The following is a 144,179-nucleotide window of genomic DNA, read 5'->3' as shown; positions in this document are numbered from 1 at the left end:
AGGTGAAATGTGAAATGTCTTTCGACCGCATGTGATCTAAAGTGCCACCGTCCATATCACAAAGTTTTCGCCCTGTAGATACATGCGCAAACCAAACATGGCCATATTAGAAAAAGATAAAAAAGAAGGTAAAAAAGAAGAAAATGGAGAATCCCTTGGGTCCGCCCGTAAGTAACCGCATTTGGAATATCCCCCTACGGCGAGCCAAGGCCAGATTTCGAGATGAAGCATCCCCCTACCCCAGGGCGATAGAAAAAGTTTGAATTTAAAATTAGAGATTAGCCAGGAGTATCGCCGCATACCTGTGATGTGATCAGGGTCCTTGCTCTCCCCTCCGATAATCCCGTATTACAACCTGAGACAAGCGCCGAATTTTAAAAGCAGGCGTGCGTATGCAAAAGTCAACGCACGTCCAAAATCATGGGCGGGCGTTGGGCGGGCGTTAGGCAGGTGACCAATGTGGATCCTGCATAGTCGGTTGCCTAGGGAATCTGGGTGTCCCCCAAAATAAGTAAAAGGATCCAACACTGGCGTTCGTGTCAGTGGGAAAAACGAAAGGCGTCTGGAACGTCAAGAAGCGTCACAAGTTGTAGGCGGACAGGTCGCAGGTAGCCAATGCGGGCCCTGCATGAATGGTTTCCTGGGAAACCTAGATGTATAACGGAGAGTTTGAAAAGGTCGGGCTAGTGATAGGGGAGATGCGTCTTAATACGTAAATGCGCGTCATGAATTATAAGGGGGGTGTGTCGAGGGTAAAGCCCATGCGGGCCAATCAGGAACATCGTCGAGGGCTCAGAGCGCGCCAAGTTTTTAAAAAAAGAAGAAGTTGGGCATGTATAATCAAAGCCGTGTAAAGCGTCATGAGTTGACAGTGGGTGTGTCTGGGGTTTGGCCAATGGGAACAAGCCAAAACAGTAATGGGGTTCCAGGTCCACCAGATTAAAAAGACAATGCGTGCATATTAAATCAAAGCAGTTCGTAAAAGGTTATAGATACACGTTAAGAGGGTGACCTGCATTACCAAAGTTCCCGAAGAAAAAGGGGGCATTGGACACGTCAAGTATGAGAAAACCGAACGAGCATGTATAGAAAGAGCGATGCAGCGCGTCACGGGTTTTGTCAGTGGGTGTGTCACGGGTTTGGCCAATAGGTGCCAGCCAACACAATAGGGTGGTAAAAGTCAACCAGGTTGCAAAGTGAAGGTGTACATATAGAATCAAAGTGGTTCGTAAAGGGTTAAAGACACATGTTTGAAGGGGTAACCTGTATTACCCAACTAACCGAAAAAATTGCGCATTGGACACGTCATGTTTGAGAAAGGGAATAGAGCATGTGTAGTAAAGGCGGTGCCGATCGTCATAAGTTGTCAATGGGTGTGTCACAGGTTTGGCCAATATGGATAAACCAAAATGATATCAGAGGTTCAAAGTTTGTCGAGTCAGAAGGGCAATGCGTACATGTATAAAGCAGTTCGTGCATAGTTATAAACGCATATTAAAAGGGAGACCTGTATTGCCAAAACTCCCTAGTAAAATGGGGTGTCAGACACGCAGCAAGTCCACATAAGAAAAAGGCGAATATGTCCAGGCTTGACCAAAGAAAGTTGTGGACCCATGGTTAGTGGGAAAGTGATTGTGATCATTCCTTAAGATGTATTGACGATTTTGTAATATTGGCAGATGAAAAGAAAAAGTTTTGCTGGTGCAATGCACACATTAGGAATTATAAAATCCTTACATAATTCCATAGGGTCATAAGCCTGCAATTCTAGTGTGACTCATTTATAAAAAAGTAAGCTCATGTGAGGAAGTAATGGAATTCATGGTCTGAGTTGTGCCCCATAGTGACCGACCGTAATCTACATATCCATTTGGCTTCAGTTTGTCTCAGTGTGAGGTCTCTATTTCCTCCTCGTTTGTTCACAGGGATATGGTCAATGCCACAGAAGAGGAAAGACCTGTCACCCAAATGTGCTCTGTTATAATGTTCCGTCATAGGGTATCGTGTGTCATTGTTGATAAGGGCTCGTCGATGTTCTTGAATACGGGTTTTCAAACAGCGTGCTGTGCTCCCCACATATACCTTGCCACACGGGCACTCCAGTGTGTATATTACGTATTTGGTATTGCAATTGATGAAGTGCCTGATGTGATGTATCTTATCAGTGTTGAAACTGAACTCTTTGCATTTGTTACGTCCCAAGGTGCATACATTGCAAGAGGTACATGTGTAGAAACCAACCGGCGGTTTGGGTAACCAATTGCCGTTTGTCTTCTGTGTAGTCACATAGCTCGGGCATAGGGAACTTCTGAGTGTACGTCCTCTTCTATACACCAGGGAGGGTTTTTCACTAATAATGGGTCGTAATCTGGGGATATCCACAAGTAAATGCCAATGCTTCCTAAAGGCTTTAAATATTTTGTCGCTATGTGCAGTGTAATTCATAAAAAAGCGTATTTTTTCTCCTGTTTTGGAACTTGTGAGCGAGTTCCTGGAAGCCCCTCTGTCATTTTGCAAAAGCGTCTGGGATCTAGGGAGTTTTAAGACTCTACGCTCAGCTCTGTCCAGTGTACTGGGATTGTATCCCCTGTGTGTGAAACGCTGTTTGATATCGTTAATGTTCTCCCTGAATCCTTGTTCCTCACTACATAACCGTCTGGTTCTAACCATCTCCCCATACGGAATGTTTGAGATAACGGAGCTAGCATGCGCACTCGAAGCATGCAAGATACTATTGCATGCTGTCTTTTTTCTGAACATTGTACTGTGTATTTGGCCTTCTTTTATATAAAAATGGATATCTAAAAAATCGATATTTTCTTTGCTGTATGACATTGTTAGTTGTACATTGAAGGAGTTGTTGTTGAGGTATGCTAGATATTCCTTAAGCTGGGTTTCTGAGCCTGACCATAGACACACAATATCATCTATGTACCTCCCCCAGAACACGATGTGATTTGTCCAGGGGGAGGCATTCCTGCTCCATGCATGCTCCCTCTCATACCATCCCATAAAGAGGCCGGCATAAGAGGGAGCAAACTTGGTGCCCATGGCCGTACCTTGGAGTTGGTGGTACCATCTTTCATCATGTTTGAAAAAGTTGTTCGTAAGAATGAGATCAATCATGTCCATGATCATGAGGTTATATGAATAGTGGTCAGCCCCTTCCTTATCCAGGTAATGGCGGATCGCCAATAGACCCAATTCTCTGCGTATGCAGGTGTATAGTCCTACCACATCCAATGTGACAAACATAAGGTCCTCGGACCATACAAAACCATTTAGTTTGACTAGGATGTCCTTACTGTCTTTTAGGTAGGAGGGGAGATTGACAACATGCTTTTGCAATGTGATGTCAACAAATTCAGATAATCGTTCCGTGGGAGATCCCACCCCAGAGATGATCGGTCGGCCCGGGGGGAACTCCCCTCCCTTGTGGACCTTGGGAAGGATGTATATACATGGGAAGCGTGCCTGATAGATATAAAGGTATCTGAATTCATTGTCAGTTAACAGGCATTCATTCTTCCATTCTGTCAATCGGCCATTGATAGTAGCCTGTAAATCTTTAATGGGGTTATGTTCAATGGGCTCGTAACATTTTTGATCTCCTAGTTGTCGTGCAATTTCCTCCATATAATCCCCAATGTCCATTACCACCACATTACCCCCCTTGTCAGCCTCCCTGATCACAATTTTGTCATCCTTTTGCAATCTGTTCAAAGCCTCCCTCTCTAATCTGGTCAAGTTATAGCGATGTTGTCTGTGTGGGCTAGTGGTCTCCAATTTATACAGTTCCTCAGTGATCATTTCTCCAAATCTGTCTATGTTGGGATGATACCCCCCTTGTGGTACAAACTTGGATCTACATTTTAAACCTGTATCGCGATTACAATCCTCTGAAATATCTAAATCATTCAAAATGGTTTGCATGTCAGGCATTTCATCGTTCTCTATGGATAATAAAGTTTGTACATGTCTAATATCCTCAATAGTTTTATCAGTATCAGAAACATTTGAGACATAAGGAACATTATAAGCTGTTTGCTGTGAAAAAAACTCTTTTAATTTTAACACACGGAGAAATTTGTATAAATCAACATGTACATCCACTAAATCACCGTATTGAGTTGGACAAAAGCCTAGTCCTTTTTTGAGAACAGTACATTCATTCGCATCTAGTTCTCTATGTGAGAGGTTGATAATTTGAAGATCCATTAGTGAATTCTGGGCAACTATTAAACTAGTATTATCCCCCGTGGTGGAAAGTCTAGTTTGATTCAGCGGGACCAGAGCCCCATCTGTACTCATTGCTTTTTGGAGCGTAGTCGCATATTGTGACTGTCCGTTCTTCCTGTTCCGCCTCCCACCTCTCCTTGTTTTCTGGGACCCTTTCTCTGTTGTCTGTCGCCCTCCCTCAATCTTTCCAGTTCCTTCTGGAAGTTGGTTGCTCCTTCCCCTAAAGGGATCTCACTATTAGACGGAGCTGAACTGTTACTTTCATTAGAGGTGAGTGAGGTTGTGCTGTTAGATCTATTATCCAAACTCTCCTCTCTAACTCTTTTTCTATCAGCTGCAGTGTTGGAATTGTCATACTTTCTCACAAAAGTATATATCCTGCCATCCCTATAGTCCTTGTCATCTCTTTTGATTTTATGCATCTTTTTATCTCTCAGGTATTGCTGATGTTCTTCTATTACTTTATTAAGGATAGCATAATTCTTTTCTACTAACTCCTTACATTCCATAGCTTCAATTACTTTTTCTAACTCATCAATTTCTTCCTGCAATTTCTGCCCCTTCTCACTTGCATGTTTGATAAGTATCCTCATCATGGTCTGTGAGGATTTTTCCAGATTTTGTTCCCACTCTCCCAGTAGTGTACCACTTAAATCCTCGAACGTGGGAAAAATGAGGATTCGTAGCCCCCTGGGGATTTTGTTGTTATCGATGTATGACACACCCACTGACAAAACCCGTGACGCGCTGCATCGCTCTTTCTATACATGCTCGTTCGGTTTTCTCATACTTGACGTGTCCAATGCCCCCTTTTTCTTCGGGAACTTTGGTAATGCAGGTCACCCTCTTAACGTGTATCTATAACCTTTTACGAACTGCTTTGATTTAATATGCACGCATTGTCTTTTTAATCTGGTGGACCTGGAACCCCATTACTGTTTTGGCTTGTTCCCATTGGCCAAACCCCAGACACACCCACTGTCAACTCATGACGCTTTACACGGCTTTGATTATACATGCCCAACTTCTTCTTTTTTTAAAAACTTGGCGCGCTCTGAGCCCTCGACGATGTTCCTGATTGGCCCGCATGGGCTTTACCCTCGACACACCCCCCTTATAATTCATGACGCGCATTTACGTATTAAGACGCATCTCCCCTATCACTAGCCCGACCTTTTCAAACTCTCCGTTATACATCTAGGTTTCCCAGGAAACCATTCATGCAGGGCCCGCATTGGCTACCTGCGACCTGTCCGCCTACAACTTGTGACGCGTCTTGACGTTCCAGACGCCTTTCGTTTTTCCCACTGACACGAACGCCAGTGTTGGATCCTTTTACTTATTTTGGGAGACACCCAGATTCCCTAGGCAACCGACTATGCAGGATCCACATTGGTCACCTGCCTAACGCCCGCCCAACGCCCGCCCATGATTTTGGACGTGCGTTGACTTTTGCATACGCACGCCTGCTTTTAAAATTCGGCGCTTGTCTCAGGTTGTAATACGGGATTATCGGAGGGGAGAGCAAGGACCCTGATCACATCACAGGTATGCGGCGATACTCCTGGCTAATCTCTAATTTTAAATTCAAACTTTTTCTATCGCCCTGGGGTAGGGGGATGCTTCATCTCGAAATCTGGCCTTGGCTCGCCGTAGGGGGATATTCCAAATGCGGTTACTTACGGGCGGACCCAAGGGATTCTCCATTTTCTTCTTTTTTACCTTCTTTTTTATCTTTTTCTAATATGGCCATGTTTGGTTTGCGCATGTATCTACAGGGCGAAAACTTTGTGATATGGACGGTGGCACTTTAGATCACATGCGGTCGAAAGACATTTCACATTTCACCTCTTTTACGTGTGTCTGCTCATCTTTGGGAATAGGTTGAGATTTGGAACCTTGGTTTTACTGATGCAGTGCCCCAAATAGGGTACTCAGGGACTGCTCTTTCTTTTTCTATGTCCTAGTGGTATTTAATTTCGTTTCCATTTTTCGACCAAAAGCCACATTGGACTTGTATGCCATTGTACATGCATAGGTTGACCTCTTTGAATTTGACTCAAATACCGTCACGCTATTGTTGGGTATTTTCCATTCCTTCTTTACTTTTTCTTCATTGAATTTTCTGTTATTTTTCTTTTGACAGAAACGTGCACAGTGTCCTTATCAAGGTGGCACTGTCAGCGCAATCAGGACTGTTCACCTGAATACATACTTCATTGCTCACGGCTCCTCGCGAGACGGATATTTGTCTACATACACTTCGGTTTTCCATTGGATTGCACTTGCCTTTCAACTTATGGTACGTGTCTCCCTATGGGGGACGTTCTTCTTCACAGTTTCTTTCCTGCCTTTCTACCCTAATTAAGCTTGCTTTTCCTATGTACAAGATAGCCCATTGACAGTATGGGTAAACCTAATCTTGAATTATACAGGCCCATACATGCCCCCGCCAATTCCTCCCCTAATTTCTGATTAAATACCGCGAAATACACATGGCCACATGGGGCATTCAGATTCAAAACTATAGTAATTATGCTCAAGTTAGGGGTACTCCTGATTAAATTGTACTCACATACAATAAGGGTCTCTCAGAACGTTAATATTTCAGACTCAAAACTATAGTAATTATGCTCAAGTTAGGGGTACTCCTGTTTAAATTGTACTCACATACAATAAGGGTCTCTCAGAACATTAATATTTTGGAACCACAGAGGCACACTGTTGCCTCCCTTGACATTAATGCAATTGTTTTAGTTCGTATTGTTACGTGTTGTTTTTTTTTTTTTTTTAAAACTTGTTGTGTTTAGTAATATTTGTATGCTAATTGTCTAGGGTACACTGAATATTTGTCCTGTGCGTATTCTCTCAGTTTGTGTCAACTTTTAAATGGTGTCTTTCAATGCATTTTTAAATGTTATGTGTATTTATGTCATGTTTTTCTGTATTCTTCCAGCCCTGACGAAGTTCAATGTGAACGAAACGCGTTGGCTGAGGCTTTGTTTGAATAATCAATTTAATTTAAAATAAAGACTTTTTGAACCACCAACTACTGACCACTTGGTGTAATATATTGATAAGCCAATTGGTGGTGCACCGCCCCAAACCCCTTCCGAATTTTCAGTTATCTGCTTGGCAGTTGGCATCTTCTAACGGCGGATGCAGGGGCGTTTGTTTGCACACCATCACTAACTTTTAAAACCATTTTATACGAATCGGGAACACAGTAAGGAGGTGCAGTCATTGGAGTCCGCCGTTAATTCTGCTTTTCTTCTAAAAATTGCTTTGGACTGATTTGCACTCCGTTACGCATCCCTTCATATCTTAAAATATGCCTAAACTCATCGACAGAAGAGAAGAGATCGCACAGGACTTATTTGGGAAAGGATTCAGTGCAGCCACCTCTGCACCTACTGCGGAACATCAAAATACAGGATTGCGTTCATGCTTTATCAAACTTGAAAGGATAAAGAAACAAGAACTTGCCCGCTGGTGGGACGGTGTGCTCTTCAACAATACATCGATAACAACAAAATCCCCAGGGGGCTACGAATCCTCATTTTTCCCACGTTCGAGGATTTAAGTGGTACACTACTGGGAGAGTGGGAACAAAATCTGGAAAAATCCTCACAGACCATGATGAGGATACTTATCAAACATGCAAGTGAGAATTGGCAGAAATTGCAGGAAGAAATTGATGAGTTAGAAAAAGTAATTGAAGCTATGGAATGTAAGGAGTTAGTAGAAAAGAATTATGCTATCCTTAATAAAGTAATAGAAGAACATCAGCAATACCTGAGAGATAAAAAGATGCATAAAATCAAAAGAGATGACAAGGACTATAGGGATGGCAGGATATATACTTTTGCGAGAAAGTATGACAATTCCAACACTGCAGCTGATAGAAAAAGAGTTAGAGAGGAGAGTTTGGATAATAGATCTAACAGCACAACCTCACTCACCTCTAATGAAAGTAACAGTTCAGCTCCGTCTAATAGTGAGATCCCTTTAGGGGAAGGAGCAACCAACTTCCAGAAGGAACTGGAAAGATTGAGGGAGGGCGACAGACAACAGAGAAAGGGTCCCAGAAAACAAGGAGAGGTGGGAGGCGGAACAGGAAGAACGGACAGTCACAATATGCGACTACGCTCCAAAAAGCAATGAGTACAGATGGGGCTCTGGTCCCGCTGAATCAAACTAGACTTTCCACCACGGGGGATAATACTAGTTTAATAGTTGCCCAGAATTCACTAATGGATCTTCAAATTATCAACCTCTCACATAGAGAACTAGATGCGAATGAATGTACTGTTCTCAAAAAAGGTCTAGGCTTTTGTCCAACTCAATACGGTGATTTAGTGGATGTACATGTTGATTTATACAAATTTCTCCGTGTGTTAAAATTAAAAGAGTTTTTTTCACAGCAAACAGCTTATAATGTTCCTTATGTCTCAAATGTTTCTGATACTGATAAAACTATTGAGGATATTAGACATGTACAAACTTTATTATCCATAGAGAACGATGAAATGCCTGACATGCAAACCATTTTGAATGATTTAGATATTTCAGAGGATTGTAATCGCAATACAGGTTTAAAATGTAGATCCAAGTTTGTACCACAAGGGGGGTATCATCCCAACATAGACAGATTTGGAGAAATGATCACTGAGGAACTGTATAAATTGGAGACCACTAGCCCACACAGACAACATCGCTATAACTTGACCAGATTAGAGAGGGAGGCTTTGAACAGATTGCAAAAGGATGACAAAATTGTGATCAGGGAGGCTGACAAGGGGGGTAATGTGGTGGTAATGGACATTGGGGATTATATGGAGGAAATTGCACGACAACTAGGAGATCAAAAATGTTACGAGCCCATTGAACATAACCCCATTAAAGATTTACAGGCTACTATCAATGGCCGATTGACAGAATGGAAGAATGAATGCCTGTTAACTGACAATGAATTCAGATACCTTTATATCTATCAGGCACGCTTCCCATGTATATACATCCTTCCCAAGGTCCACTAGGGAGGGGAGTTCCCCCCGGGCCGACCGATCATCTCTGGGGTGGGATCTCCCACGGAACGATTATCTGAATTTGTTGACATCACATTGCAAAAGCATGTTGTCAATCTCCCCTCCTACCTAAAAGACAGTAAGGACATCCTGGTCAAACTAAATGGTTTTGTATGGTCCGAGGACCTTATGTTTGTCACATTGGATGTGGTAGGACTATACACCTGCATACGCAGAGAATTGGGTCTATTGGCGATCCGCCATTACCTGGATAAGGAAGGGGCTGACCACTATTCATATAACCTCATGATCATGGACATGATTGATCTCATTCTTACGAACAACTTTTTCAAACATGATGAAAGATGGTACCACCAACTCCAAGGTACGGCCATGGGCACCAAGTTTGCTCCCTCTTATGCCGGCCTCTTTATGGGATGGTATGAGAGGGAGCATGCATGGAGCAGGAATGCCTCCCCCTGGACAAATCACATCGTGTTCTGGGGGAGGTACATAGATGATATTGTGTGTCTATGGTCAGGCTCAGAAACCCAGCTTAAGGAATATCTAGCATACCTCAACAACAACTCCTTCAATGTACAACTAACAATGTCATACAGCAAAGAAAATATCGATTTTTTAGATATCCATTTTTATATAAAAGAAGGCCAAATACACAGTACAATGTTCAGAAAAAAGACAGCATGCAATAGTATCTTGCATGCTTCGAGTGCGCATGCTAGCTCCGTTATCTCAAACATTCCGTATGGGGAGATGGTTAGAACCAGACGGTTATGTAGTGAGGAACAAGGATTCAGGGAGAACATTAACGATATCAAACAGCGTTTCACACACAGGGGATACAATCCCAGTACACTGGACAGAGCTGAGCGTAGAGTCTTAAAACTCCCTAGATCCCAGACGCTTTTGCAAAATGACAGAGGGGCTTCCAGGAACTCGCTCACAAGTTCCAAAACAGGAGAAAAAATACGCTTTTTTACGAATTACACTGCACATAGCGACAAAATATTTAAAGCCTTTAGGAAGCATTGGCATTTACTTGTGGATATCCCCAGATTACGACCCATTATTAGTGAAAAACCCTCCCTGGTGTATAGAAGAGGACGTACACTCAGAAGTTCCCTATGCCCGAGCTATGTGACTACACAGAAGACAAACGGCAATTGGTTACCCAAACCGCCGGTTGGTTTCTACACATGTACCTCTTGCAATGTATGCACCTTGGGACGTAACAAATGCAAAGAGTTCAGTTTCAACACTGATAAGATACATCACATCAGGCACTTCATCAATTGCAATACCAAATACGTAATATACACACTGGAGTGCCCGTGTGGCAAGGTATATGTGGGGAGCACAGCACGCTGTTTGAAAACCCGTATTCAAGAACATCGACGAGCCCTTATCAACAATGACACACGATACCCTATGACGGAACATTATAACAGAGCACATTTGGGTGACAGGTCTTTCCTCTTCTGTGGCATTGACCATATCCCTGTGAACAAACGAGGAGGAAATAGAGACCTCACACTGAAACAAACTGAAGCCAAATGGATATGTAGATTACGGTCGGTCACTATGGGGCACAACTCAGACCATGAATTCCATTACTTCCTCACATGAGCTTACTTTTTTATAAATGAGTCACACTAGAATTGCAGGCTTATGACCCTATGGAATTATGTAAGGATTTTATAATTCCTAATGTGTGCATTGCACCAGCAAAACTTTTTCTTTTCATCTGCCAATATTACAAAATCGTCAATACATCTTAAGGAATGATCACAATCACTTTCCCACTAACCATGGGTCCACAACTTTCTTTGGTCAAGCCTGGACATATTCGCCTTTTTCTTATGTGGACTTGCTGCGTGTCTGACACCCCATTTTACTAGGGAGTTTTGGCAATACAGGTCTCCCTTTTAATATGCGTTTATAACTATGCACGAACTGCTTTATACATGTACGCATTGCCCTTCTGACTCGACAAACTTTGAACCTCTGATATCATTTTGGTTTATCCATATTGGCCAAACCTGTGACACACCCATTGACAACTTATGACGATCGGCACCGCCTTTACTACACATGCTCTATTCCCTTTCTCAAACTTGACGTGTCCAATGCGCAATTTTTTCGGTTAGTTGGGTAATACAGGTTACCCCTTCAAACATGTGTCTGTAACCCTTTACGAACCACTTTGATTCTATATGTACACCTTGACTTTGCAACCTGGTTGACTTTTACCACCCTATTGTGTTGGCTGGCACCTATTGGCCAAACCCGTGACACACCCACTGACAAAACCCGTGACGCGCTGCATCGCTCTTTCTATACATGCTCGTTCGCTTTTCTCATACTTGACGTGTCCAATGCCCCCTTTTTCTTCGGGAACTTTGGTAATGCAGGTCACCCTCTTAACGTGTATCTATAACCTTTTACGAACTGCTTTGATTTAATATGCACGCATTGTCTTTTTAATCTGGTGGACCTGGAACCCCATTACTGTTTTGGCTTGTTCCCATTGGCCAAACCCCAGACACACCCACTGTCAACTCATGACGCTTTACACGGCTTTGATTATACATCCCAACTTCTTCTTTTTTTAAAAACTTGGCGCGCTCTGAGCCCTCGACGATGTTCCTGATTGGCCCGCATGGGCTTTACCCTCGACACACCCCCCTTATAATTCATGACGCGCATTTACATATTAAGACGCATCTCCCCTATCACTAGCCCGACCTTTTCAAACTCTCCGTTATACATCTAGGTTTCCTAGGAAACCATTCATGCAGGGCCCGCATTGGCTACCTGCGACCTGTCCGCCTACAACTTGTGACGCGTCTTGACGTTCCAGACGCCTTTCGTTTTTCCCACTGACACGAACGCCAGTGTTGGATCCTTTTACTTATTTTGGGAGACACCCAGATTCCCTAGGCAACCGACTATGCAGGATCCACATTGGTCACCTGCCTAACGCCCGCCCAACGCCCGCCCATGATTTTGGACGTGCGTTGACTTTTGCATACGCACGCCTGCTTTTAAAATTCGGCGCTTGTCTCAGGTTGTAATACGGGATTATCGGAGGGGAGAGCAAGGACCCTGATCACATCACAGGTATGCGGCGATACTCCTGGCTAATCTCTAATTTTAAATTCAAACTTTTTCTATCGCCCTGGGGTAGGGGGATGCTTCATCTCGAAATCTGGCCTTGGCTCGCCGTAGGGGGATATTCCAAATGCGGTTACTTACGGGCGGACCCAAGGGATTCTCCATTTTCTTCTTTTTTACCTTCTTTTTTATCTTTTTCTAATACGGCCATGTTTGGTTTGCGCATGTATCTACAGGGCGAAAACTTTGTGATATGGACGGTGGCACTTTAGATCACATGCGGTCGAAAGACATTTCACATTTCACCTCTTTTACGTGTGTCTGCTCATCTTTGGGAATAGGTTGAGATTTGGAACCTTGGTTTTACTGATGCAGTGCCCCAAATAGGGTACTCACGGACTGCTCTTTCTTTTTCTATGTCCTAGTGGTATTTAATTTCGTTTCCATTTTTCGACCAAAAGCCACATTGGACTTGTATGCCATTGTACATGCATAGGTTGACCTCTTTGAATTTGACTCAAATACCGTCACGCTATTGTTGGGTATTTTCCATTCCTTCTTTACTTTTTCTTCATTGAATTTTCTGTTATTTTTCTTTTGACAGAAACGTGCACAGTGTCCTTATCAAGGTGGCACTTTCAGCGCAATCAGGACTGTTCACCTGAATACATACTTCATTGCTCACGGCTCTTCGCGAGACGGATATTTGTCTACATACACTTCGGTTTTCCATTGGATTTCACTTGCCTTTCAACTTATGGTACGTGTCTCCCTATGGGGGACGTTCTTCTTCACAGTTTCTTTCCTGCCTTTCTACCCTAATTAAGCTTGCTTTTCCTATGTACAAGATAGCCCATTGACAGTATGGGTAAACCTAATCTTGAATTATACAGGCCCATACATGCCCCCGCCAATTCCTCCCCTAATTTCTGATTAAATACCGCGAAATACACATGGCCACATGGGGCATTCAGATTCAAAACTATAGTAATTATGCTCAAGTTAGGGGTACTCCTGATTAAATTGTACTCACATACAATAAGGGTCTCTCAGAACGTTAATATTTCAGACTCAAAACTATAGAAATTATGCTCAAGTTAGGGGTACTCCTGTTTAAATTGTACTCACATACAATAAGGGTCTCTCAGAACATTAACATTTTGGAACCACAGAGGCACACTGTTGCCTCCCTTGACATTAATGCAATTGTTTTAGTTCGTATTGTTACGTGTTGTTTTTTTTTTTTTTTTTAAACTTGTTGTGTTTAGTAATATTTGTATGCTAATTGTCTAGGGTACACTGAATATTTGTCCTGTGCGTATTCTCTCAGTTTGTGTCAACTTTTAAATGGTGTCTTTCAATGCATTTTTAAATGTTATGTGTATTTATGTCATGTTTTTCTGTATTCTTCCAGCCCTGACGAAGTTCAATGTGAACGAAACGCGTTGGCTGAGGCTTTGTTTGGATAATCAATTTAATTTAAAATAAAGACTTTTTGAACCACCAACTACTGACCACTTGGTGTAATATATTGATAAGCCAATTGGTGGTGCACCGCCCCAAACCCCTTCCGAATTTTCAGTTATCTGCTTGGCAGTTGGCATCTTCTAACGGCGGATGCAGGGGCGTTTGTTTGCACACCATCACTAACTTTTAAAACCATTTTATACGAATCGGGAACACAGTAAGGAGGTGCAGTCATTGGAGTCAGCCGTTAATTCGGCTTTTCTTCTAAAAACCTTTTTTGTTGTATTCAGGGACTCAGGGATTATTCCCAATTGCTGGACAGGCAGCTTTATTCTGCCAACCTATAACAAGCATTTGCAATGCAATAGGTCTTGCCTTTGGCAGAGTTCGAGCTATTGGCATTGTAAATGACAATGCCTTTTATTTATATGTTTTGAGAACCTGCAAGTGATGCGTAAAACCGTACTTTTCATTTATAATCGCTGCTTACGAGAAGTAAGGATGGCAGTAACTGAACGTTTTTGACTGTCAGCCTTGCTTTTCATAAGCAAGGACTATAAGTACAAAGCGCGTGTTTACACACCGCTTGCAGGTTTTCAAATCTCATAGTAAAAGGCATTATCATTTACAATGCCAATAGCTCACACTCTCACAAATGTGAGACCAAATGCATCGGTGACTCACTAGTGCGAGCTTCATACGTAGTCTACCAGTCCAAGCTCCGTAGGCAGCCCACTAGTGATCACTTTTCAGGATGTCCAAGTGCCAGTTTGAAGCATTTGTCAGCAAGTAGAGACTTTTAAACCTGGGCACGTTCCTAGCCCACAACTGTCAGTTTCTCACAGTGCAACCAATGGGAGCTTTTCACGTGGCCCAAGCAGCTATGCACATTATTCACATGTGCAAGCTTCTCACACTGTCTAGCAATCCGATCTTTCCATAACAAGCTCTAGTGCCAGCTTCACAAGAAGCACACCATTGCAAACTTCTACCACAGCACACCAGTGAGTTCCGTCATTGTTCACAAGTGCCACCTTCACTTTTCCTACAATCGCAAACATCATATGCCTCCCTGCACCGCAAGCCTCCCAAATAAACTTATATTACGAGCATCACGGTCTGTCCGAGAGTGCCAACTTTCCACAATGCCCAGCAATGTCGAGCGGTGCCAACTTCTAACTAATTCCTCACTAAGTCCTCTAGGGAAGAAAATGAGCATTTGATCAAAGCAGGCCCTACCTGTTCGGATCCGCATGATCGCCCTTCCACTCTTGTCGTTGTGCCTCCTCATGTAGCGCTTGGCAGTTCGGGCTGGACTGTTCCCATGAGGCACAGGGTCAGACTGATTTGCATATGGCCATGTCTAAGCTGGGGTGGCGGAGTGATCTAAAGAATGATGATGGATTGAACCCAGATCATTTGACTGGGGGTGAGTGCTTTCAATGTGCAACACTCCGTCCATCATCCCCTTTGGCTTTGCTTTGTTCGCCCTAAGTTGGCAGGGTATGCCCAGACGTGGGTCCCTTGCTCACTTTGCCACTGGATTCAAGCTAGCCTGGCTGATGATGGCTGATTAGTCAGAAACCGGTCCCAGGATGCTTGTTTCTGGTCCAGGGAAGACATGGCTTGGCAGTTCAGGCTAGACTGTTCCCATGAGGCACAGGGTCAGACTGATTTGCATATGACCATGTCTGAACTGGGGTGGCGGAGTGAGCTAAAGAATAATGATGGATTAAACCCAGATCAGTTGACTGGGGGTGAGTGCTTGTAATGTTCATCACTCCATCCATCATCCCCTTTGGTTTTGCCTTCCTCGTGTAGCAAATCGCTGGGTGCCAGAGGTGTCCAGAGCTGCCGAATGAAACTCAGTTTCCGCAAGCAGGCAAGTTAACAAGTCTTTCAGCCAATTTATTTCTAAGCAAAGGCTTTCAATAGCAAAGGGTTAACGTTCAATCAACTGCCCCCGAAAGGCACTTTGGGAGGAGGGCAGTCCTAAAACAGTTCCTCTCAAATTCAGCCCTCCCCTCCTATTGTGTGAACATTGTGACAATTGCCTTGCCAGAGTGGAGGGCTCTGATTTGTGGCAGCTTCCTTAGAGTTGGCCGCGCCAGCCCATCACCCCATCTGCTTCCAGGCTTCCCCCAGTTTTCAGTTCTTTAAACACTTCTGCTTTGTAAACACAGCTGTACTGTGAATAACAGCCCAACCTCGGGCCCCCACTTAAAAGAAGCAAACACCACAGTCAGTGCCCCGGTCACGAGTAATATGGTTTTATAGCAGATTGTAGTGGAAGGCCTGTGTCCATGTTTTTAATTGCCTATCATCAAGATTGTTTTTTGTAAAGCATTGCAAAAACACAATTTAAATTAATACCAAGACACAGATGTAAGTCCATCCAGAGAGAAGCGTCCTTTAACCAGATGAGACGCGCACAGTCGTGTAATGAGGGTTCCCAGCTGGGGCGGATACATCATAAAAGTGTTATTATATAGGGAGGGGAAATAAAATCCTTCCAGCTGTGTGTAATTAGACAGTAAGAAGTTACCAAGGGCGCTGTCAGTGCCATTATAAATATAAAGTTCAGAGGGTGGAGTACCTGCTTGCACAAGCCTCTGCATAACCTGTAGGAGCGGGTTCAAGCTCTGGTAGGGCCTATCCAGACTTTCATCATTAAGAGGACTGTTAGACCTGGCACATTGGCCTGAGTCTCCCTTCCATTTTTCGCTGTGCCTCATGTATTTTTTGCTGGTGTTAGTTGCTCAGGGCACTGTGCCACTGCTATCCAGTGCCACAGTGAAAGTGCTCCCAATTGTAAATTAATGTATGATTTGTGATTCCATAATTGGTTGGTTTGGTTTACTTTTCAGACCCTAGTACAGTGCACCAGGAGTGCCCATGGCTTGTAATCCAAATACTGCTGGTGGACTTGCAGCACTGGTTGTGCCACCCAAAGAAGCAGCCTCTAAACATGTGTCTAAGGTCTGCCATTGCAGAGCCTGCGTGCAGTCTGGTATTGTCATGCTGACTGGGCAAGTGCACCCACTTGCCAGCCCCTAAACCTTCCCTTTTCTTCATATCAGACACCCCTATGGTAGGCCCAAGGTAGGGTGCATTGTAAGTATAAGGTAGGACATGCCCTGGTGTGTGTGGCATGTTCTAATAGTGATTTACAGCCATTTTCTTTTTCACTATTGCAAGGCTACCTGTTCTCCATAGGCCAGAATGGGCAGTTTGATTATTACATCTTGTAATCCTAACTGACTCAGGGAACATGGTAGAAATTCGAATTTAGTTTGCCTGCACTCAGAATGATAAAATACATCTTTTGGTGAAGTTGGTTTTAACATTCTGTGTTTGAAAATACCACTTTTAGAAAGTAGGCATTTTCTTGTCTAACCATTCAAACCTGCCTCTGCTAGGCTGTGTGTATTCCTTTGTCTGGAGTTTGAGTGACAGGGCTGGGGAATTCCACGAGACAGGGTGAGGTGTCCCAGTGGTCAATAGAGAGATCTGCATCCAGGTGGGTGGAAGGAGTTGCACCTGGGAACAGAATAGGGCTGTGCCTGCCTTCCACAATGCTGGCTCCAGCTACTGGGGAGCGGCTGATGTCTCTGCCCTGCACAGTGAATGAAGAGAAGGAATACTGTGAACAAAGTGCTCCAGTGCTGTACGTGCCTTCCACAATGCTGGCTCCACCTCCTGTGGGGCGTCTAATGTTTTTGCCCTGCACTGTGAAAGGAAAGGAGAAGTCTGGTAAACAAAGTGCTCAGGAACCGATTTGGACTGGGCAAAGGCCCCTCTGCCTTCAGAGGACAAAAGATTTCTGGGTATAAATATTGGGACCCTGATCCCAAGAATTTAGATCACTTTGGGAAAACAAGAAGAACCTCTGCTGAGGGAGGAACCAGAAGAAGCTGAGGAAGAAACTATTCCTGAAACTGGGGGATTGACCTGCAGTGGTTGCCTTACTGCCAAAGAGAGGAGAAAGTAACTTTGTGTGTGCTTTTGCTCAACTTGTAAAGGATCTCCAAGGGCTTGGAAAAGAGCTTGCCTCCTGCTGAAGTCTCAGGAACAACAGACTTCACCCCCCAGCTCCCCAGAGTTCTTTGGAAGTGCCTGCTGCTGTTGTTGGGCCTTCTGAGGGACTGCGTGTCGCAAGGAGCTGGAAGCGTGACTCAAGAAGGAGAAGCGTGCCGCCGTCGGAGCTGCTGTCGTCGCATCTCGTAAAGCGTGTCGCCGCTGCAGCATCACATCGAGCGGAAGCGTCTCGCATCATGCAGGAAGTGTCACGCAACGCCGAAGAAACGTGTCGCCATCGCAGCCATCGTAGCTGACGCATTGCACCGCATCAAGAGAAGAGTCTCGCATCGAGGAAGAAGCGTGTCGCCATCGCAGCCATCGTAGTTGTTGCATTGCACCGCATCAAGAAAAGTGCCTCGCATCCATGGAGAAGTGTGCCGCCGTCGCATCGCGTAAAGGGGTGTCGCCGCTGCAACATCGCATCGAGCCTAAGTGTCTCGCAAACGTCGGAGAAGAGTGCCGCTGCCAAAGCCGCTGTCGTCGCATCACGTAAAGGGTGTCGCCGCTGCAGCTGACGCATCGAGTCGAGTCTTCTCGCAACATCGGAGAAGCGTAGCGCATCTGGAAGATCTTCACGTCTTTATTTCTTTGCACCAAAAACTTCATTGCATCAACATCGTTGCAACACTTTCGTTGCCCTGCGTGTCGCATCAAAAAGGTACATTGACTTAAAGTGTCGCATTTAAGAACTTAAGAGAACTAAGCAAAATCCTACCATCTAAAGTAACAGTATTGTGTGTTTTTGTCGTTTAATGGTCTTGTGGTAAACCTATATAAAGAATACTTATTTTTAATATAAAACCTGTGTGGTGTCCATTTTTAGTGTTGTCACTTGGTTACTGTATGTGTTCACAAATGCTTTACACACTGCCTCTGAGATAAGCCTGTCTGCTCGTGCCAAGCTACCAAGGGGGTGAGCAGGGGTTATTTTAGGAGTTTACCCCCTTACCCTGACTAGAGGAGAGGATCCCTATTTGTCACAAGTGCATACCTGTGCCAACTAGGGACCCCCAAGTCTAACATTGGTGGTCAGCGGTGAGGATTCTGGACTTGCATTTGTGACTCATGTACAGTTGATTGGTGAACACTAATTAGTGAGTGCAGACCTTAACGCAACCAATACTTGTTGGTAGATTTCTTTTTGGGACTTTCGATTTTTGAGTACTGCTAAGCTTAACCATGGTGGAGAAAGCAGCATCCATAGTCTCTATTGATAATGAATGGGAATGGGAAGAAGAGAAACTGGAAAGCTACAAAGATCAACAGCTGAAATTCTTTTGCAAAAAATGTAATGTTTGCACTACTGGATGCAAAAACAAGGCAGAGTTCTAGAAGGCGCTGAGGGCCTGGGTAGAAGCAAGGAATGCCACTGATGATGATAATGCAGAGGAGCATCTGGATGGGCCAGTGGGTCCAAGAGGAAGGAGAACCCCTTCCCCTGCCAGTAGCAGTGTTTCTGGTAAAAGTCTATCTCCAGAGGAGTTGGCAGATAGAAAAGAGTGTAGGATGCATGAATTGGAGCTGACCAAGCTCAAGTTAAGTGGGCAGTTAGAATTTCAAAATGCAAAGTAGAAAGTTAGCCCTGGAAGAGAAAAAGCTACAGTATGAACATGAAAAGGTTTTGAGGGAGTTGGAGCTGAAAGCCCAGCGTTTAGAAATTGCTTCCTCTGGTGGCAGCACACCGTCAATGCCTGTAGAATCTAGAGTATATATCCCTAAAGATGTAGTGAAGGAATTTTTTAAGAATGATGATATTGGGCAGTGGTTCAAGGCCTAAGAGGTAGCCATGTCTTCCCACCGGGTCCCTGAGAAGGATTGGGGAGCGGGGTTGTGGGGACGGTTCCTTACTGAGGGGCGGGACACACTGCTAGACTTGCCTTCTGATGTCTATAATTCCTATCCCCACATGAAAGATGCATTGATGTCTAGATATGGTTTGATCCCTGAGATGTATAGACAGAGGTTCAGGGGTTGTACAAAAATAGCAAACAGTACCTATGTTGAAAATGTTACTTTTTTTTCCAGAGCATTGGATGGTTGGGTGAAGGGTAGCAAAGTCAATGATTTTCAGGGATTGCTTGATTTGATTGCATGGGAGCACTTGTCAAGTAACTGTTTTCCTGAGCTACAGCAGCACCTGATTGATAGTAGGCTGACTAATCCTAGGAAGCTTGCTGAGGAGGCGGACCGCTGGGTCAGTACCAGGGTCCACAAGGGTCAAGTGGGAGACTCAGCCAAGAGTGGGCAGAGTCCCCAGCAGAAGAGTGGGGGGGACAAGGGTAAACAGAGGGAGTTCCATAAGAGGCCCCAAAGTAATCCCCAAGGGAACCAAGGGAAAGGTTCTCAGCCTCCCCCCCAGAAACCGTCAGGGGCCCGACAGGTCCACCTGTTCAAAGAGGGCCCCCAAGATGCTTCAAATGTGGAGAACTGGGTCATTTTGCCAATGATACCAAGTGTCACCTTTTTGGAAAACCAGCACCCACTGGTGCAGCCCCCGGCAGATGGTTAATGTAGCCCTGGGTGAGGAGAGGGGTGCCCAAGGTGGGTGGGGTCCCACAGAGATGTCCCTTGTCTCATTAGGAGACTGTGAGGTGTCCCTAGGACCCAGCTGCCTGATAACACTAAAAAATATAGGCAGTGGGTGACCATCAATGGCCATAGAGTGGAGGCTCTTAGAGACACAGGGGCCAGTGTGACAGCTGTCAAGTGTCACCAGGTGTCTCAAGAGCAGGTTGTTCCTGGAGCATTCTACCCCGTTGTTGCCGACGACAACACAGAGAGTCACTGCAAGGTGGCTCAGGTTCCCTTTGAGTGGGGGGGGGGGTCTCTGGTACTCTTCAGGAAGCTGTGAGGCCCGCCATGCCTGTTGACTGTTTGTTAGGGAATGACTTGGATAGCTCACCTTGGGCGAAGGTGGAGCGGAATGCGCATTTAAAAATGTTGGGTATGCCTGACTGGGCGTGTGTGACCACCCGGTCAATGGCAGCGAGTAAAGGTGCTCAAGAGGACCTGGTGCCTGAGAGGGAGGCCCAGGTACCTGCCAGCAAGAGGAGAGGCAAGGGGCGCGGGAAACCGGCCCCTGAAGTTCCCTCGGTCCAGGAGGGAGCTGACCCTGAGGGGGATGCCCTGGAGCCTACAGGGGAACAGGTAGCCAAACTGGGGGACCTACCTGAGCTGACCCATTGGCAGCAAGAAGGAGGACCCTCCAGGGAGGAATTCTGCAAGGAGCAGAAAGAATGCCCTTCTCTTGTGGGTCTGCAGCAACAGGCTGCAGACCAGGCAGCAGGTGATCAGTCTGGATTACATTGGATGTACTGGGAGAATGACCTCCTGTGTACAGAGCCTAAGGTTGCTGAGCCTGGGTCAGCCCGTGTGCTGGTGGTACCCCAGCGCTTCAGAGCCTTCCTACTGGGACTGGCTCATGATGTTCCATTGGCAGGACATTTGGGGCAGGACAAGACCTTTGAAAGGCTTGTCACCCATTTGTATTGGCCCCAAATGCGCAGGAGTTCAGACACTCACTGCAGGACATGTCAGACTTGCCAGGCAAGTGGTAAGAGTGGGAGGAAGTGCAAGGCTCCTCTCCAGCCCTTCCCTGTAGTCAGCACCCCCTTTGAACGGGTGGGCATTGACATTGTGGGGCCACTGGACCCCAAGACAGGTTCATCCTGGTCTTGGTGGACCATGCCACCCGGTACCCGTAAGCCATACCTCTGAGGACAGTGACGGCCCCCGTGGTGGGACGAGCACTGATGGGAATTTTCTGCCGAGTGGGATTCCCTCGCGAGGTAGTATCTGACCGGGAAACCAACTTCATTTCCAAGTATATGAAGTCCCTGTGGCAAGAGTGTGGTGTAACCTACAAGTTTACCACACCTTACCACCCCCAAGGAAACAGGTTGGTTGAGAGATTCAACCGAACCCTTAAAGGCATGATAATGGGTCTTGAGGAACCTATGAGGCATAAGTGGGACGTCCTCTTACCATGCCTGCTCTTTGCTTACCGTGAGGTGCCACAGAAATCTCTAGGGTTCAGTCCCTTTGAGCTTCTCTATGGACACCCCGTAAGAGGACCTCTAAGTCTGGTCAAGGAAGGCTGGGAGAAATCTCTCAGGAAACCTCCCCAGGATGTATATAGTACATGCTGGCCTTTAGGAACCAGACTAGGCGTTTCAGACAACTCGCTGAGGCAAATCTGCAAGCCAGCAGGAGGAGATGAAGCGGTGGTACGGCCAGAATGCCACTCTGGTTGAGCTTCAGTCTGGACAGAAGATGTGGGTCATGGCCCCCGTGGAGCCCTGTGCACTCCAGGATAGGTGGACCGGACCCTTTGAGGTTGTGGAGCGCAAGAGTCGGGTTACCTACTTGGTGGACTTGCGGTCTCCCAGGAATCCCTTGAGGGTCCTGCATGTCAACTGCCTGAAGCCCCACTTGGAGAGGTCTCAAGTGGGCATTCTCTTGGCAACAGATGCTGGGATGGAAGAGGAGACCGAGCCTCTTCCTGACCTCCTGTCAGCCAGAGAGCAAGATGGGTCAGTGGATGGTGTCAACCTCTCTTCCACCCTGACCCCTGAGCAACAGAATGACTGCCACCAGTTGCTGGGACAGTTTTCTGATCTGTTCTCCCTGGTTATTGGTGTCACTGATTGGTGCATCCATGAGGTGGACACTGGGGACAGTACACCTGTGAGGCACAAGGCCTACAGAGTGAGTGACAGGGTAAGAGCTTGCATCAAAGAGGAGGTCTCAAAGATGCTTGCACTAGGGGTAATTGAGTCCTCTAGCAGTCCTTGGGCCAGCCCAGTGGTCTTGGTCCCAAAGGCTACCGCGCCGGGTGCCACACCCGAACTCCGGTTCTGTGTGGACTACAGAGGACTCAATGCAGTCACCAGGACTGATGCACACCCCATCCCCAGAGCTGATGAGCTCATAGATCGGCTAGGGGCTGCACGGTACCTCAGCACGTTTGACTTAACGACTGGGTACTGGCAGATCGCCTTGACCGATGGGGCAAAGGAGAGGTCAACATTCTCCACACCAGATGGGCACTACCAGTTCCGGGTTATGCTCTTTGGGATGAAGAATGCCCCTGCCACCTGTCAGAGGTTGGTCAACCAGGTGTTGGCTGGACTGGACTCGTTCAGTGCCGCCTACCTGGATGACATCGCAGTGTTCAGCGCCAGTTGGGAAGAACACCAGCGCCACCTCTGGGAAGTGTTGATGGCGCTGCGGAGGGCAGGCCTCATGATCAAGGCGAGTAAGTGCCAGATCGGGCAGGGTTCTGTGGTGTACTTGGGACACCAGGTAGGGAGCGGCCAGGTGGTGCCCCTACAGCCCAAGATTGAAACCATCCTGGCTTGGGAGCCACCCAAAACCCAGACAGAGGTGAGAGCCTTCTTAGGACTCACGGGTTACTACAGGGGGTTTGTCAAGGGGTATGGGAACATTGTTGCACCCTTGACAGCGCTGACTTCCAGGAAGCAGCCAAGGAAAGTGATTTGGACTCACACCTGTCAGGAAGCTTTTGAGGCCTTAAAAACTGCTATGTGCACAGCGCCCGTGCTCTTGGCACCCAACTTCTCCAAGGAGTTCATAGTGCAAACAGACGCGTCAGAGCATGGTGTGGGGGCTGTTCTATCACAGATGAATGAGGAGGTCCTAGATCAACCTGTAGCCTTCATCAGTAGGAGGTTACTTCCACAGGAACAGAGGTGGAGTGCTATTGAGCGTGAGGCTTTTGCTGTGGTCTGGGCACTGAAGAAGCTGAGACCCTACCTGTTTGCCAATCACTTCCGGGTTCAGACAGACCACAGGCCCCTCAGATGGTTGATGCAGATGAGGGGTGAGAATCCAAAGCTGTTAAGGTGGTCCATTTCCCTACAGGGGATGGATTTCACGGTGGAACATCGTCCCAGTACAGACCACGTCAATGCTGATGGTCTGTCCAGATTTTTCCGCCTTAGTGATGAGAACTCCCAGGAGGTAGGGTAGTTCTCCCCACATTTCAGCTGGAGGGGACACGTGTTAGACCTGGCACATTGGGGTGAGTCTCCCTTCCGTTTTTCGCTATGCCTCATGTATTTTTTACTGGTGTTAGTTGCTCAGGGAACTGTGCCACTGCTGTCCAGTGCCAAAGTGCAAGTGCTCCCCATTGTAAATTAATGTATGATTTGTGATTCCATGATTGGTTGGTTTGGTTTACTTGTCAGACCCTAGTACAGTGCACCAGGAGTGCCCAGGGCTTGTATTCCAAATACTGCTGGTGGGCTTGCAGCACTGGTTGTGCCACCCACAGAAGCAGCCTGTAAACATGTGTCTAAGGTCTGCCATTGCATAACCTGCGTGCAGTCTGGTACTGTCATGCTGACTGGGCAAGTGCACCCACTTGCCAGTCACTAAACCTTCCCTTTTCTTCATATCAGACACCCCTATGGTAGGCCCAAGGGCAGGGTGCATTGTAAGTATAAGGTAGGACATGCCCTGGTGTGTGTGGCATGTTCTAATAGTGAATTTCAGCCATTTTCGTTTTTCACTATTGCAAGGCTACCTGTTCTCCATAGGCCAGAATGGGCAGTTTGATTATTACATCTTATAATCCTAACTGACTCAGGGAACATGGTAGAATTTCGAATTTAGTATGCCTGAACTCAGAATGATAAAATACATCTTTTAGTGAAGTTGGTTTTAACATTCTGTATTTGAAAATACCACTTTTAAAAAGTAGGCATTTTCTTGTCTAACCATTCAAACCTGCCTCTGCTAGGCTGTGTGCATTCCTTTGTCTGGAGTTTGAGTGACAGGGCTGGGGAATTCCACGAGGCAGGGTGAGGTGTCCCAGTGGTGAATAGAGAGATCTGCATCCAGATGGGTGGGAGGAGTTGCACCTGGGAACTGAATAGGGCTGTGCCTGCCTTCCACAATGCTGGCTCCACCTCCTGGGGAGCGGCTGATGTCTCTGCCCTGCACAGTGAATGAAGAGAAGGAATCCTGTCAACAAAGTGCTCCAGTGCTGTACTTGCCTTCCACAATGCTGGCTCCACCTCCTGTGGGGCGTCTAATGTTTCTGCCCTGCACTGTGAAAGGAAAGGAGAAGTCTGGTAAACAAAGTGCTCAGGAACTGGTTTGGACTGGGCAAAGGCCCCTCTGCCTTCAGAGGACAAAGGATTTCTGGGTATAAATATTGGGACCCTGATCCCAAGAATTTAGATCACTTTGGGAAAACAAGAAGAACCTCTGCTGAGGGAGGAACCAGAAGAAGCTGAGAAGGAAACTATCCCTGAAACTGGGGAATTGGCCTGCAGTGGTTGCCTTACTGCCAAAGAGAGGAGAAAGGAACTTTGTGTGTACTTTTGCTCAACTTGTAAAGGATCTCCAAGGGCTTGGAAAAGAGCTTGCCTCCTGCTGAGTCTCAGGAACAACAGACTTCACCCCCCAGCTCCCCAGAGTTCTTTGGAAGTGCCTGCGGCTGTTGTTGGGCCTTCTGAGGGACTGCGTGTCGCAAGGAGCTGGAAGCGCGACTCAAGAAGGAGAAGCGTGCCACCGTCGGAGCTGCTGTCGTCGCATCTCGTAAAGTGTGTCGCCGCTGAAGCATCGCATCGAGCGGAAGCGTCTCGCATCATCTAGGAAGTGTCTCGCAACGCTGAAGAAGCGTGTCGCCATCGCAGCCATCGTAGCTGACGCATTGCACCGCATCAAGAGAAGAGTCTCGCATCGAGGAAGAAGCCTGTCGCCATCGCAGCCATCGTAGTTGTCGCATTGCACCGCATCAAGAAAAGCGCCTCGCATCCACGGAGAAGCGTGCCGCCGTCGGACCTGCTGTCATCGCATCGTGTAAAGGGGTGTCGCTGCTGCAACATCGCATCGAGCGGAAGCGTCTCGCAAACGTCGGAGAAGAGTGCCGCTGCCAAAGCCGCTGTCGTCGCATCGCGTAAAGGGTGTCGCCGCTGCAGCTGACGCATCGAGTCGAGTCTTCTCGCAATATCGGAGAAGCGTAAAGCATCTGGAAGATCTTCACGTCTTTATTTCTTTGCACCAAAAACTTCATCGCATCAACATCGTTGCAACACTTTCGTTGCCCTGCGTGTCCCATCTAAAAGGTATATTGACTTAAAGTGTTGCATTTAAGAACTTAAGAGAACTAAGCAAAATCCTACCATCTAAAGTAACAGTATTGTGTGTTTTTGTCATTTAATGGTCTTGTGGTAAACCTAAATAAAGAATACCTATTTTTAATATAAAACCTGTGTGGTGTCCATTTGTAGTGTTGTTACTTGGTTACTGTATGTGTTCACAAATGCTTTACACACTGCCTCTGAGATAAGCCTGTCTGCTCGTGCCAAGCTACCAAGGGGGTGAGCAGGGGTTATTTTAGGAGTGTACCCCCTTACCCTAACTAGAGGAGAGGGTCCCTATTTGTCACAAGTGCATACCTGTGCCAACTAGAGACCCCCAAGTCTAACAAGGACGATACAATAAGTAAGTGGGATGTGAATTAATACGTGGAGACAATTCAGTTTCTACCATACACTGTAATAGTCACCACTATTATCAGTTCGGTGCCCTGGTCCAGTCCGCCTGAACCATTACTGTGCCAGGGCAAAGCCTACTTACTTAACATACTGCCTGGAGCAGCCTAAAGGTGCAATTCTATAGCAGTGCGCGTGCACCGGAAGTTGTGATTTCAGGGGTGGGCTTAACACCCTAGAGCTGAATGAGCCTGTCAGCATTGCTCCGAATTCCATTTAAACAAGTACAAGATTTTAGTACTGTGGTATTAATAATCTCCTGTGAGCCATAACCTTCCAAACATGCCTATGGCTACATCACAGCGACGAGCCCCCAAAACAAGACAAAACAAGTCTGTGATTGTTTAATGCATTTGAGAAAAGGGAAGCCTGTTGTTTGCTGACGAAAGTCACATTTGTATTATTATTCTGTTAAGTTGCTGGGAATGGAATTTGCCTCACAGAATCTTTTAATGGGATGGTTTTTCCTGGGTAGAACGGAGCAGAAGTGTACAGATTGTACTGCATGTTGCAGTTTGACGACATAAATGGCATTTCTGGTGTAAATGAACCATGGGTGTTCTTTGAAGCCATAACTGCTATGTTGTTGCATAACTTGGAGATGTACATGTCCGAGAGTGTGTGTGTCTGTGTGTGGGGGGGTGGAATAGACATCTGGTGAATTGGTTGTGATTGCTGCCTGTGGCCAGTGCTAACTTAAGGCCATTGTAGGCACCTGCCTTATGGCGCTATCATAAACTCACCATATGGCAACTAATGGCTTTGTTGCCAGATTAAAAGGAGTACTGAAACAGCAAAATATAATTTAGCGTGGGACTCCGATGACCATAGCGCAGGAGCGGTTTCTGTCCATGAGGTATGTGTATGGTCTGTGGTGCACATCTGATTGATTGGAAAGTGTAGCACAAACATTGCAGTAGACAGTTCAGAGCACTGTGTTTTTTGGCATTGTAGAAAAAGCTGACAGAAGATTACAGGCAGGAGCTCTGCCCCGGCTACACAACTATTGGGATTGGCAGGACTAGCCTCCATCCTCAACTCACAAAATAGGCAAAATTGTTCGAAAAGCAGGGGAAAGGGCCTGTTGGCGTCCGGCCTAAATTCAGAATGCAGCAGTGATGCATTAACTGAAATTGTTTGTGTGTTTGGAAGGCTGGCAACATATTTGAATAAACCCGTTTTATAAATAAACTGTGCAATACAGAATGAAATGGCCCTGCTGGATATTTGAAGAATAATGCGCATGACTGTGTTTCGTTTGTGGTTTTGTTGCTACAGCATGCAAGCTGGGACTTGCCCTGACATGTACCGCGCTGTCTCATGTTTGGGCATGCAAGTAGTCGGGTGACGCACTCGGATCGCGTGCCAATAAACGGTTATAAAGGGCATGTGGAGACAGGGCTGGACCTATTTATGAACTTTGCTATAATTTCCCTGCAGATGACAAAAGCTCTCTTTGGAAAAGAAAGCGCTATTCACGAGAAATATAGGGACATGTTCACCGAGTGCGAAAGTGAAAAAACGGAACCAGACCATACGTCCTAATGTTATCGCCAAAGCGGGCGCATGCTTTTTATTCTGTTAATGACTTCTCTGTAGTAATGGTGGCACCATGCTTTAGCTTAAACATCTTAAGCTAAAGTCGGGTGCCAAGATTGCTTAAAAAGAAAATAAGTGTCTATTTCTTTACTTTTGAAGCAATCTCAGAACCCGACTTTAGCTCAAGATGTTTAAGCTAAAGCACGTGTGCCGCCACTACTACAGAGAAGTCATAAACAGAAAAAAAAGTATGCGCCCGCTTCAAGAAATGACTGCTGTGTGCCACCAATGTGAAAACAACAGACTGCAGGAGTCAGGAAGGCGTTCGGGTGAAGTTACATGGAGGTAAACAGGAAAGAGGTCACTGACTGGGGGTGACCAGCACAACTTTGAAGATGCGTGCGGTGCAGTGTAAAACAAAAGGAAGTAGCGGCCGCAACATTGAAAGACTGATGCGCGGCGTGCGGTGGTATAGCTGTTATAAGATTATTATGGTACCACTGCCACTAGCATTAAGAAAAATGTTTGTGGAAATATTATGCAAAAAAGGTGGGAGTGAGTGAAATTGAAATCGCGCCATGCGCACACTGTGATGACATGAGACGCCCGGGGGACTGCAGAAAATGCAATGGAAAAGAAAGTGAAAGCGCCAGCACATCTCAACTCGTAGCATGCGGTATACAATACCTATGTTTTATCGACCCAATCCTTCACTTCCTATAGGCAGGCATGCGCAGTACAACGCTTTCTGTCTAAAACATGCACGCATAAATGGACACAACATGTAGAGACACAGCGCAAATGCGCTGCAACGCTAGGCGAGTGGGCGGGGCCTAAGGGAGACAGGGCAGACACCAACCCAACTTCCAAAGAAGCCCGACACAAAACCAACGACAGTAGATCTCGCCAAGGCGAAGCAGCGCATGCGCTGCAACGCAGGTGAGACCTAAAAAGGGGTGTTACAAACTACAAAGCAGCTATAGACAAAAAGCCTTATAAGAATCTGATGGGACCATTTTTGAAAAAAAGTGTCTTAAAATACCTTCAGTCCTGATCTCTAGACTGAAATACCTTCAGTCCTGATCTCTAGACTATGGTTTAGTTCTGACTATGCTTAATTTGTAAAAAAAAAAAAAAAAGAATGCGCCAGAGCTCTTCTCGGGAAGCAACTGTAGTCTACATTACCCCTTTCCCCTGCCAGCGCTGCCAATGACAGAACCAGCACAATTACTAACCATCACACTCCTGTCAGTGTGACAATTTAAACTATTCCAAGCTAACCACACACTATTCCAGGCTACCCAAAACTATAATAATGCTGTGAGCAACAGGTATGATTCATTTTGATGTATATTGAGTTATTAAACACTGTTGTTGTGCAGACAGTGCCACCATGTGGTGGATCGTCACTAGAGCCGGTCCTGACAAATAGGTGCCTGTCTGGAGCACTGGCACAGACTGGCTCAAATTAAGCACTGACTGATTCACCCCCCAAGGCCTGCTGTAATTGGTAATTGCACTGCATACTTCTTTTTGATGCCATGTACTTCTGGTTAGAACAGTGAAACTTCCACAAGGATGCACACAAATCAAGGCCGGACGCAGAACTGCATGTTTGCCCGCTGTTATTTTCCCAGTATATATTTGATTTACCACTCAGGTCTAATCAGACAATAGGAGACCCACCCCTGAAATCTAGGAACTGTTCACGTTGTACCTTACTATACGTTGATGCAGATGATGTGGTACTCTTCTGCTTAACTCCCAATGGAACAATAATATAATGTCCCAGTGGAGATCAAATAAAACAGATAAATCAATAGAGCACGTTAATCAATATTATCTAATCAAAGTCAGACACCGCCATATATTCTTTCCAACAATGGATATGCTTTAATTGCATAATAGTATTTAAATTAATCAATTCATGAAATACAAAACAAATCCTAAATGGATATATTCTTTAAGAAACAGGTGCAAGAGGAGTGAAGTGATAGGTGTGTGGGAAGGATTGTGAAAAAGGACAGTGGTGCGAGCATATATACATCAAAAAGATAATTGCATACTATCCCAACAATATTACTGTCCAATCATTGAATGTCAAGTCATAACACAATTACAGATAAAAATTCTCTGTTGTATATGTCTGACAAAAGTATACAGAAGTGTCCAAACTCCCAATGGTCTTCAAAATGTGTAGACATGCTGAAGAGTTGTGTATCTGATCATTTCTTCGGTATAAACATCTCAAAGAGCAAAGTTAGGTGTTTAGAGAGAAGAGGCAGAAAAAATGTTCCAATTACGCCATGATATTGGGTTGTGAAAATCTATTCCTAAGTTGGCAGAATCTCTGAAATAAGGGTTAAGCACCACTCATCTCAACTAAGACCTATGGGTAAGGCCCACAAAACGGTCTTGGGAATTTAAATAATTCTGTAGACCTTAGACTTTTTAAAACTTGGTCTCGATTTGCTAAATATTTTGATGTCCTTCTCTGCCCAATGCAATTAGAACTATCCTGCTTACTACTTGGTCATTCCTTAAACGGAGAGAAAGACTTTATATGTGAACTCTGCTCTTTGAATTTCCTAGTCTCAATCCAAGCACAAGGTTAGAATTTGGCATCTCTTGTGCATACATGGGACTTCCAGTATTAATCTACTGGGGCTTCTTTCTGTCTGAGCCACTCATGGAAGGGTTCCCTGAGAGAATTGCTACACATTGAGATTTTTGAGAGGAAGGAGACATTGAGTTCCTTCCAAAGGAATTTATTATATTCTATGGTTTGCAGCTGTTGGGCCCTCTCACACAGTACTATGTCATATCCGTTCTTTTTTTAAAAAAAAAAAAAAACCTCCATATTCTGGAGAATAATATCTGGAGCCAAAATAGACCAGCATTCAGCTCTTGCTAAGGCCTGTTTATTTTTGTATGGCGATAACACCTTTTTTATTTTAGCCAAAGAAATGTCTTTTCTCTATTTAAGGTTGGTTCTTTGCCCCACAAATATGGAGTCAAAATCTACTGTATTGTTGTTTAAATTAGGGTTTGAAAATGTGATCTCTTTTTTTTAATAGGATTTCCAATATCCTGGGGTTTCTTAGTTCACTGTTTTTGAAAAAATGTAATTGTGAATGTTCCAATGAATGAAAGTTTGAGGCCAGTGGATTAAGAGAAAAGCTCTCATTGGACTCTAATCTCTATGGATTTAAGTTTCACCCTTTTGGATCTTGCAAAGAGGTACATGATTGTTTTATCCAACCAACATTTAATGTCCCCGTCGCACTAGTTAGTCTCTTATTTAAGTTTTCCAACTGTTATTTTCACAACCATTCACACAGGGTCACACAAAACTACAAGTCCTGTTTTTTCCCAAAACTATCTCCTCCTTTATTACAAAGTTTTCCTGTTTATATAACAATAAAATACATTTAAAAATATCAGCAATATTATAAAAGAGATAACAGAGGGTTATTCCTATATGTTGGATAAACAGTAATCCAGTTTCATCAAACATTTTTTAGTTGTCAACAAATCTTATATTGAAAACAGTAGGGCTCATATCCCTTTCTTCCTATTGAAAACTGCATTCATAAACAACACGAATCATAAAATGACTTTCACTGTGACTCTCTACAAAGACATTAAAGCAAATGAAAATGACAATAAAAAAACAATACAGTAAAAACAAGTTGCTGATGCGGCGTTTCGGTGAACTCGTGTTGATGGACACCACCTTCTTCAGGTCAAACTTATTTAAAAAAAACAGCGTTGCTCACTAATTGATTATATAAGGCATATAGGCTTATTTCATAAACTGAGTGTTAAATCACTTCCAATGTATAAATTCTCCAGGATATTGATGAACTGGTAATTTCTTCCTTTTATTCTTTCATTCCTTTACATCAATCTTTTTATCTGTCCAATCGTTCCATTAGTCAATGAGGGGTCGTATTCTTAATTTGACTTTTGACAGGGTTAGTGCAGCATCATGAGTAACTCGTGATCAGGCACAAAGAGAACGTAGACGCGATGCAGTGGCTGAGGCTCATTATATGGGACCTAAAAGCTGAAAAATCTTGAATAGCGGAGCAATTTATGGTGCCGCACTAACCCTGTCCAAATTCAAATTAAGACTACGACCCCTTGTTGAGTAATGGAACGTTTGGGATATGGCCATATGGTTAACTTTTGCACTACAACCAAAGGTTCAGGACTGGTGGGACACCACATGGGGGTTCAGGACTCACCCAGAATGGGTCCAAGTGTAGGTTCAAGATGGTGAGAGCTTTTTGTGTCCCTGTGGCTCTGAACAGGAGGCCAGAAACTATCCATTGGAGTTACTCTGGTAGCCTTGGGTTTGGGTAAAAATGTAGGATTCAACAGCAGGGCTGGTCTCAGGGCGTTCAAGGCAGGTTCCAGTCCTTCCACGTACAGCAAATCAGTGTTGCAGATTGCACAGCAGGTCACAGCAGCATGCAGTTCTGTGAGAGTCTTTCCACAGGTCCATTAGTGAACTGAAGAGTAGGTCTGAATGTCTATTTTTATACCCTGGGGCCTGTCCTCTGAAAGGGGGGAGCAGCTTCTATAAAGGTTCTTTGAATTGCATGGAATTTCCTGCCTCCCTTGCCCTGGCTTCAGGCTGGTTGCAGTGACAATGTGGAGGTGATTGGTCCTTTTGTGTGAAAGCAGAGCACACCCTATTCAGTTGCAACTGGGACTGTGCTCAGCTTCGCTCCCGCCATCCTGGCAGCAGATGCCCATTCAGGCACAGCCAATTCCTCTATTGTGTGACTGTCTGGGAGGAATTCACAAAGTCTAACTGTCAGCTACACCTAGGCATGTGACCCAACACAAGCTGCAAGCACAAAGGGCTATGGGCAGGAAAATGCCAACTTTCTAAAAGATACAAAAAAGTGAGGTATCTAGCTGACTATTTAATTTTGCTCTCAACTATTCAACAGACTCAGACCCAAATCCTCGGATAAGATGGTCTACATCATTTAATGATTCCTTATTGAAAAATTGTTATACATTTTTGTTAGAAGTACTCCTGGCGGAGAAGGGCAGCACTTCACAATTTACACAGTGTAACACTTTAGGTTAAAAAAAGTGAACAAAAAACATAAATGAAAAACGATACATTGGTGATTTCACAAAGAAAGACTTCACAATACAAAATCAAGTGAAGACACAAATACATATATCAATTGGAACTATTACCAGTCAAAAGAAAAAAGGCAATACGGTACCCCATATAACAAATGAAACTTATTTAAATGGTACAAAATTGGGATACCATCCAATGGGGGTAGGTAGTTTTTATGCAAAAGGGAATATACATTTTGAAGCCATTTTCCTCCTTAATTGCTATACACTTTTTATATACGGCAAACTGTTCCCCTGTTGGTAAAAATAGTGCTAACAGGGGAACAGTTCGCTGTATATAAAAATTGTATAGCAATTAATTTTTAAACTAAAGTAGTGGCGGAGTGTTGCCCATCTCCGCCAGCAGTACTTCTAACAAACATGTATAACAATTTTTCAATAAGGAATCATTAAATGATGTACACCATCTTATCCAGGATTTTGGTCTGATTTTTGACAGCAAAATTAAATAGTCAGCTGGATACCTCACTTTTTGTATTTATTAGCCCAATCTAGCTGTGTGGTACAGGGCCCCCCTTTTTGGTACTGCTTAACTTTCTAAAAGAGGTATTTTCTAAATTTTAATAATACATTTCAGCCTTTACCGTTAAAGAGGATTTTTCATTACAGTTTTATAGATACCAAACGTGAACTGAATACTTGGTCCCAATCAAAAGTTTGCACTTATTAAATGTAATAAGGCAACCCAGAGATTTGCACTACCAGGACATGTTTAAAAATTAAAAGTACATGTCAAACCTTTTATTTACAATGCACCGTGCCCTATGGGCCACCTAGGGCCTACCTTGGGGTGATGTATATGCAATAAAAGGGGAGTTTAAAGCTTGGCAAAGGGGTTATATTACCAAGTCAAATTGGCAGTTTAAAATTGCATTCAGGTGCAATGGAAGACCTGAAACAGGCTTTTAAGTGGGTGGCACAATATGTGTTGCAGGCCCACTGGTAGCAAAGAATGTACAGACACAGGGTATTGGTATATCACTTTATGGGGGACTTAAGTAAAATATGAGTGCCAATCAGGTGTAAGCCAATCAACCCATGTTTACGAGAGTGAGCCAAAGTACTTTAGCAGTGGTAAAGTGCACAGAGTCCTAAGGCCAACAAAAACAAAGTTCAGCACCAAAAGTAAATGTAAGTAAGTGTACAAAAATGTTTGGGGGAAGACCACCATAAAGCTGACAGGTCTAACAAAGGTGTAAATAAAAGGAATCGATTCTGATTCAGATGGTATGTGGGCAAGAGGTGAAACTGTAGTCTCTGCACATTGGCAAAGTAGCTTCCTACAAAGCATTGTTCCATATTAGATCAAGCAATGCATCTTTGTACAGTTTGTGTCTTATGTCAGGTTTACATGATCTTCCTGTGACAGGGTTAATTATTATCTTCCAGTATCCGCCTAGGATAATTCAAGTTGAGACAAAACATGCAAGCAGTCTGCCAATATGAGAAACGAAGGTGGATTTAGTACCAATGTTTGCGGTAGTTGCCACATCCAATGGTCCGTATATAGAGACCACAACGATGTGTGTACCTTAGACAAGACGTTTTGCGAAGACATATCGCTTTTGAATATCTGCCCTTGTCTGCAGTTGTTTAAAAGGGAGATTTTATGCAAGAGAATCACATCATCACATTTTGTGGTGAGAATGTGTTGCCTCGCTCACGCTTTGTGGTTTAAGTGTGACACTGGCATGTATGAATAGTCCCACCCAGTCCCTTTTGAGTTTGGTGCTTTCTTCAAGGGAATGATCAGTCTCATGTTGGAGACTATATCAGGTTTGTTATGAGTAAGAATTTTCTTTAATCTGATGAAAGGTGCCAGTGTAATAACATTTAGGGACATTATTTTCAGTAGCCCTTGGGTCAGTGCTTGTATGAGGGTGCAGGAAATGTGTGAGCGTTCTGTTTATCAAGTCAGTGAGGTAAGGGGATGAATACAAGGATGCGTGCAGGTGAAGTGTGTCTAGAACAGGCTAAAAGGTCATTTCTAGTTTTGTTATTTTACTACTGGGTAGAGAAGCAGAGCAGCAGTTGTTCAAGAGAAGGTGTCAAGTAAGAGTTATGGTAAAAGGGGTTACCCTGTTGGGGATGGGGCAATTAGTACAGGTCAGAAGCCTGTTGCCAGTGCAATAGGTGCTATAAACCTGGGCTCAGGTACCTGTGGCCTAGTTTAGAAAGAAGACCCCTCTACCTGAGTCAGCGTACTGCCATCCAATGCAAAAACAACAATTTGTAACTGGAGAGATGTGTGTGTCACTAATGGAAGGGGCATACTGGGTTCCTTTTAAAAGCTCAAACGATGGGGGCACGGCTTGGATGGCAGAGCCGATGGCTGCCTGATCACGTCTCTCTGTCACAAACGGAGACTGTATGGAGAGATTCCAGGGATTGAGCGATCGTTAACCCATCGGAGCACCAGTAATCGACTGGGGATGGTGCGCTGCTTGTGTGGATGTTACCTGGTGTGACCAGGGAGTGCTGGTTCGAGCAGAGGATGATTTCGCTGAGAAGAGGAGCGACTTTCTCCCAAAATGGCAGATCGTGAGCATCATTGCTACGGACCTCGCTGGTAATGCTGTTTTTGTCTCTCCCAGCGATCGATCCATGCAGTGGAGATTGTTGTGCCTCTTATTGAGGTAACTTTGACTTTTTCCAATATTGCTGATGTTTCCGTGGACCTCCCATACATAACACATGCTCTGGTGGTATTATCCGAATGATGCCTGACTCCAAAATGGCGGTGATAACAGCGATGCGTCGATCAGAGGTCTGCCGGCGATGGTGAGGTGCTGAGAAGGCCGAGCATGTGAGCAATCTTTGTGGAGGTAGCGTGTGAAGCTCCGAATAAAGCGCTTGTTGGGGAGACCGTTCTTGTGCCTTCGGTTTCTTCACAATTGATGCCTGACTTTAAAATGGGGGCCTCGTGCTGACGAGGAGGAGCTCATCTCTTCTTGTTTTGATGTGTGCTGAGGTTTTGGCGTGAACATAACAAGTCACAGTTTTAACGCTTGGGTCAAAGTGGGAGTGTTTTGCTGTATTATCAATAATCGGTAATAACTTCAGTTCGCTCCCACCGACCACATTTTGGCCCTGTCTAGGGTACTGTGCACTGTCTAAGGAGGTATTTCACTACTACTTAGCGCTTATACCTGTGCTAGGGATTATACCTTCATACAGAATAGGTTTATATCTCCTTCTTTACAAGTGGTTTAAAATGGCAGAAAATGAGTCCAGGTTGCAGTACAAAAAAAATAAGGGGGAGCCTTCATTGTCTGACTCTCCCATTAAGGCTAAAGCAGACATTAACAGCACCATGGACATGATCCTTAAAAAATTAGCGAAGGTTCATGATCTAGCTAAGTCCACCACACAGAATATGGACACTATGCAGCTAGAACTAACTGCCATTCGTGCGGACAAGAGTACGATTAACTCTAAAATAGCATCTGCAGCGCAAAGAATTAGCGATGTTGAGGATGTCTCTTTTAAGTCCTGCAAAGAGCTGAAGTCACTCAGGGATATGACGACCAACCTTAAGAAACAAACAGACGACATGGAATATAGGAATAGGAGGGGCAATATAAGAATTCTTGGTGTTCCGGAAGGTTCAGAAAAGGCTGCGGGGTCTTGTAAAGCTTTTTTGGAAGACTGGATACCTCAATTCACTGGTTTAAAATTCTCAAGACCTTTAGAGCTAGACCGGGCACATAGAATTCCAACTTTTAATTCTGCTTCATGGCAAACAACCCGTCCTATCATCTGCAGACCATTGAGATTTCAACACACTGAAGAGATCCTCAGCTATGCATGCAAAACTAGACAGCTTATCTGGAATGGTCTTAAAATAATTCTCACTCAGGACTACTCTAAGTCTACTGCGGATACAAGGAAGGGTTTCCTCATCTTACGAGATAAGCTACGAGACAAAAATATCCATTTCTCCTTTGTTGGACCAACTAAATTTAGAATCATAGTCAATGGTCACCACCATTATTATACAGACTCTTTGAACTTATCAAATTTTCTGGAAGGCCCACCGACTCAAGAGATGGAGTTTTCTCAGTCCTCCTCCAACAAGAGGAAAACGTGATATATAAATGTTTCTGATCATCCCGGTTTGCAGGTTTGATGTTCTCTAGTGTTTTTTCATGGGTAGTTGTGCCTAATGCTTAGCCTCATTGAAGATTTCTTCATATACAATGTGAGTATTTCGAGTGATGTAGTCATTTAATGATACTCTGATGGGTTTCTGTGATATAGAGTATGTCAATATTGTTACGTTCACTGCTCTCTAAATAGGTTAAATAATGTAGGGATTATTCTTTTCCCTTGATAACAATCTGGTCCACGACTTAGACTGCTTGTCTTAAGTGGTTCATCTTGATGTCTATGATAATCTCTGGAAGGATTGAGTTATTTTGTTATCAAACTCCGTTGTCAGTTAGACGTTCCTTTCGTCGCACCTCCTATATTTGAGGTATGCAGGGAAGGGTGTCGAGGGAGGGGGGAGTGTGGGGGCTGGGGGGGAATTAACCCAGAAAATGAGGGAGATTGTTGGGTGTGTAGTGCTATGTTCCTTGGGTATTCCCATTTTTTCAAATTTCTTTTTTGTCTTTCTTCTCTTCATTCTTTCGTCCTATTTCTTTTATTTGTTTGGCTACTGTTGGCATTTTCAGATTATTCCTTCATTACAAGGTATCTGTATTCAGCTAATGAGTTCTTTGGGAATGATTTAGTATTTGTTTTAGAAGTCAATATGTCCTGTATAACGCACGGGTCTAATACATCTTGCTTTCAAACATATACGTGATGGCTCAAGCTAGGTCATACAAATTAGCAGAAGATCTCCCCATAATTCTATTGGTTTTCTTTGCCAAGACAGTTTATACATATGCAGTGTTTGTGGTTTATGGGAAAGATTCGGTGATTATTTTGGATGTGAGTATTTCTTATATAATACACGTGTTTAGTACATCTTGTTTTCAGACATAGATGTGATGGACATACAATATAGCAGAAGATCTTAATAAAGTATCATTAAATGTTTAAAGGGCTTAATCATTCAATCAATTTAGGAAGATATTTGATTATTTAGTTAAAACCAAAAACTATATCATCTTACTGCAGGAAACAAAACTATCTAAGGAAGATGCTACTTTTATAAAGCACAATAGGATCTCACAGGTTCCTTGTTCACCAGCAGATCATAAAAGAAAGGGAGAGATAGCTTTGATAGCTAAAAAAGCTAATATCTCGTTGGAATCACAAACTCAGGATAGCGATGGTAGACTATTAGGAGCGACCCTTGACCTTGCTCGGCAGGTCGCTCCCCCCCCCCGCTGCAGCTCCACCAGCGCTCTTGGTGTTTTGTGCTCTGTGCCCCACATATCCCTTTGCCTTGTTTAACCTTCTTTTGCCTTCTTGCATATCCTTTTTGCTCCGTGCCCATTCCCCGCAGTTCCCGCCGCTGCTGCCCCTGCGGCCCCGCCCCCCGCACCCATTCGCTGCCCCCTGCCACCCGCCTCCCAGCTGCTCCTCCCTCCCACCTCCCCTTATAATGGTGGCCGCTGCGTGGTGAGGTGAGCGACCCTTGACCTTGCTCGGTAGGTCGCTCCCCCCGCTGCAGCTCTACCAGCGCTCTTGGTGTTTTGTGCTCTGTGCCCCACATATCCTTTTGCCTTGTGTACCCTTTTGCCTTGTTTAACCTTCTTTTACCTTCTTGCGTATCCTTTGTGCTCCGTGCCCATTCCCCGCAGTTCCCGTCGCTTCTGCCCCTGCGGCCCGACTCCCTGCACCCTTTCACTGCCCCCTGCCTCCCGCTCTTGGTGTTTTGTGCTCTGTGCCCCACGTATCCTTTTTGCCTTGTGTACCCTTTTACCTTGTTTAACCTTCTTTTGCCTTCTTGCGTATCCTTTTTGCTCCGTGCTCATTCCCCGCAGTTCCTGCCGCTGCTGCCCCTGCGGCCCCGCCCCGCCCCCCCGTGCCCATTAGCTGCCCCCTGCCACTCGCCTCCCAGCTGCTCCTCCCTCCCACCTCCCCTTATAATGGCGGCCGCTGTGCGGCCGCGCACAGCAGGTGCGCCGCTGGCGCGCCTAAGGCACGCCTAAGGCAAGCCTGTCTGCGCCCGTCTGTGCCTGGACTGCGCCCAGCGCCAGATCCCCTGGCCCCCGCACCAGCCATGAAGAACGCCTCCGATACAATGCCAGCACCCTCATCGCTCTCAACCCAGGATGGACCCCCACCTGCTGCAGGGCCACCCCGAAGTGCACCCACGGTCCCTTCACCTGCCATAACTGCAGCTTCTCCTGCATCGAAGACACAGAGACTCCCGCCATGACAGAACACAACAAGCTCCGATGCATCCTGATCAACACCCGCTCCGCACGCAAACACGCCGTCGAGCTCTGGGACCTACTCAACACCGCATCACCAGACGTCGCCTTCCTGACCGAGACCTGGATAAATGAAGCCTCCTCCCCAGACATCGCCATAGCCATCTCCGAGGGATACAAGATCACCTGAGGAGACCGCACCAATGGAGTCGGAGGAGGAATCGCCATCATCCACAAAAAGACCATCAGGGTCTCAACAAACACCGACGACACTCTCAGCACCGCCGAACACATGCACTTCCAGATCCACACAGACCCCAAGACCACCTTAAGAGGCACCTTCATCTACAGACCACCCGGGCCCGACTGCAATTCTGCGATGCCATCGCCGACTTCATCAGCACGCACGCACTGACGTCCAGCGACTACATCCTCCTCGGAGACCTGAACTTTCATCTAGAGAACAACAACGACAGCAACTCCTCCACCCTGATAGACAACCTCGAACTGGAACAGCTCATCACAACGCCGACCCACATCGCCGGACACACGCTCGACGCCATCTTCTCATCAAGCCCCCACGTCTCCTTCAGCCACGTCTCCGAACCCACCTGGACCGACCACCACTGCATCCACTTCACCTTTCGGAAACCCGTCAGATATCACCTCACCCCACAGATCCCCCACCGCTGCTGGGGCAAAATCACCGAAGTGCAACTACAGACAAAACCTCGCACTCAACCCACCGACCAACCCCGCCAACCCCAACGATGGTGCGCGCACCCTTAGACAATGGATGGACGACTGCGCCAACACCCTAGCCTCGCTGAAAAAACAAACCCCCAAGGACACCAGCAAGAGAGCCACTTCGTTCACCCCGGAACTCCTAGCGTCTGAGCGCACCTGCCGGAAGCTGGAGAACATATTGCTCAGCGAGAAGTCACCAGACAGCCACACATCCCACAAAAACGCCATTCGCAACCAACACCACCTCATCAGGACCGCCAAAAGAACCTCCTTCAAAAACCGCCTTGACAACAACGCACACAACAGCAAGGAGCTCTTCAACATCATTAAAGAACTCTCCAACCCCAGCTCAAAAGCCAACGACATCCCACCGTCGCAAGCCCTGTGCGACTCCCTCGCCACCTTCTTCCACCGCAAGAGCACCTACATCCACGACAGCTTCAACTCCCGAATGGCCCCATCAGGCACCAACAGGCTGGACCCACCGCACCCCACCGACCACGACCCCCTGACAACCTGGGCCAACGTGAGCATCGAAAACACAATCAAGACCATGAGCACCATCCACTCCGGCTCGCCGTCTGACCCCTTTCCACACCACATCTTCAACAAAGCCAGCAGCTCCATTGCACCCCACCTGCGCAACATCATCAACCTCTCCTTCGAGACCGCGACATTCCCAGAGAGCTGGGAGCACGCTGAAATTAACACCCTACTGAAGAAACCCAAGGCGGACCCGAGCAAACTCAAAAACTTCCGGCCCATCTCCCTGCTTCCGTTCCCAGCTAAAGTCATCGAGAAAATAGTCAACATCCAGCTCACCCGCTACCTCGAAGACCACAGCATCCTGGACCCCTCCCAATCAGGATTCCACAGCAACCACAGCACCGAGACCGCCCTCATCGCTGCCACAGACGACATCAGGCTCCTACTCGCGTAGTGCGAACTTCACTTTGCGTAGCTTCGCGAAGTGCTACTTCGCGAACTACGCCCACCCTTAGTAAATACTACCCCACCAGGTCGCGTGCTATAGTTCACACCATATGTTCTAAATTTAACCTCAAAGATGCCTGGCGCCTTCAACATCCAGATTCAAGAGATTATACTTTTTATTGCGCCCCACATAATTCATATACTAGAATTGATTACATTCTGATTTCAGGTTCATTCACACACTTAATTGAACACTCAGATATTTGCCCTAAGTTGGTGTCGGATCATTTGTGCATTAATGTTAAATTGGGGGAGCAGTCATAATGAACCATCGCCAAAAAGATGGCTATTTAACAATGATGATTTATCAGATCCTGAGGACAAAAAGAAAATTGAAGAGGCTATCGTAGATTATCTTAAACACAATGATACTGCAGAAACTGATGTTATTACCCTCTGGGATGCTCTGAATGCCACCATCAGGGGAATAATTATTGAAGTCAAAACTAAAATCAATCAGCACATTAATGCTGAATTAGTTAAATTAGAACACAAAATTAAAACCCTGGAGTCCTCCCATGCCACTTCCTTAAACGATTATTCTATTCTTACATTACTAACGCAAAAGAAATATTAATATAATAAAATTCTAAGTGACAGGGCGGGAGTATGGGTAAATAAATATAAAGCCCTTTGCGAAGCTAATAAAGCGGGTAAATTACTTGCTTCATATCTTAAGCATAAACAGAACCAGAATGTTATCTCATCCATCAAGGATATTAATAATCAAACACACACAAAACAGAAAGATATTCTGCACACTTTTAAATCTTTCTATGAGGATTTATATAAAAACGATCAGGAACTTTACTTAGAAAATTGTTCCCAGTACTTGAACAGACTTAGGTTGCCCCAATTGATGGAAACAGACAAGTTGGCTCTAGGAAAACCAATCAGTGCAATGGAAGTCACGAATTCAATAAAAACCTTGAAAGATAATAAAAGACCCGAGTCCAGATGGTTTTACAGCCACTTTCTATAAAACTTTTTCAGCTCATTTACTACCGACCATATTGAGAGTTTCTAATAATATAGCTAGGGAAGGGCGTACGATGGACTCAATTACAGAAGCTAACATAATAGTCATACCTAAAGAAGGAAAAGATCCTTTATTCCAAAGAATTATCGACCAATATCTCTCATTAACGTTGACAGTAAACTTTATGGAAACATTTTAGCTACAAGACTTAACACTGTTTTACTAATTTGATAAGTAATTCTCAAGTAGGATTCCTTAAAAGTCGTATGTCTAATGATAACACTCGATTGCTATGTCCCGTCTTAGAAAAATGCTGTGACTAAACTTAATCCAATAATTGCTATTACATTAGATGCAGAGAAGGCCTTTGATAGGGTGTCTTGGGCCTTTCTAAAACAAAGTATGCTCACGTTTAATTTGGGGGAATCATATATAAATATGGTAATGTCCCTCTATCTATCGCCTTCGGCTCGCATTGCGATTAATGGATCTCTTACGTAGCCTTTTAATCTCCAACAAGGCACTAGACAGGGTTGCCCTTTATCTCCATCTTTGTTTTTGCTGGTGTTGGAACATTTAAATCAGGATATTAAGCTGAATTTGGATATAAAAGGGGTAGGGTTTAAAGATATTCAGGTTAAATTAGCTGCCTATGCGGATGATATTCTTATTATGACTGAAAATCCGGGTCCTTCAATTAAGGCTTTGATGTCTACGATTGCAGAATACTCTGTTCACTCGGGTTACAAACTTAATAAGGATAAATCGGAAGTGAAACCATTGAATGTGCACTGTACCAAAGATGTTTTAGGTAATTCAGTCCTGGCATGGCAATTGGGGTTTATAAAATATTTAGGGGTTGCATTTGGTTCGAATATTATTGACATCCTTCATCACAATGAGAAGTTAACCTTAATAAAGATCACCAAACTTTTGGATTCCTGGTCACCAAAATATATCACATGGTGGGGCAGAATAGAAACTATAAAAAAGATGATTACCCCTTTGGTTAACTATCTTATAAGTATGCTCCGACTTCTCTTGACGGAGGACTTTCACCATAAACTAGATATCCTCCTTACAAAGTTTCTATGGCGTGGCAAGAAAGCTCGAATTAGTATTAAAAAATTTAGACTTGATAAATCCGTGGGTGGTGTAAATCTAGCGGATTTTAAATTATATCAATCAGCTTTGCTGGCAAAGCAGTGTTCCTATTGGATTTCTCTCCCTCCCCATTATTGTCCGGTGTGGTTGGAAGAAGAAAAATCTATTCTGGATAATCTCAACCCTTTGGCATTACTCACTTCTAACCAGGTTTATCCGAACAGGTCTAAATCTATTTTTAAAAACACAAAACTGGCACTTCTGCTGATCGACAAGAAACTTGATTTAAGTATTAAGGGGTCCAAGATGGACGCTTTATGGCTTAACCGCAGAATTTTATATAAAGGGAAAAGTTTAAACTTTGATACTTGTATCAATAAGGGTATTTTCTTTCCCCTATCAGCTAGACCACTCTTCGTATCCAGTTACGTTTGTGGCTCTTCAAACCACTTAAACATTAGACAATATTGAATTTTATAATTTTTTAAAAGTAAGAGCGACACTAACTAAAGCCAAACTACATAATGTGCCTCCATCCTCATCAATGTTTGTGTCGCAGATTAATAAATTAGGCCCCGGGTCTCACACATCTATAAACTCCTCCGCCCTAAAACTTCCAAACTCAACAACAATCTTGTAGCCTTTTGGGATTTGCACTCTTCCTACCCGCTACCTGAATCTTAATGGCCACAAGAGTGGAACTTTATAACAAGCAAAATATCTCCAGTACTTTCTCAAACTTTGGGGGTCATTAGCATGGCGGGTGGATCGGTTCCGCCCAACCGGCGGTGGCGATCCGCCCACCAAAACACCCCGCCGGACAGCCTGTTACCCCCGCCACATTAGCATGGCAGGGGGTACCGCAGCGGATGGAAAGACTGTCTGCCGCTTTTCCGCCGGTAGGCAATTGTCACGATTGCCTACTGTGCGGAAAAGGCCCATAATATGGTGGGGGTGCCTTGCAGGCACCACCATCCATATTAGTATGAGGCATTTTCAATGACTTTCCATGGTGGAGACTCCGCTATGGAAAGGCATGCGGAGTTCTCTTTGGGGGCCCGTTGCTGACCCCCAGGGGGGTGGGGGGCTGAGGGGCTGCACTTGGGGGGTACCCATGGTACCCCAAAACATTGGCATGCAAAAAGCGACAGGCACTGCGTGGTGCCTGTCACGTTGTGCATGCCAATGCACAATATGCATATATTGAATTGTGGCGGGTGCTGCTTACAGCACCACCCACCACAATGTAATATGTGTGGGATGCCACTGCCACCGTGGCATCCTAGTTGTCACGGCGGGACCGCCGCACCACTGGCGGCCGGTCCCAGCACCGCTAGGGTGGCAGGCGGACTGAAGTCCACCCGCCATCCTAATGGACCTCTAAATGTTGGCTTTTGCATAAAACATTTTGGACACCAGCTCGATTACACTCTCTTAATTTTCGTGATGATCCTTTCTGCTGGAATTGTAAAGTGGAAACTGGTGACGTAGCCCATCTTATTTTACACTGTAAGGCCGTGCTGCTCTTTTGGGAAAAGGTTATTGATTTTCTTTCCAAATTACTTAAATGCGAGTTGAAAAGAGAGTTTTCTACACTAACTACTGGTTTTTTAATGGTTCATACATGTACTGATGTGGACAAAGCCCTTTTGGATCTCTTACTTACGTCAGCAGTCACGACACAAGACCTCATATACAGGATAGATGAACTGGGTTATTCACCTTAGGGGTGCAGACAATACTGCGCTACAGAACTCTCCATGGAAACCCTTGTCTAGATCACTGTGGAATACTTTGGACATTTACATCAATACACATAAACCTCTGTGAACCTTCATGTAGTGTTTTTATTCTTTGTAAAATCATATTTTTCAGAACTAGTGGTCTGTTCATATCATTTTTACTATTTTTGTTCAACAGTATTGTATCAATATAGATTTTACTGGTACTTTAATATAGGTTCTCCTTGATGTTCACTTTCTAGTACTCTTCTCTTCTCTCTCTTTCTTTTTTCTTCCTTTTCTCTTCTTCTCTGCATTTGTTTCTCAGGGGCTTTATTCTTTTTTCTTTGGCTAACATATTTTTTTATCTTACATATGGTTTGGAATATCAAATATTGGAATTTTGCTAAATATATGTGATGATCTCGTGTAACATTGGCTCAAATGTCTAGTATGTATATTGTTCCAAACATGTCACTTCTTGGTATTGGTTACAATTTAAAACTCAATAAAGTTATTGAAATAAAAAAAAGCTCAAACCATGCAAATATATCTGTAATTGAGAACAAGCCACAGGGAAGATGATAGGAACCCCATCCACATGCCATCCCCCTCCCTGTAGTTCAATAAGCACTGGTCTAAATGTCACCGGACCTGCAAAGGAGAAAAAGGAGGGATGGCTTAGTAGGTATGCATCACAGAAGGCCAAACCTGCCATTCAGAGATGATCCAGTGCTCATTAAGAATTGATGGTTCACCTTAATTTGTATCTGGCCAAGGCAGGTTTCCAAGATCTCAGCTTGCCATTGTGTGACCACTTCTGCATATTTGATTTACTTCTCTGAAGTTCTTCCAGATCTGGCGGGTTGTTGTGTTCTGATTCATTACGTTGTGAAGTCAGCTGTCTGGCCTTGTCTTGCATAGTGTTCTTTGAAGCATCCTCCATTTCATACAGAAAAAACTCCAGTTCATCAGGATCATAATATTCGGTCATGCGACCATGAAACATGATAATCATGGGGGCAGGTTCAAGCAGGTCATATTTAATGTCTTTTTTCCCCGAGTCTGGGATGCAGGACCAAAATTGTTTCCATTTGATGGTAAATAAGTATTGAGAAGCCCGCCATCAAGATAGCTTGGTTGTTTTCATAGCGATAATGGCCATGTTTTCTTGCTTCCAAAGGGATTTGCCGGGTGCTTCATGTCTCAGATAACAAGCTAGAACGTGCCGTGGGTGATTGTAGGACTCTGGCTCTCTATATAGTGTACTAAAACAAAGTATACCATGCAGAGAGTCCAGTGGATCACTTATTAATACATAGAGGTAAAAGTAGAAAAAACCAATGCTCTTTTTATAGTCGTGTGGATGAGTAGTTAGGCTTATCAAAGGGTAGTGCTAAGCATTTGTTGTACTCACAGTGGCAATAAATGAGACACCCTAAAGAATAAATCAGAGACAAACTTGTAGAAATAAGAAACATTTTTATATAATTTTTTAAACCAAGAACTTCATTTTAAGGTAAGTACTTTTTAAGTTATAAATTCTTAATGTTCGCAAAAGAAATCACTGTTCAGAACAATAGAAGTCAACAGGAGAAACTAGGAAAAAACATAGAAAATCACACAGTGGGTTCTCAAGGTTCACCTTCTGATTTGGGTAAATAGGAAGACCAAGTCCTATGTTCCAGCAGCAGAGAAGTTCGGGATTTGGCTGGGAGCAGGGTGCTGAGTATGGGTGGGTGGAGTTTGCGAAGTTGCACTACGTGGCATTCCACGGAGTTACATGAAAACTGTGTGGAATTCTGATACGCCCTAATGTTAGTCTGCATGCTGCAAATGAAAGACTGGGACGTGGGAGGAGGGAGGAGAAGCAGGGCTGGTGCACCCAAGGTAGGTCCTGGCCGGCTCGCCTAGAATTAGCTGATGAAATGGGGGAGGGCCCTTATGTTAATACCTTCCCTAGAGCGCCTAGGGTGTGTTAAGTTATGCAGGCCTCATGGTATCCACTGGCTGACATCATTGTCATGGGCGAGTGAGAGGTGATTTTATGAGGCCGCCCATGCATTCTCTCACAGTGCGCTGCGGAGGATGGGAGGGGCGCTTCACACATTACTGCTTGTGATGTGGACGGGGACACAGGCTGCTTCTTCCCCTGATGAATCCCAGGAAGCTGATGTGTGCTGAGCAGTGAACACAGAAGGTAAGCAGCTATTCTCCCTGCTGTGACTGGCACCTTCTGGGTAGGGCAGGATGCTGGAGCACTTCTTGGAGGAATTATTAGAACTTTACCCGGGATCAGAGCGGTGACTTCCACCTCGTCGGGTGACTCCCAACACGCTACGGGGAGCAAAGGTACAGCAAAGTGGTAAGCACAAGGATTAACTTGTTTCATTTCTAAGTAGTTTCATCTCATCTTTTCCGATGCTACTAATTGGTTTCATCATATTTTTGTAACTTTTCAATGTCTTTGGAAACTCCACCTTCAAGGCTTTATGGATAACCCACATGTTAATATTTTGAGCCGTCTTCTCAGTATTTGAGATTATTTGCCCCTCTGAATCTGGGCAAGCTGCAGTACTTGATGGTGCCCCAGTGATAGGGAGAAGTGCCAGTTTAACTGTTTGAAAAACGTATCTTCCGTTTTTCTGGGCTCTGTTTTATTGCAGTGTTGCTTGCTTACAATGGGACACTTCTTCCCCTGTCTGCAAACCAGGTCTTTTGAGGAATGCGGAGTACATTTACAGCACAAATATTTCTAGTCGCTAGGGTGGTAATTTTAATTGATGAGCTTTCTGAATGCAAGGCCTGAGTGAACTTCTGTTTTAGATGAGTGTTCTGCTCGATTTTCCCGGCCTTCTTGTGAGGAAAAGATGATTGAATGTGACTTCAGTCTCTTACCATTCAAGTCTAAGGGTTAGAGTAGTGAATGGAGCCTATTTACTAGGCACTTCGACATGATTCTGTGTTCTTCCCCATAGATCAGGGCTTGCACACATAGCCTAGGGGATAGATTCGTTAGTATTAGGGATAACCTGTCCTGTAGTGAGGGTATTTCATGGAGCCGTGCTGAATTCAGGCCTGGGAGGCCTCAAACGGGAGAGACTCCATCTTTCTTTCTGCTCCGGCAGCTTGGGATGCTTCTAGGTCAAATGTAATGTTTTAGTTATGAGGTGTTATTCGCTTGGAGAGAACCGGTTCAGGCCGGCCCTTATCGAAGGATTGTATTTTTCTTCATGCCGAAGACACTACATCAGGCCGGCCGGCTGGGAACGTGTCCTTGGTACGGGGAGGTACAAGAATTTGGTGGGCGGCAGGTTACGGGCCGGAATTTTCCATGAGGAAACGCACCTCTATATTAGTGAAAGTCTGAGGCAGTTACGTGTTGAGTCCGTAGGCGGCATCTAGCCGTTAGCAGTAAAGCTACTACTTATTCCAGGGAAGACAGACGCCATCTTGAAGGCGGAGAAGAACCGAGAGACAGATACTCTCCTAGCAGAATAGCCAGAGAGGAGAGAGAAGCCGATAAGGAAGAGGTCCCAGTGACTCGGAGAAGGGTGAAGAGAACAGCGCATAGTGGTGCAGACATGTATCCGTGACTGCGGAGGTGTGACTTCCAGGCGAGCCGAGGCACAGACGAGAAGGGAACCTAGATGACCACTGAGTGCAGGCTACACACTACTAAGGTGATGTCGACCCTTTCTTATTAGAGTGTACCACTTAATCTTTCACTTTTCTTTGCAGGTTATGTGTTATATTGTAATGTTATGTGATTGCGTATGTAATGAGTAATAAAGTACCCAGTTTGTAGTGAACCAACATGTGCTGCGTGTTCTTGTATGAGAGGGTAGCCTATTCTTCTAGTCAGCTGCGGCTACATGAACAGATGTTAACCCTGATCAGGTAAGTGGTAACTGAATAAGGGAAAGAGGAGCCCCTCGAACCGGAGAACAGGCTATGCTCGAACTGGCAGTCCTTGTGTGATCTGATGAATAGTGAGACTGATTCCCTTTTTGTATGTTATGGTGATCATAGGATGAACTGTCGTATGAGACTGCCGTCTGGGTAGAGAGGTCTGGATTCGTATGGGATCGCGAGGCCGCCACTTGTGATACTGTCGTATGGGCAGAGAGGTCTGGATTCGTATGGGATCGCGAGGCCGCCACTTGTGCTGAGACTGCCGTCTGGGTAGAGAGGTCTGGATTCGTATGGGATCGCGAGGCCGCCACTTGTGATACTGTTGTATGGGCAGAGAGGTCTGGATTCGTATGGGATCGCGAGGCCGCCACTTGTGCTGAGACTGCCGTCTGGGTAGAGAGGTCTGGATTCGTATGGGATCGCGAGGCCGCCACTTGTGATACTGTCGTATGGGCAGAGAGGTCTGGATTCGTATGGGATCGCGAGGCCGCCACTTGTGCTGAGACTGCCGTCTGGGTAGAGAGGTCTGGATTCGTATGGGCTCGCGAGGCCGCCGCTTGTGAGACTGCCGTCTGGGTAGAGAGGTCTGGATTCGTATGGGATCGCGAGGCCGCCACTTGTGATACTGTCGTATGGACAGAGAGGTCTGGATTCGTATGGAATCGCGAGGCCGCCGATTGTGCTGAGACTGCCGTCTGGGTAGAGAGGTCTGGATTCGTATGGGATCGCGAGGCCGCCACTTGTGATACTGTCGTATGGGCAGAGAGGTCTGGATTCGTATGGGATCGCGAGGCCGCCACTTGTGATACTGTCGTATGGGCAGAGAGGTCTGGATTCGTATGGGATCGCGAGGCCGCCACTTGTGATACTGTCGTATGGGCAGAGAGGTCTGGATCCGTATGGGATCGCGAGGCCGCCGATTATAAGAGGTCTTGGTATGTATAGTAGGAATTCCCTGTCCTTAGGTGGTAGATATATGTGGTTGCACTATTGTGAATAGACCCTAGGGAGGGGGGTAACGTTCTGGCTGGGTTAGTGAGGCTCTGATGAGCGGGTTCTATCTGATCCGAAAACCCAAGCAGAACATTTGGCGTCACGAACCGTTTACGAAACCTGTGTGCGTTGTGGTTGTATCGTGTTTGCTTTCGGCGCGTGCGTGGTTTCGTTTGTATATTATTTCTATATAATTGTGAGTGTAGTTTTTTTCTCTTCTCTTTCTTCTTTCTTCTTTCTCTTTTTCTCTTTTTCTTTCTTTTCCGAGATGTTTTCTAGAAAGTCGAAATCTACTTTTAAGTTGCCCGTTGATATTCCCGGCTGGGATTCAACGCCTTATGAAGCCTTAGCCCGTGAGTGGGCTGATTCTACTGGTTTGAGTGAGAATTGGAATTCTTTTTTGGAGTTGGCGGAGCCGGCTAATGTGATTACTTGTTTACAGAAGGCGCCGGTATCTAAGGGTGATGAGCTTCCCGTTTTGGGGCGCAGAGGTTGGATTGTTCTGTCTGCGTACAGGATCCTGCATGAGAGGTTGTTGAAGTTACAGAATTTGCATAAGGATGTGGAAGCGAACTTTGTTGAGATTCAGAATGCTCATACTTTGTTGCGGTGTCAAAATAAGTTGCTTGCTGACAAACTTGATACGTACCAAACTATTGCCGAGAGGGCGGCTGTGCGAATTGCTCGTTATAAATACAAGAATCGGCGTGGTCGGGTTTCGACGCGAAAGGTGCGTCTGGTCGTGGCGAAAGCCGGACTGGATTGGAATCCTGATGAATGGGATGGTGATATCTGGAACTCGAGTGATTCTCGTTCCTCGGGTGAGGAGTCTGCCAAGCGCGAGTCCTCTCGCTCCGGCCGTGATTGTAAGTCTGCTTCTTGCGCCTCTGATGGTGCACCCCGTGATTGCGCTCGTCCTTCGAGTGGGGTCGATGCTTCTTACACTGATTGTTCCTCTATGTGTACTGGTCGAGCTCCTTGTGATGCTCGTCCCGCGGTCTCGGTGCATCCAGTTTTTCGGCGGAAGTTGCAGCAGGCTCACGGTGCTCCGAATGGTATTGCTTTAGACTCTTTGGAGGATTTTACTCAACAAGAAATTAGTGATATTTTGCAGCGATTTCGGCAGCGAGCTGGTGAGACCTTACTCACATGGATGGTGCGCCTTTATGAACTGGGCGCTGCTGGCATTATGTTGGATGCTGGCGATTGTTTGAAGTTTTGTTCCTTGAGTTCGGATTCTACTGTACAGGATCATTTTCGTAACTTTAATGGTGGTGGTCAAATTACTTTGCTTCAATTGGCGACTGAGGGTTGTAATCAAAAATATCCTACTGAGTCTGACTGGCCTGTGAATGACAAACCGTGGTATACTTTGCGCGATGCTGCACAACGTCTCAAAGAGGAGGTGATGAAAACGGCAATTTTTCTGAATACTGCTGACAGGTTGCTTGATGGTTTGTTGACATCTTCTGTGCGGAATCGTATTATTCGTTCTTCCCCTGTTGCTTATAAGCAGGTCATGATGACTTTATTGATTAATCAGACTGGTAACATATTATCTATGGTGCTGGAATCGGTACGCCAACTCGGTGAGTTGGGGGAGTGGTTTAAACCTGAACGGCAGTCCCGGCCTGACACTCGTACTCCTGGTGACAATAAACTTACTAGACGTGATATGTTTTTTGGTCTTATGGCCGATGGTGTGCGGAAGGAGGACATTGACGGTGAGACTACTTCTCGTTTGTGGGAAATGTTTCGCAAACGTGGCTTGGATCGAAAGGAGGGTGCCCGGCGTGTTCGGACGACTGAGTGTGATCGTGGTTTTTCTGACGGTAGCGGTGATGACGACCGCCGTGGGCGCTCTGATCGTCGTGATGATCGACGTTATGTACGTGATTTGTCCCCCCGTCGTGAGAGAGACAGAGAGAGAGAGGGGGAAAGAGAAAGGGGGAGCGATGATTATGTTAACAGCAGACGTAGAGATGATAGGGATCAATCCCATGAGTTGAGAATGAGAGAGGATCGACACAGATTGGCCGATCGAAACCCGCAGTACAATGCAGAGGACAGGAATCCATTTCGTAATAGAGATGGATATGAACAGGAGGTATCGATACCTGAGAAACGTGAGAGTCTTTATCCTGATTTATCCTGGTACACAGAACGCAGTAAAAATGACTAGGAAATAGGTCAAGCTCCAGTACACAGATGGGCTCACAGAGATAATAGACCCTATGTAGATATTGATATTTATTGGAGACATCGTAATGTCCAAAGGGCCCGAGCATTGGTAGATACAGGAGCGGAGGCCACTCTTATTCATGGAAAATCAAAGAAGTTTAAAGGTCAGCCTTTTACAATTACCGGATTAGGTGGAAAGGAAACTCCCGCAGTTCAAACTTTACTTGAAATGAGAATAGGTAGAATTCCTAGAAAAGAATACTCTGTATTAGTGGTACCACTCTTAGAATTCATAATTGGAATTGATATTTTGAAAGGAATGACTTTGCACTTAGATGATGGATGTTACCAATTTGGAACTAAACATTATATATCGTCCAGGCCTGTACGGGTTGGTCGTTTAAGAATGCCCCCCATAAAAGTTCCCCAGGCGACAAAAGTGGTTCGTCAGAAGCAGTATTGTATTCCAGGTGGTCATGAAGAGATTAGTACCACTATTCAGGAGTTGGTGGATGCAGGAGTTATAACCCCAGTTACTTCTGCTTGGAATAATCCTGTTTGGCCTGTACGTAAGAGTGATAAGTCTTGGCGCATGACTGTTGATTATCGAGAATTGAATAGACACACACCCTCTTTGACTGTTGCAGTACCGGATGTTATTACCCTAATTGAAAGAATCCAAAAACATCCAGGTACATGGTATGCGTCCATTGATATTGCTAATGCTTTCTTTTCGATTCCGATTGCCCCTGAGTGTCAGGAACAATTCAGTTTTACGTGGAACGGGCGTCAGATGACGTTTAGAAGTCTTCCCCAGGGCTATGTGCATAGTCCTACGATATGTCACCGGCTGGTGGCAGAGCATCTGGCTGAGGTACCGGTTCATCCGCAAATTCAGATATGTCACTATATTGATGATATTTTGATCCAAGGCGAAACACAAGAGGAAGTTCAGACCCAATTGGACAAAGTCATTGAGTGCCTGCGTGAGAAAGGTTGGGAAATCAACCCGGATAAATTACAAGGTCCGTCCCAGGCTGTGAAATTTTTGGGTAAAGAAGCCCAAAGCTTCATTGGTTTGTTTGGTTTTTGGCGCCAGCATATTCCTCATTTGAGTCAAATATTGGCCCCTTTGTACCATGTCACTCGTAAAAAGAATGCATTTGAATGGGATAAACCACAGCAAGATGCGTTCAGTCTGGCAAAAGAAGCAATTCAGCATGCTCTGGATTTATGGCCTGTATGTGATGGTGATGTGGATTTGAATGTGTCTGTACAAGGCCTTTATGCGAATTGGAGTTTGTGGCAGAAACAAGGCAAGAGTAGAGTACCGTTAGGTTTCTGGACCAAAAAGTTACCTGATGCTGGTGAGCGTTATACACCTTTTGAGAAACAGTTACTTGCATGTTATTGGGCTCTGGTGGATACCGAGCAATTGACTTTGGGACATGATATAGTTTTGCGACCTGAAATTCCTATCATGCAGTGGGTTATGAGTTCGCCGAAAACTCACCGAATTGGACACGCTCAAGAGGCGAGTGTGATTAAATGGAAATGGTGTATACAAGACAGGGCACGTGTGGGACAAAAAGGAGTTGCATCTTTGCATGAGCAGGTGGCGCGGGCGCCATCGACTGAGACTGAGAGTGAATGTTCCGTACCTTTAGTACAGGAGTCTCCTGTTAAGTGGGGTAGACCTTTTGATGATTTGTCCGCAGAGGACAGAAACCATGTCTGGTTTACGGATGGTTCAGCAAGGTTCATAGGGACGAAACGGCATTGGAAGGCGGTGTCCTATAATCCGATCACACAAAAATTGCTGAGTACAACTGGTGAGGGTAAGAGCAGTCAATTTGCTGAACTATATGCTGTTTATCAAGTTCTGAAACAAGAGTTACCTGGCACATGTCATATTTTCACCGATTCTTGGTCTACTGCCAATGGACTGGCAGTTTGGTTACCGACTTGGCATTCCCATAGTTGGAAAATCCATTCAAAAGAACTGTGGGGAAAAGAATTATGGCAGGAGATTTGGGAAATGCTCCCACAGAGTACTGTTACAATCTTCCATGTGGATGCTCATACCCCGATAGACTCTCTTGACAAATTCTTTCATAACATTGCAGATGAGAAATCTAAAATTGCTGAGGCAGTGGTGGACAGGCAAGATTCTGATATTGCGGGATTGGCGAAATGGGCCCACCAGAAAGCAGGACACTTTGGAGAGAAAGCCACTAGCAGGTGGGCTGCTGATCGAGGAATTTATATTCCCCTAGATTTAATCAAAAATGTTATTCTACATTGTCCCATTTGTCAGCATATCAGGCAGCGCAAAGTGCCCCAAACTGTTAAAGGTCATTTACATCGCGGGAAATTGCCCGCTCAAATTTGGCAGATTGATTACATTGGTCCACTTCCTATGAGTAGGAATTGTCAATATGTTTGCACTATTGTTGATACATACAGTGGCCTGTTGGTGGCCCTTCCCTGTAAGCAAGCTACCCAATTGAATACTATTAAAACATTGGAATTGATTATGATGTATTATGGTGTGCCATTCCAAATTCAATCTGATAATGCATCCCATTTTCGTGGAAGATTGGTACAGGAATTCTGTGTGGAAAACAATATTGAATGGGTGTTTCATATACCATATTATCCACAGGCCTCGGGTCTTGTGGAGAGGTTGAATGGACTGCTGAAAGATCAGTTACGTAAATTAACAGATGACAAGTATAAGAATTGGCGAGACTTTTTGCCTCAAGCGCTATTGATTTTGAATAACCGTCCTTTTCTAAATGCTGAATCCCCACTTATGCGTTTGTTTCCTCCGAATGTTGATGCTAAGCCCAATGAAATCAGAGAGACTGTGATGTACTGGGAAACTACTCCCGGAGCTTTGGCTCCATGTAGAGCGACCCCAGGGTCGGCAGGTTTAGACTTGCATGCCATGGATGACACCGTTATAGAAAGTAAGAATCGAGTCATCATTGAAACTGGTGTTGGTGTTCATATACCAACTGGGAATTTCGGATTAATCGCCCCTAGATCGGGGCTGGCTGTAAAAGGCGTTCAGGTGCTTGGAGGAATCATTGACAGTGATTATCAGGGAGAGATTAAGGTGCTCCTGCTGAATAGCAGTGAGGTTGACTTACTGATACATCGAACTGACCGAGTGGCTCAATTGCTAATAATGCCTGTTTTCAGTGGTGAGATCACAAAAGGCACTGCCCCAACGTTGCTAACTGTACGAGGCCAGAAAGGTTTTGGCTCCACAGATAATCCTGGGGCCAGAGTTTGGGTGCAGTCGCCTAAGAATCCCCCTGAACAAGCAGAGGTCATTGCAACCGGTCAAGACAACACCATTTTAGTTATGAGACCAGGGAAAGATAGCTGGGAAGCAGTCCCGGCTGACAAATGTTACTTACGAGAATGAATAATGCCTGTATTTGATTCTCTTTCAGATCATTCTTTGGACTGTTGCTGCAGGATGTGTCGGCGTTGGACTCCTTTTGGGCTGGTACGACGAGAGAGGAGGGATCCCATCAACCCGGGCTGAGTTGAGAACCCGAGTGTCGCGTTCCTTTGCTGCGTGGGATTCGTCGTCGAACTTTTGGCCTACGTTAGCCAAACGAGTGACTAAAGCCCCTCATTTCTGCTTGACACCGATGAGATCGGTGACTGACATTCTAGCGACTTGTTTAGTTGCTGTTCCTGCTTCATTGGAGACTTTGACTCATATTTTCAATATATCGAATGCTCGCCCCAATGTTCTTCTGGGCGATTTTGCTACCCATGAGTATTGCCCCTTGTGTACTGTACTGTCAGACCCGATACCCCCCATCCAGTCCCAAATAGTTCTGAATGTATGCGTTTAAGACTGAAAGGTGCCACTTCATTCACCGCTCATGAACGAACTTTGTGCCTTCAAAGGACACCGAAAACATGTACTTCTGTTCAGAATAACCTGACTTGTAAGAGTTTGGTAGTTACCCCCAGTCATTATCGCACGATGTTACTACCTGCCGGATGGCTTTTCTCATGTGGTAATACTTCCTGGCCATATATCCCCGCAAATATTTCTGGAGGCCCTTGTGCCATCACTAGACTGAGCTTGTTAATGTTTTCATCACATCCGAATGCCAACTCTCGTGTGATTCGAGATACAGTGAGGTTACAGGAGGATTGTGACTCATCTTTGCATTTATATTCCAAGTCTGAATACATTAGCCTGGCTATTTCAATTGTTGGTGTTCCTGCTTTGGCAGTTTATAATGCCAAATCTATTGGGAAAATGGCCTGCTGGATGGTAAAATCCATTAATCATACTTCTACAGTCCTGTCTGACATGCTGTTAGACGCCCAGGGTGAACGTAGAGCTATCTTGCAAAATCGAGCGGCCATTGATTATCTTTTGCTTAAACATGGACACGATTGTTCTGATTTTGAGGGTCTTTGTTGTTTTAACTTGTCTGATCATACAAAATCCATTCAAGCTCACATTGATAAACTACATGACTTGACAGAAGAAGTTAGAAAACACATTGACCAGGGCTGGTTTGACTGGCTCTTTAATTGGTTACCTGATTTGCATATGTTACGTCCGATATTAGGAGGTATTCTGGTTACTATCGGCATTTTGATTTCTATCTGTTGCTTTATTCAGTGTATTCCTTCACTACTTCAATTCTGCACACCTGGTACTAGACATAGATCAGTTAGTTTTGTTTCATATTATTCTTCCACAGATATTAGTTCTGTTTAATGAATGTATAATAGACTGAAGTCAAGGGTGAAATGTTCTGCTCGATTTTCCCGGCCTTCTTGTGAGGAAAAGATGATTGAATGTGACTTCAGTCTCTTACCATTCAAGTCTAAGGGTTAGAGTAGTGAATGGAGCCTATTTACTAGGCACTTCGACATGATTCTGTGTTCTTCCCCATAGATCAGGGCTTGCACACATAGCCTAGGGGATAGATTCGTTAGTATTAGGGATAACCTGTCCTGTAGTGAGGGTATTTCATGGAGCCGTGCTGAATTCAGGACTGGTAGGCCTCAAACGGGAGAGACTCCATCTTTCTTTCTGCTCCGGCAGCTTGGGATGCTTCTAGGTCAAAGGTAATGTTTTAGTTATGAGGTGTTATTCGCTTGGAGAGAACCAGTTCAGGCCGGCCCTTATCGAAGGATTGTATTTTTCTTCATGCCGAAGACACTACATCAGGCCGGCCGGCTGGGAACGTGTCCTTGGTACGGGGAGGTACAAGAATTTGGTGGGCGGCAGGTTACGGGCCGGAATTTTCCATGAGGAAACGCACCTCTATATTAGTGAAAGTCTGAGGCAGTTACGTGTTGAGTCCGTAGGCGGCATCTAGCCGTTAGCAGTAAAGCTACTACTTATTCCAGGGAAGACAGACGCCATCTTGAAGGCGGAGAAGAACCGAGAGACAGATACTCTCCTAGCAGAATAGCCAGAGAGGAGAGAGTAGCCGATAAGGAAGAGGTCCCCGTGACTCGGAGAAGGGTGAAGAGAACAGCGCATAGTGGTGCAGACATGTATCCGTGACTGCGGAGGTGTGACTTCCAGGCGAGCCGAGGCACAGACGAGAAGGGAACCTAGATGACCACTGAGTGCAGGCTACACACTACTAAGGTGATGTCGACCCTTTCTTATTAGAGTGTACCACTTAATCTTTCACTTTTCTTTGCAGGTTATGTGTTATATTGTAATGTTATGTGATTGCGTATGTAATGAGTAATAAAGTACCCAGTTTGTAGTGAACCAACATGTGCTGCATGTTCTTGTAAGAGAGGGTAGCCTATTCTTCTAGTCAGCTGCGGCTAAATGAACAGATGTTAACCCTGATCAGGTAAGTGGTAACTGAATAAGGGAAAGAGGAGCCCCTCGAACCGGAGAACAGGCTATGCTCGAACTGGCAGTCCTTGTGTGATCTGATGAATAGTGAGACTGATTCCCTTTTTGTATGTTATGGTGATCATAGGATGAACTGTCGTATGAGACTGCCGTCTGGGTAGAGAGGTCTGGATTCGTATGGGATCGCGAGGCCGCCACTTGTGATACTGTCGTATGGGCAGAGAGGTCTGGATTCGTATGGGATCGCGAGGCCGCCACTTGTGCTGAGACTGCCGTCTGGGTAGAGAGGTCTGGATTCGTATGGGATCGCGAGGCCGCCACTTGTGATACTGTCGTATGGGCAGAGAGGTCTGGATTCGTATTGGATCGCGAGGCCGCCACTTGTGCTGAGACTGCCGTCTGGGTAGAGAGGTCTGGATTCGTATGGGATCGCGAGGCCGCCACTTGTGATACTGTCGTATGGGCAGAGAGGTCTGGATTCGTATGGGATCGCGAGGCCGCCACTTGTGCTGAGACTGCCGTCTGGGTAGAGAGGTCTGGATTCGTATGGGATCGTGAGGCCGCCGCTTGTGAGACTGCCGTCTGGGTAGAGAGGTCTGGATTCGTATGGGATCGCGAGGCCGCCACTTGTGATACTGTCGTATGGACAGAGAGGTCTGGATTCGTATGGGATCGCGAGGCCGCCGATTGTACTGAGACTGCCGTCTGGGTAGAGAGGTCTGGATTCGTATGGGATCGCGAGGCCGCCACTTGTGATACTGTCGTATGGGCAGAGAGGTCTGGATTCGTATGGGATCGCGAGGCCGCCACTTGTGATACTGTCGTATGGGCAGAGAGGTCTGGATCCGTATGGGATCGCGAGGCCGCCGATTATAAGAGGTCTTGGTATGTATAGTAGGAATTCCCTGTCCTTAGGTGGTAGATATATGTGGTTGCACTATTGTGAATAGACCCTAGGGAGGGGGGTAACGTTCTGGCTGGGTTAGTGAGGCTCTGATGAGCGGGTTCTATCTGATCCGAAAACCCAAGCAGAACATTGAGTTAATGACAATTTGTATTGAGGCAAGGTCTAAGTGCATGCCCAGTAAATGTTTCTTGTCTGTTGTGCGGCAGAGTACACTGTGCAAGGCGGCCCTGAAAAAGCACTTAAGCTTAAGTGACGGCCTATTATGGGTGGGCGGCTGGGTAAACTTCGCCATGCAGCAGAATCTGAGTTTTTTGCTGAACTCCATGCTCCCAGCGGAGCACGGAGTTGAAAAAACTCCGCAAACTCTGCTGGCAGAGCAGAGCTCACCACCCACCCCTTGTGGCAAACGGCGAAGAAGGGGGCCACCTGAATACACACTGCACAAAAGGACTTAGAGGTAAGTCCAAGGTTTCCCACTCAAGGGAGTAGGTCGTAAGAGCCTCGACACGACAGGAGCACAGGTGTTTTGTCATTACCCAGGCCAGGCAAGCTGGGTGCAGAGCAGGTAGAGCAGCCATGCATGGTACATCGAGACGGTCTTCATGGTCAGGGGTAGGCAGGTTGCAGAGGTGATTCCGGGACAGCTTGGCCACTCACGTAGGGGTTCTCAAGGGCCCCGGAAGCCCACCGATGGATGTTTGTATCCTTTGTCGTTGGAGTCGGTATTGGACTCTTTCTTCTCGGTCTTCGGTGTAGGGGGTCCGGTACACCGGGAATTGGTGCGGCACGGAACAGCTTCCATAGGTCCTGGTGTCCTCCCACTTGGTGTAGGGCCAGAACTAACCCTTAAGAGCCAATGTACTTCTTCTTGCTTGGGTGCTGCATTGGAGTTACCAGGGAGCAGCAGATCGGTAAACCAAACTTCGCAGTTCAGTGCCTGCAGGCTGCAGGGGAGTAGCTTCTATACTCCAAGGGAGGTTCTCAGCAATTTATTGAAGGCTGGAGGTGCTCTAGGGTTCTTGGAGGCTTTGCAGTTGCAAAGCTAGACAGCAGGCCTCGATTGGTGAGTCATGAAGGCAGCCGGCAGGGTTTGGCACCAATTTTCAGCAGCAAAACTTTGGTTCTCGAGTCAGCAGCTCTTCTTTCTTTGTCCGTTTCTCTTCTTAGGTCCATTGACTCTAAGTTACAAGGTCCTGTTATGCCACCCAAATACTAAATTTAGGGCATTAACGACACTTCTTGTGGAAAGGGGAACTACCCTAGCCCTGATAGGTTAATTTCTGCCATTCCAAAATGGAGGAATTGGAAAAGTTGTACTCACATCACCTGCCCCACCTTAGGGGTGGTGCTAGCTGTATGTGGGCACACCTCCTAATTTCCCACATTTTACCACCTGTCCTCCCTCAAAATGTGGTGCTGGAAAGGTGGGTTGGCATCCTCCACTAGCTGGAGATGCCTGGGTAACATTTCAAAGGTGGCATTGCCTATGAAGCTTCCTGCCTCAGAATGCCATCCTGTCCTGGGGATGTGTGAAGCACCTGGCCTCTGAGATCACTGGCCCTCACCCCATGAGGTCACAAACATGTCTGGTGGTGGCAGGCTGGCTAGGGCTAGTTAGAGACCACATCAGTGCTTGGTAGGTTTACAGGGGACCCTCTAATGGGTGTCCTGTGTGTATTTATTAATAAATACAACACTGGCATCACTGAGGATTTACTAAGACGGGATGTTTGGTACCAAACATCTTAGGGTACAGTGAAGCTATAATGGAGCTAGTAATGACAAGTATCTAGCCCATGTACTCTCCTTCGCTTACCTGTGCACTTACAATATCCAGGAATGGAGTTGATATTATAGGGTCAAATCTGCCCATAAAGATATGTCCGCACATGGGATATAGTGCACCCTGCCATAGGGCTGTAGAGCAGAGCAAAAGTAAGGTTCATAAGGGTTGGAATCGGCATGCCTAGAAAAGTCAACATTTTGTGCTTCTTGGATGGTGCAGAGAGTCCAATGATCCTTATATTTTCTCTTTTGCTCTGATCTTTCAAATCAATTGCTTTCTGACGAAGGTGCCACAGTTCCAGTACCCTGTCCAGGATGTTATCCAGGTGTGGTTCTTCTTCTGAAAGTTGCCTATCCACGGTTTGCAGTTATGTCTGAAATTTGGTAAAGTCCCTCTACAAGGATTCCGCTTCAGAGTTGTTTGTGGCTACGGCTGTGTTTACCATGGCCATAGAACCATGATACCCTGTCTGCTCCTTCATGAGCATTGTTAGCAATATATTAGTCATGTCTGAGGTTGTTGCCACGTCTAGTGATGTAGCTTTCATCTGCTGACTGTTCGCCATGGCTTTGGGGAAGGAAAGTTATCTCACATGTTTAGGCCTTGCCATATTTTGATGTAAGGGATAAGGAGTAAGGAGAGAGCCATACAGTATGGTTGTAAATATCAGTTTCAAGGTTGACAATAATGCAAAACCTTTGCTAGTCATCTCACCATACCCATAGCAGGGAATCTGAGATCAAAGTGGTAATTGCACTACAGAAGACAGCGATGGACACGGTAGCTCAGTGCAGACCCATTGCAAGCACAGCTCTCCAAGTCTCTGTGATCTTGCCTCCGAACTAGACAGATTTTGTGGTGCAGAACTAAGGATAAATCTGAAGAACCAGCTCCAAGATGGCGGCCGTGTGAACAGTTCCCTCGTTGCAGTATCACTCACCAAATGGGCATACAGAGTATCAGGGGACAGTCTCTCATATGTGTCCTCGCCTCACTAGTAGGTCACTGCTGATCATGATTTATGAGAGGCTTTTGCAGCTGGATTGTCAGTGTCAGTAGGGAAGATTAAACAACTACATTGGACTTGGAGTCCAACGTTGGGGCATTCTTGCAGGGTCCTCGGGCTGCAGTGAGGAGGAAAATGACAGCACAACTATTCATGGGATGTAGTCCTGTTCAAGCCTGGTCTGATCCCGATATAAGTCTTTAAGCCCTTGTGGTCTCCCCCAATGGTCGAGCAGAATCTAAAGGGCTGATGTTTTTTCTATTACTCCCCATGGCAATCAGCTGAACCTATTCTGAAATGGAGGCTGGTTGTATAGTCCTTTTTTTATGGCATCTGAGTGATGGGGCTCTGTACTGGGGGAAGGATTCTGATCCCACGCCGAAGCCGACTCATCATGTTGCACTGCCCATCGATGTTACCATCTCTCTAGCAAGGTAAAGATGTTGTGAAGAGGATGAGTACATCCAATTGGTCAGACGGGTACAGAGAGGTCGAGCAGCCTGTCATCAGTGCCTAGTCACTTGTCAGGTACTGGGTGGGAACCAATATCCGATATATGTTGGGTCACACTCAGGCTCAGAATAAATCAACACACTCTGTGCAGTGGCCAACTGGTGTGCTGTGGTTCACATCAGTGTAGGGAGAGAAGCACGGGTCTGCTGAAGCAGAAAGAAATCATGTCCCAGGATAACCAGAATGGTCTTTAGGCATATGACTACACCTCCTGGGGGAGATTGGGTACCAACTTGGGGTAGGTACAGGTTCATGGCCTCTTGTCCCTGTGGGAGAGCTAAGAGTGAGCTGCCATGTTCGTGGGCCCCTAGCTCTGCCCACCATCTCTTTTAATAAAAATATAGAACAGGATTTATATGCCATTTCTATAGCATGCACTTTGCATCCGAAACTGTTTCGTGGCACAACTGTGCAACATCATATCCCCATTCAAAATAACTGGAATGATTGATAACATAAAGGTGAAAGAGATAGTTGTTAGAGGATATACACCAGAATAAAACAAAGGGAATATTTATGGGAAATGGAGAATTATATCATTTTTTTCTGGATGAAAAATGCAGTAGAGACACTGAGGAAATAATGAATGGATTATGCACTGGACACCGAAAGAGCAGGGCAAGTCACCTTTGAGTTCTCTGACCGTGAAGGGGCACAAGACCACAGGTTCGGTGCATTTTTATGGTCCCAGAAATGGAAGGTGACTTGTAATATCTTTTTTCATATAACTTTAGGAGTATTTTATTCCTTATAATATGTGGCCATGTTGCCTAACTTTCTGCTTGCATAAAACCATTCGTTTTATAGTTGTAATAGATTTGATGCTGTCATGTATCCTGTTTCACTCTTTGAGCCATACCTGTCTATTTAACTAAGAGTACTTTGCATGCTAGGATTTTTAACACATATTAATAATGTTAAAATATAAACTGCCAGAAACAAAATATGACTTGTTGTTGGTAATAAAAGCAGCAACTGCCTGACATTCAGCAGAGGATTATTTGCATCTAGGGGTTTGACGGGTGCTGCTGCACTGCCTTACCTGGGAGAACCTTCAGAGATAATACAAAATGAAGGGCTTTTGAACTGTGCTTTCTACAAGAACAGCTGTGAGTAGAAATGCAGTAAATGGTCAAATGTAACTAAGCAAAGTCTGGGACCGTGCTACAAATAATGTCATATTAATTTACGTAGAATAATATCACTTTCATCTGGCTACAAAGTGATGTCAACTTAAAATGTAGTTACACTCGTGTGAGTGCGAAAGAGTTTTGTGAAATGTGTCATAACAGAATCTTATGTAAGGAATGATTTTGTGTGTCTTTTGTAAATTCTATAAATATTTAGAACTATTCTCATTATGCCTTTTAATTCAAGTAACCTTGAAGCTTGTCTGTTGGTTTATTGATGTTTTTGTTTTTAATATCTATTTTGCATGAAAATCTGAGTGAGTGTAGGCATTATCAAAGCAAAACTCTGAGTAAGTCATACTTATGATCAGAAGTAGAGCATCAAGGGAAACTCTGTACCATCAGGAACAATGCTTTAAGTGGGGTTTGGTATTATTGGGACTAGAGCAATGGAGGCATTTCCTTCTCATGAGCAAATTGAAATCATAGTTATATTATTAGGATCAGAAGTCTGAGTGAATCTGTATTATCAAGAGAGGAATCAAGAAGGGATATGGGTACTATAAGAAGTCGACATCTGAATGAGTCTTGCTATTAAGAAAGCAGAGCTTTAAGAGAATTTGGGTATCATCTGCAGCCTGGTTATGGGTAAGTGTAGAGTTATGGAACTGATAATGCAGGGGAATGGAACTGTGGAAATGGAACAGTGACACCATCATGATACGCGGTTGTGAGAGGGGTTAACAGAAAATAGGAGTAGGTGTGCGGAAGATGCTGGAGATGTACTGTTTATTAAAGTGATGTATTTCTTGAAGAACTTGTGTGCACTTTGTCCTTACGGTAAGTCTAAGTGGTACATGTAGTTAAGCCACATGTGAATATGTGCATTAAGTAGGTCAATCTACGTGAGATTGTATATTATCAAAGGAAAAGTTGTGAATGGCTTTATGTATCATCAAGCAATGGTCTCTTAGCTACTCTGGATATCATTAAATTCACATGTCTAGGCTAGTTTATATTATCAAGGGCAACATTCTGGGTGTTTCGGAGTCTCAGAGATACAAAGGCAAGAGCTCTAAGTGAGACTGAGTATTTTCAGTAGCTTAGCTGTGGGTGAACATGGGTGTTACCAGATGAATGGCTACAGGGGGTCTGGTTAGTCTTAGAAACACAGCTGGGAGTGAGTAGTCCAAGTGCTATAAGAGATGAGCTATTGCTACCTTCTGCTGGCTAAGCTATATTTATACAGTTTTAACCGGTCAATCGATGCACAAGTATTTATGAAGTAGGTGCCAAGTTTAACTGTTCCAATCTATGTAGCCTCCTTCGATTGTTATATGACTTGTGATAACATTTAATACAAAATTTCCTAGCTATCGTAAAGGAAAGTTTAGATTCTATTAAGGACGGGAAGGCGAGGATTAGGCTATACTTTCTCCGTTTATTTTTGCTACAGCAGCTTCTATACAAGTACTAAGCAACAAGAAACGACATTTCCCATGATGCAAAGGGAAAATGTAAGAGAAAAAGTCCAACAGAAATTAGCCAATCCTGAGCCAGGACCACCAACAACTTCCTTTGTGTGACGCTCTACACTCCTCTTTCTTCCTGTGACCACATTAAGCCCGTCTCCGGTTACTCCTGTTTGCCAGCGCCCGATCCTAAATCAAAGAAGGATAGTTGTAAACTCTGAGAAATGTACATTTCCAAAAGAAAACATTAACAATCATAATCCAGAAAATCAAAACACCGTTAAAACGCTATCAAGAGGCATATGGAATCATCTAAAAATGAAAAACACTGTACTCACCATATATACGGAGGTGTTGTGGGAGGGTGCTAATGTAAGGGTGGGCTAATCCTCGCCTCCGCGTCCTTCATAGAATCGAAACTTTCCTTTACGATAGCTAGGAAATTTTGTATTCTATGGCAAGACCGGAGCCTTCAGATTAGGCTAGTTTAAAACTTATCCACCACCAAAGAGGCCAGAGAAACCACTGGTTTAAAATAAAACCTTTTGAATGTGGAGTCAGAGGACCAATCTGTGGCATTAAGGATGTCTTCCAACCGCGCCCCCAGGGAAAAAGCCTTTGATGCCATTTGAGCCCCAAAACGGGAAGCATCTATCCCTGCCTCCTGCATTGCCCAACAAACCTATCTCTGGGGTCTATAGATAGTTGATTGACGCCCTGTGGGCGTATGTCGATTGTCACCACGTCATAGGCCTTTAGCGCCCTTACCACACATCATTTTGGGACATCCGGAAAGGCAGGATAGGACACTAACCTTGAATCAGTCTTGGGTCGCCTAGAGATGTGAAAAATGACCGGAGTAAAGACTCTGCCCGTAAGATCCAGGGCTCCTACATCGGAATCCCTGAGACATGATATCAGACACAAAAGGGTTGCAAGTTTTGCAGACATTTGTTTCCTGGATAAATACCTATTAGACGGCCAAGATTTGAACAAGTCCAGAACTTTATTAACATCCCAGAGAACCGAGTAACGAGGCTCAAGGGGCACAGATAACCTAATACCTCTTACTTAAATTCTACTAATGTTTTTATGTGTTTATACAAATGTGTAGTAGTACTATTTTAAAATGTCATTTGGTGTAATGGTTTTTGTTTTTTAAAAGACCGATCACTCTAAATAAAAATCTTGAAAAAATCTTGAAAATCTAATACCTCTTACAAGCTTGCACACCGTCGACTGGTAGGCCAAGCCTTCCTTTGCCAACAAGGCTAAGAAATTAAGGATGTGGACAATGTCTGCCCCCATCGGATCCACCTGTTGTCGAAGACACCAACTCCCCCAACGGGACCAAGCGGAGCGTTATCGCTTATTGGTGCTCTCTGTCCAAGATTTGGCGAGTAATGAGGCAGCATCTGCCGAAAGGCCTGGCACTTTCCAACATTGCCGGTAACCCGCCAGGCCATCAGATGAAGACCGCCCGTGGCGAGGAGGTGATGGGGATTCCTCTGAGGATCTCTGAGGTGATCTGGACCGAGGGGTAGATGGATGAGAAAATCCCAGGAACGCACCATCAGAACCGGAAACCCAGCTTGCGATCTCCAAATCGGGGTGATCACCACTAGATCCGCCTGTTGTCTCCTCACCTGGGTTGACAGACGCATTATCATCGCGAAGGGGGCAAAAGCGTACCCCTGCTCCACCCTCCAGTCCTGAAGGAACGCATCCACTGCCAGAGCCTTCGGATCCGGGCACCAACTGTAGTATCTCTCCAGTTGAGCATCCAGTCGGGAAGCAAAGAGGTCTATTGAGAAGGGTCCCCAACGAGCCTGGAGTTCCAGGAAGACTGCGGGTTGATGCTTCCAGAGACTGGTGTCCTTCCAATGGCGGGAGCACCAATCAGTCACCTGGTTCAAAGAACCTGGAAGATGTTCCGCTGACAGAGGTATCTGGTTGGACAGACAGTATTCCCAGAGATCTCGAGCTAGGTCCGATAGTGCTTTGGACCTTGTGCCTCCTAAATGATTGATGTAGCTGATTGCTGCCCCGTTGTCCATCTTGAGTAAGACGCAGCATTGAACCGTGTCCTTGGTCCAGCATTTCACCGCAAAAGAGCCTGCCATTAATTCCAGGCAGTTGATGTGAAGATCTTGTTCAGAGGAGGACCATTTTCCGCCGGTAGAGACTTCGCTGCAGCGGGTGCCCTAACTGGAACCGCTGGCGTCTGATTCGATCAACAGGTCGGGTTGAGATCCGAAGATGGCCCGGCCATTCCAGGCCTCCATATGGGAAATGCACCACTGAGGTTCAACCTTGGCTTCCTCCGAGAGGGGCACAAACTCTGAGTAGGTGAGGCCCCTGCGCAAATGAAATGCCTTGAGGCGCTGAAGGGCCCTGTAGTGAAGGGGCCCGGGAAAAATGGCCTGTATTGACGATGACAGAAGTCCCACAACCCTGGCTAGGTGTCGTAAGGATATTGTGGGCTTTGCCAAAGTACGTCTTAGTTCGTGCCCGATTTTGGAGAGTTTGCAAGACGGAAGGAATAAAGTCACCTTGACTGAGTCTATCGTGAAGCCCAGGAACTGCATCTTCTGAGAAGGAACAAAATTTGATTTGGGCTCGATGATCACAAACCCCAGGGACTCCAGAAGCATAACCACCCGTTGCAACTGGGTGAGCAAGCGTTGGGGGCATTGACTCAGAATGAGTATATAGTCCAAATAGATGATCAGTCGTATTCCTTCCACTCTGAGGCACTCCACCACTGGCCTCATTACCTTGGTAAAGCACCATGGAGCGGAGGATAGACCGAAAGGAAGGGACGTGAATTCGAAGACCTGTGAATTTCATTGGAACTGAAGGAAGCATCTGTGAGGGGGAAAAATTGGGACCATGAGTTACGCATCCTTCAAATTCAGATGCACCATCCAGTCTTGTGGTTGTAGGAGGTCCCAGGGAAGGTATATCCCCTCCATTTTGAAGTGGAGATAGATGAGCCACTAGTTGAACTCCTTGAGGTTTATAACCGGGCGGTAACCCCCATCCTGTTTCTCCATGAGAAAGATGTTGCTGAGAAAACCCCAAGGGTTCAAGGTTGAGGGGAGAATTGCTCCCTTGCGTAACAGCTCCGAAACCTCCCTGTCTATCAGATCTGCCTGATCTTTCGAGAAATACAAGGGCTTCGGGCAAACCAGTTGAGATGCCAACTCAAAAAACTCTATTTGAAACCCTGCGACGGTCTGTAAGACCCAGGCGTCTGAGGTAAGAGAAGACAAATAGTGAAGAAAAATTGCAGTCTGCCCCCTGCTTTTACATCCCCCAAGTATTGAAGTCTCACCTTGCTGGTTGTTGTAGAAACCATGCCCTCTTCCACCTATACGGCATGGGTAGAATCTGGTAGGGTAGAAGTTATTGAACTTCTCTGGGTCCTGCCACTGTCCTCTATGAGGCTCTGATGATTTGAAGGAGACTCGGTGTAAAGATACGGTTTAAGGCAAACGTAGGCAAATTGTAAATAAAGTCCTGAGATTGTTATCCTTGTTTGAAGTAGATTTATTCTTCAGGTTGAAAGGAAGTCACTGGAGCACGTCTGTTGCGGTAGAAATCCAACTGCTGACCAATATTCTTCAGTTTGGAATTCTCTCCGCAACAGAGGCAAGACGCGAGCACTCCTTGAAAGTAAACACACTTTCAAGAAGCGCACGCCACAGAACACAGAATGTACAATAGACATGACATCAAAGTAAACCAATTTACAACATATACCTACGTACTCTACATCATCTCCCTTTTTTTAATAAAGGAAAAACAAGCTGTCAACATAAGAAAAAACTAAGACAAATACAAATCCTTAAATTTTGCAGGGAATGAACAGTTCCTTGTAGGTCTGATTGATACAGATGTTGTGGGTGTGGGAGAATCATATTGATCTGTGAATCTAAGTCTTGGGAAGTGGATTGAGTTGGGCTGTATGGAGCAGTTTGAAAGGATTGTGTGTGAGAAGTATCAGAAGGTGAGCCAATGGGGAAATGAGAACAAGAAGATAAGTCAAAAGAGTGTTTAGTCATCCTAATTCTATTAGCTTGTTCTGGGGAAAGTTTAACTATAGCTCTTTTATTCCACCACCCCTTTTTATCCCAAAAAACTGACCCCTTTGCAACTTTTATAATTTGTGTGGGTAAAGAAAATTTCGAAACACCTTTAGTGACTCTACATGGATTTTTGATCATGACCCAATCACCATCTTGGAATGTATGTACAACAGGTTTAACCACAGAATCAAAGTTTCTCCTTTGTACTTCCTGTTGCACCAAGACATTTCTTCTAAGAATATGCTTATCATTACAAGCTAAGCAATTACTGTATGTACTTGAGAGACCTTTTATCCAAGATGGGCAAATGTTCCCATTAGGATTCCTTCTTTTCAGTGATCTAAAGGGAGAAATGCCAGTAGTGGAATGAGGGGTAACAATGTATGGCCAAATCTTTTTTCTTAGAAAGACTTCAACATCAACATTGGTGGAAATAGCCGACTGAATACCCTCCTTAATGAATCTATTCATTCTTTCAATAAGACTGTTCGAGGAAGGAGAATACAATGCAACCCTTAGATGCTTAATGTCATGTGCATTAAAATACTCCTGCATTAAAGAAGAACAGAAATGTGACCCATTATCCGTAACAACTTCTTTTGGTGACCCCTCAGCTAGAAAAACTCTGTTAAGAAATTTGATGACAGCATGAGAATTTGGAGTTTCACAAAAATCAAAATCAACCCATTTTGAATGATAATCAATGAGTGTAATAATAAACCGTCTATGCTGAGGTAAAACAACAAAAGGACCAGCAAAATCAATTGCAATTTTGGACCAAGGCTCCTCAGGCAAAGGAACACAGTGTAAAGGAAGATGAGATGTCTTCCAATGTTTATCTGAAACCAAACATGTATTACAATTGTTAATCCAATTAGATATATCTCCATCTAGACCTGGTCACCAAAAGTGTTCTTTAAGTTTTCTTGAAGTGGCACCTGTTCCTAAATGTCCTTCATGAGCTGCATGAAAAAGTTTGTTTCTAAAAATGGATGGAGGAACACATTGATCTCCACGAAAAATCACATCATTGACAATAGATAAATCATTTGACACTTGAGCAAATGATTTTAAGGGGGAAGGAAGGGAACGTTCTTTGGGCCATCCTGATATAACCATGTTCTTAATGGCAGAAAGTGTGGCATCATCACAATAAGCTTTGACCCAATCCGATCGTGAAATACTGAAAGGAGAAAGAACCAAATCCTCAATTGAAGCAACAACACATTCTACATCATCAAAACTTGAATCAGATGAGTTTTCTTTTAAAGATAACCTAGAAAGACAATCTGCTCTCAAATTATGTCCTCCCGAAATGTGCTGTATGGTGAAGTTGAATTCATGTAATCTTGACAAAATTCTGACTAACCTGGCTGAGGCCTTACCAGTGCCATTACCATTGAGGAGGTGCAACAAGGGTTTATGATCACTAAGAAGAATGAAGTGTGAACCCCAGATATACGTTTAAAATGTTTCTACTGCCCATGAGCAGGCTACAGCTTCTCTCTCAATAGTGCTATAATTTATTTCAGCACTACTCAGAGATCTGGAAGCAAACCCTGTGGTATGCTCTCTTGACCCTATCCATTGACAAAGAACTGCGCCCAATCCATGTTGACTGGCGTCAACAGAGATTGTACATTTTAATCCTGGAGTAAAAGATGACAAAACAGGAGCCTCAATTATGACTTTCTCAACTAGGTTAAATGCATATTCAACCTCACTTGACCAATTAAATTTCTCATTTTTCTTGAGAAGAGCACGCAAAGGCTGAACAATCTGGGAGTAACCCTGGATAAACCGAGAATAATACTCTGTCAATCCTAAAAAAGATTTCAGCAAATCTTTATCAGAGGGAATTGGTACATTTGATATCGCCTGAGTAAGTGAAAATTTTGGTTTTATTCCATTTTCTGAAAGTGAGTGTCCCAAATAATCTACTTCCTTTGCAAAAAATCTACATTTGTCTTTCCCTAAAGTTACACCAACCTCCTTAAAGCGGGATAAAACTGCCTTCAAAGTGTGAATATGATCAATCTCGTTTTTTGAAAAAATAAGAACTTCATCCTGGTACGCTTGTACAGATGGTATATCTCTAAGTAGGTCATCCATACGTTTCTGGAAAACGCTGGCTGCAGAAGCCAAGCCAAAAGGGAGTCTTAAATATTTATATGCTCCGAAAGGAGTGATAAATGTAGTAAGCTCAGATGATGATGATGACAAAGGAATTTGGTGATATGCACTCCGTAAATCAAGCAAAGTAAAGAATTTTGAACCAGATATACCAGTGAGTAAATCTTTTTTGGGAGAGGATGACAGTCAATGATTATATTCTGATTTAATGAGCGAAGGTCAGCACACAAACGAATGCTAGAATCCTTCTTTTTAATGATAACTATTGGACTGACCCATTGTGAAGAGTTGGTTGTCTCAATTATGCCTTCAGAGACCATTTTATCTAATAATTTTTTAAGATCATCTTTAACATTTAAGGGTATTGTCCTTAATTTGTGCATAACAGGGATTGCACCTGGTTTAAGTTTTTGATTTTCCCAACTGACTCTTTGAACACCTCTTGAAACTCTGAAATATTACCACTAGCTAGATCATTTAAATTTTCTGACACTAATGAAATGGAGACATCATTAACTTGTACTGGAGAATTAGAACCTGGAACTAGCTTAAGGCCCATTTTTGCAAGATCTTGCCAACCTACAATACATCTTCTCTCGATTGCAACATATATTTTCGTACAAATGCACCTTCCCAAACATGTCACATCACCCATAAAATAACCCAACATGTCGATGTTTTTGCCACCATAACCCTTTGGAACAATATCCAAAGGATGTAACTTCATGGAATGAGATGGCCAATGAAAATTAAATAAAACATCAGAAATTATGGTTACAAGTGCACCAGAGTCTGCCATCATACTGAAAGAAATGTTATTAATCATAACTTCGCACGTAGGCTCTTTTGCACGACTATTCATTGATGACTCTCCATCAGTATCAATTGCGAGACTTATCTTTTTCTTTAAAGACTTGGACGAAATATTAACAGTATTAATAGCCAGGTTTTGCAGAGACGAGTCAACAGAAACAATATTTATGTCTGGGTATTCCATTGAAGAGACAGCACTGACTTGAACAAATCTCTTGTTCCTACAAACTGTGTAAAATGTCCAATCTTTTGTCAATTTGAACATTTCTTTCCAAGAGCCTGGCAAATAGGACTGTTCCCAAGATAACCCACATCTATAGCATGAAGAAGTTATTCTCCTTTGAAAAGGTTTTACAAAAGGTTTAACAAATTAGTTTTTTGTAGGAATGGCATTGACTTGTGATTCATTCTGTGAATTTGCTGAGAAAGCTGTTTCTAGTGAAATGCATTGTGATGAAATGTTAGATCGCTCAATGCTTTTAGCCATATCTATTACCTCTGATAATGTTGGATTACGGCAGCTTAAAATTCTTTCTTGTATTTTTTTATGATAACACTTGTATACAAATTGATCCCTGATGACTATATCAAGATAAGCACCAAAATTGCATTCTGCTGCTAAATTTCTGAGAGCCGAAATAAACTCTTCCACTGTTTCATTTGGCTCTTGTTTTCTTCTCATGAAATTATATCGTTCAAGCATAACATTTGGTTGTTCCAGAAATTTTTTATTCAGTCTTTGAACTGCATCAGAAAAAACATTCCATCCATCTCCATTTCCAGGCGGGGGAATACCGGGAGGAAGATTATCAAATATTTCCCGTCCCGCTTTTCCCAAGTGACTATACAAGATTGCCAACTTTCTTTTTGCAGAATAATCATCAGCATCAATTGCAACCAAATAACTCTGGAAACTACGAAACCAGGTTTTCCATATTTCTCTGGGTTTGCCAGAGACAGGAAGAAACTGTTCAAGAAGCACAATTTGTTGATTTGTTGCCATTATATTGTATTGTATTAATCCAAACTTATGTTTTAATGTTTTCAATAAAGTTACTGTTTAAACAAGTGTTATTGACAAAATGTAAATTATGTAAAATATATATGCATTTTCTACTTAAAAATTATTATTTCTTCTCTCTCCTGTATTGTATAAATAAAATTAAAAATACCTTATGTATTTTTCCACAAAATTTCTTTCCTTTATGTGTTTAAAGAGACTTTTCTTTCATAGATTCCAAATGCAGCCTTTAAATCTCGAATTTGCATATTTAGCGTGTATATCGCTGAAGAATATACACAATGCGCAAGCCCGTATGAAATAATCTCTTTTTCGATCGTAGCTCGTCCGATCGGAGACTCTGTAGTCATGGAAACAAACTTGTTTATTCATCAAGATGGCTGCCGGTCCGTGCGCGATGATGTGCAACGTTGTTCCTTGTTGTGGACGTTGCTGGGATACCACGTTGGGAGCGTGAGGCATCAGACGAGGGTGTGAGCTAGGGTGTTTAAAATCTCCGCAAACACGCGGAAATATCGCGAAGATGCAGACGTTTTTTTCCCGCCCGTTCGCGGTATTTTCTGCGTGTTCGCGGCTCGCCAACTTACCCATGCGGTTGCTTGTGGGCGCAGCCATCTTGTTTTCACTCTTCTCGCGGTGCATGATCGCGAGAAGAAAGACGTGATCGCGCGACGCATGACGTTATTGCGGGCGCGAACTGTCGCAAGACAGCGCAAATGGCTACCAACAATCCAACATCTCGTGGAGAACGCGACCGGATCGGGAAAACTTGTCGGCGAACGCGGGGATTCAGGTAAGGCGATCGCGCACGCGCAAGAATGTATTATTTTACAGCGCCAGCAAGAACCAAATTATCGCTAAGCTGCGGAATGCGGAAATTTTGACATTTTCGCACTCTCAACGGAACGCGAGAATGTCAAATTATCGCAATTTCCGCGAGCGGAACGGAAATTTAGCCCAGGCCTAGTGTGAGCCAGGAAAGGCAAAACACTCAAAATTCCGCCATTGGCTCCTCAGAAATGGTAACGGATCGCGGGAAAGCTCACCAATTAACTTGAAACGCTGCCGTCAACAATCCACGCTTTGTTTGTAGAGGTAGGGCGTGCAAGTCTTGTGAAGTCTTCCTTTTGTAAAAATCGTCGCCAAAATGTAAAGATACAGTTTAAGGCAAACGTAGGCAAATTGTAAATAAATTCCTGAGATTGTTATCCTTGTTTGAAGTAGATTTATTCTTCAGGTTGAAAGGAAGTCACTGGAGCACGTCTGTTGCGGTAGAAATCCAACTGCTGACCAATATTCTTCAGTTTGTAATTCTCTCCGCAACAGAGGCAAGACGCGAGCACTCCTTGAAAGTAAACACACTTTCAAGAAGCGCACGCCACAGAACACAGAATGTACAATAAAGACATGACATCAAAGTAAACCAATTTACAACATATACCTACGTACTCTACACTCGGTTGTAGATACGGCCGGTCGAGCGCACCCTGCTACGACCGGCTGCACCAAAAACACGCGGGTGAAGATACGCTTAAACAGACCCTCCAGCATTTCGCGATTCATGAAAAAAATCACAAAATCGGCAGATTAGCGCGATGGCAGAGATCTTTGCTGATTTGGCCGCTAAAAAGGGTCTCCCTGAAGAAAGGAAATAATGAAGGCTTCTTATTTGTTGCACGTGGCACACACGTCACTAGGTGTCGCCGTGCAGCTATAAAATAGCTACTTCCTCTACTCTGCATAACTCGGTGTAAAGCTGTGGTCGTAATTTTAGAGCTCTAGGAATGGGGCAGATTTTCACCCACTGTACTCAGTGCTGAAAATGAAAATATAAAAGTGCCGGTTTTCACTGTACAGAGTACTTGCTGCATCTGAGAAGTACCAGTATTATTCTATTAAAAGTGCTGCATTCCGGTTGAGAAGTCACCGTGGCTAGGCCTTGGCACTGCCCGGGCGAGACCTCCCGTGGCTTGGAGGCAGCAGAAATGAGTGGAACTGAGCCATGTTGTTCCATGCCTCAGTGAAGGTTGTTCCATGTCATTTCATAGCACCCGTGCCACGTCACTCTTTATACTGCGTGATGTGCGTGTATATAACTTGACGAAGGTTGTGCACGCTGTGCTACGTCACTGCAATCGTGTGTGATATGCTTATATACTTTAACGAAGGCTGTGCGAGCCGTGCCACGTCAGTTTATTATGTGTGATATGCTTATATGATTGTACGCTGTTATATCACCTGAATTATATAGAAAAGGGGTGACCCGGTGTCCCTCAGAAGCTGGGTATAAAGTTTATCAAGCAAATTGGTTCTGTCGGGTACCAAAGAGTTATTTCATAAGCGCACAAAGTGTCGCAAAACCAAACTATTAATAGGACATGGATATCGCCAACGCCTATATACATGTACACATTAATCATAAATGATCACAAAAACACATTAAATGCATATCTATTTTTCATTTTATCTGAATTAAATTCATTCAAATATGTTCTTTGTCAAAGATACAAAAAATTACAAAAAATTGCTGTAAATGGTGCTCAAGTGAAAAAACAGTTTGTGCCATATATACAAGGTGGTTCAGGATTAATATACAGGGGACAGGACACGGTTCTTTGATGGCCAGCCTCATAACCATGCGCCCTGATTGCTATCAATGCTCCTTTTGTAATACAGGGCTGTGGTTGGTCTGGGCCTTGGTGTATCGTCGACGTTTCAACCCAAGAGGTGCTCCTTTCGGTAGCCACTACGGGTCTTCATCAGGACTGTGTGCGGGGGATGTGTATTTACAGCCTATGGATGAAAGATAAATGATTGTAAGGCATGTGGATGACTTGTGGAGGCGATATACAATGAAAGGAGACCGGGGTGGACCACTCACCCAGTCTGAAGAAAAGTTCTGGCTGCAAGTGTCCCTAAGTGGCACATGTCGGGAATTCCATCAGCAAGCGAATGGCTGTGAATAAAATGATGCGCGATACATCAGTGGGTGCATTGAGAGTAGAGCGCATTAATCTTTAGTGAGTTGGCCTAAAGAAGGACTCGCAGCGTGACCATGCGAAATCTCACTGCATGCGATCACAGCGTGAGATGATGTGAAGGAATCACACGTCATACACTGCATTTAGGTTGATCGTGAACAAAAATTAACTCAATTGGTGAAGCGCGGTGAGGCCACGTGTGATCAAAGGCATAAAAAACAGGAAGAGATTGCCATGCGAAATAGCAGGAGGAACAACAGCTAAGTGAGAGAGCGCTTAGTGGGGAGCCTGGTGATAATTAGACTGAGGACTAGGCCCGAAGTGCTGTGTGATTAATACTCAATTTAAATTCCTCCTGGAAAAACAACCCTTCCTTCTACATAGAGTGGAAGCGGCGACATGGTTGCGTGCGGCGCAGTGGCTTCCCATGCAATTGGTACATAAGGTACTTTCCTCATTAATAACATCATAACCCTCTCTGAGAATAGAACGCGCTACGGGGGTTGCATGTGGTGCGGTGGCTCACCTGAATTCAAAGTAGATAAGCTGGGTGAATCGGCAATGGCAGAGCACGCGTCAGTCCTGCTACTGCTCGGGGGATCAATCCTAATGTCTAGGAGCCGCTACTCTGCCTTATGTGCGGCGTGGCGGGCAACGTGTACATTGCTACAACGTCAAGCGTGACCAGATTGCTGAGCAACCATGATGATTGATTCAGGGTTCGATCGGTGAGCCCAAGTGCTACTGTCAGGGCTGTTTGGTGGAATTGCTGGTGTCAGATGTATAACATGAATATTGAGAACACTAACAAATGAAATTTATTGGCAAACTATTGCGTTACACGCCTTAATCATTACGCACGGCCATAACAATTGTAGACAATATTAAAATATATGTAAAATATATGCAAAAACATTATACTTGTTGTCTTCGAACCAACGCATTGGCAAACTATTGCGTTCCAAGCCTTAATCATTGCGCATGGCTATAGCATTTGTAGACAATATTTAAATATGTGTAAAATGTATGCAAAAACATTATAATTGTTATCTTCGAACCAACGCATGCAACATGATCATGGGAGTTCAAGGGAGACACAAACAGAGAAAGTGAGTTTGTACAATTATATGTGGTCTCATTTGATATAGAAGCATTTGGTATACAAACGTAACAACGTCTATTACATCAGGGCGGCTCGTGAGACCGACAGCCAAAGTTGATAGTTGACTGACAAGTATTGATAAACAAACAGGTTATACTAAGCAATTCAGCATAAGTAGTACCCACCCTGTAGAGTATGGAGAGTGTCATGTAGTGGCCATGCAGTTTTGGCAAACTTGAGTGTAACCCTCTTATAATTGCCCCATTTGTCTTGCTATTTCCTCATGCTCATTCAAGCCAAATACCACGGAGTTAAGGGAGTGGATCCACTTACATTCTTTCAGGTTTAATGTAGTTGTTATTGAACCACCCCTAGGATGGGGGCAGACTTTCTCAAGTACCCTCCATCGGATGCTCTCTGGGGGATGATTGTACGTGGTAAAGTGTTCCACTAAGGGCGCTCCCTGCAGTTTGCATCTGATCCTGCTCATGTGCTGGAGAATGCGTGCTTTCACCTTCTGAGTGGTTTGTCCTACATAAGGTGTATTACATGGACAGAGGATTATGTACACAACATTGTTGCTGTTGCAGTTGGTGAACCCTGACAGCTTGTGTATTTGGTTGTTGTGTGTGAATACGGCCCCTTCGATGGTGAGTGGGCAAGCTTTGCATGAGCCACATTTGTGGTGTCCTGTGATTGGAGAAAGACCCAATTGACTTCTCAAATCCAGTGGCTTGGGTGGTTCAAGGTAGGCCTTAACCACATTGTCTCTGATATTCTTCCCACTCTTGAATGCAAACAGGGGATGTTCAGTGGTTTTCAGGTCAACCGCTACCAGATTCCAGTATTTCTTTATGATCTTCCTTATGTCATTGCTTTTGGAGTTGAACGTGGTGACACATACAATGCTTTCCGATCCAGTCTTCTTCTCCTTAGGCTGTAATAGTTGCTCCCTTGGACAGTACCATGCTCGCTTCTTCGCTCGCTTCAGCAGGCCTGTAGGGTATCCACAATCCTTTAGTCGTTTGGTGAGGCAGTCCGCCTCTCTGAAGAAGTCATCTCTGCATGAACAATTCCTCCTCACACGCAGGTATTGCCCATAGGGCAAATTGTCCCTCAGGTTAGGGGGTTGGTTAGACTCATATTTGAGTAGTGTGTTCCTTTCCGCTGGTTTGCGAAAAAGGTCGCAGTATAGAAGGCCCTCGTCCACTCGAAACGTCAGGTCCAGGAAATCAATGGTCTTATCACTGAAGTTCATGGTAAACTGGATATCATACGACCTAACATTTAACCACTGAGCAAAATTTCTGAGTTCTTCTTCAGAACCAGTCCAGATCATTACCACATCATCGATATAGCGTTTCCAAACTGCTGTAGAGTTAATGAACGGATTAGTGTCACTGTACAGGTGTTCCTCCTCATAGCTGTCCATAAAGACGTTAGCCAGGCTGGGGGCATAGGTGGCTCCCATCGCAATGCCTTTGCATTGGAAATAGTATTGGTTTTTAAATATGAAGTAGTTTTTCTTCATGGCAATTTCCAGAATTGTAATCAAGAAGTCTGTGGGGACCCTCCAGGAGCTGAATGATATGCATCGTATCTCTCACATACGATTTAGTCTCTGTCACCCAGGGTTGTAGCAAATGGTCAATGAATTTGTTGAGTGGTTCAAGGACAGAGCCACAGCCAGAAACAATCGGACGCCCTGGGGGTTTTTCTAGGCGTTTGTGCACCTTTGGAAGAGTATATATAGTGGGAGTCCTGGGTTCTTTGTTGTTCAAGAACTCTTTCTCAGGTATACTCAAAAAACTTTCTATGGTTACCTCTTCCGTCAATTTTTCAATAAGTAATTTGATTTCACCCGTAGGGTCACGGGGTGTGGGGAGGTAGCTTTCGCTTACTCCCAGTTGTTGTTCAATCTCGTCCACGTAGTCAACGGTGTTCTGTACCACCACCGCTCCTCCCTTATCTGTCGCCTTGATAACAATGATGTCGTTCTGGCAAAGGGAGTTCAAAGACAGTTTCTCTTCCTTAATGTTTGATGTACTTCTTGTCATCCCAGAGTTTTATCGTTTCTTGAAGAACAATTTGTTCAAAAGCTAAAATCCTTTGGCTCATGAAGTACGTCCCTGGCGTGAAGGTCGAAGAGGGTCTAAAAGGTGTTGCTGTGAGGGGAGGGTTATACGTATTCTTACCGAAGTAATATTTCAACCTTATCTTCCGAAAGAATTTCTGCATCTCCAATTTGATTATAAAGGAGTCTGGTTTGGCGGAGGGGACAAATGAAAGTCCTTTAGACAGCACCTTCCTTTCTGCTGGGGTCATGTCATAATCCGATAGGTTGATGATAGGGTCAAGCCTGGGGATTTCATGCCCAAGACCCTGCGTTCCTATGTTAGTTTGGATTGACTGCCTATGCAAATGTGTACCTATGGTCGTTTGGTTAGGAGCAGGTGTGTTAACAGGTGTAGAAAATTACGTCCCCAAATTCAGGGAAGGTTTTAGCTTCGTCGCCAATAACTGCTCCAGGCACTGGATGGTGCTTGGGGTAGAAACAGCGATTGAATATGTTAAAAAACTCACACTAGAAATTGCTGATCTGAAAAAAGAAATACTGCAGGACAGTGCCCTTTCTAAAGCCAAAGAGGCGCTTGAGCGGGCCGAAAAAACATTGGCGGAGTTCAATACTATAACCTTAAACAGAAAACTCGTCAAACTTGCCAAGGATGTAAGAAACTATGATAAAAGGTTGACCTATCCATACCTAGCTGATGAGTATTACCAGCAGGACAGCCAGGGCTTCTTCACCAATCGACGTAGGCAGGGTCCCCATAGGTTCCACACTTTCTCTGATTCCTCCTTTGGCAGTGGCACTGATTCAGACTCTGATAGACCATCCACAAGCAATCTGTGTAACCAGGGTTACCAAGGCCAACATTTTTTAGGGGAGGGCCCTCGCCAATCCAACAGAGGTGGGGATTCCGAGCAGGGATGGGGTCGAGCAAGAGGTTGGAACAGGGCCAGGAACACGCAATGAGGCAACCAACGAGTGAGATTCTACCCATCAGAAACACACGGGGAAATCTCCACGCGCAGGCAGACATACAGGTGGTGACAACTCCTACCATGGCACCCCTTGAGATTGCTATTTTGACTCCTTGTCGCACTACACCTGTTAACACACCTGCTCCTAACCAAACGACCATAGGTACACATTTTCATAGGCAGTCAATCCAAACTATCATAGGAACGCAGGGTCTTGAGCATGAAATCCCCAGGCTTGACCCTATCATCAACCTATCGGATTATGACATGACCCCAGCAGAAAGGAAGGTGCTGTTTAAAGGACTTTCATTTGTCCCCTCCGCCAAACCATACTCCTTTATAATCAAATTGGAGATGCAGAAATTCTTTCGGAAGATAAGGTTGAAATATTACTTCGGTAAGAATACGTATAACCCTCCCCTCACAGCAACATCTTTTAGACCCTCTTCCACCTTCACACCAGGGACGTACCTCATGAGCCAAAGGATTTTAGCTTTTGAACAAATTGTTATTCAAGAAACGATGGAACTCTGGGATGACAAGAAGTACAACAAACATAATATCAGTAAGGAAGAGAAACTGTCTTTGAACTCCCTTTGCCAGAATGAAACCATTGTTATCAAGGCGGCAGATAAGGGAGGAGCGGTGGTGGTACAGAACACCGTTGACTACGTGGACGAGATTGAACAACAACTGGGAGTAAGCGAAAGGTACCTCCCCACACCCCGTGACCCTACGGGTGAAATCAAATTACTTATTGAAAAATTGACGGAAGAGGTAACCATAGAAAGTTTTTTGAGTATACCTGAGAAAGAGTTCTTGAACAACAAAGAACCCAGGACTCCCACTATATATACTCTTCCAAAGGTGCACAAACGCCTAGAAAAACCCAACAGGGCGCCCGATTGTTTCTGGCTGTGGCTCTGTCCTTGAACCACTCAACAAATTCATTGACCATTTTCTACAACCCTGGGTGACAGAGACTAAATCGTATGTGAGAGATACGATGCATATCATTCAGCTCCTGGAGGGTCAAGCATTTGACTCCAAAAGTCAGCTACTAGTGACACTTGACCTCTCCTCTCTTTCTACATGCATTCCCCAGGCTAGAGCACTTGAGGTGGTTAGGATTACCCTGGATAAACGCCCAAGACCACATTGGATCCCCACAGACTTCTTGATTACAATGCTGGAAATTGCCATGAAGAAAAACTACTTCATATTTAAAAAACAATACTATTTCCAATGCAAAGGCGTTGCGATGGGGGCCACCTATGCCCCCAGCCTGGCTAACGTCTTTATGGACAGCTATGAGGAGGCTCCCCGGACCCGGTGGCTTGAGGCGGTGTAGGTTCCTAACGGGTGCCGAGCAGCGAGGGCGGTGTGCCATATTTGCTCGCACCTCTCCCCCGGGATCCCTGAGGCGACGAACAGTCTAGCCTCACAAATAAACTCGTTTCTCTCCACCATTATAGTTTTTGGCGGATTTTTCCCTGTGTTTTATATTATTTTTCACACAGCAGCCCACGGGAGGGTGAACCTTAGTGCGTTCACACCACCGGGGCACCCACACTTCCACTCTGGTCCTGAAGAAAGCCTGTAAACTACACATAAAGGCAGAAACATGTTGACCGCCACGGAGTGAATCCGGTCTGTTATTTTTTTGACCATCACTCCTTTTTATTATGTTTTAATTTTCCAATTAGCAAAACAAATAAAATACTTTTTTTGACTCAATTGGGAATTTTAAATTCACTATCACCACACACAATCCCGCTCCGCAGTAACCTGGCGTTGTAGCACACTGGGATGGCACTCGGCCATGCCCAGTGGGGCCCGATGATGAAGCATGTCACCAACCAGGTTGGTGAGTGAGGGCTTTTCATACAAAATCTGTATTACCTCCGCAGGTCTGTTTTCCTCCCTGTAACTGATTGGGTAGGCTCTGACCTTGGAGACTGGTGCTTCTACGGATGGTAAGTGCATTCTTTGAGATTTACACTGACTTCGTTGGTTTACACAATTTCCCTCGAGGGGATCAGTCGTGTTATTGCCCTTCCTCTTTCGTTGTTACTTTGCAGCTATGAGGAGGAACACCTGTACAGTGACACTAATCCGTTCATTAACTCTATAGCAGTTTGGAAACGCTATATCGATGATGTGGTAATGATCTGGACTGGTTCTGAAGAAGAACTCAGAAATTTTGCTCAGTGGTTAAATGGTAGGTCGCATGATATCGAGTTTACCATGAACTTCAGTGACAAGACCATTGATTTCCTGGACCTGACGTTTCGAGTGGACGAGGGCCTTCTATACTGCGACCTTTTTCGCAAACCAGCGGAAAGGAATACACTACTCAAATATGAGTCTAACCACCCCCCGTAACCTGAGGGACAACTTGCCCTATGGGCAATACCTGCGTGTGAGGAGGAATTGTTCACGCAGAGATGACTTCTTCAGAGAGGTGGACTGCCTCACCAAACGACTAAAGGATCGTGGATACCCTACAGGCCAGCTGAAGCGAGCGAAGAAGCGAGCATGGAACTGTCCAAGGGAGCAACTACTACAGCCTAAGGAGAAGAAGACTGGATCGGAAAGCATTGTATGTGTCACCACGTTCAACTCCAAAAGCAATGACATAAGGAAGATCATAAAGAAATACTGGAATCTGGTAGCGGTTGACCTGAAAACCACTGAACATCCCCTGTTTGCATTCAAGAGGGGGAGGAATATCAGAGACAATGTGGTTAAGGCCTACCTTGAACCACCCAAGCCACTGGATTTGAGAGTCAATTAGGTCTCCCTCCAATCACAGGCCACCACAAATGTGGCTCATGGAAAGCTTGCCCACTCACCATCGAAGAGGCCACATTCACACACAACAACCAAATACACAAGCTGTCAGGGTTCACCAACTGCAACAGCAACAATGTTGTGTACATAATCCTCTGTCCATGTAATACACCTTATGTAGGACAAACCACTCAGAAGGTGAAAGCACGCATTCTCCAGCACATGAGCAGGATCAGATGCAAACTGCAGGGAGCGCCCTTAGTGGAACACTTTACCACATACAATCATCCCTCAGAGAGCATTTGATGGAGGATACTTTAGAAAGTCTGCCCCCATCCTAGGGGTGGTTCAATAACAACTACATTAAACCTGAAAGAATGTAAGTGGATCCACTCCCTTATCTCCGTCGTATTTGGCTTGAATGAGCATGAGGAAATAGCAAGACAAATGGGGCAATTATAAGAGGGTTACACTCTAGTTTGCCAAAACTGCATGGCCACTACATGACACTCTCCATACTCTACAGGGTGGGTACTACTTATGCTGCATTGCTTAGTATAACCAGTTCATTTATCAATACTTGCCAGTCAACTATCAACTTTGGCTGTCGGTCTCACAAGCCACCCTGATGTAATAGACGTTGTTACGTTTGTATACCAAATGCTTCTATATCAAATGAGACCACGTATAATTGTACAAACTCACTTTCTCTGTTTGTGTCTCCTTTGAACTCTCATGATCTTGTTGCATGCGTTGGTTCGAAGACAACAATTATAATGTTTTTGCATACAGTTTACATATATTTTAATATTGTCTACAATTGCTATAGCCATGCGCAATGATTAAGGCTTGTAACGCAATAGTTTGCCAATGCGTTGGTTCGAAGACAACAAGTATAATATTTTTGCATATATTTTACATATATTTTTATATTGTCAATTGTTATAGCCGCGCGCAATGATTAAGGCTTGTAACGCAATAGTTTGCCAATAATTTTCATTTGTTAGTGTTCTCAATATTCATGTTATACATCTGACACTAGCAATTCCACCAAACAGCCCTGACAGTAGCACTTGGGCTCACCGATCGAACCCTGAATCAATCACCATGGTTGCTTAGCAACCTGGTCACGCTTGACGTTGTAGCAACGTACACGTTGCCCGCCACGCCGCACATAAGGCAGAGTAGCGGCTCCTAGACATTAGGATTGATCCCCCGAGCAGTAGCAGGACTGACGCCTGCTCTGCCATTGCCGATTCACCCAGCTTATCTACTTTGACTTCAAGTGAGCCACCGCACCACATGCAACCCCCGTAGCGCGTTCTATTCTCAGAGAGGGTTATGATGTTATTAATGAGGAACGTACCTTATGTACCAATTGCATGGGAAGCCACCGCGCCGCACGCAACCATGTCGCCGCTTCCACTCTATGTAGAAGGAAGGGTTGTTTTTCCAGGAGGAATTCAAATTGAGTATTAATCACACAGCACTTCGGGACTAGTCCTTGGTCTCATTATCACCAGGCTCCCCACTAAGCGCTCTCTCACTTAGCTGTCGTTCCTCCTGCTATTTCGCATGGCAATCTCTTCCCGTTTTTCACGTGGCCTCGCCGCGCTTCACCAATTGAGTTAATTTTTGCATTTTTTGTTCACGATCAACCTAAATGCAGTACATGACGTGTGATTCCTTCACATCATCTCACGCTGTGCTCGCATGCAGTGAGATTTTGCATGGTCATGCTGCGAGTCCTTGTTTAGGCCAACTCACTAAAGATTAATGCGCTCTACTCTCAACGCACCCACTGATGTATCGGGCATCATTTTATTCACAGCCATTCGCTTGCTGATGGAATTCCCGACATGTGCCACTTAGGGACACTTACAGCCAGCACTTTTCTTCAGACTGGGTGAGTGGTCCACAACGGTCTCCTTTCATTGCATATCGCCTCCACAAGCGATCCACACGCCTTACAATCATTTATCTTTCATCCATAGGCTGTAAATACCCCCCCCCACCCCCGCAAACAGTCCTGATGAAGACCCGTAGTGACTACTGAAAGGAGCACCTCTTGGGTTAAAACGTCGACGATACACCAAGGCCCAGACCAACCACAGCCCTGTATTACAAAAGGAGCATTGATAGCAATCAGGGCGCATGGTTATGAGGCTGGCCATCAAAGAACCGTGTCCTGTCCCCTGTATATTAATCCTAAACCACCTTGTATATATGGCACAAACTGTTTTTTCACTTGAGCACATATGTCACTTGAGCACCATTTACAGCAATTGTTTGTAATTTTTTGTATCTTTCAAAAAGAACATATTTGAATGAATTTAATTCAGATAAAAGGAAAAATAGATATGCATTTAATGTGTTTTTGTGATCATTTATGATTAATGTGTACATGTATATAGGCGTTGGCGATATCCATGTCCTATGAATAGTTTTGTTTTGTTACATCACCTGAGTCACGTCATTGTTTATCACATCTGTCATTAATGTGTTTATGTAGCTGAAGGTTGTTCCATACAATGTTATGTCACTTACGCCAAGTCATTTACACTATATGTGATATGCTATTGTGAAGGATATGCCATGCCATTTTATATCACGTGTGCCACGCCCTTGTCATGTGCGCCGCCGCCATGCATGTGCATACATCGATGAAGCCATGTCATTGTATATTCTATGTGCCATGCATATCAATTGAAGATGGTGCTGTGTCATTGTATATCACATGTGCGTGCCATCATGTGGCTTTATGAACATTCCCTTAAAATCTTCATTCACTGATCACACGCCAGTTGTTTGCAGCTGCTTCAGTCTCATATTTTACAAAGGCAGTGGCCTGGCAGCCCTTTGTATTTCTCTTACGGAATAACACAGATATCTAGGAAGCAAAGCCTTGCAGAAGCATTCCAGTCTAATCTCTACGCTTGCTGTGTTGTTTATCTCCGCCTTGTCTTAACTCTGCCCCTTTAAGCAGAGCACCCAGTGTATGCTTGCAAAAAATGCAAAATTGGTTATTTACGTGTCCCACAAAACTTCAAATGGTGCTAAAAGGACGCAAAGTTCTGCCTTTTATCCATCTGCACTCCACTCGGATTTGCATAACTGATAAAAAAATAAAATCGGCAATTAAAATCGTAATGACTATGGCACCAGAGTCAAGAATGTCATACTTTAGTCACAAGGTAGATAATGTTGTTAGAACATTCCGGAAATGAGTGGGGTCATAATAACTTAATCGGCAGCCGTCTGAAATATCTGGAAAATGTTTAAATGTTTTAGGAAATAGCGCCAGAGAATGGCTTCCAGACATTTCTGACAATTACCCTGAGGTGAGAGGTATAACAGCAACACATCCCTCTAGCACAGTTTCAGCTCCTGCTAATTATTGGAAATATTTGCAGTCCCCCAGAACAGGAAAACATGTCCAGTCAGTCACTGCTCGCAATTCTCGCGGGGGCGGGCGGCAAGGGGGGTCGCGCGGGTGTTACAGGGGAGTATGGGGTAGAATTGAACTAAAACGTTCCCGGTCCCGCGCCACCTCTGCTGGGCCATCCGGAACAGGCATGCTCCCTCCCCTCCTGTAGCCAATCACAACGTTGCAATGTCAGCGTTGTGATTGGTGCAGAGTCATAGGCAGTGCCCAGTCGGGCACCTGTAGGGAGGCCATTTTCTACATAGAGAAAATGTAGAGTGCGCATGACTGCTTTGGTTGGCCCCAGGGCCGACCAAGCAGTCAGGGCACTCAGAGTGGTGCAAGCCACTCCTTCCCGACCCACCCACCCACCCCAACCAGGCATATGCTCCCGCCCGCCCCAACCAAGCATACCCCTGGCTGCTTTCTCGCAGCGCGAGAAGCAGAAAATAAAATGGTATTTAAAATACCATTTTATTTTCTGCTTCTCGCACTGCGAGAAAGCAGTGAGGCAGTGCTCCTCCGCCCTTATGGAGGAGCAGCCCCTGTAAATCTCTCCCTTTCAAATGTAAAAAGTGCTGGAACTCGGCACCCATAGTACATGCCTTTTTAACACTTGTCAGGTTCACGTGTTTCATCCAGTGACTGAAACAGACATATAAAACTGCATGTACTCACTATCTCAGAATACCTGTTTTCTAAAGGGAAGTGCTAGTACTCTTCCATTTTTTTTAAAGATTCTTCACAGCGTTAGCAGGTTGATTATCATTAGATCCATCTTAAAACGTTCTCTCGATTTGCTGGACAGTTCCGTTAGACATGGGAAAGGAGCCCATGTCTCCTGATCATCATTATAGGGCTTCAAATGAGGGTGAAATTGATTTGGGGTGGGGGGAGCGGTCCCCTTTCGGGGCCTAATGCGCGCCTGCTGAGCACAGTAGGACTAGCATAATCTGTATGTTATGTCATCTTTATTGACTGATTTCTCTTCTTTAACGCCGAGGGGGGGGGGGGGGGCGAGGGAGGAATGTACAGAGATGACTCGTGGAAGTATGCTTACCTGTCTGTAAACCCTCTATCCCGGGAAGATTGCACCTGATAATGTACATTTACACAAATTGGTGAAATAACCAGTAAGCAGGAGGTGACCTCCTTATGCAGTCTGTCTTACTTATTTGGATCAGTCACTACGATCCTGCGCCCTAGGGTGGCTGAGGAAGAGGTGTCCTGCCTCACGGATCCAGGAGGCAGTGGTGCCCTGGCAGGGGTACATACATGGGCACTAGAACATCCCCGGGAGAAATACAGTTCCCTCCCGCGAGGTTAGGACTGGAGCTGTGCTTCCGTAGAGCTGCAGACACTTTAAACATGCCTACTGCAAAGTGGAATATTCTGCTGAAACAGTTTACATTGATATCAGACTAAAAATGAATGATTATGAGTAAAATTAAGTGCCGCAAAAATGCAGCTAAATTTCCAAATTTGTGCAGCTAAATATCTATATTTGTGCCGCTAAATTTGCTAATCCATGCCGCAATATCCTGGGGGGTCTGCTTAAAAGATGTTTGGGCCTTATCTAGTGAGATGAAAGTGTTTACAAATTTGCTCAACTCTTTCACAAAGGGTTCCCCGAAGAGATTACCCTCTGCCACTGGGCCATCCTCTGAGGTGGCCAGTTCCCCTAATTTAGGGTCTATTTTTATAAGCAAAGACCTGCTCTGTAGATATTGCTGTGTTGGCATTCCCTAGAAAAACGATCGCCCTCTGGGCCCAACTAGAGAGAATATCTGGGGAAATAAGGGCCCCGGAGGCCTTGGCGTCCTCAGCCATGTCTAGGATCTTCGCTAAGGGGCCTGTCGTGTCCAGAAGTTTATCTTGGCACGCTCTCCACAAGGGATCAATGCCTTTCTTGGGGTCCTGAATGAATTTAGCCAGGAAGGTGGCCATTTTAGAGTCCACTTCTGATATGACTGCCACCTTGCCATCGAGGGCCGGTCTTGGACACTCCGCTCTCAGGCATCTTCTAACCTCCTTGTTTAATGGCTTGCACGACCTGGCCACCATATAGGCCACTACCTTATGGGCTGGAACCCACTCCGCGGACCTCGGATGGAGGAGATCGTCCGGATTAACCATATCGTTGTCGACCTCAGGAAGAGCTAACTGATCCCCTTTTGCGGGGCGCCAAGGCCTACCTGAATTGCCATCCCCATCAGATGTCTGGGGGGACTCATCTGGATCACCCGCAGGCGAAGCAACCAGGAGACCAGAGGGTCCCGCCAAACCCTCCGCCGGCTTCATGGGCGCCGGAGTGGGCTGGGCATCCAATAACCCATTTTTTAGTTGCGCCAAAGCGTCAGAATCCACGTCGTCACGTTTCAGCTCAAGGGCGTTAGTGGAGGGCTCACCTGGAGGTATGGGCTTTCTGGGTCCCATCACATCTTACCTCGCAGGGAGGGGTTGCTGGCATTGAGCCTGAAGTTGGTCAAGTTTCTTCTCTAGGGGCGCAACCACTTGAGACACAGCCCTGAGGATGGAGGAGTCCATCACCTGACAAAAATGATCATCAATAAGCAAATAGGTGATTTCCTCCTCCTCCTCCTCATAATAATCATTAATAACTCCCATAGTCTGATCAGTGCGAGACTATACAACGATAGGGGTGTGGGTAGGGAATAAACCCTTAGATTTAAAATAACTGCGGCAATATATGGGGACTAAGCCCTGGGACCACTGCTCCCTACTGGTAATGAGGGTGTAACTGCCTGGGCCGGTACCTGAATTTAAACGTAAGTCTTACCCGTTGTACGGCTGTTGTGCTCAGGCAGGGGCTCTCTGTGTAATGTAATGCCCAAGCACTCGCAGCGCTAGTAGTAAAATAATGAGGCTTAAAAGATCTTCCCCCGCGTGAGGCAATAAGCTCAGCAGAGCAAGTCTCCTTCTTTGAGCGTTAGTAGGAAGGAAAATGACTTGTTGGCTATGCGGATGGTAACGGCGCTTCCGGGCGCTCAAAATATTGTGTTATGGGAGGGGGGACAAGCACTAATGCACTATGCACGAATGAAACCGGTGGACTGGTGACACATAGTTGGATGGACTTGGGAGCTGTCTGTCAACCCTGGAGGGGGACGTGCTATTAGTTCTGTAGGGGGTAGTGGGGGAAGGGGGGGGGGGGTGTTGTGGGAGAAAATAGACAAAAAGCAGGATCGTGGGGTTCCATGTGGAACGCGTAACATTGGAAACATTTGCACACTATTGGAATACCTAGGTGTTGCTGCCCGGCCTCAGGGTTATGGGCATAACGGCTGTGGACTAATAACAAGATGTAAGATTGACATGATGGTATGGACGTGCCACATCTGTAATCTTTTCATGCCTGCACAAAAATAAAGTTATATAAAAAAAAAAAAAAAAATGCAGGGTGCGCAGAACTCTAGCGGCAAGAGGGCTGCACCATGCCAAGAGCCTGAGGAAAACAAACGCGGCCGCGAAGGAGCAAGAGACACTCCCGCGTCCAGAAAAAAAAAGACCTGAAACAAAAATCTGCGCGTCGGCAACTGCTCTCAAATATAACTGATGTGTACAAACAGAAACAGTAATAATAACACAGCAAATTGTACTTTTATAGCGAAAACGAAGAGAGAACAAATCCACTTATCTTAATGTTGCTGGAGCAGCAAAGAAAGAGGAGTGTAGAGCGTCCCACGAAGGAAGTTGTTGGTGGTCCTGGCATAGGATTGGCTCATTTCTGTCAGAAATTTTTTCTCTTACATTTTCCCTTTGCATCATGGGAAATGTAGTTTCTTGTTGTTAAGTACTTGGATAAAAGCTGCTGAAGCAAAAATAAACAGAGAAAGTATAGCCTAATCTGAAGCCTCCAGTCCTGCCATAGAATTGAAATTCTAGTCAAATGTTTATGTATGAAATTCGCCCTCAGACATGGCGAACTGTTCCAGGTTTTTGTCTCTGGTAGTGTATTTGTACTAAATTTGTGCAATCGGATTCAGAGGTGTATTTATGCAAATCGATGTATGCTCACAGTATCGCCCTAAAATAATGCACTGTTTATTTTTAAAAATTGCTTTACGCTACTTTTAATGGCCTATGGCTGAAATAAAGTATTTATTTGATCTGATTTTCGTAGTCCAAGTAGAATTAACAGTAGAACGTTGGGTGAGTGTGGGTATTAACAGGTAATGATCTCTGAGGAAAATATATATTATTAGGACCATTTTTAGTGAGTGTGGGTATTATCAAGAACATAGTTCTTAGTAAGAATGGATGCTACCAAAAGAACTTTAAGGCGAGTCTCAACGGAAACAAATGCCTGAGTGTGTTTAATACTACAGAAAACAGACTAAATGTAAATAAAGAAAAGAAAAATCAAGACAGTAGGCCTTTTCCATCTATGGACCCATGATCTGGAATAACGTACCTGTGTCTATCTGACTGCCCCAAAGCTGCTTCAATTGAGAAAAGTGTGGAAGACTCACCTATTTAAAGAACACTACATCAGAACACATTCATCTTCTATGAACCTTTCAGTGTTATTCCTGCCACAGTATTTATAGTACAATAAGTTTGGACCTAGCTATATGCAAATCATTTTTGACCAAGCTCCATTAGGAACAGTCCACCCCTAACTGCTAAACCAGGTCCTTCCTGAACTGGAACCCAAGCAACCCAGGACTGGTTTTGCCCTAGTTATGGGCTCATACCTACCGAGAGGAGTGGAATGATTGTTGCAGCTGTAAGTACTTGTGGAACTGTGTGCAGTGGAAAGTGAGAACTATGCTTGCAAATCCTGGAACGTGTTAAATATGTTCCCCTCCACACATCGTCCAGGTAGGTAATACCAATGCTATCTAATTTCTGGAATCTTTCCTGGTGTGACACCTCAGCAAGTGTTCGCCCCCTCCTCAATGGGGTCTGTTAAGTGATTTTCTTTTCCCACCCAAGTTGTTGCAGTGCCATGCACCATGTGGAAATCACCACCATGGTAGGCTTGGGGAGGAAACGGGAGAGAAGACCCCCATAGAGTAGGTGATGGATACTATCCAGACCAGCAGGGAAAGCTCTATTTTATATGCCAGGTTCTCCAAAGCGCTAATTCATCCAGTCATTAATAACCAACAACTGTGAAGCCCTGTAATACAGACGGATGCCCGCCATGCTCATGTGACCACCAGAGGTCGACTAGCAACATTTCTCTCAAGCAATGTAGGAGGCCCCGGGCCAAGAGGAAATCTCTAATAGCAGCCATAAGATCCAGGAGCCATGCCGCTGGGATATTGTTTGGAATATTTTGCAGGACGTACAAAAATCTCAGCAAAACAATCATTTGAAATAGGGCCGCTCTACCAAGAAACCAAAAGGGAAAGTATACACATCATTTAAAATCTAATTTCATTTTGGTCAGAAGTGGGGGAAGATTGAGAGACCAGGTCAAGGCAGGGACTAGGTCAGGGCAGGTTCCACTGAAACATGCATATCAACTTAGTAAAATCTGTGTTTGCCAGTTTGTGGTGTCTGTCCCCTTGTAAGTGGGATTAGGAGTAACTTTTCAGAGTTATTGTGAAGTCCCAAGACGTCCCTATAATGGGACAAAATTCTCATCACTTGCGGGCCCAGGTCCTTGGACTTCATAGAAAAAAAGAAGGACATAATCCACGTATAGTGCTATTCTGTCTTCCTCTCTCTCTCTCCCGTACCAGCCCTCTTTCTGTGCATCACATGTAATGAGACTGGCTAATGGCTCAAACACATGGTCAAAGAGCAAAGGAGACAAGGGACAACCTTGCCTATCTCCTCTGTGAATGCAGAAGGGTTCTGAGAGTGTCCAATTGACTAGCATCTGTTCAAAAGGGGAAGAGTATAATAGTTTAACATATCGTGTGAATCAGGGGTCATAGCACATGTTCTGTAGCTCTTGCTTCAGAAATACCCAGTCGACTGAATCAAAGGCCTTCTCAAAATCGGAATAGATCAGGTTAGTGATGACTCGGAGAAGTCTGCAGGTGAGCACTTTTGCAAATATTTTGAGTTTGTTATTAATAAAATAAATCAGCCTATAAAATGGACAACCTTCTGTGGGACACCCAGGTTTGTGTAACACTACTATGGTGGTGAGATCCAATTCCTGTTGGAATGTTCCTTTGTCCTCAGCATCCAAAATGGGGTGCAAGGACAACTTGATAGTTGCAATACAATTCCACTGGAAAACCATCTGGGTCTGGGGTCTTACTAGGGTTCATCTCAACCAGGGTCTCACTTCCCTTCTCCAGTGTCAAGAGGGCATCCATAGTATACCAGCAGAGAAGGCAGAACCTCAGTTAGAATCAAAATATGCCATAACTTTCTCCCCAACGCATTGTGAATCTTAGTTATAGGCTAGAAAACAGCCATTACGCCACCATATTGGCCTTTGGGTTACTGATGGCATACCTATATGAAGATAGACCGGGAAATTATCAGATTTACCTCATAGGGTAATCTCCACCTATGTGGTAAGGAAGACAACAGCTACTAGGACCAGCACCAGATCAAAGCGAGCAAGGATTTTATGAGCTGATAAAGGATGCGTGAATTCTCTCTCATATGGATGCCACTACCGCTACAAATCACAGAGGCTTAAAGAGTTCGTCCAGACCTTCACTACTTTGGAGCCACTTATCCAGTATGTCACTGACCCTGGGGTTGAGTCATGCTTGTAATGAGGAACCGCATTAAAGTCAGCCTCGATGATAGTAAACTGGTTGGGGAAAACCAAGGCGCAACTCACGGCTGTCATCCAATGCTACCTTGTGAGACTGTGGCAGGATATAAACACTAAGTAGATTATAATAGGACCCCTCCAGGCTCCCTTCCAGTACCAGAAATCTGCCCTAAGGGTCAGCATGCATTTTTTTGTGGATCATGGAAAGGGATCAATGGAAAAGTATGGCCACACCCCTGGTACCTCTAATGAAGCTTGCATGAAACACACGGTTGTACCCAAAGTTACGCAGGAATGGGCATTTAGTGCCCACCAACTCTTGGAGCATCTATGTCGGTCAATCTCAGTCCCAGTGAACTTCAGTGACCCACCGGCCAGGCCACACCAGTATCGCCACCCTGTTCTCCTCCACGATGGGGGGTAGGAGGTGCCTGTAAGAAGACCCCCCCGGCTCACTCGGAACCTCCTCTCTGCTCTGTCTGATCGGGTAAGATTCCTCCACTCCACTGCCCTGTTCCAGCCCCAGGGCACCTCCAGAGTGCTAAAGAAGTGGGCACAGGAGTCATGGATCACTGTCAAGGTGGCGGGGAGCCTCAATATATATTTGAGGTTCATGGCCCTCAAATTTTGTTCAACCTATTAGAAATATTTCTGCTTCTGGTGCACCAATTTCGTGTAGTCAGGAAGAATCATGATGCATGCGGATGGGTACATGAGGTCTCCAGCCTTTTGTGCCTCTCTGAGTATCACATCTCAGTCTCGGAAATTAAGGATCCATGCAATCATGGGTCACGGGGCTCTCAGTAGTGATCTAGGTACCAACGATCTGTGGGTGTGCTCCAGATTGACTCAGGATCGAAGCCAAGTATCCAAGAACTTCTTGGCCTACATCTTCCAGGCCCTCAGGAAACGCCATAGAGCGGAGGTTATTCCTCCAAGCTCTATTTGTGGCATTGTATAATCTGGCCTCTAGATGTTTCATCAAGAGTGTCAGTTTGGAGACTGTGGCTTTAAGTGTGGATACTTCATCCTCCAGGAGGAAGACTCCGCTTTCTGCCTCAGTGACCTAGTTTGAGACATAGCAGAGGTTTTGTCTGAGTAGCGTGACATCTGTTCTTACCTCTCCAATTCTTTTTTCCACTGTTTTACTCAAGGTTTGAATGGCCTGTAGGATGGCTCCAGCATCTGTCGATTCCATAGTGGAGTGTCCCAGGGTGTTTTCCGATGACGCCCCTCACGCCTGTGACTAGAGGGGTAGCGAATCTCTCTATTTTCGATTGGGCTTGGGATGTTGGGCCTGTATCCTTACCTATGGTTCCAAGCCGAACCGCAGTCCAGGTTGCTCAGCCACTGCAAAACCAAAGGGGGTGATGGACGGAGTGTTGAACATTGCAAGCACTCACCCCCAGTCACCAGATCTGGGTTTAATCCATCATCATTCTTTAGCTCACCGCGCCACCCCAGTTCAGATACCAACTCTTGGAGCATCTATGTCGGTCAATCTCAGTCCCAGTGAACTTCAGTGACCCACCGGCCAGGCCACACCAGTATCGCCACCCTGTTCTCCTCCATGATGGGGGGTAGGAGGTGCCTGTAAGAAGACCCCCCCGGCTCACTCGGAACCTCCTCTCTGCTCTGTCTGATCGGGTAAGATTCCTCCACTCCACTGCCCTGTTCCAGCCCCAGGGCACCTCCAGAGTGCTAAAGAAGTGGGCACAGGAGTCATGGATCACTTTCAAGGTGGCGGGGAGCCTCAATATATATTTGAGGTTCATGGCCCTCAACTTTTGTTCAACCTATTAGAAATATTTCTGCTTCTGGTGCACCAATTTCGTGTAGTCAGGAAGAATCATGATGCATGCGGATGGGTACATGAGGTCTCCAGCCTTTTGTGCCTCTCTGAGTATCAGCATCTCGGTTACTCGATGATAAAGTCCGGCACTTCCGGACCCCGTTTTGGGCCAGCCGGGTGAAAATTATCATCGACTGTACGGCGTTTTTACCAGACAGTAACTACTCCTGAAATTATTTTGCCCAGCCGGGTTGGAATTATCACCGGCTGAACGACTAGAGAGACTCTTATTCCATTCCATTCCATATGCAAATCAGTCTGACCCTGTGCCTTATGGGAACAGTCCAGCCCGAACTGCGAAGCCATGTCTTCCCAGGATCGGAAACAAGCATCCTGGGACCGGTTTCTGGCTAATCAGCCGTCATCAGCAAGGCTAGCTTTAATCCAGTGGCAAAGTGAGCAAGGGACCCACGTCTGGGCATACCCTGCCAACTTAGTGCGAACAAAGCAAAACCAAAGGGGATGATGGACGGAGTTGTGAACATTGCAAGCACTCACCCCCAGTCAACTGATCTGGGTTTAATCCATCATCATTCTTTAGCTCACTCCGCCACCCCAGTTCAGACATGGCCATATGCAAATCAGTCTGACTTTGTGCCTCATGGGAACAGTCCAGCCTGAACTGCCAAGCCATGTCTGTGAGTGTGAGAGTACATGTGAGTGTCTGTTAGGCTTGAGTTGGTCAAAGGCTGTGGCATAGTTATGATTCTTCTTGGCATATGGAGACACCCATGGCAAATTGTGACACTGGCATAATGAAGAGCACCCATGGCTAAATATCAGGCCCTAGCAGTTCTTGCAGTAAGGAATATCTACAGTATACAAAAAGTGATAGATGGAATGCTTGATTGAGTCTCAGCCACCAATAATCACTCGGGCCTCATTTTAATCCATCATTATTTTGCACACCATTTCACCTCAGTTTTGACCCAGCTATATACAAATCCGTCTTGACCATGCTCTAATCGGAGCAGTCCAACCCGAACTGCCAAGCCAGGTTCTTACTGAACCGGAGCACAAGCAAACCAGAACCGGTTTCGCCCTAGTTATGGGCTTATCAGCCGGGTACAGCTTGGTTTATTTAGTATGCACTGGACCCACATCTGGGTTACTACATGTCCTGAAAAGTGAGAAATTAGTATTGCTAATCTAAAAATTGACAAGTGAAAAATAAAGTTCATTCTAAAAATTAGAATATTGGCACAGGAGTGAAAGCTCATGTGGTCATGAATAAACCTGAAACAAGTCATTGGCAGAGTTTCCTTTATGAGAAGACATCAAGCAAATTATGTGCATCTTTCTTGGTCCTGGGGTGAGCTTTATGATTTTTTGCCAAATTTTTTGAAAAGTGAGAGAGGAACTTGATAACTGGTATGAGGAGATTTACAGATTTGTGACAATTTCAAAGGTGTTTTGAATTGATTTTGATACATTGTTTGAAAATTTTGTTCCCAACAATTTGTGGGCAGAATGCAAAGTGGTTGTCACTTGGCTGACACAAGAACCACGAGAGCTCCATTTAAATATGTTCTAGCTGATTTGGTTATGGAAAAAACAGTGCAGTGATGAGAGTATTTGAAAAAAAGTTGCAAGAGAAAGAAGTTGGGTAAAGATAGCGAGAGCCACACAAGAGCTAAAGGAGTCACTGCATGGTTGTTATAAGAGACGTATGCATATTAATAGTATGTAGAGTGGAGTCGAAGAGCTAGAAAGAGAAGGCATCGGTATATTTGTATTGTACAAAAGTTCTAGGGTTGCACCCTTGGCTTAGTTCTCCTATTCAGCAGAGTGTAATGTGATGCAGGTTAAGAGTATTAATTAAATATTCAAGAATGGCAAGTACTACAGCGATTAATTTGATACCAAGCAGAAAAAGGACAAAGAGAAATTAATGATTGTGCAGACAAAGCAGATTCAGATAAACAAAAGAAATCAGATGGTAAATTTAGACACAATTTTCTTGTCACCTGTGGGTTCAGTTCAGTTTTCATTGAGCCAAAACAGAAACCAGCCAACACGTGTTTCGTCACATGTGGAAATTAATTCCACGACTTCCTCAGGGCTGTATAATGAAATAAGAGTCTCTGTAGTTGCTCAGCTGGTGATAATTTCAACCCGGCTGGGCAAAAGAATTTCAGGAGTAGTTACTGTCTTGTAAAAACGCCGCTCAGCCAGAACGCAGTGAACTGCCGTGAGGAGCTCGAGCGCACACGCTACGGATCTCATAGTTGAAAATGAACGCATCTACATACTGAACAGTCTCACGGAACACCCGACGCTGAGAACACCGTTACCACGGTTACTCGATGATAAAGTCCAGCACTTCAGGACCCCGTTTTGGGCCAGCTGGGTGAAAATTATCATCGGCTGTACGGCGTTTTTACAAGACAGTAACTACTCCTGAAATTATTTTGCCCAGCCGGGTTGGAATTATCACCGGCTGAACGACTAGAGAGACTCTTATTCCATTCTACAGCCCTGAGGAAGTTGCGGAATTACTTTCCACATGCGACGAAACACGTGTTGACTGGTTTCTGTTTTGGCTCAATGAAAACTGAATGAAAGACAAAGCAACACTCTACCTATGATAATATGGATCATTGTTTCTATTTTTAATTAAGATCTTGTGAATGTATACACACTGTTTGATTACTCTTATGTGTGCCTAGGCTTTTGTTGTAATTTGTAATTGTGAGGGACTTTCCCACACTAAACCGAGGGGTTATAGGGCTTATCCCCTCACCTAGTAGCACCATATCCTTTTGTGCCAATTTACACTTGCGTAAACCAGCAGAGCGCCAATTTTTCCAGAGCCACTAAAAACCCTTCATCTGAGACCCATAGTAACACGGAATGTCTGGGGCATGCACACCCCTCCCCGCCGTTACTCAATATACGCCTACTTAAAGTACAGGTCTGACGATATAGCACTCCTACAGGAGACCCACCTGACCTTTCCAGGGATAGACAGAATCCATCGCCGCTGGTGCGGGTCAAGTGTATGCCACAGGATACTCGTCCTATGCTATAGGGACTTTAATGTGGATACGGGCAGGGACCCATTTTGTTGCGGAGGAGGAAAGATAGACCCCAATGGGAGGTATGTGCTCATAAAAGCTTGACTCAATGGCCTGCAACTAGTGCTAGGCACGATATGCACCCCTAACATGGAGCAGGTGCCCTTACTCCACTCCCTTTCACACATACTGGTGGAATGGAGTGGAATCCCATTGTTCCTGGGAATCAGCTTTAACGCAGTCATTGATGCAACACTGGACCACTCTTTCCCCCGTCTGTTAAATATGCACTCTACATCCAACGCTCGGGCACTGGGGAACTGGCTGACTCACTGGTCCTTAGAGATCCTGTGGCGCATCTGGAACCCAGACGCAAGGGTGTATTCCCACTACTCAGCGCCTCACGGACTGCATGTTTACAATTACAATGTTTTTGCATACAGTTTACATATATTTTAATATTGTCTACAATTGCTATAGCCATGCGCAATGATTAAGGCTTGTAACGCAATAGTTTGCCAATGCGTTGGTTCGAAGACAACAAGTATAATATTTTTGCATATATTTTACATATATTTTTATATTGTCAATTGTTATAGCCGCGCGCAATGATTAAGGCTTGTAACGCAATAGTTTGCCAATAATTTTCATTTGTTAGTGTTCTCAATATTCATGTTATACATCTGACACTAGCAATTCCACCAAACAGCCCTGACAGTAGCACTTGGGCTCACCGATCGAACCCTGAATCAATCACCATGGTTGCTTAGCAACCTGGTCACGCTTGACGTTGTAGCAACGTACACGTTGCCCGCCACGCCGCACATAAGGCAGAGTAGCGGCTCCTAGACATTAGGATTGATCCCCCGAGCAGTAGCAGGACTGACGCCTGCTCTGCCATTGCCGATTCACCCAGCTTATCTACTTTGACTTCAAGTGAGCCACCGCACCACATGCAACCCCCGTAGCGCGTTCTATTCTCAGAGAGGGTTATGATGTTATTAATGAGGAACGTACCTTATGTACCAATTGCATGGGAAGCCACCGCGCCGCACGCAACCATGTCGCCGCTTCCACTCTATGTAGAAGGAAGGGTTGTTTTTCCAGGAGGAATTCAAATTGAGTATTAATCACACAGCACTTCGGGACTAGTCCTTGGTCTCATTATCACCAGGCTCCCCACTAAGCGCTCTCTCACTTAGCTGTCGTTCCTCCTGCTATTTCGCATGGCAATCTCTTCCCGTTTTTCACGTGGCCTCGCCGCGCTTCACCAATTGAGTTAATTTTTGCATTTTTTGTTCACGATCAACCTAAATGCAGTACATGACGTGTGATTCCTTCACATCATCTCACGCTGTGCTCGCATGCAGTGAGATTTTGCATGGTCATGCTGCGAGTCCTTGTTTAGGCCAACTCACTAAAGATTAATGCGCTCTACTCTCAACGCACCCACTGATGTATCGGGCATCATTTTATTCACAGCCATTCGCTTGCTGATGGAATTCCCGACATGTGCCACTTAGGGACACTTACAGCCAGCACTTTTCTTCAGACTGGGTGAGTGGTCCACAACGGTCTCCTTTCATTGCATATCGCCTCCACAAGCGATCCACACGCCTTACAATCATTTATCTTTCATCCATAGGCTGTAAATACACCCCCCCCACCCCCGCAAACAGTCCTGATGAAGACCCGTAGTGACTACTGAAAGGAGCACCTCTTGGGTTAAAACGTCGACGATACACCAAGGCCCAGACCAACCACAGCCCTGTATTACAAAAGGAGCATTGATAGCAATCAGGGCGCATGGTTATGAGGCTGGCCATCAAAGAACCGTGTCCTGTCCCCTGTATATTAATCCTAAACCACCTTGTATATATGGCACAAACTGTTTTTTCACTTGAGCACATATGTCACTTGAGCACCATTTACAGCAATTGTTTGTAATTTTTTGTATCTTTCAAAAAGAACATATTTGAATGAATTTAATTCAGATAAAAGGAAAAATAGATATGCATTTAATGTGTTTTTGTGATCATTTATGATTAATGTGTACATGTATATAGGCGTTGGCGATATCCATGTCCTATGAATAGTTTTGTTTTGTTACATCACCTGAGTCACGTCATTGTTTATCACATCTGTCATTAATGTGTTTATGTAGCTGAAGGTTGTTCCATACAATGTTATGTCACTTACGCCAAGTCATTTACACTATATGTGATATGCTATTGTGAAGGATATGCCATGCCATTTTATATCACGTGTGCCACGCCCTTGTCATGTGCGCCGCCGCCATGCATGTGCATACATCGATGAAGCCATGTCATTGTATATTCTATGTGCCATGCATATCAATTGAAGATGGTGCTGTGTCATTGTATATCACATGTGCGTGCCATCATGTGGCTTTATGAACATTCCCTTAAAATCTTCATTCACTGATCACACGCCAGTTGTTTGCAGCTGCTTCAGTCTCATATTTTACAAAGGCAGTGGCCTGGCAGCCCTTTGTATTTCTCTTACGGAATAACACAGATATCTAGGAAGCAAAGCCTTGCAGAAGCATTCCAGTCTAATCTCTACGCTTGCTGTGTTGTTTATCTCCGCCTTGTCTTAACTCTGCCCCTTTAAGCAGAGCACCCAGTGTATGCTTGCAAAAAATGCAAAATTGGTTATTTACGTGTCCCACAAAACTTCAAATGGTGCTAAAAGGACGCAAAGTTCTGCCTTTTATCCATCTGCACTCCACTCGGATTTGCATAACTGATAAAAAAATAAAATCGGCAATTAAAATCGTAATGACTATGGCACCAGAGTCAAGAATGTCATACTTTAGTCACAAGGTAGATAATGTTGTTAGAACATTCCGGAAATGAGTGGGGTCATAATAACTTAATCGGCAGCCGTCTGAAATATCTGGAAAATGTTTAAATGTTTTAGGAAATAGCGCCAGAGAATGGCTTCCAGACATTTCTGACAATTACCCTGAGGTGAGAGGTATAACAGCAACACATCCCTCTAGCACAGTTTCAGTTCCTGCTAATTATTGGAAATATTTGCAGTCCCCCAGAACAGGAAAACATGTCCAGTCAGTCACTGCTCGCAATTCTCGCGGGGGCGGGCGGCAAGGGGGGTCGCGCGGGTGTTACAGGGGAGTATGGGGTAGAATTGAACTAAAACGTTCCCGGTCCCGCGCCACCTCTGCTGGGCCATCCGGAACAGGCATGCTCCCTCCCCTCCTGTAGCCAATCAAAACGTTGCAATGTCAGCGTTGTGATTGGTGCAGAGTCATAGGCAGTGCCCAGTCGGGCACCTGTAGGGAGGCCATTTTCTACATAGAGAAAATGTAGAGTGCGCATGACTGCTTTGGTTGGCCCCAGGGCCGACCAAGCAGTCAGGGCACTCAGAGTGGTGCAAGCCACTCCTTCCCGACCCACCCACCCACCCCAACCAGGCATATGCTCCCGCCCGCCCCAACCAAGCATACCCCTGGCTGCTTTCTCGCAGCGCGAGAAGCAGAAAATAAAATGGTATTTAAATACCATTTTATTTTCTGCTTTCTCGCAGCGCGAGAAGCAGAAAATAAAATGGTATTTAAAATACCATTTTATTTTCTGCTTCTCGCACTGCGAGAAAGCAGTGAGGCAGTGCTCCTCCGCCCTTATGGAGGAGCAGCCCCTGTAAATCTCTCCCTTTCAAATGTAAAAAGTGCTGGAACTCGGCACCCATAGTACATGCCTTTTTAACACTTGTCAGGTTCACGTGTTTCATCCAGTGACTGAAACAGACATATAAAACTGCATGTACTCACTATCTCAGAATACCTGTTTTCTAAAGGGAAGTGCTAGTACTCTTCCATTTTTTTTAAAGATTCTTCACAGCGTTAGCAGGTTGATTATCATTAGATCCATCTTAAAACGTTCTCTCGATTTGCTGGACAGTTCCGTTAGACATGGTAAAGGAGCCCATGTCTCCTGATCATCATTATAGGGCTTCAAATGAGGGTGAAATTGATTTGGGGTGGGGGGAGCGGTCCCCTTTCGGGGCCTAATGCGCGCCTGCTGAGCACAGTAGGACTAGCATAATCTGTATGTTATGTCATCTTTATTGACTGATTTCTCTTCTTTAACGCCGAGGGGGGGGGGGGGGGCGAGGGAGGAATGTACAGAGATGACTCGTGGAAGTATGCTTACCTGTCTGTAAACCCTCTATCCCGGGAAGATTGCACCTGATAATGTACATTTACACAAATTGGTGAAATAACCAGTAAGCAGGAGGTGACCTCCTTATGCAGTCTGTCTTACTTATTTGGATCAGTCACTACGATCCTGCGCCCTAGGGTGGCTGAGGAAGAGGTGTCCTGCCTCACGGATCCAGGAGGCAGTGGTGCCCTGGCAGGGGTACATACATGGGCACTAGAACATCCCCGGGAGAAATACAGTTCCCTCCCGCGAGGTTAGGACTGGAGCTGTGCTTCCGTAGAGCTGCAGACACTTTAAACATGCCTACTGCAAAGTGGAATATTCTGCTGAAACAGTTTACATTGATATCAGACTAAAAATGAATGATTATGAGTAAAATTAAGTGCCGCAAAAATGCAGCTAAATTTCCAAATTTGTGCAGCTAAATATCTATATTTGTGCCGCTAAATTTGCTAATCCATGCCGCAATATCCTGGGGGGTCTGCTTAAAAGATGTTTGGGCCTTATCTAGTGAGATGAAAGTGTTTACAAATTTGCTCAACTCTTTCACAAAGGGTTCCCCGAAGAGATTACCCTCTGCCACTGGGCCATCCTCTGAGGTGGCCAGTTCCCCTAATTTAGGGTCTATTTTTATAAGCAAAGACCTGCTCTGTAGATATTGCTGTGTTGGCATTCCCTAGAAAAACGATCGCCCTCTGGGCCCAACTAGAGAGAATATCTGGGGAAATAAGGGCCCCGGAGGCCTTGGCGTCCTCAGCCATGTCTAGGATCTTCGCTAAGGGGCCTGTCGTGTCCAGAAGTTTATCTTGGCACGCTCTCCACAAGGAAACAATGCCTTTCTTGGGGTCCTGAATGAATTTAGCCAGGAAGGTGGCCATTTTAGAGTCCACTTCTGATATGACTGCCACCTTGCCATCGAGGGCCGGTCTTGGACACTCCGCTCTCAGGCATCTTCTAACCTCCTTGTTTAATGGCTTGCACGACCTGGCCACCATATAGGCCACTACCTTATGGGCTGGAACCCACTCCGCGGACCTCGGATGGAGGAGATCGTCCGGATTAACCATATCGTTGTCGACCTCAGGAAGAGCTAACTGATCCCCTTTTGCGGGGCGCCAAGGCCTACCTGAATTGCCATCCCCATCAGATGTCTGGGGGGACTCATCTGGATCACCCGCAGGCGAAGCAACCAGGAGACCAGAGGGTCCCGCCAAACCCTCCGCCGGCTTCATGGGCGCCGGAGTGGGCTGGGCATCCAATAACCCATTTTTTAGTTGCGCCAAAGCGTCAGAATCCACGTCGTCACGTTTCAGCTCAAGGGCGTTAGTGGAGGGCTCACCTGGAGGTATGGGCTTTCTGGGTCCCATCACATCTTACCTCGCAGGGAGGGGTTGCTGGCATTGAGCCTGAAGTTGGTCAAGTTTCTTCTCTAGGGGCGCAACCACTTGAGACACAGCCCTGAGGATGGAGGAGTGCATCACCTGACAAAAATGATCATCAATAAGCAAATAGGTGATTTCCTCCTCCTCATAATAATCATTAATAACTCCCATAGTCTGATCAGTGCGAGACTATACAACGATAGGGGTGTGGGTAGGGAATAAACCCTTAGATTTAAAATAACTGCGGCAATATATGGGGACTAAGCCCTGGGACCACTGCTCCCTACTGGTAATGAGGGTGTAACTGCCTGGGCCGGTACCTGAATTTAAACGTAAGTCTTACCCGTTGTACGGCTGTTGTGCTCAGGCAGGGGCTCTCTGTGTAATGTAATGCCCAAGCACTCGCAGCGCTAGTAGTAAAATAATGAGGCTTAAAAGATCTTCCCCCGCGTGAGGCAATAAGCTCAGCAGAGCAAGTCTCCTTCTTTGAGCGTTAGTAGGAAGGAAAATGACTTGTTGGCTATGCGGATGGTAACGGCGCTTCCGGGCGCTCAAAATATTGTGTTATGGGAGGGGGGACAAGCACTAATGCACTATGCACGAATGAAACCGGTGGACTGGTGACACATAGTTGGATGGACTTGGGAGCTGTCTGTCAACCCTGGAGGGGGACGTGCTATTAGTTCTGTAGGGGGTAGTGGGGGAAGGGGGGGGGGGGGTGTTGTGGGAGAAAATAGACAAAAAGCAGGATCGTGGGGTTCCATGTGGAACGCGTAACATTGGAAACATTTGCACACTATTGGAATACCTAGGTGTTGCTGCCCGGCCTCAGGGTTATGGGCATAACGGCTGTGGACTAATAACAAGATGTAAGATTGACATGATGGTATGGACGTGCCACATCTGTAATCTTTTCATGCCTGCACAAAAATAAAGTTATATAAAAAAAAAAAAAAAATTCAGGGTGCGCAGAACTCTAGCGGCAAGAGGGCTGCACCATGCCAAGAGCCTGAGGAAAACAAACGCGGCCGCGAAGGAGCAAGAGACACTCCCGCGTCCAGAAAAAAAAAGACCTGAAACAAAAATCTGCGCGTCGGCAACTGCTCTCAAATATAACTGATGTGTACAAACAGAAACAGTAATAATAACACAGCAAATTGTACTTTTATAGCGAAAACGAAGAGAGAACAAATCCACTTATCTTAATGTTGCTGGAGCAGCAAAGAAAGAGGAGTGTAGAGCGTCCCACGAAGGAAGTTGTTGGTGGTCCTGGCATAGGATTGGCTCATTTCTGTCAGAAATTTTTTCTCTTACATTTTCCCTTTGCATCATGGGAAATGTAGTTTCTTGTTGTTAAGTACTTGGATAAAAGCTGCTGAAGCAAAAATAAACAGAGAAAGTATAGCCTAATCTGAAGCCTCCAGTCCTGCCATAGAATTGAAATTCTAGTCAAATGTTTATGTATGAAATTCGCCCTCAGACATGGCGAACTGTTCCAGGTTTTTGTCTCTGGTAGTGTATTTGTACTAAATTTGTGCAATCGGATTCAGAGGTGTATTTATGCAAATCGATGTATGCTCACAGTATCGCCCTAAAATAATGCACTGTTTATTTTTAAAAATTGCTTTACGCTACTTTTAATGGCCTATGGCTGAAATAAAGTATTTATTTGATCTGATTTTCGTAGTCCAAGTAGAATTAACAGTAGAACGTTGGGTGAGTGTGGGTATTAACAGGTAATGATCTCTGAGGAAAATATATATTATTAGGACCATTTTTAGTGAGTGTGGGTATTATCAAGAACATAGTTCTTAGTAAGAATGGATGCTACCAAAAGAACTTTAAGGGGAGTCTCAACGGAAACAAATGCCTGAGTGTGTTTAATACTACAGAAAACAGACTAAATGTAAATAAAGAAAAGAAAAATCAAGACAGTAGGCCTTTCCCATCTATGGACCCATGATCTGGAATAACGTACCTGTGTCTATCTGACTGCCCCAAAGCTGCTTCAATTGAGAAAAGTGTGGAAGACTCACCTATTTAAAGAACACTACATCAGAACACATTCATCTTCTATGAACCTTTCAGTGTTATTCCTGCCACAGTATTTATAGTACAATAAGTTTGGACCTAGCTATATGCAAATCATTTTTGACCAAGCTCCATTAGGAACAGTCCACCCCTAACTGCTAAACCAGGTCCTTCCTGAACTGGAACCCAAGCAACCCAGGACTGGTTTTGCCCTAGTTATGGGCTCATACCTACCGAGAGGAGTGGAATGATTGTTGCAGCTGTAAGTACTTGTGGAACTGTGTGCAGTGGAAAGTGAGAACTATGCTTGCAAATCCTGGAACGTGTTAAATATGTTCCCCTCCACACATCGTCCAGGTAGGTAATACCAATGCTATCTAATTTCTGGAATCTTTCCTGGTGTGACACCTCAGCAAGTGTTCGCCCCCTCCTCAATGGGGTCTGTTAAGTGATTTTCTTTTCCCACCCAAGTTGTTGCAGTGCCATGCACCATGTGGAAATCACCACCATGGTAGGCTTGGGGAGGAAACGGGAGAGAAGACCCCCATAGAGTAGGTGATGGATACTATCCAGACCAGCAGGGAAAGCTCTATTTTATATGCCAGGTCCTCCAAAGCGCTAATTCATCCAGTCATTAATAACCAACAACTGTGAAGCCCTGTAATACAGACGGATGCCCGCCATGCTCATGTGACCACCAGAGGTCGACTAGCAACATTTCTCTCAAGCAATGTAGGAGGCCCCGGGCCAAGAGGAAATCTCTAATAGCAGCCATAAGATCCAGGAGCCATGCCGCTGGGATATTGTTTGGAATATTTTGCAGGACGTACAAAAATCTCAGCAAAACAATCATTTGAAATAGGGCCGCTCTACCAAGAAACCAAAAGGGAAAGTATACACATCATTTAAAATCTAATTTCATTTTGGTCAGAAGTGGGGGAAGATTGAGAGACCAGGTCAAGGCAGGGACTAGGTCAGGGCAGGTTCCACTGAAACATGCATATCAACTTAGTAAAATCTGTGTTTGCCGGTTTGTGGTGTCTGTCCCCTTGTAAGTGGGATTAGGAGTAACTTTTCAGAGTTATTGTGAAGTCCCAAGACGTCCCTATAATGGGACAAAATTCTCATCACTTGCGGGCCCAGGTCCTTGGACTTCATAGAAAAAAAGAAGGACATAATCCACGTATAGTGCTATTCTGTCTTCCTCTCTCTCTCTCCCGTACCAGCCCTCTGTCTGTGCATCACATGTAATGAGACTGGCTAATGGCTCAAACACATGGTCAAAGAGCAAAGGAGACAAGGGACAACCTTGCCTATCTCCTCTGTGAATGCAGAAGGGTTCTGAGAGTGTCCAATTGACTAGCATCTGTTCAAAAGGGGAAGAGTATAATAGTTTAACATATCGTGTGAATCAGGGGTCATAGCACATGTTCTGTAGCTCTTGCTTCAGAAATACCCAGTCGACTGAATCAAAGGCCTTCTCAAAATCGGAATAGATCAGGTTAGTGATGACTCGGAGAAGTCTGCAGGTGAGCACTTTTGCAAATATTTTGAGTTTGTTATTAATAAAATAAATCAGCCTATAAAATGGACAACCTTCTGTGGGACACCCAGGTTTGTGTAACACTACTATGGTGGTGAGATCCAATTCCTGTTGGAATGTTCCTTTGTCCTCAGCATCCAAAATGGGGTGCAAGGACAACTTGATAGTTGCAATACAATTCCACTGGAAAACCATCTGGGTCTGGGGTCTTACTAGGGTTCATCTCAACCAGGGTCTCACTTCCCTTCTCCAGTGTCAAGAGGGCATCCATAGTATACCAGCAGAGAAGGCAGAACCTCAGTTAGAATCAAAATATGCCATAACTTTCTCCCCAACGCATTGTGAATCTTAGTTATAGGCTAGAAAACAGCCATTACGCCACCATATTGGCCTTTGGGTTACTGATGGCATACCTATATGAAGATAGACCGGGAAATTATCAGATTTACCTCATAGGGTAATCTCCACCTATGTGGTAAGGAAGACAACAGCTACTAGGACCAGCACCAGATCAAAGCGAGCAAGGATTTTATGAGCTGATAAAGGATGCGTGAATTCTCTCTCATATGGATGCCACTACCGCTACAAATCACAGAGGCTTAAAGAGTTCGTCCAGACCTTCACTACTTTGGAGCCACTTATCCAGTATGTCACTGACCCTGGGGTTGAGTCATGCTTGTAATGAGGAACCGCATTAAAGTCAGCCTCGATGATAGTAAACTGGTTGGGGAAAACCAAGGCGCAACTCACGGCTGTCATCCAATGCTACCTTGTGAGACTGTGGCAGGATATAAACACTAAGTAGATTATAATAGGACCCCTCCAGGCTCCCTTCCAGTACCAGAAATCTGCCCTAAGGGTCAGCATGCATTTTTTTGTGGATCATGGAAAGGGATCAATGGAAAAGTATGGCCACACCCCTGGTACCTCTAATGAAGCTTGCATGAAACACACGGTTGTACCCAAAGTTACGCAGGAATGGGCATTTAGTGCCCACCAACTCTTGGAGCATCTATGTCGGTCAATCTCAGTCCCAGTGAACTTCAGTGACCCACCGGCCAGGCCACACCAGTATCGCCACCCTGTTCTCCTCCACGATGGGGGGTAGGAGGTGCCTGTAAGAAGACCCCCCCGGCTCACTCGGAACCTCCTCTCTGCTCTGTCTGATCGGGTAAGATTCCTCCACTCCACTGCCCTGTTCCAGCCCCAGGGCACCTCCAGAGTGCTAAAGAAGTGGGCACAGGAGTCATGGATCACTGTCAAGGTGGCGGGGAGCCTCAATATATATTTGAGGTTCATGGCCCTCAAATTTTGTTCAACCTATTAGAAATATTTCTGCTTCTGGTGCACCAATTTCGTGTAGTCAGGAAGAATCATGATGCATGCGGATGGGTACATGAGGTCTCCAGCCTTTTGTGCCTCTCTGAGTATCACATCTCAGTCTCGGAAATTAAGGATCCATGCAATCATGGGTCACGGGGCTCTCAGTAGTGATCTAGGTACCAACGATCTGTGGGTGTGCTCCAGATTGACTCAGGATCGAAGCCAAGTATCCAAGAACTTCTTGGCCTACATCTTCCAGGCCCTCAGGAAACGCCATAGAGCGGAGGTTATTCCTCCAAGCTCTATTTGTGGCATTGTATAATCTGGCCTCTAGATGTTTCATCAAGAGTGTCAGTTTGGAGACTGTGGCTTTAAGTGTGGATACTTCATCCTCCAGGAGGAAGACTCCGCTTTCTGCCTCAGTGACCTAGTTTGAGACATAGCAGAGGTTTTGTCTGAGTAGCGTGACATCTGTTCTTACCTCTCCAATTCTTTTTTCCACTGTTTTACTCAAGGTTTGAATGGCCTGTAGGATGGCTCCAGCATCTGTTGATTCCATAGTGGAGTGTCCCAGGGTGTTTTCCGATGACGCCCCTCACGCCTGTGACTAGAGGGGTAGCGAATCTCTCTATTTTCGATTGGGCTTGGGATGTTGGGCCTGTATCCTTACCTATGGTTCCAAGCCGAACCGCAGTCCAGGTTGCTCAGCCACTGCAAAACCAAAGGGGGTGATGGACGGAGTGTTGAACATTGCAAGCACTCACCCCCAGTCACCAGATCTGGGTTTAATCCATCATCATTCTTTAGCTCACCGCGCCACCCCAGTTCAGATACCAACTCTTGGAGCATCTATGTCGGTCAATCTCAGTCCCAGTGAACTTCAGTGACCCACCGGCCAGGCCACACCAGTATCGCCACCCTGTTCTCCTCCATGATGGGGGGTAGGAGGTGCCTGTAAGAAGACCCCCCCGGCTCACTCGGAACCTCCTCTCTGCTCTGTCTGATCGGGTAAGATTCCTCCACTCCACTGCCCTGTTCCAGCCCCAGGGCACCTCCAGAGTGCTAAAGAAGTGGGCACAGGAGTCATGGATCACTTTCAAGGTGGCGGGGAGCCTCAATATATATTTGAGGTTCATGGCCCTCAACTTTTGTTCAACCTATTAGAAATATTTCTGCTTCTGGTGCACCAATTTCGTGTAGTCAGGAAGAATCATGATGCATGCGGATGGGTACATGAGGTCTCCAGCCTTTTGTGCCTCTCTGAGTATCAGCATCTCGGTTACTCGATGATAAAGTCCGGCACTTCCGGACCCCGTTTTGGGCCAGCCGGGTGAAAATTATCATCGACTGTACGGCGTTTTTACCAGACAGTAACTACTCCTGAAATTATTTTGCCCAGCCGGGTTGGAATTATCACCGGCTGAACGACTAGAGAGACTCTTATTCCATTCCATTCCATATGCAAATCAGTCTGACCCTGTGCCTTATGGGAACAGTCCAGCCCGAACTGCGAAGCCATGTCTTCCCAGGATCGGAAACAAGCATCCTGGGACCGGTTTCTGGCTAATCAGCCGTCATCAGCAAGGCTAGCTTTAATCCAGTGGCAAAGTGAGCAAGGGACCCACGTCTGGGCATACCCTGCCAACTTAGTGCGAACAAAGCAAAACCAAAGGGGATGATGGACGGAGTTGTGAACATTGCAAGCACTCACCCCCAGTCAACTGATCTGGGTTTAATCCATCATCATTCTTTAGCTCACTCCGCCACCCCAGTTCAGACATGGCCATATGCAAATCAGTCTGACTTTGTGCCTCATGGGAACAGTCCAGCCTGAACTGCCAAGCCATGTCTGTGAGTGTGAGAGTACATGTGAGTGTCTGTTAGGCTTGAGTTGGTCAAAGGCTGTGGCATAGTTATGATTCTTCTTGGCATATGGAGACACCCATGGCAAATTGTGACACTGGCATAATGAAGAGCACCCATGGCTAAATATCAGGCCCTAGCAGTTCTTGCAGTAAGGAATATCTACAGTATACAAAAAGTGATAGATGGAATGCTTGATTGAGTCTCAGCCACCAATAATCACTCGGGCCTCATTTTAATCCATCATTATTTTGCACACCATTTCACCTCAGTTTTGACCCAGCTATATACAAATCCGTCTTGACCATGCTCTAATCGGAGCAGTCCAACCCGAACTGCCAAGCCAGGTTCTTACTGAACCGGAGCACAAGCAAACCAGAACCGGTTTCGCCCTAGTTATGGGCTTATCAGCCGGGTACAGCTTGGTTTATTTAGTATGCACTGGACCCACATCTGGGTTACTACATGTCCTGAAAAGTGAGAAATTAGTATTGCTAATCTAAAAATTGACAAGTGAAAAATAAAGTTCATTCTAAAAATTAGAATATTGGCACAGGAGTGAAAGCTCATGTGGTCATGAATAAACCTGAAACAAGTCATTGGCAGAGTTTCCTTTATGAGAAGACATCAAGCAAATTATGTGCATCTTTCTTGGTCCTGGGGTGAGCTTTATGATTTTTTGCCAAATTTTTTGAAAAGTGAGAGAGGAACTTGATAACTGGTATGAGGAGATTTACAGATTTGTGACAATTTCAAAGGTGTTTTGAATTGATTTTGATACATTGTTTGAAAATTTTGTTCCCAACAATTTGTGGGCAGAATGCAAAGTGGTTGTCACTTGGCTGACACAAGAACCACGAGAGCTCCATTTAAATATGTTCTAGCTGATTTGGTTATGGAAAAAACAGTGCAGTGATGAGAGTATTTGAAAAAAAGTTGCAAGAGAAAGAAGTTGGGTAAAGATAGCGAGAGCCACACAAGAGCTAAAGGAGTCACTGCATGGTTGTTATAAGAGACGTATGCATATTAATAGTATGTAGAGTGGAGTCGAAGAGCTAGAAAGAGAAGGCATCGGTATATTTGTATTGTACAAAAGTTCTAGGGTTGCACCCTTGGCTTAGTTCTCCTATTCAGCAGAGTGTAATGTGATGCAGGTTAAGAGTATTAATTAAATATTCAAGAATGGCAAGTACTACAGCGATTAATTTGATACCAAGCAGAAAAAGGACAAAGAGAAATTAATGATTGTGCAGACAAAGCAGATTCAGATAAACAAAAGAAATCAGATGGTAAATTTAGACACAATTTTCTTGTCACCTGTGGGTTCAGTTCAGTTTTCATTGAGCCAAAACAGAAACCAGCCAACACGTGTTTCGTCGCATGTGGAAATTAATTCCACGACTTCCTCAGGGCTGTATAATGAAATAAGAGTCTCTGTAGTTGCTCAGCTGGTGATAATTTCAACCCGGCTGGGCAAAAGAATTTCAGGAGTAGTTACTGTCTTGTAAAAACGCCGCTCAGCCAGAACGCAGTGAACTGCCGTGAGGAGCTCGAGCGCACACGCTACGGATCTCATAGTTGAAAATGAACGCATCTACATACTGAACAGTCTCACGGAACACCCGACGCTGAGAACACCGTTACCACGGTTACTCGATGATAAAGTCCAGCACTTCAGGACCCCGTTTTGGGCCAGCTGGGTGAAAATTATCATCGGCTGTACGGCGTTTTTACAAGACAGTAACTACTCCTGAAATTATTTTGCCCAGCCGGGTTGGAATTATCACCGGCTGAACGACTAGAGAGACTCTTATTCCATTCTACAGCCCTGAGGAAGTTGCGGAATTACTTTCCACATGCGACGAAACACGTGTTGACTGGTTTCTGTTTTGGCTCAATGAAAACTGAATGAAAGACAAAGCAACACTCTACCTATGATAATATGGATCATTGTTTCTATTTTTAATTAAGATCTTGTGAATGTATACACACTGTTTGATTACTCTTATGTGTGCCTAGGCTTTTGTTGTAATTTGTAATTGTGAGGGACTTTCCCACACTAAACCGAGGGGTTATAGGGCTTATCCCCTCACCTAGTAGCACCATATCCTTTTGTGCCAATTTACACTTGCGTAAACCAGCAGAGCGCCAATTTTTCCAGAGCCACTAAAAACCCTTCATCTGAGACCCATAGTAACGCGGAATGTCTGGGGCATGCACACCCCTCCCCGCCGTTACTCAATATACGCCTACTTAAAGTACAGGTCTGACGATATAGCACTCCTACAGGAGACCCACCTGACCTTTCCAGGGATAGACAGAATCCATCACCGCTGGTGCGGGTCAAGTGTATGCCACAGGATACTCGTCCTATGCTATAGGGACTTTAATGTGGATACGGGCAGGGACCCATTTTGTTGCGGAGGAGGAAAGATAGACCCCAATGGGAGGTATGTGCTCATAAAAGCTTGACTCAATGGCCTGCAACTAGTGCTAGGCACGATATGCACCCCTAACATGGAGCAGGTGCCCTTACTCCACTCCCTTTCACACATACTGGTGGAATGGAGTGGAATCCCATTGTTCCTGGGAATCAGCTTTAACGCAGTCATTGATGCAACACTGGACCACTCTTTCCCCCGTCTGTTAAATATGCACTCTACATCCAACGCTCGGGCACTGGGGAACTGGCTGACTCACTGGTCCTTAGAGATCCTGTGGCGCATCTGGAACCCAGACGCAAGGGTGTATTCCCACTACTCAGCGCCTCACGGACTGCATGTTCGCATCGACTGCATTGTAAGGTTGCAGGTATTACACACCAAGATTGACCATAATGAGTACCTCAGCCACACACACTTCGACCACAACCCACAATGTTTAAGTTTACAATCGGAGCAACCGCCGCAGACTATACCTCTATGGTGCCTCCAACCCTCCGCCCTGGAAGATGCCCCATTCCAAGAGGTGGTGGGCCAGAAATAAGCTGATTGAGTGGGAGGCGTTTAAGGTGACAGTCAGGGACAAATGTATGGGAATCAATTGGAAGATACGAAAGCATCTCAACGCAGCCATAGAGGAGATAGAACAGAACTTAATGCAGCTGGAGGGGGAGCTAGTGACATGCCCAGCCACCGCATTGAAACTTGAGGCAAGGTGAACCAGCGGACCTATTGGAGCGCATGGAGCCTGCACACATGCAAATTCAGACTGCGAGGGCCATCGACTAGGGTGGCTCGTGTGGCAGGGACAGGTAGCACGCCCCATCCACATGCTCAGATGCAGAGAGGGTCGCTTTTTGCATATGCAAACGGAAATACATGTGGAACTAATCAACTACTACTGAACCCTGTACCCATCAAAAACAGCTCCTGAGAGCGGGCAACTTGACACCTTCCTCTCCAAAATAAGGTTTTCCACATTGGAAAGAGCACAGCTGGTGGATCTAGATATGACCATTTCACTAGACAAAATTAGAGAGGCCATTAGATAACTGGCCACGAGCAAGACTCCGGGCACTGATGGCCTCCCATCTGAGTAATACATGACCTATGCACCCACGATCGCTCCATGCCTACGTGAGCTATGTGATGAAGCGCTCAAAGCCAGACTGCTCCCTGCATCTCTCTGGAAAACGCTGCTTGTCCCCCTACCCAAGCCTGACAACAACCCAGTAGACCCTGGTTCGTACTGCCCACTGGCCTTACTAAACACGGACTATAAAATCCTAGCTAAAATGCTGTCCGGAAGACTGGCCCAGCTGGTGCCAACACTATTCCATCACGACCAGAATGGCTTTGTCCCATTCTCGTAACATTTCACTGAACCTTCAGCGCTTCTTCAGGGTATCCACTACTCACTGCAGCAATGGCCACACTCAGGATGCTTGGTGCTGGACTTGGAGAAGGCCTTCAACTCCTTGGATGGGGGTATCTCTTTGTGATATTGGCCAAATATGGAATCACAAGCCGCTTTCTCAGTGTGACCCGACTGCTATATATGTAACCAACAGCGCAAGTAAAAATGGGGCTGCATGTCTCTAGGCTTTTACCCATATGTCAGGGCAACCAACAGGGTTGCCCACTGTCCCTGCTCCTGCTCGTACTGGCAGTGGAGCCATTGGTGGTGGCGCTCTGGAGGCGGGGGGAGGAATGGGGATACCTCTGGGAGATGGGGTGCACACTGTCTCACTCTATGCAGATGACATTATGGTGTATCACAGGGATGTGCGCCTGATCCCACTAGGACTATCCAAAATATTAGAGGAGGTCGCAAGTTTTCCTGGGCTGCGGGTAAACTGGAGCAAGTCTTCTCTCTACCCCTTCATACATTGGCTTTCCGAACCAGTACTTGCCCACAGTGGGGACAATGTCAGGTGGCAGCCCGACACTTTTCGTTACCTGGGTATCAAAATCTATCATCCCCCAGAGGACCTCAAGGAGGGCAACGTGGGTAGGGTGATCACAGCGCTGAGATCACAGATGGCATTCTGGCACACACTTCCCCTTTCAGTGATGGGTAGGATAGCTTTGCTGAAAATGGTAGCACTCCCCAGGCTGCTATAATACTTCACTAATTTGACCCACTACATCCCACCCTCCCACTTCAGGGCTTTCAAGCGGCAGATGAGAGAGTTCATCTGGAGTAGCTCCCAATGCAGAGTAGCACTAGCCAAACTGTACCTCTTGTCGGACAGTGGAGGACTGGCAGTCCCCAACATGGAACACTATTACTTGGCTTCACAGCTACAATGGGTGGCAAGATGGCTAGCGGGACTGCAGCTGAATAACACTGCTGTTATTGACCCCCATAGGTTGCTGGGAAGCATCCTCTAATTATTCCACCCATGCACTAACCATAGAACAGCTGGGCAGCTACTCTTCCAAGTATCATACAAATGTTATTGCAGGAGTCTGTACATTACACTTATAGTGTTTACTTATTCGCCGGTACTGCTGCAGAGGGCCACTCCACAGTGAGTGGGTGTCATTTTTGCTGCAGAGCTATCAACATGGTTGGAGGCTGGAGTTCAGACATTGGGGGACCTTTACCAAGATAATGCACTACTGCCATATGAAGCACTGTCAGAACTGAATGACTTGCCACCTGCGACTTTCTCCTGCATCGCTCCCTCCTAGCGACCCTCAGGGACAAATGGTGGGACATGTCCATAGAACTGCCTACGCACCTGACCATCCAATCTCTACACATCATGGGACGGGGCAGGCACCTCACTAAATGGTTTGTTGCCTCACTATGACATCACACAGGTGTGTCCCGTACACCAATTGGGAAGCGGTGGAAAACAGACCGAGGTCACCCTTTTGAATGCTGAGAATGGACTGAGATAGTACGTAGCCCCACCTACGTCCCATGTAATGTGCGCTTCAAGCTCATACAATATTATAGGATCCAAAGCCCCTGGCAAAAATCAACACAATATATAAGCGAACAGATGCAGTGTGCCCCAGATGCCAACTACTAGACGCTGACCTCCACATGCTTTGGGCCTGCCTGTCACTGGATGATTACTAGCAGCAGGCCAATGGCGCATGGGCAGCATGTACTGGCCGCACCTTCACATGCACGTGGGAGGAATGCATACTCCATCTCTACCATAGAGGCAAAAAGTTGAAGGTCACTACCAGCTTCCGAGACCTAGGCATGCTGACGGCCAAGCATCTGATCACAAGGAGGTGGTAGATCCACCGGTCCTACAGGCCTGTAAACAGTCTCTCCTGGTGTAGGCTAGGGCAGAGTGAGTGGTGCTGCGGACCAAGGTCACCTGGGGGCTTCGCAAGGAACCCATTGCGGCACAATGGGAAGCCATTATACATGACCTCCAAGGGGCACACACGAACACCACCTAGATCAGCCTTCGGCCCTCCTTCATAGGATATCGCATCAGACATCACAGCACACACCCCGGGGCACTCAGAGTCTGGTTGTAGCAAAGTGGAACGAACCCTTACATGCGATTGCCCCCATGTCAGGGGTCCTTTGTTCACCACTGACTGCCCCTCACTACTTGATCCACACCTGAATAACAATAAAGTAGCAGCCCAACTGGTGGAGATGGAGGGAACATATGGGTAGAAATGGACTGCAGGACACATATAGACAGCTAGCTTGTCTTAATAACCCTATGGACAAGGGGGCGCTAACGAATACATAGACAAGCAAACGATAATATGTAAGAATAGCACTATAAACATATGTTGGGCACAAACATCAAGCATCGAACATCGTGGGCTATATCAGGGGTGTGGAATGGGGGATTACAGCCAAGGATGGGCTACTACCTGCATCGCTCAGTAGTTACCCTTGTTAATGTTCAGAACTGTTATTGGTCTCAACTACCCACTGACTGACCTCTGCGTAACATATTGTCTGGGAAAGAGATACTGCATCACAGACGTGAATCTCACAACTAACCCGGTCGGACATTGTGCACAACAACTAGAAGCCAAATGATTGATGGGGAGCACCTGTAAATAAGTTCACCGAAGGGCACAGCGACAGATCCTTATTTATGTATGGCTGGTAGTAATATATATGCAGAGTAAACATGATGTTGTAAATGTGCAAAGTAAAGCATAAATGTAACAGAGAAAAAACAATAAACAGATGTTTCAAAAAATGAGGGGCAGTTCTATACCAATATGTCTGTAGCTCCTGCGTTACAGCAAAACATGAGAAATAAAATACCATGTAAGTCAGCGTACCAGCAGAATTCATTGATTCTGAGCAATGATTTTCCCAAATTTTCAACAGATGCAAAAGTTTGAAATTATGGTGCCTGAGTGGGATTAGAATGTCAAGCTTGATGCAATCCTAGTGCCAGACCAGAGTTGTCCATACATAGATGGTGAGTCGATTGGCCATACCGTATCATTTCTAATTGATACTGGTGCTACCCGCTCTGTGGTTTGTTCCATGGAGGTTCCAAACCTGCCTCTCTCGGAAAAAGAAGGCCACATTGTTGGAATAAGCAATAATCAGATTACTGACCAGGTTCAGAAAATGTCACAGTTAAAACCATGTCTATGAAAAACAACCACCAATTCATTTTATGTGATTCAAGTCCTGTTAACTTACTTGGCAAGACTTATTATCTTGCAAGATAAATTGAGTGATGTATTGCACAACAGATGGTGTTGTGATTGAAGATAAAGATTCAGTGTTTAAAATAATATCACAAGAGTCAAAAGTTCAGTTGTTCCCAGTTCTTATAAAAGATGACCAGCCTCCTGATTTAAGACAAACAGTGAATGAAGAGTTATGATATTCTGCCGGTAAAGAAATAGGATTATTAAAGAGTGCAGAACCATTTGAGATACATATCAAGCCAGGGTATTCATGGTAGTCCTTCCAACTCTTTGGAGATTTCCAATTAAAAAACTGAGTAGAAATTGAAAGGCAGTCCAAGATCTTGGAAAATTTAATAAAATTGTGATACCAGAGTGCCTAGTAATGCAGAATCCTGCTGAGATTTTTTTTCACATTCTTGCAAATGCATAATGGCATACAGTCATTGACTTATACCAAACATTATTTTCCATTCCTCTCATGATGGTAGCCAATATCTTTTTGCATTTCGATTCCTCAATAAAATTCTCTATTGATGTCGAATCCCACATGGGTATTCAGAAAGTCCCTTAATCTTTATACAGATTCTAAAGAAAGGTTTGGAGAATTTGTAACTGCAGTGCAATTCAGTGAAACATATATAAAACCTACTGGTAGCATCAAAGACTAAAGAAGATTGCAAGTTGAATACAATTGCGCTCTTGAACCATTTTGCTAACAATGGTCATAAGATTTCACAAATTAAGATCCAGTATGGCAAAAAGGAAGTGATTTATCTTGGTCACTATATTGAGAAAGGGGCAAGGAAAGTATTCAAACAACGTGTTTTGGGAATAGTTGGCTTAGGTCATCAGTAGATTACAAATTGTTTCCTGATTGAGAAGCTTTTTGTGAAGTTAACTTGCAATTGCATAAAGGATCCAGTGCTATTTGATAGCAAATGCATAAATGACTTCCAAGAGCTCAGAGGAAGTGTTTGTAGCATTCCCGCTCTATGAATGCCTAATAATGACAAGATAACAAGGCCCTCTTGGACCCACTTTGGTTCTCCATTTCAGTTTTTATTTTACACTTTTTAGCTGACTTCATTTTAGCTACATTGGGATCGATTCACAGAACTAATCTGAGACAAAATCCTAAACTTACTACTTTTGTTATTCACAGAATGCACTTATGATTCCTAACTTTACGTCCGCACTCGGGTTGGAATTTCCACACCCGGCCGTACTCTCCGCACCCTGGCGGTACCCTCCGCACCTGGACCATACTCTCAGGCTAGGGCCGTACTCTCCGGCTCGAGATGTAATCTCTGTCTGGGGCCGGATAAAGTGTATTAAATGGGCCAAATTGCAAGTTGTACAGAAAGGAACATTAGGAATGTGTGATAAATGGTAGAGGAGGTCATGAAAACCAGTTTGGGCAGGGAAAAGGTTACAACCAGACACTACAACATAACCCAGAAAAGTTTTCTCCTTTGCATCATGGTACCTGCAGTGCACATTTTGCGCTCCCCTCAGTGTTGACTGAAGTGTTGACACCGCAGCATCTACTACATTAGACCAGTAGCGCTAACTCTTTCTGGTTGTTTTAAATTTGCAGCAGCTGTTTACCTTGCAATCAAGCAGAGTAAGGGAATTGTCATTGGTCATTCACTGATTGTGCTAGTACATAATCCCGTTGAAATTCTTCTGACTTGTTCATGAACTCAACATCTGATAAACACATGCCTTAAAGTTTGAGCACCGGATACAGGCAGCTGAAAATATTTCAATCAAAAGATTAACTGGCACATGCATCAACAATGCCATTTGCGATTCCTTAATAGCGAAAAATAAGGATTCGCTAATAAGGAATAGCAAAAGGCTATGCATGTAGAATTTGCTTACAAAATAGCGAATCCTAAACATTCCTTAATTGCTACTCGCAAATTGCGAGTCGCAATTAAGGAATACCTCCCCATTGATTCCTATGGGCCTAGAGGCCCATAGGAATGAATGGGAAGACTTTCTCAATTTGCTAATCTCAATTAGAGAATCGCAAATTGCTCATGCTATTTCAAGGGTGCCAGGGTGTTAAAAAGACACCCTGTTGCACCCCTGAAATCTGCACATGAATACATCTTGCACACACACATGCCCCAAGGGCATGTGTGTGTGTGTAAAATGGAACTTTGAAAAATGCACTTTAGTGCATTTTTCAAAGTTTTTGCAAATTACCATGAAGTTCAACTGATAGAGATCAGGGTGTATATAATATCCCTACTTCCACGGATAGAGTAATCTCACAGTTACACGCACATACATTCTTCATACACTAGGGCCCATTTCACTAACATACGCTCAAATACTCTACCAGCAATAACCTGTGGAAAGAAAAAACTCCTAAACACCCTGCATCTATATCGGGGTCGATAAGATCTGGTTATTGAGACTGCCCTTAAACATAATCTAAACAATCTATACAATAATAATCAAAATAGGATACTCAATAATTGACAAGAAATAATAACCAACACCATATTCAAAATTATATTGCTTTATCTAAAATTAGTCAAAGGAAATCAATCAGAATAAATCATTTTTCTCATAGTTACCTATTCTAGCTAAACGTCAGAACAGGTCAGGACAAATCTCTCGGTAAAGTCTCTCAAGACAAAGTCCTCTCAGCAACGATCTTCACCAACGCAGATTCAGAACGCGGCAAAAGGCAAATGGCAAGTGGCAAAAACCCTCTCTAGGCTAACAATTCTTATAGTAAGTTAAACAAAGGAAAATATAATTTGTATTGACTTCTTCCGTCAAACCTCTGAGCAAAGCGAGAAGGAAAGGATGTAGCATCGCTACATTTGAAAATCTCCGCTCAGGAAAAATCACAAAATAAACATAACGGAACAGGAACCAAAAAATACATTTGTATCTTGTAGTTTCCACGTCTCCTCGGCAATGAGATCATAGTTCAGAGTCTTTCTTTAAAGCTCCTTTGTTTCCCAAAGCTGCCGAGGACGCTTCATTTCATTTGGAGATCGGCCAAAACTGCTGCTGTCCTCACGGAAAGTTTTAACCAGGCAAAGCAAGGACTGTGGTCAGCTGACTTCAGGACCATATTCAGCAAGGCTCTCTCTCATCACAAATTTCTACTCGAGGCCAGGCTTTACATGTCAGCCATCTTTGTTTAGGCCACAATAGGCCACAACAGACCATCTTAATTAAAAGAGACAAAAACAACGTTACCACCGCATAGTGATTGAACAGTGTTAACCCCACTAATACCCTTATGTGTATGCAATTATCTAGCTCTTGCAACATAGAAAAGCATTAATTCGAAAAGCGTTTTATGCTTAAAAATAAACAACACACAGCAATCTTTAAACATGTAAACACGCACATTATTATTAAACAGCACACTTATGCATTCCCACGTGTAATTCTCTCTTGTTAAAACAAACGAGTTGATTAGTATAAACACTTACACAAGACAAATAATTAATAATTAATAATTAATAAATTAATATAACAAATAGACATGCCAGAGCTTCAAAACCCAGTTAATTTTCAAACTGAAAACTCTGCTCTAGCAATCCCCCCTTTGGTGATTTTATCACCAAATAAACCCCCCAAAAAAAATTAGTGAAAATTTTAGTCCCATTTTAGGAGAAATCGGAAATGTCTTTTCCTCCTTACACAACACTACACACCAGTCACCCTTTCATCATCCCTCTTTGTTTCTAAATAAACACTCTCCCTCAATTCTTCTAATTCAATTTCTTGTGGTTCTCTTTTCAACCTTTTGTTTTTCTTCTCTTTATTCAATTTCTTCTTCCCTCCCCTGTTTTTACAACACACACACACTAATCTCAGTGTCAATAAAGCAATAATTATGCAAGTTAAAGGAAACAATATTCTACCTATAATAGTACTACCTATTTTTGCAATAAAATCTTTAACAGCTATCACCTTATTAGCTATTTTAGTCCATAAACTCTCAGCTTCAAGTGGTACTAATTCTTCATGCAAATCAGTAATATTTTTGATATAGACCTTCAGGTCTTTGCTTTCGTCTGGAATGTAAGTGCAACAATGTTGAACTTTCAGCATTCCACAAACTCCACCCTCCTTGGCCAATAAAATATCAAGGGCAAGTCGATTTTGCATTGACATGGCACGTACGGCACTTAATTCCGTATTCACTAAAAGAAACCCTCCAGCGGTATTTGTCGATAAGCGATCCACCACTGTTGACAGTTTCCGAATTCCATAAGCATTTAAAGAAATTCCCACTGCTGGAATTAAAACCCCAAAAATATCACCCACTATTTCAGACCAGGTTTCTCTCTTGAAACGCATTAATAAATTAATATGTTCTACATCTCTTATTTTATCTATATGAAAAATCTTTGGAAAGACCAGACCCACATAACACGTGCCATACCAATGGTCAGGCAACTTGTAATAAGCCTTGTTCCCACAAACATAATACACTCCTGGGAAAACTGTATCTTCTCCACCTCTGAAACCCCAACCTGTTGCAATGAAGTATGTATCATGGCACTCACTAGTCCCAACAAAATATGTATCATATTGGGATTTCCTTCTTGTAATGCATAGCTTACCCTTCTGTGGTACATCTAGAGCTAAAGTTGGACTAGCCCTATTTCTCAATTCTTTCCCCATCTCAATGTCCCAAATTGTCTCACTCACTTCATATTTCCCTGCTTTCTCATGCATGTTCAATCTCCTTTCCTCTACCATATCCAGGAAAGCTTTCTCCTCTTCTTTCAGACTGCAAGTTAAATTATTCTTAAAAATGTAATCTAATGTTAATCCTTTCTCTTCAATAAAAATTTCACCAAAAGTGTTAGCTTCTTTAGCTGGATTCAGCTCTTTGTTCATTGGCAAATGCCCAAAAATACTATCTCTGTTAGACATCTTATAATCTATTTTCCCTAACAAATAAAAAACACTACTTAATATACTACATGAAATACCATATGTAGCTGGCAAATGATGATAAGTAACACCCTCTGAAACGGATGCAGGTAATTGCATACAAACGTAGCAATCCCTAACTTCCATTGTTTTCACATATTCATACAACAACTTCGAAAAAACATTACTAGAAAAATTATTAATTGACCTATCTTTGTGTATGTAAGTATTACTAATTCTAGTCAAAACTACTTTTTGCGAATTCTTCTCTATATCTGTCATATTTTCTGTATGCATCTCAAATGTAACTTTAAAAGTAACTAATAAAACTAAAACTCCCCACAGTAGCATTAATAATCCAGTACAGCAGCAGCACATTCTACACCATCTTTTAAAGAAGGCACATCTACTTTGATTATCCTCTATGTTAGCCATTTTATTACTTTGACCTTGTCTTTTGACTTAGCCTCTACTACTCCACTACTATTATACTTTGGATTACTTCAGACAACTAAATTTCAGACTTTCTCTTGTCACTTTTCCTCCAAGTGATTTTTCAGTTCACTCAATTTGGATATTCATCAGTTTTCACTCCTTTTTCTTCAGTAACATCAAATTGTATCAGATCATCAACAACATCTTGTGCATCTGACTCTTCTCCAATGTCAGTCAGGATAACTTTTAAGATTCCTTCTTTTTCCTCAACCACTTTTCTCAAGATCCCCTCCGAATTATCTCGGGTCACTGTTTCTTCTTCTCCTTCTTCAGACAGTGCCACATAAGACCATTCCGGTGATCTGTACTTTTGGTTGGGTCTTTTTATTCTTTTTATTTCCTCAGGTTCTCTTGATTCTTCTTGCTCCTTTCTTTTTACTTCATTTTGACTCGATACTTCATTCACTTGTTCAGCTTTTGATGTATTTGTTCTTATTACTCTGTATCTTAATCTCTTTACTCTGTTGTTAGGCCAACGATCTCCTTTTATCACCTTTTTCGGCCTAATTTCTTTGTTATTTCTTTCTCCAATCCAAGTTCTCTTTCTCAGAACTCGACCCTCTGTTTGTTCATTCTCACTCTCATCCAATTCTGTTTCAAGTGCCTTCTGTTTTCTTTTTCTAGCAGTTTTCTTTTCCTCCACAGTTTCTTTCACCACTATTTGAGACTTCCCTACTCCTGTCCCTCCTCGGGTCTCCGACACGCAATCTTCTTGCTGTCTACTTGTCCCTTCACCTAGCTTGTCAAGAATGTTCCCTACACCTCCTCGGGGGTCTTCCGCAATCTGTCCCTCTCTATCTTTTTCTGACCCTGTTTCTTCAGGTATAATCTCAAGTGGTTCTTCAGTCTCCTCCTCTTCCGATTCAGGAGTAATCTCTGTGGAATTGCTCTTTTCTCTTCTTTTTTCTTCACTGCTTTTTGAAATTTCAGGCTCTCTTACAGAATCTGATCTCCTTTCTGAGACTCCCAATGGTTCTCTTGGAGCTTTTTCTGCTTCTTTTCTTACTGGTTCTGGGTCTTCATCATCACTGGAATCTGATTCTTCAAAGTACTCTTTACCAGTTCCCTCTTTTGGGTTTGGAACTCTCAGAGTATGACTCGCATGCACCCAGTTTTTCACACCAGCACACTTCACTGCAGTTGTCGTTGTTAGAATGACTTGTCTCGGCCTTCCCCACCTTGGAACTAGGCAATTTCTTCTTCTGTGCACCTTAATCCTCACCCAGTCTCCTGGACTCAGATCATGAGCTTGCTTCTTCTCAAGTGTGGTAGCTTCTTCTCCAACCTGGTGAAACACAGAATGAACTGCGTCAGCCAGGCCTTTACAGTAATCCAAAATCATGTCATCAGTTATTGTCATCAACTTATTGACAGGTACAAATGCATGGCGCATTGCACGTGCTGGGGAAATCAATAAAGTACAACAGAGGGACCCTGAATAAATAGATAAGCGAGGAAGGGCTCAGGGAAAATAACAATTGAAAAAACAAAACTTCCTACACTATATCACTTGAGTAGAAGACAATATGTCCATACAATGAAATGATACCCACAGCAAACGGTATGTAAAACTGTATTATTTCATTTATTCATTATTTTTATCATTTTTTTATATATTTAAATCATTTTTTTGATCAATTTTTGTGTGATAGTATATACAATATAGTTTACATCAAACTGTAGAAGCACAATTTGTAATTAATTGTACAACCATTATACAAATGACAAAACATATATACCATATATAGACGCACAATAGAAGACAATAAATCTGTAACAATTAACAGTTAAAAATCATTGAGAGGTGTGCTAGTTAGGTCCATGGAATCCTCAGGGAGTGGTGCCAAAGAAGGGGGCAATTTATATAATAGCATTTTCCCAGGGTAGATGTTCGTTAAGGCCTTTTTCTTGAGTCTTAAGGACATATATCCAAAATACTTCTCTTTTGCGTCTGATGGCATCCACATTGGTATTGTTGGAAGGATGTATGTGTTCCAAAATGAGCCACCTTAGTTCAGAGATGCTATGGTTTTTCTCAGTCCAATGGGCCACCAGAGGTGCTCCTTCGCGTTTATTAAGAATTGCTGACTTGTGTTCGCTAAAGCGTACACGGAACTCTCTGCTTGTTTCTCCAACGTATCCTTTGTCACAAGGACAGAGGATAAGATACACTACATTTCGAGTGCGACAGTTGGTCATTTCTTTGAACCTATATTGCTGTTTATCCCAGATCAGTTCATCTTTCACCATGGCAAATGGGCATGCATGGCAACTCCCACATTTGTGAGTACCACTAATAGGCTTATTTCCAGTGATGGATTTCTGTACAAATAAGTCAGTAGTGGGTACTTTGGATTTAACCAACGAGTTCCTTAAGTTTTTATTACGTCTGAATGCAAAGATCGGCTTCAAGAGGTTCTTTTTGGTGCAGTCCGTGTTTAGAATATGCCATTCTTTATTGATGGCTTGTCGGATTTTGTGATCAATATTGGAATGAGTCGTAATGCAAACCAATTTCTCATCGGTTTTTGGTTCTTTGGGTTGCAGCAAAATGGTTCTGTCGTGATATTTAGCTCTTTTGTAAGCATCTTTGATGAGTCTATGAGGATACCCTCTACTTGCAAACTTTAGTTTGAGTTCCTCAGCATGTATATCATAGTTGGATATGGTGGTGCAGTTCCTGCGTAGCCTTAAAAATTGGCTAAAAGGGATGTTGTCCTTTTGGCTACGGGGATGAAAGCTGGAATACTGGAGGAGGGTGTTTTTGGCAGTCGGTTTAGTGTACAGACTCACCTCAATCTTGGCATCAATAATTCTTATCCAAATGTCTAAGAATTCAATTTGGGATTTGCTAATATTGGGGCCAAACTTGAGGTGAACATCGCATAGGTTAATCCATGCCATGAATTCATGCAGTTGTTCTTCCGGACCACTCCATATAAAAAAGATGTCGTCAATAAAACGATACCAATTTTTTATGTTTTCGCTGAATGGGGCTATCTCATTGTATTCTTTGCTCTTTCCATGACTCCTGCTCCATTTTAGCCTTAAATAAATGTAAAGTTAGTTAAATAAATTCCTAATCACTCATTGTGATTCTTTGTACCCACAGATCTACGGCTGTAAAAAAGATTTCTGTATAACTGTTGCATAAGAGTATTGAACATCAAACTAGTTCTTGAAGCCTTTTTTCTTTTCTGAAAGACCACAGTTACACGCCCTGAAGAAGGAGCCGGTTAAGATCACATTTGAGCTCCGAAACGCGCGTAGGCGTTGGTCCAATGGTCATAATCTACAACCAATGATTTTTAACTGTTAATTGTTACAGATTTATTGTCTTCTATTGTGCGTCTATATATGGTATATATGTTTTGTCATTTGTATAATGGTTGTACAATTAATTACAAATTGTGCTTCTACAGTTTGATGTAAACTATATTGTATATACTATCACACAAAAATTGATCAAAAAAATGATTTAAATATATAAAAAAATGATAAAAATAATGAATAAATGAAATAATACAGTTTTACATACCGTTTGCTGTGGGTATCATTTCATTGTATGGACATATTGTCTTCTACTCAAGTGATATAGTGTAGGAAGTTTTGTTTTTTCAATTGTTTTTTCAATTGGCGCATTGCACGTCCCATGATTATTTCGTGCGGACTTAAACCAGTAGTTCTATCTGGAGTAGATCTAATAGTCATTAGCACTAGAGGCAAGACGTCCGGCCATTTCATGCCAGTGGCTAAGCACATTTTACCAATCCTGTTTTTGATTGTGCCATTTATCTGCTCAACCACACCAGAAGCCTCTGGTCTGTATGCACAATGTAGCTTCTGCTGTATGCTTAATGCTTCACAAATCAAACTCATGAGTTCATTATAGAAGTGTCCACCTCTATCAGACTCAATCGTCACTGGAAACCCGTACCTAGGAATCAACTCCCTTAACAGTAATTTTGCCACTGTCACTCCATCATTTCTCCTAGTCGGATAAGCTTCAACCCATCTTGAAAACAAACAGACCACCACTAGAACATACCTCAGTCTATTCACTTGGGGCATTTCAATGAAATCAATCTGCATTCTTGTAAAAGGACCTCCTTCTCTGCCTATTGTTCCCAGACTCACCACTGTCTTTTTCCCAGTGTTAAATTGCTGACAAATCAAACACCTTTGACAGATGCTCTCTGCAATTGTCCTGAACTTTGCATTGTACCAGGTCTGCTTGAACGACCTAATCATCGCATCCCTCCCCAAATGTCCCTGGCCATGATACATCCTTGCCATTGACGACAAAATGGAGTTGGGCATTACTGGTCTGCCATCCCTATAGACCCAAACATGGTCTGTTTCTCTTGGGGCACATCCTGCCTTAATCCAATCTTTTTTCTCTTCCTCTCCTGCCTCATCCTGTAACTGCTTCACTTCATCCCATGTCTCTAAGGCATTAGTAAACATCACAGAGCAAAAAGACATTTCCCCCTCTCGTTCCCTATGATTTGACTGATTGGATTTCGCACAGTATTGAGCAATGTCATTTGCATAACGGTTTCCAACCGTTATAAAATCCTCCCCTTGTCCATGGGCAGCACACTTTACAACTGCTAACTCCTTAGGCAGCTGTATCGCCTCAAGTAATTTCCCAATCACTTCAGCATTCTTTATATGAGTTCCACTCGATGTCAAGAAACCTCTTTGTAGCCAAAGCTGACCAAAATCATGCACCACTTCAAATCCATACTGACTATCAGTCATCACAGTCGTCCTCAAATCTTTCCCAATTTCACAAGCTCTTGTCAATGCCACCAATTCAGCAACCTGTGCAGATTTCACTCCTTTCAATGGTGATGCTTCCATAACCTCTGAAACTTTGCACACCGCATATGCTGCACATAGCACACCATCATCATTTCTCAGGCATGAACCATCCACAAACAACACATGATCACTCTCATGTAAGGGAAGATCCCTTATGTCTGGTCTCGGTTTTGTACAATAATCAAGCACATCCAAACAATCATGATCATCTTCCGTTTTCACACCCACATTTTCAATATCCGGCAAAAGTGTTGCTGGATTCACATTTACACATCTCTCAAGAGTCACATTCGATGCTCCTAAAATCACTTTCTCGTATTTAGTCAACCGACTATGTGACATGTACTGAGTTCTGCTTCTTGTCAAAAGAATTGCCACATTGTGAGGTACGAATACCCTTACAGGATATCCCATTATGATTCCCTCACTCTGTTCCAGACTCCTGCATGTTGCAGCCACAGATTTCAGACAACCTGGTAAACCCACAGCTACAGGGTCAAGTGTCGATGAGAAGTACGCAATAGGCCTTCTCAGTAATCCATGCTTCTGAATTAACACTGAAAGTGCACATCCATTTCTCTCACTGCAGTACAATTCAAACTCCTTTTCGTAGTCAGGCATACCCAAAGCTGGAGCCTCACACATTCTATTTTTAAGCTCTTCAAATGCTGCCATTTGTTCTCCATCTAGTTCCAATGGGTCTGTCATCTCACTTTTTGTCAGTTTAATCAGTGGCTTTGCTATCAGCGAAAAATTAATTATCCACTGACGACAATAACCCACCATCCCCAGAAACATCCTCACTTCTCTCTGGGTCTTTGGAGCTTTCATTTCCCTGATGATTCTGATTCTGTCATCAGTCACTTTTCTCAAACCTTTTTCAATATTATGTCCAAGATAATGCACCTCTTTCTTGCAAAATTGCAATTTGGCTGGAGATACCTTTAACCCTCCATCTGCCAGATGATTCAGTAAAGCTATGGTATCTACTTCACAAGCTTCTTGTGTCTTTGATGCCACAAGTAGGTCATCAATATATTGTACTAGTACTGAATTTTCAGGCATGATCAAACTCTCCAACGATTTTTTCAACAATTGATTAAATATCGAAGGACTCTCTGTATACCCCTGTGGGATTCGACACCATGCTAAAATACGCTGGCCAAACCTAAATGCAAAAATCGGCTGGCTGTCATGATGCAATGGTATTGAAAAGAACGCATGACACAAATCAATCACTGTATACCACTCAGCATCATGTGGAATCTGATACAGGATCACTGATGGATTTGGCACAATAGGACAACATGCCACCACAATTTGATTAACTTTTCTCAGATCCTGTACGATCCTGAATTTCCCATTAGGCTTCTTTAGCCCCATTATCGGTGAATTACATGGACTACTCAGTAGTTCTCTCAGGACTCCCTGCTGAATCATTTTCTCAATTATAGGAGTTATTCCCTCAATTATTTCTGGTGTCATTTTGTACTGAGGAATGTTAGGATATGTAATTCCCTCTTTCACTGCAATTTTCACTGGATCTACATTATTCATCAATCCCACATCCTCTCCAGTAAAATCCCAAACTGTCCTTTTCACTGTGTCCCTCAGCTCTCGAGGCAAATCCTCTGGATCAAACACAGCAAATGCACCAATTAACTCACTTTCCCTATTTTCTAGAGTCACTCGGTACAAAACATCCTCATCTGGTGTTTCAAAAGCTATTCCATCCGGTGTACAGAAAATTGTGCAGTTCATCTTGCACAACAGATCCCTACCTAACAGGTTCACTGGACTCGTGTCACAGACAATAAATCTGTGCATGTCTGAAAATTTCCCTATCTGTACCCTTACTGGTTCCGTAAGACGTGTTCTGATTTGTGTATTGGCTACACCAACTACTTGGATTGCTTCATCCGAGAGAGGAAGATTTCTAACATCTGTTGACCTGACAGTTGATCTTGTCGCACCTGTGTCTACTAAAAAAGTAACACTCTCTTCATTTATTTTCCCATCCACAAATGGTCCTGCCTGGTCTATTTCTAGAGTTGCACCAAGTATGCACTCTTCCTCCTCTCTTCGGCACCGTCAATAATCACCCTCAGATTCACTCCCTTCATTTTTTAACAAGTACTGTTGTACCTGATTAGAACGCCTTGGTTTGTTTACCTGCTCATCATTGTAGAATCCCGAATCCTGATTATACTTTTGTGCTCCTCTATTCTGCGGCAAGGGCGGTTTTGGCTCTTGATTCTGCTGTCTCACAACTTTCTGCTGTTGCTGCTGTTGATTTTTCCCCTCGTTCTGCACCTGTTGATTCAAGGAGTTTCCCTCATTATTCACTAATGGTGGATTGGTACACTCCGATCTCCAATGCCCCAATTGGCCACAGTTGTGACAAGGAAACTTCTTTTTTGCTTCCTCAAGATTCCCCTTTCCTTTCCCCGTATATCTAGGTCTATTCCCTGCATTATTTCCTGGATTATTCGCCTGTTCCATCAACTGTGCTTCCTGTCTTTCTGCAACTTTCACTTGTGCCCACATTGCTTTCTCTTTCAGCTTTCTTTGTTTTGCTTCAATTTCATCACTGAAGTATTTAGCATGTCTCAGAATCTCATCTATTTTCTTACTCTGCCAATCCACTGTGTGCTCACGAATTCTCTCACCAATTTCAGGTCTCAGGCCATATACAAATCTGTATACAAAATGACTCAAATCTTTGTCACCCAGGTGTTCATCTCCACTGAATTGTTTAAACGCCAGTATCAGCCTCTCGTAAAAATCATGAACTGATTCTTTTGCTTCCTGTTGTGTTCTATCTATTTTTACCCAATCTGTCTCTTTTGCAGGTACTTTACTCTTCAGGTATACCATCACCTGATCGTACTTTCTCATTACCTCTGGATCTGGTGCTCCTGTTCTTGGATCTCTTGGATATTCCTCAGTAGGCCAACTCACAACTATTTTACACTCAGTCCACAAGTCTGCTGGAACAATTATATCAAACAGACTATTCAGGTCAATCCACAGCACTTTTGACAATTTCACAAACCTATCTACCTGCCTATACCACTCGACGGGCTTTTCTCTCAATCGAGGGAAATCATTCGTAAATGATGAAATATCCTGTCTGGTCCATGGAACATGTACATATCCTCCTCCAGGTATTTCTCTCATAGGATAATTATCCACTGGTTTATCTTTTTCTCTCACTGGAAAAGCTGAATAAGTTGTTCTATCTTCAGATTCCTCTCTTTTCTTATACCACCTATCCTTCCATTTTTCTACATCTCCCCATCTTCGCAATAATGCAACCATTTCTTTAATCTGTCCTGTTCTTCCAGTTGCATTCAAATTTTCAATATCCTTTTCTGAAAAATCCATTCTGTAGGTTTTTTGCAAAGCTTTAACCTTATCAATGTCAACTCCCTGCTCATTCGCTATTGCTCTTAACCTGTCATGTGTATTTCTCGCTCTCCAGGTAATGTTTTTACACATGAACATTAATTCACCATCATGATGACTTTTAAGAATTTCTGTTGGAACTGTCCCTGTAACAAGCTCTTCTAATTCTACCCGTAACCTAAGCCACATCAATTGCTTGTGAATCTTTATCCTTTTTCTGAAGAACTTTCATCCAATCATTCAAATCTTCAGCTGTTATTGCAGTAGTTTTTCTCACTGGAACCACTCTCTTTTGCGGTTCTAAAATTGGCATCCCTGAACAACTAGCTTCACTAGCATCTAATATTTCACTACATGTGTCATGTCTGGATTGTCTCAGGTCACTACTTCCTGTCCTTTTTCCTGAATCTCCTGAAGGACCAACTGAACTTATCAAATTATTCCCAACATATGGAATCACCAAACCATTTTCACCTATTCTCTGCTTGTCAAACACAGGCATAACCGGACCTATTGTTACAGGCACCGTAACAGCTTCCAGATTCTTCGTTAACTCCCTAATCTTTTCAGTCAGCTCTGTTGTAGTTCTAGCTAATTCTCTTGCATTTTCGTCACCACTTCGATTCCCTTTCTCCCTGAAAGAATTACCACTTCTTGATTCAGATGTCACATTTTCTGTCTCAATGATACAAACTGTATCTCTTATTGGAGAAACAACTGGTGTACTCTCATCTGGTTCTGGTCTATATGGAGGTGGTCTTTTGTAAATCATGTCATTCAAGACTTCATCCTCATATTCATTAACTCCATATCTTCTCATTTCTGACTCAGGAACCCTCTCTGTTCCTTCTTCAACTGTTCTCATTGGATATAATCCCTCTGACATACTAGCATCTCGCCACCTTTTCATTCGATCATGATGAGTCTCACGATCATGTCTCCTCCCAAACATGTACCTGTACTGTCCTCCAGATCTCTGTTTTTCTCGCTCATGTACTTCCTCTTCCCATTCCACTAAAGCCTCAAACTGTGTAGGTCTTGGCTTCGGGTCAAGACATAACATCTTTTCCCGTAAATTTCTCAACACGGCCAAATTAAATGAACCATGTTCTGGAAATGCTAGAACACCATCCTCTTTGGTATACCTAACCCAATTCTCCAACCATATACAGGTATGATACCCATATCTTGCAGCCATGTAGGATGCAGGTGTTTTCGGTGGAGGTAACAATTCACCCTCTCTCGTCTTAACATCTTTATCCTTGTTAAACCACTTTTTAATTTTTCCAAAGAATGTTTTCTTCTTTTTCTCTTCTTGGTAATACATTTTAGTTTTTTACCAAAACTTCTACTCTTTTCCCGTATTATAAATATACAATACAGATTTTCAACCAATAACAGTGCGACTCACACTAACGCACCAATCCTGGAGCGTCTACGTCACTAGAATAGCTCTTCCAATCCTTACGCGGCTCACACCAACGCACCAATCCCAGCGCGAACACTATTCTGATCTATTATCCAATCAGAGCGCAGTCTTCCTGACGTCAGCAGTCGCTGCAGTCGCTTGTCTCCTGTCTCCTGTCACTCGTCTACCCCTCCTTTACAAAATCTTTTCAGTAGACTTCGTGTCAAAATTTCTACAAAATCTATTAGTTACAACATATAAACATCTCCATTGTCTGCTTCACTAACCACAGAATAGTAAAAGAAATCTATTTCACAAGAACCTCTCGTTGACACAGTAGCACATCCCTCTACTCTGCCCTTCTAACATACATTCATTAACTGTTTCCTCTAGGACTTGTCCAAAGAGTCTTACAATCAACTAAATGCATATACATTCACGCACATTCATACAAGAAAATATAGTACATACACACAGAATCCTGCTTCCCGAAAACAGCAAACAATCTGCTCCACTACAGAATTATAACACACATTAACCAAGCAGTTTACCCTGCCCAGTTCCTCAAACAAGCTCAGAGAATACCTATTACTCCTCCCGCGATAAGCTTTAACGGTAAACCTTACGGATCCCTGGGACTTAAGACCAGAGTTTCACAGATAACCTTCACTACCATACACACTCCTTATATACCAGAAATATATTCTAATAGTAACATACAATAATGTCACTGATTCCGAACTCAGACAATGTGAATTTTCCTGCATACATACAGGACCAACAATCCCGTCTTTCCTGAGAGCAGCATATACTTCCCTCTGCCCTACTACGGAACTGCTACCAGCTTCCAAGTTCCAGAAGCACTACATATAACTCAACATGACAACTCCAACATATAGTATTAGTACATATACCAACATCAATAATCAATAATCAATATGTAATCTAATCAGATCAAGACAATCATCAATAACCATCCTACTCTGCTACCAGGAAATTGATAGAGATCAGGGTGTATATAATATCCCTACTTCCACGGATAGAGTAATCTCACAGTTACACGCACATACATTCTTCATACACTAGGGCCCATTTCACTAACATACGCTCAAATACTCTACCAGCAATAACCTGTGGAAAGAAAAAACTCCTAAATACCCTGCATCTATATCGGGGTCGATAAGATCTGGTTATTGAGACTGCCCTTAAACATAATCTAAACAATCTATACAATAATAATCAAAATAGGATACTCAATAATTGACAAGAAATAATAACCAACACCATATTCAAAATTATATTGCTTTATCTAAAATTAGTCAAAGGAAATCAATCAGAATAAATCATTTTTCTCATAGTTACCTATTCTAGCTAAACGTCAGAACAGGTCAGGACAAATCTCTCGGTAAAGTCTCTCAAGACAAAGTCCTCTCAGCAACGATCTTCACCAACGCAGATTCAGAACGCGGCAAAAGGCAAATGGCAAGTGGCAAAAACCCTCTCTAGGCTAAGAATTCTTATAGTAAGTTAAACAAAGGAAAATATAATTTGTATTGACTTCTTCCGTCAAACCTCTGAGCAAAGCGAGAAGGAAAGGATGTAGCATCGCTACATTTGAAAATCTCCGCTCAGGAAAAATCACAAAATAAACATAACGGAACAGGAACCAAAAAATACATTTGTATCTTGTAGTTTCCACGTCTCCTCGGCAATGAGATCATAGTTCAGAGTCTTTCTTTAAAGCTCCTTTGTTTCCCAAAGCTGCCAAGGACGCTTCATTTCATTTGGAGATCGCCCAAAACTGCTGCTGTCCTCACGGAAAGTTTTAACCAGGCAAAGCAAGGACTGTGGTCAGCTGACTTCAGGACCATATTCAGCAAGGCTCTCTCTCATCACAAATTTCTACTCGAGGCCAGGCTTTACATGTCAGCCATCTTTGTTTAGGCCACAATAGGCCACAACAGACCATCTTAACATCAAAACAACGTTACCACAGCATAGTGATTGAACAGTGTTAACCCCACTAATACCCTTATGTGTATGCAATTATCTAGCTCTTGCAACATAGAAAAGCATTAATTCGAAAAGCGTTTTATGCTTAAAAATAAACAACACACAGCAATCTTTAAACATGTAAACACGCACATTATTATTAAACAGCACACTTATGCATTCCCACGTGTAATTCTCTCTTGTTAAAACAAACGAGTTGATTAGTATAAACACTTACACAAGACAAATAATTAATAATTAATAATTAATAAATTAATATAACAAATAGACATGCCAGAGCTTCAAAACCCAGTTAATTTTCAAACTGAAAACTCTGCTCTAGCACAACTTCATGGTAATTTCCTCCCCTATTAGCGAAATCGCTAATTTTTTAACTTTCATGCATTGCATTTAAGGAATCTCAATTTGTGATTCCTTAAATGCAATAGCAATTTAAGGAATCGCAATTTAGAGATTCCTTAAATTGCGATTTTTGCATTTGGGATGATGCATCCCAAATGCAAAAATCCCAGTCGCAAAGGGGCAGATTCTGAGAATCTGCCCGTTTGCGACTGGTTTTTGCTTTGATGCATGTGGGCCTTAATGCTTTAAATCTTGTAATGTTGCTGAAGATTCCAAACAATAAAGATGATGATGAGAATCCTAACCTTGATTGCATTATTGTGACAAAGCTGTGTACCAAACCAAGAACAGACATCAAAGATGTTCTCCTTGAAATGGCTAAGCTGACTCTGTTTGTAGATGGCTCTTGTCTGAGAGACCATTATGGAATACTGAGAGTAGCACATCCAGTCTGTTCTAGTTCTGAAATTGTTGAATGATCCTACATGTCTAACATCATTTAAGCACAAGTAACGGAGCCTATTACCCTAACAAAAACCTGTTCCTTGGCTGAAGAATCGAGTTAGACAATTTATACAGACAGCCAATATAGATTTGGAGTGGTACACAATTTTGGCCAGTTATGGTCACAAAGTGGCTCAATGACATCCTCTGGTACTCCTATCCATAACATATCATATATCTAAACTATTTAAGGCTATTCAACAACGTAGAGAGATATCAGATGTAAAGAGTATGCCATAAATGTATTCACCATGGGCAATCACTATGCCAATCAATCTGCAAAATGTTGTGCTCTTGAAAATGTAATAATGCAATTGAATTAACAGAAACAAACACGAGAGTCAGAACAATATGAAACTGATGTGAAACCTGATGATGTAAAAGATGTGAATTGTTTTTTGTTAAATGCAAAACAGTCGACACCAACACTGAATGAACTAACAGAATCCCAGGAGGAGGTACCAGAGGATGAAAAGTAAGGATGGGAGGTAGCTGTTTTTAAGAGAGATTACAATGATTTCTAGGTAACTTCAGATCATCAATTCATTCTCCCCGACACAATGCTTCAATGGATGGAGAAATCCCTGCACGGACAAACTCACGTAAAAAGAGAGAGATGGTATGGTCATGTTGCTTGACAAGTATTGGCACAACAAATAATTCAGAAGTGTAGCAGTAGATTTATGTCAAAGATGTGTTACTTTCCAGTGAAACAATCAAGGCAAACACACATTAATTACTATGGATCACATAGGCAAATTTGAATGTCCATTTACAAGACTACTGGCAGACTTTATAGAAATGCCTGTTTACAAGGGTTCAAATATGTTCTTGTGCTTGTCTGCCTGTTCTTTAAATGGTTTGAGTCCTATCTAACATTGGAGAAGTGAGAACATGACTCGAGCCAAACTCGTGTTAAGAGAGTCGATACCAAAATATGGCATGCCTACTTTCACTTCTATTGAGACAGATTGAGGATGTCATTTTAAAAATGAGGTTCTAAAATGATTGTGCACTTCTTTACATATTGAGCAAAAGATCCTCTGCAGTTACTGACCAAAGGCATCAGGCATGGTTGAGAAGAGGAAAGGCACTATCAAATCCAAACTGGCCAAAGTATGTGCCTCAACAAATTAAAGATGGTCTGACACTCATCCTCTTGTTCACATGGACATTATAAGTACTCCAAACAAAAAGGCCGTTCTCTCACCTCATGAAGTCCTCAGGGAAGAGCTATGCAGATCCCATATGTCTCTTTGGCAGCACTTGTATCAATAACTAATGATGTTATATTCAAATACTGTAATGGTTTGCCTGATGAAACATCTATGTCTCATCAGATGAATTGGCAACACCTTCAGCAAAAGTAGTCTATTGCAACACACTGTAACCAGGGGACTGGATACTGATCAAGAACCATGTCAGCAAAGGTTGTCTGGAGCCAAAGTGACAGGGACGCATCAAGTTATGCTAATGTCTAACACTGCTGTGAAATGAGCAGGAATTCCACAGTGCACCAATGGAGCTCACATAAAGAGAGTGAATATGGCAGATGGAGAGGTGGTGACAACAACCACTAATTCAGAGAGTGAGGTTCAAGTTCACTGCATGGATTGTGAGGTGGAAAAGAAGATCATGAAGATCCTGGTGAAGATACGAGTAGCCATTTTGAAAACCAGCAAGCTGAAAATCAAGAAGAAATATTGCAAAGTTATGACCAACTAGACCAAACAGAAAACTGCTCCAGTTCATGAAAATGTTAAGCTGAAAATCTGAGCCACAAGAACCCCAAGATAAGGCACAGTGATCCAAGTTATTGATCAAAGTACAAGCTTGGAAGTGAGCGGAGAAGATTTAGCAGTAGTCACAAGTGAAGACACAGGAGTTGAAAGTGTGCATCAAGAAGATAAGTGGCTAGAATCAGTAAAACAAGGCAGTAAAAGATTACAGTGGAATACTCAAAGACTAGAATCAATCAGAGAAGAACCAGAGACAATTGCAAATGATTGTGGTGATAATGAGGGTTAATCACCTGTTGCTCAAAGGTCTACACGTAAAAGAGTGACAAATAGAAAGTACATGTCACCTGAGTGGACCTACCTGGTGCCTATGTCTGAAGGGCAAGATTCAGATCTATGATTAGACAAATTGTTGCCAATTCATCTTAAAAGATGAACCAGGAGAAGATCTGCCTTCAATTTTTGTTAAATGTTTATGACTTTCAACTGAAGATTTTGAACTTTGCCAAAATGTATTGATTTATTTTGTACATCAGGTATCCTGATAAAAATAATAGGGTTCCTGAATTCTATGAACTGAAAAAAGAAGAAAGTTTGATTTCTGATTCTGTACCTCTAAACTTTTGTACTTTGTACATGTTGTACCTTTTTCATAGTAGAAGATGGCTTACAGCATATTCTGTAAAATATTTGGTAGATTTAGTTTGATAATATTAGTTGTAGTTGGTTTATTGTTATGTCTGATTTCTCTAATTGGATATGTTTCACCATCACAAAGTCAATTAATTACTATACGTGATGACATAAAACACATGAGATTTAAACACAAGGATACGTGAGTAGAGAGTTATAGAGAAAATATAAATTCAAATTTGCTAGTGTAAAAAAATTGTGAATATTAGAGACTGTTTCATATGTACATTACTTCCCTCTTCAGCTGGAGAAAGGATCTAGTAGTAACTATTGTTGTATAGTTTATCATGCAATGTTTTTGTTAGTGTGTTCCATAAACAACAATTTTTGTTATGATATATTTCAGATTTCAGTGCTTTGCTGGAAGAACTTCCTGTTTTTGAAACTTCTTGGAATTATGTCACTTATTTTAAATGTTTGATGGAGACTGCACAAACTAATTTAAAGACTAAAATTGGTCATGTATGTAGTTTGAGCAAAAATGAGTGAGAGTTTGTTAGGGAATATAATGAGAGCAGAGTGAAAATCTTGGAGGATTAGGAAGATACAAGTGAGATAAGAGAACAAATTGAAGCTGAAGAGAAATTTAGAAATTTTAATTTCCATCCTTAATTTTGAATGGAGCATACAAATATGGGAGAGTTGTGTATGGTGGGACAAGGGTCAAAGGAGACTAGATCGATAGAGTTTGTATGAGAGAGTGAGTGTTAAATGAGTTAAGTTGTCAATGGTGAGTGTTTGGTTGGTGAAGATCCAATATTTAGAGGGATTTATTATATGTGTGGTAAGACTGCTTATTTTAACCTGCCTTGTGATTGGGTGGGTAGTTGCTACCTTACGTTTGTATTCCCAAGGGTTTACCAAGCGAATGAGATCAGTGATGCTGTTAGTTTGAGAAGAGTGAAATGTGGATAAATTGTGTTAGATGTATTGGGTGCTATGATTCTATCTATTGGTGTGGTTATGAATGTTGTGAAGATTGGAAGATTGTCTGCACTTGTAGATCGCCTTGCTTCTAACACTGCCGGAGCATAAATAATGAGTTATTTACAATGCATGCTATGATTCTGTAGAATCGCCTTATGATAGCATCCTTCTCATGAGGGAAGGTGGACACTTTTGGGTATTGTGGGTAAGAAAGTGCTGTGCCTTCATCCCAGAGAACAGATAGCTAATTAATGCATGGGTAAGTAATATATAGAATTATAGATAGGTAACTACAGGGATGTTTTTCACCAAGTGGTTCTGAGTGACATCAAATAGAAAATGGGAGCTAAACTCGAGTTGTCTATGATGCCACTCGGAACCCTGAATTGAAAAACATTCCTGTAATTCACTTTTTACCCATCTAAAATGTTATGTTATGCATGGCCCCTAAAATCATCTACCCCTGCCTTAAATTACAGCATGGGCAGAGGATAATAGGAAAGCTATACACAACATGCCCTCTCCTCCCTGTAAAATTTCAAAAGTAAATATCTTAACTGCTACTATCCTTAACAAAACCCAGTACTGTTCCTACCTTCCTTCCCCCTCCTGTAGCTGTGCTTTCTGCTTCCAGTCTAAGCAGACAAGTGGTGCTGCACTAACAGGATCTCAGACAGCCCTGTTACCTGGCCTGATAGGCCTTTATGAGATCACATCAGTTGATAGCCAGTTTTATTATCAACTGTTGTGATGCCATAACATGGAATATTGACTTTCACAAACTGAAAAAACAACAGCGACTCTCTAGGAGAGCCATTCTTAACATTACTATTATTTCTCCTAAACCAAAAACTTTTGAAGAGTGTTGTGGGAATCAGTGTGTTCCTGGTTTGTCAAGATTAACCCTGGGTGTAGTGGGCATAGTGGGGCTACGTGGAGCATCGCGTAGTGTGCCCAAATCTACGCACACTTGCGCGCTCCGCGTAGCCCCACTACGCGCCGCCCGCCTCCCGCCCGCCCTCATTTTAAAATAAGTTAAAGTATTTTAAAAATAAGAGAAAATGCCTTACCTGCGGTGCGGTGCGGCGTCCCGGGGCTCCCTCTTCCTGGTTGACGGCAACTTCTTCTCACAAATGCGCATGCGCGGACGTGAGAAGAAGTTGCCGTCAACCAGGAAGAGGGAGCCCTGGGACGCCGCACCGCAGGTAAGGCATTTTACTTAGTTTAAAATTCTTTACATTATTTTAAAATGAGGGCGGGTGGGCGGCGGGTGGCGGGCAGCTATGCTTCGCCCTGGTGTGTGCGTATCGCTGCCTGCTAAGCCTACTTCGTAAACTGCAAAGCAGGCAACGCTACGTACACTCCGTGGGCGGAGCGGAGCACTACGCCCGGGCTTAGTCAAGATTGGAAAAAGCTTTAGAAAGGTTGGTGAATGGTTTGATGGTTTATTTTTTTATAACAAGATAAATCTAAAAAATGAGCAACTATCATTTATACAAGGAAAATATTTTTTTTAAAATAGCAATAAACTAAAATCAAACAATCCCATTGAAAAGACATTATAATATTACATTACCAGCAATGGCAGATATTAAAAACATATCACACAGCCTGATCTATAGAAGGAATGTTAACCCACTTCCGTCTACACCTCCACATATGTAAGAAAAACCGGGAGACTGCTAACACTATTGGACAAGCTGCATTGCTTCTTAAAATTCTTAAGGCAGGATTGTGGTCCCTAACCCCCAGATTACAGCAAAGAGGAACAATCCATGACCTCCTACAAATACAGTACTGGGGGCAAAAAAAAAAAACATGCTCTACAGTTTCCTTGGAGTCAACACATAAGGGACAACTCATCTCCTGCTCAATTAGGGAGTGCTGCCATCTTGCTGTAAAAATGTGAATCCAAATTTGATGTACAATGTTTCAACAGCTGAATATGTGCTTTTATGGCTATCAGCTGAAATAAAGTTAAATAAAGTAAAAGTTTGATGGTTTGGGGGGGCGGGGGGCATGCTATGTGTTATTCGAACCCCTGTGATCATGTCTGATTTTATGCAAAGTTTTTCCTGCACGACATATTGTTCTCGGAGAACTCACTAGAGGAAGCCTTTTGCTACATCTCAAGGGTCTTCCTGCTTGCACATTGTATCACAATCATTCACACTGACTCGCTATTGATTATGTAACCAGTTTGTTCCAACACCACTTGATGGCCATAAAACAGATCAGAAGGGGCAATCAATATTCATGTAGATGAATAGTGCTAAGATGATAGGGGTATGCGGCGATTTTAAATTATGAATTGTGATTCGCTGTAATAAAGCTCATACTATGCTAAATTTGAAGTTTCTGTAATATATTGAATGCAAGAAAACTATATAAAAAGCCTTAATTTCTTGGGATGAGCCAGATTTTTTGTAGACTTTTCCCTAATCCTCTACGGACACTGTCCGATTTCTTACTGATTTTGCTTTACATTTCAGATTTAGACTATTTCTGATTTTGCTTCTTATTTTGTGCCTTTCCTTTTACTGAGAATCTACATGGCAAATTACTTCTCTGTATTGGAATGAGATTACTACTGCATTTGCATATTTCAGATTTCTATATTGCACTTTAACCTTTCATAAACTTACACGTTTTTTTTTCTAAATTTGAATCTCAAACTCCCTTTTTATAATCGGTCCTTTTTTATTGAATATTTTGAAATGCTGTTTTGAATCTTATTACTGAGGACAAGTTACTTAATAGACGTTGAGGTTAACACCGTCCCCTATCTCCCCAACATTGGGTGCTTCACTGCGATGTACATTTTCTGTGGGTACTGCATGCCCACACTACATGAGAATCCTGTGCAACCCTCCCTAAATGGAAGGGCTTGTGCAGGCCATAGTGGCAGTGGCATAATGAAACTTGAGAGGGCCTCCCTGCAAAGTACATGCAGGGGCCCCCCATGCTCAGGACCCAGTCCTGAGCTCTCATCTCAGGGACCAGCCAGTGCCAGAGGGGGGTCTAGGGGATTTTTTTATGCCACTGCATAGTGGTCATTGTATAAAAGGCCACTATGACGTGCAGCGTATCAATGACCACCGTGGCCTGCACCATTGATCATTGTGGCCTGCACCATGGGCTCAGTTTATCCTCTCATGCCCTTAGGTAGTAAACAGAAGTCAAAGTACAAACGTTACAGGAGAGTTCAACATAGTAAACAAGCCAAAATGTCCAACAATTTAAATAAATTGAGAAACGTCTTTAGGCATATATGTGAACATTATATAAAAAAACTAATTTTGACCCATAAAATTTACCCTTGCCTAATACTAGTACTATTTTCCTCTAGGAAGCGTCGAGCAGTAGAGATGCTGCACCTTTACCTTTACATCTTCCCCCTATAAGAACAAGAGGTCTATTTAGACAAGGTGTGCCCTGATCACAATAACAACCTCTGGATTTATTTAGCATGGGAGGATGAAATATAAGGTAGGGCTTAGGGAGATATACAGCAAGAAAAATAAACTATGCAGTAAGAAAAGGCCAATTGTGCTGCATATTATGGAATTAAGGGTGCATTTTGTGGCATAATTATGAAGACTTTTTAACACAAATAAATAAAAGAAGGGGCAGTCAGTGCTGTATTATACAAACTAGAAACTTTCAGCTTTAACCTGTTCAAAATTGTATTCACAAAACATTAAATATTTACAGTCTGATTTAGAGTTTGGTGCATAAGTTACCCTGTCACAAACGTGGAAGGCTATATCACACCCCGTGTATTACAAGTGCTATAGAATATAATGCATCTGCCAATCTCTTATATCAGGCCGCTGGTCTTGTATCGAAGCACAGGAGTGAAAATTGAAGAGTAATGTTCTTTGTACTGCTCATGGTATAATAGATATTGCAAAACATATCCACTGTTTTAAATGAAGTCTAAATATAAACGCTTCTTCTAATAAAGTGTGCACTTCAATTTATACAGTACAAGCAAATTAAATTTTTTAAGTTGTCTTAAGTCCCCCTCTGCTGATACAGGAATGTCTCTCGTAGCAACTCTTCCTATTAAGAAGTGCAGAATAACTTAGTATTGATGTCATAAATGATGTCATAAATGATGTCATAGATCATGTCATGAGTGATATAATAGGTGAGCTCATAATCAGTGCACCGCAGTGGCGTGTTTTAAAATTAGCCCTGGTAACTATAACTGATCAATTTCTGAGTTTTTTTAGTTCAAAACATTATGTTGGTACTGAGATATACACCTAACTATAACGTCACTTTAACCTTTGTTTTTTTTCAGTGAATTTCTAGGGTTTGTTTTTTAATGTAAAGTGGTATTTAATTACCATACAGAAACCAACCCCTCGCAGTCAGGTAGCCCATACCGTGCACTGCCTTTTGGCCGTGTGCAGTGTGGGGTTGGCCACAAGGTGTGGCCTGTTGCCAGGTCCCTCATCCGAACCTGCACGAGTAGCCAGCCCGTCCCCGGGTTAGCGCAGCTCTTTCCCCAAGCCCCTATTTCCCCCTGGTTTTTAAAAGGGGTGGAAGTGCATGTAGTGCCCCTCCCCAAGCTACTATTGGTCCCAGTGAGCCCATCCCCTGAGCTCAAAAACTATAAAACTAGGGTAGTGGGATGCATGCTCCCCACTCTCTGTGCCTTAAGAGGCCTTGGAGAACCTATCTCTCAGGGCCAAATACATTAATGTTAGACTCCCCTTCGCCAGCCCAAATGGGAACCATCGATCCCATCCCTCGGGCCATACTTTATAGGGGAGCGGTGCATGGTGCCCCCAAGCCATAAGAGAATGTTGGGCCCTTGGGACACCATTGCCCAGGGCCAAATACTTTTACATTAGGGGAGGAGAGCACATGGCCTCTCCAAGCCCAAATGGTTCCCTGAGGACACTATTCCTCGTGATCATTTTTTGAATTATAAGGTAGTAGGGTGTGTGCCCCCCCGATCCTTAAGAGGTCCCGGGGACCCCTATCCCCTGGGGCCATATTTTATTTATAGGCAGGAATGTGCCTCCCCCTCCCTGAGCCTTGAAAGGGCCTGGTGACCTGATTATCATAATTAGGAGAAATGAGTTGTGGAAACCCACACCCCTAGGTCTATTGTGGCCAAAGGTCCCCATCTGCAAGGCAAAATGTCTTAAAAAATGGGTCCTCATTCCTTAACTGACCTAAATTACATAAATATTGGAAATTCGCAAGTTATAATTAGAACTTAAATTTATAATTTGTGCACCACCCAAAACTTGATATAACTCATGCACCTCTATACACAGTGTTGTGAACTCACTAGGCAGACTAAATAAACTATAACTCATGCTTTCTGAGTGCACTTCTTATACCTTTTCATATTACATCACTTACAGCATGGTAAATCATAGTATTCGTAAGAACAATTTTGCCACCTGAAATTACATAATTTATAAGAAGAATGTGCATAGTAGAGGGCTGAGTTATAGTTTATTTAGTTTGTCTAGCAACTTCACAAAACTGTGTGCAGAGGTGCATGAGTTATATTAAGTTTTGGGTGGTGCACAAATTATAACTTTACTTATGTAGTTTAAGTTAGTTTTGTATACAAAAAAGAAATTCTTTTTCTTAACTGAAACTTATCCTCAACCA

The sequence above is a fragment of the Triturus cristatus genome, chromosome 6 (assembly GCF_964204655.1).
Source record: "Triturus cristatus chromosome 6, aTriCri1.1, whole genome shotgun sequence".
NCBI lineage: Eukaryota > Metazoa > Chordata > Amphibia > Caudata > Salamandridae > Triturus > Triturus cristatus.
This window is presented reverse-complemented; position numbering follows the sequence as displayed.